We start from the raw sequence: 144,179 nt of genomic DNA on the forward strand, positions 1-144,179 counted from the left end.
TGACTGTTGTGCTCTCTTTTAATATGTTGTATTGTTTCCATATTGGAATACTGTTTGTCTTTCCCCCCCTCCCTTTTTGAATTGTGAGCCGCCCTGAGTCCCCCCAGTGAAAATCTAAAATCTAATCTAAATCTGCTGATCTGTTGTTTGTGTCTTGAGCCCACCAAGTTAGGTATAGTTTAAAAGAGCCTGACAAGCAGAATTGAAACTTGGAATCAAATTTGGAGGTTAGACACTAATGAAATATGCAGAGTGTGCTATTTTATTATCTGAAAATAAAAATGATTCAGAAGAGCCCATTGTGAAAGTAAAAATGGGAAATGAAAAATCTGGGCTAATGTTAAATAACAGGACAACAAATGTCAACCAGTGTGCTTAGTGAACCCACAATGAAGAAAACAAACACATATGGGGCTTTTTTTGTGTGTTCAGCAACAACAACAAAATGGGTATAAAATATTAAAAATCAAATTAGTCCTAGGGAAGAATGAAATTTACAAATTTAAACAAGGTAATGAAGGCTAAGGACATTGCCATGACAACGAAAATCAGAGTAATTAAAGCAATGGCTTTTCCAATAGCTGTATATGGCTGTTGAGTAATAAGATACATGTTTTTAAATTATGGATTTTAGAGTCTGTTAAGTCAGTTGCTAACAGAGCAATAGATTGGGAGAAACAAAAATATGTCCTGGAGGAAATAGAAATTGATTATTCCCTTAAGAGAATTATCAGCAAACAAACATATTTTGGTCATGTGGTATGAGCAGGTGATAATTAGAAAAAGATCTTTTCCAAATATCCTTTGAGGGGAGCATAAAAAGGGAAGGAAAAAAGGTAAAATTCAAGTGGACCAAAGACATTATTGGAATGTCATTGAAAATCCCAACACAATGTAAACATTAAGTTATGTTGATAGGTTTAGATTATTTTTAATGTCAAATATTAAAAGCAGAGAAACATTTAGAGAATAAAGAAACTTTATTTTATAACAGTATTATGCAAGCAAAATATCACTTAATACAACTTCAAGCTGCTATAAATTTAATATGGCATCTTAACTATACAGCTCATATGGTGAACAATGGAGAAAAATGGATATAGTCAACAGGTTTTCATAGAGACCTCCTCAGTAACAGGCACCACTAATAATGGGCCTAAAGGCCATACCCTTGGTTCCTTCTGGTCCTCAAAATCTGTTCCTATTATTAGGCAAGCTACTTAAACAATAACTGCTCAACAAATGTCAGTTGTAACAGGAATTAATGAGTTTTTATTGGGACTGGGCAGCACTTAAGATTCAAAGACAAAAAGGCACTTCGAAGAGTCCAAGAGAGAGACCATCTGTGGTGCTGGACTGCAACTCTTTAAATGAGATATGTCTATTTCTGGGATTGCACGGACAGACCTATGGAAAATTCCTGCTTTGTTTAAGGAGTTGCAGAGAGAGATATATTCTGCAAGCTGCTTTCAGCTTGTGCTCTGAAACACTTTCTGCATTTGAATCCCAAGCGCTGCCAGCCCTGGTTTTTTTAGGCAAAGCAAGCTTTTTCTGCAGATGCAGTTGTATAATGGAGTATCTGACATTTAGCATAAGAAGAGAAAAGCATTAAGCTGCCTAAATTTGCTGGAAGGACAGAGCAAAGTCCTTCCAACTCTGGAATGTTGCAGACCCCTATAGGTCTCTCTGAAGGGACTGGCTGAGGACAGTGAAGTGCAAACAAAAGGCTACTTGAACAGTGGCTGGTCAGTAGAAATGTTTTTTTTTAATAGCTAAAACATCGATTCTATATGATATCAGCACCAGTTCCCTCAAAAAATAAGAGATCATCAGAATAAACAGATTTTTTTAAATATAGGAATCTATATAAAAACATACAGGTTTTCAGTTTACTTTCCCTGCCAAGCTATAAGAACATTTTGTTTTTTTTAATAAAAAGAATATTTTTCTTGTATTATTTGATATTTATCTGAAAAAGTAAAATTTTTCCAGTTAAGTCTTTGAGACATTTTTGAAAAAAGTCTATATCTAAATTAGTCAGGGTTCCTTTTCCCTGCATATTAAAACTACTCAAGTAAACAGTGCTTTCTAAATATTTTTGCTTACTTTCATGCAAACAAGAAATCAGTTATACAAAAATAGCAGGGAATTGAACAAAAAATTCTCTATACCTTGTTAAAAAAAAATCCAAGAACGTTAAAAATCGGTTATAAAAACAAAGACATACATGAAAAACTGTAAGGTTGGTAATTCGGTCTAGAGAAGTTTGGTCCCTGTGATGAACTTGGTGTATTCAGTGAAAGACTGGCTGGGATATCAACTTGGAATTATTTAAGTTCTTCATAGTCTCAAAGCATTCTTCATAAATCTAAAGGAGCAAGCAATTCAATACAATTATTATTATAAATCTTAAACTATATTAAAACATTTTAATTGCCTTTTTTCCTCTTTTGAAAACAGTTTTCCTTTCCAAGGCCTCATGCCATATTTTTCCTATAAACTTCGGACTCTAATTGGTCCAAACACCATTAAGCTGGAGATGGACAGAACCTGCTACTTTATTCTATAATTATAAATAGCAGTATTATACTTAGAGTGTAGAACCTAAAACCAAGCTATTGTTAAAAATCCTCTTTAGATAAACATAACTCCTACTTTTGGAAATATCTCCTGTTTTTTTTATTTATTTTTAAATTTATTTGCTGCCCATCTGGCCTTAAGTTCTAAAGCAACTGCTAAGTCAAATGGTAAATTTCTTCTCAACACAATGTATCACAAAATAGAATATAGGATATAAAAATTAAAATCACTACGTATAACATAATTTTTAAGATATGTATGCCCAGTTCTGCCTGGCTTAAAGTCAGAGACAAAGTCAGGTATTACATATTACTATCTCACTTCCACATCTGGGTAACTTTGGAAAACCTGTGGTGGGAACAGAGACACTTGAGTTCTGCCAATCTAGACCACAAATTGCTTTGAAATCCGGGAATCTCTCAAGGTGCTGTCTTACTAAAGGCATGGCTTACTAAAGGCAAGGCTTACTTTTTTAAAAAAAGGCATGTTGTTGAATGTAACAACACAAAACTTTCTTACCATACTTTGGATTTTTTAAAAAAATATTGAATATCATCTGGAGCAGTGGTGGGTTGAAGGCAGTATGCCCCGGTACGGGCGTACCGGTGCCTGCCCAGAGCACGGGGTACCATTCCGCTATGGTGCTCCGGAGGGCCCACCCGCCCACCTGAGCTCCTTACCTATATTTGAGCTCTTCGGTGCTTCTGCGCATGGCGCCTGCGCAATGCTCCACCAAGCAGCTGGAGCATCGCGGAGGCCTTACAAGAGGTAAGGATGCATGTGCGCACGCTGCGCGCATTCATGTGGTGGACGCCGGGCTCCATTGCAACCGTACCGGAACCCACCACTGATCTGGAGGTCAGTTCCAAAACAGTACAAGCTGTATGACAAATAGTCATATATAGGAAAACCTACCTAGTTATTATTAAAAGGGCCTGTGTGGCTTTCATACAAAGGATAATGCTTTCTAAGAGCTGTGTTATTTAGGATGATGGTAAAAACATAATTCTTTCACCAAATATTTGTTAAATTATTCTAAAGATCATTTAAAACTGATTACTTTTACATATTTATATTTTCCTTGTTACTGTGAATTTTAGAGTAAACACGATACATATAATGTGTCTATGATACATATATATATATAGCTTAAGTAGGATTTAAATCTTCCTGGATAAAGAAAACAAAAAATACTATATGTTGGAACAGAAGACTGCATAAGATCTTCATGGACAAATATTTAATATACCACCAGGTGGCATCAGATATTTAGACAGTATTCTCAATAAACAGGTATTCTTTTTGCCATTTCTTCATGTTTTGATTCTGTAAATTGCCTCCATACCTTTTCCCTTTTTCTTCCTTGTAATCTTGTTTCCTGAACCATTCTTTAAAAAAAAATATGGAAGAAAAAAAATCACTGCAAAATCAGAAGATCCATTTACCTACCATAAGGAATATTCAAGCTGAGGTGTTCATATGGTTGGTATCAACAATCAGCACTTCTAAAGCTATTATAAAGAAATTCTCCTACAATTGTTATATCAACAATTGCTGTAATACATTATGGGCTGAAGATTCATACCTTAATGGCCTTCCTCTTCAAGTTCACTCTCCTTATGCACCACTACTCTTGTTACAGACATGTCAGGGTGCTGCTCTTTGGCTTCCTTAATGGCTTGTGCCAATGCCTGTAATGCCAGAAAAATGGACTAACTATATGGCAAATTAAAATTAACAGTTTAATGTGTAATGGCTAGCAAAGCTCTTAATGCTTATCTTTCTGGAACAATTTAAATTAAATATTAAACTAAGCATATAATCCTGTAATAAAACAACCAACTGTAGAAGAAAAAAAACTTTTAAAGTGTTATATTGAAAGCTATAAATACATTTACAAATTTGCTGAATGATATCAAATGTTTTAAAGTATTAAAATTTGTAGAACGCTTGTTAAAGTTAGTTTTCTTTTTCATGTTTTGTTTTGTAAGGTACTGAAGACTGCTCCATAGCATATCTTTTGCTCTTTATGTTCTAAATCTTTTGCTCTTTATTGTTTCTCTCTTCTATTTCAATTATTAGTTATCATTGATTTTTATCTCCTTATTTTAAAATTTTACAAACAGCAACTGTTTTCTTCTGCTAGTTTCCAATATGCCTTGTTCTAATGTTTACCCTTTTTTCCCCTACTTGAGCTGATCTACAATATCAGACTAATGAAATACAGTTTAGCAAACAAATGGCAATTGGAAAAGTTTTTTTTTTCTTGTCCATCATTTCTATTCTACAATTTTGTCCTCTCTCGTTTGTGCTAATCTGGTAACTGCAGAATTTGGAAAATGCGTTCCAGAACACTAGACAGTGATTTTACTCTAAACTTTTACTTGCTGATGTGGAAAAGGCTAGCAATCTCCACATAAACCCTAAGCCTAAACCAAAATTAATAACTGCTTTCTATATATAGTTACCCTAAACTTCAAACTTGAAAAAAATGCAAAAACAAATCCTAAGGAATTCACAAAGAAATATACAAACAGATATTTTTTTTCTCTGCCTGACATTTCTTTAGCAGTACGTTTTTCAGAATGTATGGAAACAAAAAGAATACAAGTGTATAAATAACGATTCCTATTTAAAGGTCTATCACAGAAACAATGACCGGCATACTTCTAAAAAAAGCACTCATGTATTTTACACACACACACACAAACACAAAACATTTATGGATTAAATTCATACAAATGCATAGGTCCCACTGTAAGTTTACTTTAGGATGTCATAATTTTATAGAGTCCTAAATAGAGATAATTTTAAATTTTATGAAAACATTTTTTTTCAAATTTCCCAGCCATACTGAGCATGTGTTGGGAAGGATATCCCTCAGATCTAATGCTAAGCAGCTCTTCTATTTCATTTCAAGGAGAGATTGAATTTGTCTCATACATCCAAATCTCAGATTAAATTTATTTCAAGGCCTTGATACATTACCATTAAGAAATTAAAATTAAATCCTGGTTACATTTATTTATGAAGAATTTAATGAGGACATGCTGAGTTTAATGAACATCCATGATTTTTTTCTTTTATCTACAATAATCAATATTTATATAAATATAGCATTTTGCAAGTTAAATATTTTAACTATTGTTCATGTTATCACAAATTGCAATTCTTATACCTTATATGTATTCTTAAATCTTCCTTTCCTCCATATATAATTTCCTCATTATAAGCATTCATTTTGTCTCACCTGATCATGATCAAGATCTGCATCTCCTGTGATAACAATACGCTTTTCGATTCTGGTTTCTGATACACCACCTTTTACCATCTACAGGTTTCATCAGAAAAGGTTTATTTAATTCTATAATGCTGTGAATTTACTTGACATATATTGCAATGAAAAAGATATTCAACAGAAATCTATCTGTGTAAAATTAGAAGAGCTACAACACAAACTTCAAATGCTGTTGGACTAAAGAGGAAAAAGTTAATGCATTGTCACTTCTAGATTAATATTCCTGCTATCTAGAACTGTTTCTGCTACAAATGCATTTTATTGATAACTGCAATCATTCCTAACCTCTCTTCAGCACACTCTCCCTTGAATGCATCATATTAGAGAAAAAGATGGCTAGAGAACTGTTAAGGGTACAAGAAAGAAAATAATAACTAGAAACACAATTCCTAAAATATATGTTCAGCTGATATATTTTACCAGCCTATCATTTAAAAAAAACAAAATGCAAAATAAAATAGTTCTTGCCTAGAAAATTTAATTGTGCCAAAATCGGAGCATCCAGCACTTCTCTGTTTTTACTAGTCAAATAAAAAAGGCCTCATAGATGAAGAGATAAAAATACGTTTTTATCACCATCCCATCAATTTGTGGCTATTTGTTTGATCGCTGGCTTCAATTGATTCATATTTTTATCAAAGAGAGGGGAGGGAAGGGGAATTCTGTTCAAAGGTGAACTTGAAACACTTTCTGAGATGGAAACCCATAAAAGAGGGACAGATTGGGCTCTTGATATATATTCCCTCTGCCAGGTTAGAAAAAACTTTTCTTCTACCAGTTGCCTAGCTTTTATTAAGTTATTTGGAAATTAACATTTTCTAGAAAGTTCAGAAACAAAATAGTGGTGGGAGGCAAAAAAAAAAATAATCTATTCTACTTTAAGATAGTCAGCAAAATTCCACCGTTGCAGAGCTTTTGGAATACTCTTCTGTAAATTCTTGATTGGCTGCAACTATTACAGTATTTTTATCAACTGCTCTATAGGAGCATGGTGGCTCGCATGGCTAGGATGCTGGGTAGGAGCTTAGCAAGCCCGAGTTCAAGACCTGAGTGCTGTTGTGGAGCAGATGAGCTCCTGTCCTACACTCCAGCTTCTGCCAGGAACAGGAGCGGAGCCTCCAACTGGGCATCCCCCAGGCAATGGTGATGTCATTGGCTAATCCTTTCAACCCCACCAAGTGCCAGGGCGCTTCTGATATGAGTGTGATGCAATCAACTTGTTGCTTATTAAATGTTATTTCACTTTTTATTTCTGACACAGGTCCATACTTTTATTAAGTTAATATATTATTTTGTATGTTACTTGATTTTTATTGTGCAATACCTATAGAAGTATTTGCTAAAACATTTTAAAAAAGGAAAAGCCTTAGCAAGAACTACGTTTCTTAGCATAGAGTAACATACAAAGCTATAGACACTTAAAAAGCTACTATTCATGCATGAGAAGCCAACTACAAAACCCATCTCTAACCAAGCCAATTACTATTGAAATCAATTTTCTTTAGGGAAGCATAAACATATCACAATGAGGAAAAATGTTTATGTAAATGATTACTTTGGCTTCATGCATTCTCTTATAATAGCATATTAAAGCAATGTTTATACTTTATTTAGATGAACATGCAAATATGGCTTCCAACTCCAGTTAGGAAAAGAACAAGGACCATTACAAACTGCTGAGATGCCCCCACAGCAGGAGGAATCAAATAGAAGCAATTAAATTTGTTCATGTAAACCAGAATTATAAAGCTCAAAGACTCGGAAAAAAAAACTGAGTGACAAAAAGCTTCACTCTAAATTATTTCTTTTCTCCTACCTTAGTAATATGTGTGGTTGTGGTAGTAGAAACAGATTCTGATGTGATTGTCTGTGCACTCAACAACATACCAGCATCAGCACCATCATCAAACTACATAGGCAAGAAAAGCGCAAACTGATTAAAAATTAAATAAAAATACAAATATATGATTTTTTAAAGCAGAACCAATCTGGTAAGAAATCAAATGCTGCCTCTCATCAAGTAGATTGTATTCAAGTACAGTGTCTGCTTATATCCTGATTGTGAAAGCAATGCCATTTTTTCTTTGTGACCTGAGTAGTAAACAGTATGATCTTCGGACAGAAAAATATCCAATTCCAATCCTTTTCAATTTACTGATGCCTAAGATATCAATATGTAAGTTGATTTATTTCATCCTTCATTATGTTGAGCTTTCCCATGTTTGTGCTTCTTCTGTTTTATGATTGCTCAATAATTCTCTTTGAAGAGAATTCAAGTATTATTTGCGGTTAGGCAAAATCAGTGATTAGCTATTCCAAAGACATGAATCTATCAGTGTCATTGAACAACACAAATACTCCAAAATATCATCAACATTTACACCTGGCATACACTCTGGGCATTTTTTGTGCATGTTTTCCCAGGAACATCCCACCACTACCACTACCACCACAATGAGACAGTATAGCAGGAACTTGAAGAAGAATGATTCTATAGTTCAATTTATCAAAGGCAAGTACAATATTGTCTTGCGCTGAGGATATATGAAGAGGGAAGTACTTATAGCGAGTAATGACATTAGAAATGTAAAGATAGGCTGGTGACAGGGCTTACAGGCAAGACAGTAACTTACTGATGTTGCAAATGTACTAGGCATCCTGGTTTGTTTAGGCAGGCTAATGCACAGTGTATGGAAGAAATCAGTAAATGTGATGTAACTTATTCTGTAATCTATATAGGATCAAAAGCAATTATTTCTCTCAAACATTTAGTAAGTATATATGGAAAGTAAGCCATGATTGTTGTGATCACGATTGTTTTGATTCCTATCTTCTTAAATTCTTATCTAGATAGGCAGCATGATCACTTTAATTAAATATAGCTATTTTAATTTAAACATCTGTACCTGAGGAGATTCATAGGTGATCGTTTTAGTTTCTGTCTGAACAATTGGGACTTCTTTAGTGGATATTTCAGTTCTTTGTGAAGCATCTGAAATCGTCACCATCTCAGTTTTAATAAGTGGAGGCTAGTGTTCAGAAAATAATGAAAGCTATATTCAAAAGTCATGAAACAGTGAAGTATGCAGTATTTAGACTACGATCGAGCTTGACATGAGAAAATAATGGTTATTGTAAAGATATCTTCAATATTTTAAAGTCAAATCTTAACATCAGGTGCACAATCCTGACAAACAATAGCATCAATAACCTACCTATAAAGCATTTTCAAACTATATTAGTAGTTATTCCATTATATATTAATGGATAATGTTGACCAATTAAGGGGAAAAATGTCCAAGTCCTTTAAATATGCAACTCCAAAAAATATCTTAAACAAGTATGAAGAACAGAATAAATCAGACATTGTTTGGCTTCTCAATATACCAGTAATGCCTGACCAGGAATGGTCAAGTAAAATCTACTAAAGATGACACTCAGTTATTAATCTATGCTGCTTAATCCCCTTAAGCCTCTCCATATACTCAGATTTAACTGATTGGCACTATTGTTGTTTTTTTTGACAAGAATGCTCACTAAACTTATCATGTGCGATAGGATACTTTGAGTTGTTTTACTCCCTATCATTCACTATAATTTGACTGTCTATTTTGGACTCAGAAAATATCATATAAAATAAGGAGAAGTGTAAATGCAAAAAGCAATAATCTAATAATTATCACAACCAATGATGCTTTATGAAGCACAAATATCCATGTACGAGTGAAGTGACATTGTGCCAAGCTGTAAACAGTAACTTTTCACAAATGTTTAGAAAATTTTGTGTTTTAAGAGAGCAATATATTAAAGATGCTGGCTGTTTTTGCCATACACATTATATAAAGCTTCATATTTTGTCATGAAAGATCAATCAACTAAATGCTTGAAGACTCATAAAGCACGCAAACAGAAGAGGAATATGAGAAACTTAAAAAAAGGGGAAAAGGATGATATAATCCCAAACAAATTCCTTCTGAGAGAAATGAAAAATGTGACTCCCCCAATCTGCAATATTATGAAATCTGAATAAGATAGAGAAGAAGAAAGGCAGAAATATTTGACCCTATGATGAAGGCACCTCTGGGTCACTTCCTCTTCTACCATTTACCTCTGAGCAACAAATTAATTGTGGTGAAACATCAATGTCAATATGCAATGCTTCTCCATTTAGTTTAGGTAGATCTTCCTCCTTTTCTTCTTTTGGGCCTTCATCATCCAATCTTCCTAACTTTGTCTTTTCTGATGTGTTTATGGAAGCTTCATTTGTTTGGACCAAAGCTTCAGTCAACTGCTTGTGCTCAATTGCTGTTTGAATTGGACTGACTTCTTCTGAAAATTTAACACAAACATCTGCTGTTGAGCTCTGTTCTTCTTCTTTGGTAGTTTCATTTTCTTCCAATTCTTCTTTTATAGTATCTTGTATAATCTGCTGGTGTGGCTGATACTCTCCTACTTCATCTTCACTCTCACTACTGCTGCTATTGGATGACAGTGATGAAGAGTCTTTTTTTGCTAGATGTTCCATCTTCTGACTTTCCCCACCACCACAGACAAATGGCATTTTCCCCCCGTTGGTATCATCTGTGACTATTGTGTCTGCTATCCCAACCTCTGCCTGTTTCTTCTCCACTATGTCCAGAGTCTCATGTGAACTCTGCACGAAACAAATGGGTGAGAAAAAACAAAAAGTAGAACATATGAATAAATAAAATAATGAACATAAAACTAAAAGATAGGTGGGCAGGTCATATGAAGAGCAAAGATGACTTGCAATTGTTAAATGAAAAAAACACAACAATATAACAAACAAAGAAAAGACAAAAGAAGATTTTGAAATGTAAAAGCTCAATGGGCTATGGCAATATATTAGAACCTTAATATTCCTGCTGGTTCCAATGGAAGGTTCTTCCGTTTGGAAAGTAAATTTCTGTGAAACAAAAAAGCAATTGGAAGAGATATAAATATATTTTTACACTCAACTGACACAAACATGTGCCTTTACATTTTACAACAGCACAGAGGGGCCGACTATACACTCATACACTTATGGAACAATTTTGTTAGATCACAAACAAGAACACTGAAAATATTAAAAAAAACTTGGGCTGGTGACTCTGCCAGGGCCTTATTATGGGTTATGTTAAAAACCAATATAAAAACTCTCTCACTCTCACTCACTCTCTCTTTCTCTCTCTATCTCTCTCTCTCTCACACACACACACACTCAAATAGTGGCATTAAAATACTATTTATCTCATAAATAACAAAATCCAAACCATCCAAGCTAATGCTAACCAGTACAGACTTCATTCAGTCAAATCAAAGAAATGTTCATAAATTTCATACATGTACATGCAGTATTTCTAGTTAACTGATAGGGACTTCAGACTACGTTGCTACAACTACCAAAATATTCATATTTTAGTGAAAGTAATAAGACTTCCTAAGTTATTATAATGTAGGAACTATAGAGCTAATGCAGCTCTAAAGAAATGTGAAATTTGTTCCTTAAGAATACTGCATCAGTGAAGGAGTTTATTTAATAATGGAAGGATAAAGCAATATGACTAGAACATAATAATGATTTCCTGCTATATAGAAACTGACATTAACTGTTAACATTTAGCATCTTTTATGATCTTTGCCACATTTCCTACGGTATAGACAAATTAGTTAACAGCTTAAAAGCTAAATGATAGAGATATGACCAAGTAGGAAAATGGTATATTTGTTCAATTAAATCTAGCACAGCATGTGTGACATAATAGGGAATTTTGGTTTTAACAAGTATAAAGTTTTATATAGCTGACGTTTATGAGTTTTTTCAAGGCAGTGTGTGTGTGTATGTGTGTGTGTGTGTGTGTACGTGTGTGTATATATACAAATAGTATATATATACAAATAGTGAAAAATATATAGTGAAAAATATTTTTTAAGATCTATCTCCAAGAAATAGATTTCTGGTAAAATACTTTTACCTTACTAATTTTTTCTCTATCAAACATATTGCATATAATATTTCATTAGATACTGATATTTTTTTTTAAAAAGAATAATGCAAGTGCCTGTCGTCTACTCATCTATTTTCAATGCATTTGGGGAGGTAACTCTGAAATAGCATTGATGGAAAAAGCCCACCATGCAAATGTTTTCAGCATACTTTGGTTCCCATTGAACATTAAAGCTTTTCAAAATAATTTCAGCTTATATATCTTTTAAAATATGATAGGACATTCAATTTATTGGATATAAGCATTTATCTGACATGTTAAAAACTGCCCATCCTCCCATCCACAACTCTATGCTTTGATTTGGGAAAAGGAAATGTGTAAGAGCACCTCAGGTAATAGCTGAGAGACGGATGAGGCAGAGAATTTTTCAGAAGGTATATTATCTTTCCCAACAACGCCCTCTGCTGTCCACGAGAAAGCTGAAGTGAAGGCAGATTTCATGCTAGTGGAAAACCCCTCTTTACTAAATAAAATGGATGCTATCTCCTCTTCTAGGCTCTAGACAAGTCAGAAAGTGGAAATCAACAAATTAACACTGGAAGACAGAAGTAAGCTGAAAGAAAGGAAAAAAAAACAAAGAAACAGGGGGAATAAAAGAGAAAGATCATGCAAGAAGAGAAATACATAGAATGGTATATTCAAATGTGTTTTCAAGATAGAAATTATTTTACTTCTATGACAAAAATATATTTTAAAGTTAATTCAATATTTGCCATTGCTCTTAATCCTCTTCTATTTTTAAATCTACAAATTTCAAATTAAACCACCCGGACATGACATGTCAAAAAAAATTTGATCACATTTTCAATTTCCCCCTCTTCATATTAGTTGAATTTGTTTAATAAATTTACTCTCATTGTAATATTAATGCTACAGGTAAGAGTAGGTTCAACAATGAAGATGAATAATAAACCTGCATAATCAATATGAACCAAATGATTTTATTCTGCTTAATTCTGCAGTTTTACTTAAAATTTAACCATTTTGCATATATGTACAACAACTCAGTATGGAAGGTGGACAGTAAAGCTGGAGTTAATTTGTAACACGAATACAGTTGAACTAGGTTTTGATTGTCTCTTTAAATATTTTTGAATAAAATGATTCGCATATATGACTAAACAAGTTGGATCAAATAGGAGCATTTATTAAACAACTGTAATCAGTTTCAAAGTGCAGCAAAAAGTATCTTATTTGGATAGTCCTTGAAAGAAAGAATTACAGCTTTCTGAAAGGGGGGTAGGGGGTAAACCCAGAGTTTTATTTATTCTTCTTTTGTAAATCTCTAACTTCATTTTCTTGTTAAAGCTGCAAAAGGTCTACATTTACATTTATTGATTAAACTTAGTATATTTGCCATACACCAAGATTTCTCGTTATGTCTAATAGTGATATGTTTAAAATTAGAGTATATCTTGATCAGGACTATATTACATAATCTTAACATTGCTCTAATAGATTATTGTAATATTTACTTTTTCTGAAAAAATCCTGTTCTTTCAAATAGGTAAAAGCAATATGAAATAATTACTGATGTTGCCTCACTTAAATATGCCCCATTTATTTGTGCATATGTGTGTGTGCATGCATTCAATTAGTCTCCCTCCCTCCCTCCTGCTCTCTCTCTCACACACACACACACTATAGCAATGATAAAATTCAGGAATAAGATTTATCAATGCTATTGTTTGTTTATTTATTTATTTATTTATTTAAATTTTATGCTGTCCATCTCCCCTATAAGGTAACTCTGGGAAGTCTACAAGTAAAAAATAATGAACATATTAAAACATTAAAACTACATAGATTAATATTTTAATAACTATACTGAAACCAGAACTAAGAGATAAGACAGGATGTAGCATAAGAAACTGAAATAGCAACACTGTCCAATTACATATAACATATAACATTCATGTGCATAGAGTAAAAAACAAGAAAAAGAAAAGAGTGAATTAGAAGTAGATCCTTCCGTTTGTGAACTTTAGAGATTTTAGAGGTAAACTGTTTAAATATGATGCATTTTAATACTACATATAAATTCTAGCCTATATGAATGAAAATTTATATGAAGGCTAACGCTAGTATAGTTATCTCATTAAATGGGTGCCATTAAATAAACTACTACAACATTAGAATTATATTCACTTGTTGCTCAGTAATTTGGTATACCCAGATGAAGAAATATTCTTAACATTATTGTTAAGGAAATCCAAAATTACTCCATCACATATATTCTATCACATATGCTGTGCTAGGCAATAGTGGATGAAAATGCTGTTCAGAATACCAAAGATAGTTCATCAGGGGCTCTGCGTTTGGGGGGGTGGGGGACAAGTATTCTTCAGACTTAAAAGAACTGTCACTGTGCTGGGGATAGCTTGTTAAAGTTTAAGTTGAATATCTACTTGGGAAATTGTTATCTGCAGCTAGATGGGGGAAAAGACAAGACATTGAACAATTAAGCACAGTAATAACAACAGATAACAGGGCCCCAGATGCTTGGCAGCATAGGAATAAAAGGAAAGTTTGTAGGCAGCCTCATTTACCATTCCTTTGTGGTCTTCTGCCAACCAATAGACCCTTTAAGTCCATTCCTATTCCACTGAAGGCATATTCCCATTGCTCTTAGTTTTACATTCATTGAGGGAAATTTGTATTCTTTTTTCCAAATCAACATGTAAGAAGAGTCAAAGAGCTTTACAAAGTATCAACCCACGAGGTAGAATACCTCTCAGAAACACAGGCATTGAAATGTATGCAATTTTTGTATTCAAAACCGAAAGAAATGTCAGACAAGAATGCACAGCAAAATGCCAGCACAACATTGAAAAATCAGTGTCTTGCCAACTATCTAAAAAAGCTATATGCTATCTTACATGAGAAGCTACATGCTACTTGCCCCAGAATAGTCAAGATATGAAGCTCACTATGTATAGGACATCATTTATACTACACAAACACATCAAACTTATTTTATTAATGTGTAACATTACACTAACATAGTTTACAGAAAAATGACAAAAAGACTCTCAGTCTTTCAGTTCTTATATATTTTATAAGGAAGTCAAATCAAGAAGATAACCCCAAATCAAGAGGATAACCCCAAAGTCAACAATTTCAGGACGTCAATGTTTATACAGATTAAAACTGTATTAGAATAAAATTCAAATTCCACTAATCTATATTCAAATTGGTAGCAATCTCCAACAACAATCTCTAAATGCCAACTTATTAAAAGGATATATGTATTTCAAAGTACCCTGCTAAGTTGGTATCCTTTTTTTCTACACAATTGTTAACTATGATCCCTAATTGAATAGTGAAAGTATTATACTAAAGTTCCATAGATACCCTTAATGCTATTATGTTTCAAAATCTTCTAATATTATAAATCCCTAATACTCTGACTGCATTGCATTCTGCAGAAATTTTAAATGTATTAGTTTGTGAGATGGAGAGATAATGCTTTATATGAGGCTTTTCCCTAGTTCCCTTTTTCTGATAGATTGTGTCCTGCCATTTATTATTAACAGTGAACCAACAAAGTTATTTAAAAACTTTGAATATGATTAGAACTGCAATATTACTCTAATGAGATATGACCAATATCTTCTACTCTGGTTTCCTTCCAGAACTTGTGAACAAAGCAAAACATGCACACCAAGTTAATAAGTATTAGCTGAAAATAAATCACATTAGCAATGAAGAGACGGTTCTTATTTTTCTTATTAATATGAAATAATACATATTGCTTATTATGGAATGCTGACAAGGGTCTTTAATGACATACCCCTTGTGTTTGTAGAGTTAGAGGTGTGATACGCCGTTTTTCCCATTCATTGGGGCGTGGCTCAGGAGTGGATTCCATAAAATTGCGCTTGAGTTCACTAATGCTAGCCTGATGCTTCAGTAATTCATCCTGAGTCTTATCCAGTTCCTACCAATGTGTAATGTAAAAAGAGCAGGGAATTCATACAACAAAGACAATTTTTTAAAAAAACACCATGAAAAGTGCCTAGTGTTTGAAAATACAACAGCAGTTTATCAATTTAAAAATATTCATTTATACTTTTTTCAGGAAAATAAATACCTTGTTTTTATTTCCATTATACTGTTGAAAATCATGTAATACACGTATTCAAATAAAATAAAAATTTGGTGTTGCTGTACTACTAGCACGTTTGAACTTTTTATGCACCATGATGCAACCTGCTTGCAAAACTGTGGTGAAATGTAGCCTGGATTCCCAGGAGGGAAGAGCTGCATTCCAGAGAACCAAGATACAGTGAAGTTAAGACAGTTTGGTTGAGAGAAAAAGGAAGCAGCAGGTTCTCCTTAGAAGTTCTCAGTATATTTTTAATGAAGCAAATAGTTGGTTGGGAAAATTTGTGCCTATATGTGAGGAACAATAGAAGAAACTCTTAAAAGTAACCTTGCATGTCTTCCTTGGGTTTTGGAACCTGACAAAAAAACAGTAACTTGGGCAGGTGGCTGTCAGAGGCTTTATGCTACCTACTAGTACACAATAATTTCTACAACTATGAGGAACTGATGTTAATGCAACAAATGAATTGCTGCAGTGAATCTGCATATTCTAAGCTTTCTTACAAGTATTACCTTGTAATTATAATTGCCTTTGTTATAAATTATAGAATCAGATGATTCATTTTTATATCACAGAAGCATACATCACATAACATACATCACTAAGAAGGGGACTGGGAATTAGAGTAGCTTGGCTTAGCTATCAGAGTAAGAGCCAGAATATCCTCTTGCTACAACAGGATCTTTTATCAATGAATTTGCATTTATTTGCAGAAATACAATCCACTATAGAAGAAAAGTAAAATAATTCATTTGGAAATATTTTCTGGAAGAACCATAATCTTTCCTTGTCTACCAGTGAATTTACTAGGAGGAAGCAAAAAATTCCATTATCTTTTTTAATGTAACAAAACATAGCTTAATGAAAACAGATGACTTTGTCATCCACCTATTGAGCTTTCAGATGAATTATTTCAAGTATAGACTTATCTTCTGCAGTTCCTTTTAAATGTTATGTCATTGTTAATGACACATGAAAGGGGAGGGACAAAAGCTACTCTGCAATTAATCTGCAAATTAATTTATAAAACAAATGAAATAGTAAGGAATTGGGCTGATTAATTTAATTAAACTGAGAAATAACATTCTGTTCTTTTATATTATCCTTGTGGTGATAAAGCTAAGAGGATACATAGTAGGGAAGATTGAGAAAACTAATATACTATATATGTTAAGGAAAAAAGAAAAACAGATTCAGGATTATGCTGGTGAAAGAGAACATTAAAACAGCAAGTAGAGAAAATATTTTCCCACAGTTTTGGGGAAACTGAAAGCTTTGTGTTGCTATTTGTATAAACAAAACTTATTTGACAAGATTCAAACATAGCAATCTATGACAAGATAAACTATATAAATACAAAAATTTCAGGGAACAATTTAAATTTTAATGGTAATCTAAAAAAATGGAAATCAATTTGAATTTATTACAACTTGTCTCAATATAATGTTTTAAAAATAATAATTTTAAGACTAGGCACTTTTCTTGGATTTGTTCAATGCAATGTTATGCAATAATCTGAACAATGTTTTGGTAAAGATACGCCAATATATATTAAATTATAAGAAGCTGCCAAAAAGCAACAGAACATGTTAGTAAGGTTACTGTAAATCTACAGGCCTATACATTATATATCTATCTATCTCTGAGATATCCTAAATTTAATATTGGAAATAGCCCCATCTGGATGATACATACTTGTTATTTACAAATTATTTTGCCAAAATAATCTACATCCACAATTTTATCTTCAAACCCTTGGCAATCGGTACCACTTGGTATCACAAATATTAATTGATAGTATTATAAAATTAAATTGCTTTAAAAAGTTTGGTAGGTTGCCCACAATAACTTAGGAAAAGAACTCGGCATTTCTGTTTTAACTCAAAAGTCACATTTTGTCTATTCTTATACTTCCAGTCAGGTGCAGGAAGTGTTGCAATATATTGAAAGTTCTGGATGGTGCCCCTATAAAGTGATAGACATTTCTAAAAAGTCCTATTTCTTTTAAGTCTGAACATCTAAACAGGGCCATGTTCCACTTGCCACTGCAGAGTATTTTTAACAGTTGAAAATGTAGCTCATTTTACAGAATTACCAAAATAGAACATGCATGTTCAAGTTGAACATCTCCATGCATTTCATGCATTGTGCCCAGAACAGCCTGCAAGTGATTTCCCCTCTCGTGCAGCCTAGCAGCCCATGAGAACAGAAAGAACTCGTTTAATTATACAGACCTCCAACATTAAATTGCTATGTCTGACATAAATATTTTCCCCATTTACTCTCAAGGAATAAATCTGTAAAATTAAAGTACATACACACACATAAAAGAGAACAAGGGGGGAGAAAAAGCCCATGATAATCAAAAAGGCCAAAAAAAAGAGCTTAAAATTCAATAAACAGGGCTTTGAAATTAAATACAGAAAGGCACCATGCAAACACAAACTATAGAAGCTTCAAACACTAATAATGCAGTCAGCAACCTTCTTATGAATTTCATCCTCTTCCATTTCCGTCTATGTAGTGGAATCACCCAGAGATCAGCAAAAAAGGAGAATTAGAGGAAGCTACTGGAACATAACGGAATCTTTAACTGGAAATACTGCAAGCAACTTAACCTCTTTACAAGCATAGTATGTATTGGCTTCAAATATTGCTCAGTGTATTAAACGACTAGTCATCTACCTACAGCACTGTAGCAATGGCTGAAATGGAAATGCTGCCATTCTACAGACAGAACTCTGTATTAGTAGATTTTTCTCCATAACTTTAAAGGATTGTAAAAACAGAATAGTTTGAAAAAATAAATTTTTGAGTTTTGAACTTTCTGAGTGAGCTATTTTAATTATATTTAGAATAAAGTCTGCTGTCTATGCTCAGTAAAGTGGTCTTTCAGGATTTTATTTGTTTTGTTAAAAATGTTTGAAATTAACAGAGGTCATTCAAAGAACACAGCATAGTCCAAATAAAATTGATAAATTAAATCTTGGTACATATATAATATCAAACTCAGGTTAAGATTTGAACTTGCAGCTCTCCCACCCATCATACATTTCAATGCATTGTTTTATCTTCAAAACTTATTATCTATTACTATTAATACCTATTTATTTCGATATGTGCAAAATGTCTCAAATTCAAACTACTTCAGTATGGTGTAGCTGTCAATGTTTTTAGCATGAAGCTGATTGTTCCATTGAATTTTAAAAGTGTTTTAAGTGCTGGGTATATTTCCAAAATGGTTGAAATAGACCATCTGTCTCTCATAATTGGGTTTTCAAGTCATTCTAAATCTGAAACATTTTGCCTACTCCTTGCATAAGCCAATAATGCAAATTACTATTTGCAACTGGTTGGCAATACATTACAAGAGAAGCACAAACTATCTTTAGATGCAATTGATCTGCATTAACAGTAAGACAAGACATTACTGGAGTAGATAAATAATGATACTGAAAATACACAAATACACAGGTCAGTCATATTAACACCGACGGATGGTTTTTGTTAAGCACTGAATCATTTCTCCCTTTGCGCAGTCAAGAGAGGGCATCTGGAATCTCTTGTTAACCATAGCATTTTGTATTCTAAAAATCTGGTAGTTAATCTTGCTGATTTAGAGTTTGTTTGGGATAACACTGGACAGAAAATTTAAATCCAAAGACATGTAGAGCAATTATAATCAGAAAAAAATCAGAAGGTTTAACAATATTTAATTGCTTTCTGAGTAAATTATTGATTTTGTATAATCCATGTTGGAGAAGTTGGAGTGGGGCCAATGTAAACACCAGAGCAGAGGTAGCACAGGTCTGGTCCTTTCACTTATGAAATATTATTCAAATATAATACCAAATACAACTAATGACAAGTTATCTTCAACAAGATTAGCATGTTTAACATTTGCACATATGATTGGCATTGAAATATAGTTCCAATATAGGGCTTGCTTTAAATGTACTATATACAGAATTCAAGACTATTTACTCAGTTCTTTTTCTGGCCCAAGGGTTGTATTTGATATGAGTGGCACACATGATGCAATACAGGATGGGTTCGTGATTAATTTTTTTGGTTTCATTAATATTTAATTAAGTATAAGTATATTTAATGTCTGCTTTTCAATAGGTTTAATAAGTTCTAAGAAGCTTCTAGTTTTGGAAAACTAGGAAGCCACGACTAAAGTTTCAAAGGTCAGATACAGCTTTGTCATGATGGGACAAAAAGAAAATCAGAATTAGCTATTGAATTTCTGGCCCCTTAACCCCTGTTGAACAATTCCCCAAATCAGTTTTAAAAATCATTTATGTACAACAAAGTTTCACAGAACTTGCTTTGAAGTTGGTTTGTATCGGCAAACCCTAACTAAGATTGTGGTTTATTATGAGTGAAAATAAATGCTTCCAGCCTCCTCTTATATCTATGTTGGAGGAAGGAATAGCACACCATCTTGTATAAAGCCTTATTCTAATCATAATACACAACTGCTTATTGTTACATTTGAACAAAGCCTTTTGAGCATTTGTCAAAATGAGACACTAGTATCTAAAAGAAAGAGGCAGAAATATCTAAAGGAAATAGCGAGAAAAGAACACATATTAAAGGAAACCAGTTCAATTATTTTTCATATGACTAAGGAATGCTAAACAATTTACAGAATATTATGTCTAAAGGCCAGTTGCTTGTGTCAGAAGTTGTATGTTTCATCTTTGGGAATGCCTTGACCTAATCCATTTTGGAAGAGATATGCCATAGGAATAGCACCTAAGTGCATAGATTTGTATGGACTTGATTGCTACAAGCATGAAGCAAAGCTTCAATGTAAAAAGAGTTTATTTAATTCAGAGGTGTGCAATTTGAGGCCCTCCAGTAGCCTAAGATTGCGTTTCTGAAATCTGGTAGTCAGTTTTTGGCAGTGCAATTTTTGATTTATGAGATTCTAAATATATCAGGAAACATCTTAATGTAGCTTGCATTCTAAATTTTTTCTAAGAATAGTGTCAAGTAAATCATACTATTTATCTACTTTTTAATACTGCAGAATTTATATAGATGGTTATGTATCAATAGATGGCACTAAACACACAGCCACCTTGGCCTCATTCTAGAAATGCAGATTACTTCTGAACATGTATTAGCAAATGTATATACAAAAGACAATTAGGCAACAAAGTTACACACCTTCTCTTCCTTTGCTTTGTCTGTTAGAGTAGCGCCATTAAAAACATTCAGTGAAGTTGCTTTAGGCTCCAGGTTGCAACATAACAGAAGGACAGGAAGGGACAATGTGAGTGAAAAAGGAACTGATTAGAAAGTAAGGAGAAATGACACAAATAATGTGAAAGAGAGGAAAAAATGAGAGAGAAGTACCAGAAAGATACTGTTGAACATGAAGTGGGAGGAAGGAGATGTACATTTATGTAAAACTAGGAGATCCAGCACACTAAAGAAGACCATCTCAAACTAAATACTGTAGATACAGCCTCTTCACTTTCAATAATTTTATCAGCTTCTCTGTCTATTGCAAGAAGGAAAAAATGTCCCCCTCCCATGGGTTACAAGCTAGTATCTGGTAAATGATTTATCTTCATTTCTATTACATTTTGGCTTTTCAGCCACAGGACTGAGAGTTCCTGCTTTCCATGCAGGTTTACTAAGGTTACTATAATCTAAAATATCTAAAAGCATGTCCATTTCATGAATATCGATTAAGTTTGAGGAACGGGATGAAAGGGAATGAATGAAAGGTGAAAGCTAATGCATAAATGCATAAAATACAGAGTGGAGAGGAGAAAAGCAAAATGGGAGCAGTATAGTAATAGAGAAAGTCTAATCTTAAATGCAGACATGACCATAATATAAAGGTGTATTTGTAAGCAGAAGGAAAGCGTAGAGAAGAGGGAAGGGATAAATTTGTTAGTGAGAATTTTTACTCAAAAATGGGACAAGCAGTACTGTTAGAATATGAATGTGTAAACATTTATAAAGCCCCGTTTGTTATCTAACTAAACAACATACAATCCAAACATTTGGATTATGTCATCTCAAACAGCTTTTTGTTGTCTGTGAAGAGCAGTGTAAATGGAAACAGACATACATTCAAAGATTTAGCAGAAGGGGAGACAGCAGCACAAGGATACACAATGCTTCTAATTATAGATCTCAAAAAATTTCCAGATTTTAAGTCACTCTTAAAAAGCAGTTAAATATTGTGAATGTTTAATCATTAAAGTACACACATTTACTATTCCAATAGTTACTCAATGGGTTGGAACCTTAAGAGGCAGATCATAATCTGATGTCATGTTATGTCAGTCAGTAGACCAGTCCACACCTTCTCCTACATAGGGTAAGTTATAAAAACAGCCATAGAGGTTGAAGCTACAATGTAACTACTACAACTTAGATAGCGTTCCAATTTAATGTTATTTCTACAAAATAGACTGTTTTCAACAATCATACCTTTCCATCTTCTAATTGTGACATTTTAGCAATGCCTCCATCCACATCTCTGCCTTCCTCGTCTTTTAACTTGTGCTGTCCAGCTGTTTCAAAGGTCCTCTCACCAGCAGCAACAGAGAAATCCTTTAGCAGACTCTGGTCTACAATGCCTACTGGAGCTGTGAAAATACATTTTTTTAAAAAATCCTCTATTAGTTTTCAGATGAATTTTGACTTGTTTCCTTTAAAAACAAACAAGCATTCCACCAGGATAAGTGGTCAGGATCAGGGTTCAGACTCTCTGGTGGTCAAAACCAACTGTAGGGGGGGAGGGGGGGTTATATATATATATATATATATATATATATATATATATATATATATATATATATATATATATATATATACATACATACATACATACATACATACATACACACACACATACACACATACACATACACATACACATACACATACACACATACATACATACATACATACATACATATATATATATATATTAAAAATGATTAGTCTTGCATGGTTAACTGGGAATTAATGTCAAAGCTCAATCTGGACTTTGCTCTTCATTTGGCCTGTGTTTGTTTGTTTTACAAATCTGATATAGACTTTGATATAGAAATTAAAACTTGTATACTTCTTTCTTACCCACATTATCACCAATGAAGTAAATTTATCCATGTGGGGTGGGTGGACCTTATTATTTTAAGAGACTATGATATCACATAGTTTGAGAAAATATGCTATGTCAATGAAGTTTTACAAAGGGGAAATAAAACACAGTAAGACAGAATTACAATAAAATTACAATAATGTTTAACTATAAGCAAATGTTACAGAATATAAATATCACTAGATACATGTTATATAGGTAAACTATAAAAACAAACTACATTTATCACAATAAAGCATGTAACAGTTGCAGTATTTATAACCTGCCCTACTATTTCTGCATATTTGTGCATATGCATGCATAAAATGAAAACTGCTCTATAAATTAATATTACGAAAGCTTCTGATTTACTGCTGAATGTGCTAGACAATGTCTAATGCTCCTCACGCAAATAGCAGCTTATAAACTACTGCCTATGGTATGTTTGGTCAATCCATACATAGAACAAAAATCAGTCAATCTGGACCATATTCTCCAATTAATTTTGAATTGGTCAATCCACTTGTTTGAATTTGGATGAGATATTTAGCTGTAAATAAACTATGGACAAATAGTTTGACATCAACAGTTCTGCAAGAGGAACTAGCAGCAACTTTTATGGAACAGTTCTTCAATGCATTTTTTTAATCCAACCCAATCTATTATATACTGAAAAAAGTAGCATTTCCACTGAAAAAGTAGCATTTCTATTTTAAAAAGAAGTTCAGCAGGATTTCTCTCTTAAAAAACAGGTTTGGCAAGACCTATGAAAAATGTAGTTACAACATGAAAGCTAAAGGATAAACAGGGTTACCATTATTCCAATGTATAAGATTCTTGTATAAGTAATAAATAAGATGATCACTATAGTTTCTGTCCAGCTCTTACCACCATCAAGACTCCTGGAAATCCGTTTGCTTGAGGTCCGTTCAAAGTATGGGGCAGGTCTATCTATGAGATTGCTAGCCTGGCGTGTTTGTGCTTGGGTACGTCCACTGTAGCGGAACTTGGAGCCCAGTGTCAGAAATTTGGCTTTTGGAGGCTGTTCTGGTGATAAAAGCCTACAACCATGAAAATGTGAACAAGATGATTTCCAGACTGTAAAAGGATAGTCACTAAACACAGTACTTCCTTTTTTCTTTAATAAATTATACCAACTAATTTCTAGGAATTATAGAATATCTCAAAATATTCCCTTCTTTAATATTGTCTTTTGCCCATATGTCATATTTTATTTTATGACAAGGATGACATTTTATTATAAAGTTCCTGCCAAAAATTGTAATTCATCTGCTACAGCAAGATTTCAAATGCTTTTAAGCCATGGAATGAAAGGAAAGGAAAATAATGAAAGGAAAATACTGGAACCCCAGATCACGATAAAGCTATAATGAAAAAACTTGCAGCATATGAGTGACTTTCTCCCCTTAAGTCTCTTATAGAATCTATCAAGTTTTTGTGGAAATCTAGAGTTACATGAGATATAGTTTCAAAAACCTTGTGCTAGAGCAGTATTTTTCAAACTTGGCAATTTTAAGATATGTGGACTTCAGCTCCCAGAATTCCCCAGCGAGCATGCTAGAGGATTATGAAACAGAGACAAAAATATTTTCCAATGGCAGTCTTCATATTTTAGAGCACGGGTATCAAATTCAAAGCCTAAGGCCTGGATCCAGCCTGTGCAGCCACCCTGGAAACAGCTACGGACCAATGCCTCTTCGAGTGAAAATGGGGCTTGGAGGGCTGTGTGTGGCCCTCCCGAGCACCGTTTTCACTGGCAGAGGGTTGCAGGAAACCACTGCAGCTGAAAACGGAGCTCGTGAGGACTGTGGGCAACATTCCCAAGTTCCATTTTTGCTGGCAGAGGGTTGCAGGAGGCCGTTGAAGCCAAAAATGGAGCTCGCGAGGGCTGCAGGTGGCACTGCCATCTCCATTTTTGCTGACAGAGGGTTGCAGGAGGCCGTTGTAGCTGAAACGGAGCTTGGGAGCCCATTTTCGCTGGCAGAATGCTCTGGCCACCATAGGCTCCCCTGACATGAGTGATGTTGAGCTGCCCACCCCCAACCTGGTCACAGGCCCCCTGGCCCCCTAAGGTCAAACACAACCCTGATGTGGCCCTCAATGAAATTGAGTTTGACACCCCTCTTTTAAAGAATAGACTGAGTGTTCATACACTAGTTTCTTTTCTACCACATTCCCTATTTTTCTATATTCAATTTCTTGTTCCTAGCAAGAATCCTATGACTTAAGTACAGTACAAGGCTACTTTAGTATTACAGAGAAAGTAAGTTTTAGAAGGTCTGTATTTAAATGCATAAAAGGTAATCAAGTGAGAGAAGAAAATAAGAGGCAAACTCTAACCCTAACTATCATGAAGGAAGTTGATCTACTCTTGGATTAATGACAGTTGGAACTGCTGTATTCTTTTGCATGCCAGCTCCTCAGAAGCACACCATGAATATACATCATTCGTTGGAAGACGTATGAATTACTATTTATTTCAAAGACACCTGCATAAAATCTCTGAGTTTAAAGGAAACAAATGCTAGTAACAAAACAGTATTTTTTTATTCTTCTCCTAAGAGACTGCTCTTATTTAATGGTACAGTATTCAAGGAGCACTTGAAGATGAAAGTTGTCTTAATCGTAATTATTATAGTTTACATGCCGCTTCGTATTGGAAGACTGTGAATACAATTGTAATTAATCTAATGGCCACCATTTGCAGACAACATGATCTTACAAGTCTAAAAATGTATTTCTGAAGGATAATCTTGTTATGGCTCCCCATTAATGTAATGAGAACGGTTTCATTCAAATATTTTGGGAGAAAGTTATTCCCAAGAAGGAGGATCATTGCTGAGTACACTTGAGTCTGGGTTTCCTGAAGATGGCATTCCCTCCATGATAGAACTATCAAGAAGTCCACACTCCCACCTTGCACTAAATGACCATATTCAATTGAGAGAAAGCAGCCGTGAACCATTTCAGATTTAAATGTGACAACCAGCACCTTAACTGGCAGCAATAATAGCATTATATGGGTAAACCTTAGAACAGACATAATTACACTAGCTGAAATTTCAAGGATGATCTTTAGAGGTAATCCCATGAAAACACATTGCAATAATCCTCTGCTGTGAAGTGACACAGGTATGAGTGACTGTGAGTAAAGCCTCTTGATTCAAGAAAGGCCACAACTGGCATACATTATAACTCTGGGATTGTGAGAATTCAAGTGGGAAACAAGCTTTACCTCAACCCTAGCAAGACTGAGTGGCTTCCGGATCCTTAGGTTCTGGGGGCTTACCATTTTTAAAGCTGGATGTGTTGCACTACCCCAAGCAAGGCCTGTGCACAATTTAAGGAATTTTCTGGACACATGATTCCTACCTAAACAACAGTTAGCAATCATGGCTCGGATGCCTTTGCACAGCTTCTTGTTATACACCACTTGTACCTGTTACTGAACAGGGAGGTTCTATTCTCACTTAGGCCCTGTCAGCTCCCAAATAGATTACCATAAGTGAGACTGCCCTTGAAAAACATCCAGAAGCTTCAGTGCATATTAAGCCATGAGTTACATTGGGTGCCAGTCTGCTTCCAGCTTCAATTTAAGATGCTGGTTATAAAGACCTAAATGGCATGGGGCGGGGTTATTTTTGGGACTGCGTCTCTCCTGTTACATCTACCCATCCCATCATGGCAAACAGAAAGGGCAGGCTGCCATCAATTAAGGAATATCATCTGACAGAATTCTGGAAGAGAGCCCTTTTTGCCACAGTGCCTGTCTTTTGGCATATCCTCCCCTGGAGGTCAGACTGGCCTCAACCTTGTCTACCTTTTGAAATGCTGTGAAAAACATGGTTGTGCCAATGGGGTGGGATCTGGTTATAGTTTGGAGACTGCTAGCTGTTATTGATTGATCCATAATTTGTACTTGCCTGCTTTCTGGGTTTTCTGTTTCAATTTTGGTTTTAATTGGGCTTTTTATTTTATTTTAAAGGTTGCCGTGTTTTTACTGCTTTCCTGAATTGTGTTCTTTGGTTGTTTTTAACTGTAAGATGGGTGGCTGTACAAATTGAATAAATAAATCCTGTTTTGTTGTTACTCTTTTACGTGAACCTCATTATTAGAGTTGGACAGTAATACAAATTCCAATAAATAGATGACAAACTAAATGAATAAATAGCATATAGTATCCCATACACAGTGCCTGAGGATGCAATCTCTCCCCACTCCCCATTAAAAACTCAGCTATTCGGGAAGCAGGTTAATCACCAAAGACTAGTGCCCCTCCAACTTTCAACTCTGGCTGTTGGTACAAAAGGTCAACATGGTCCATAGCACTGAAGGCCACCCAGAGGTCAAGGAAGATCAAGATAATTTTACTACCTCTTTCCACATTCTGTCAAATATCAAAAAAAGCAACCAGTCCTGTTTTGATTGTCCACTTGGGCCTGATTCTTAACTAAATAGTAGATCCAGATAGCCTATTTCATCCAGGGCAGTTGTCAACAGTTTTATAAAATAGTTGGATTAGATGATGATTACCCAAGGACAGGTTATTACCATCACCTTTTTCAAAATAGAGGGCATATACCACTACCTACATCCAGTTCCTATCAGTTCCCTGGGTGTTTTCACCAACCTGGTAGAGCAAGGAACTAATCAACAGATGGCAAAGCTAACAATGCAGATGATACTGCCTTATTTTCTTAGCAGTCATATGCTGAAAACAATCCAGATAATTCCAGAAATAAACCTGTTATCTCAGCTGGATTTGCCCAGCTGGTGTCCAACTCCAAGTTAATATAAGTGATTTTATCTTCCAAATGCTGAAGTCACAGCAATGGCCTAGTAGATCATTTTCCAGTTTTATTTTTTCTAAAAGAAACTATGAATGTAATACTGTTAAGTCAAGATTTGAACTTCTTTGGATTTTCTGCATAATGGCATCAGTTGTAAGAAGGCAATATAAAATAGTAGGGGACCTAGAACAATTGGCATTGTTAGAAACATGCTTTTGTCCCTATTTAGAGTAAGAATGAAAAATGCTTGGGTGTTTCTTTATACAAGATGTTTAATGTGAAAATGTCACCAAAAAATAAAAATAAAAAATCACTGCAGAAAAACCAGAAATTTTAAAGACATTAATTTGCAATTCATTAACCAACAAAGAACATTGTTCAGTTAAAAAACAACTACATTGCTTGTAGGAAAGGTCATTAGAAAGTGATTGGGCCATTACAGGAAAACGTCCTTGAAATCTCACAGGTGTCCCAGAAAGCAGACATAAAAATGTGCATGGAGTGAAAATTAGAATAGTTCCTGTTTCGTCGGGTGACCATAATCACTTAATGAAAGCTTAGATACTAAGCTTTCATTAAGAACACTTCTGTTGCATATACAGCGTGAGATAGGACACACACTATGCATTTATTTTATTAAAAAGTTAACCACTTCCAACATTTTGCTGGTGTGTGTACATTTAAAAAAATGTATACCAGGCTCCAAAATTGACTGTAATACTAGTGCAGTTTATTAAGAACTAAATTCCTGCAAATTTTTAGTTTCTCTTTGATTTTAGAAGACATTTTTCTTAATGCAGGCTTTAAGCTAAAGCAAAGTGTAATTTGGTGCTTCAGAATAAAATTTGGTACAATTGGATCAGACACAATTGTTAGTGGCTTTATAGATAAGTGTCTGGCATTTCCACAAGTGAGAATAGCTCTTCCTAGAACAGTAGTGGTGAACATTTTCAGCACCAAGTGCCAAAACGGGAGCGTGTATGCCGGAAATTGGAAAAGCAGCCACACGGTGTGTATGTGCATGTGAAGACCAGCTGGCCAGTGCGCGTATGCGCACCGGAAACTGAAATAATGTCCGGCACACGTACAATAGGTTTGCCATCACAGTCCTAAGACAGTCCATTGATATGCCTGATCCCATCAGCAGCCTTATCTATCTTCGCTTGCTAATCATTGCCTCATGGAAAGTCATTTTTACATCATCTAGGACCAAAGAAGTTTATTTAGGGCTATGAAATCTTAAAATCTTCACAGGTACTGAAATACAATTCTCAGCAGCTCCTGCCAGCTAAATATGTGGTATGATGAAAGTTGTAATTCAATAGCATTTAAAGTTAGAAAACCAAGATTTCTACCCTAATATGTTGTAGCAATAAAACTACTGTTATGAATATTTATTTATTTATGTATTGTCTGGAAGGCAGTTTCTATGGGTAGATTGCACACTAGTGTCAGTAAGCTTATTCCCCATGTTAATTATATTCAGGGGAAAAAAGATTAGAACTGATATAATCCAAAGCATTAGTCAGTCACTAGATTGAATACAGATAGTCCTCACCAATTGCTGTGTTCAATGACTGAAATTACAACAGTTCTGGAAAAAAAAAACTTCAAGAATAATGCATACATTTACAACCTGTGCAGCATCCCTCATTCATGTGACCACCAATGTTCCCTCTAATTTTTTTTCAGTGTGAGCAGAAAAGTATAGTGTTTGAGCAGCACATTTTCATGCCTGAGCACCTGAATCTTTTTCATAGATGTCACTCAAGACAACGAAATCAGTGTTATTTGAAACTCAATTCTACCATGTAAATATCCATTAAGTAAAGAAATCTCCCTATACAGGTAGTCCTCAATCTACGGACATAATTGAGCCCAAAGTTTCTATTGCTAAGTGAGACATTTGTTAAGTGAGTTTTGCCCCATTTTACAACCTTTCTTGCTACAGTTAAGTGAATCACTGCGGTTAAATCAGTAACCTGGTTGTTAAGTCAACCTGACTTTCCTGCTGACTTTCCTTGGCAGAAGGTTGCAAAAGGTGACCCCAGGACACTGCAACCATCATAAATATGAGACAGTTGCCAAAGATCCAAATTTTGATCATGTGGCCATGGGGATGCTGCAATGGTCATAAGTGTGAAGAACAGCTATAATTTATTTTTTTCAGTGCTGATGTAGCTTTAGTCATTAAGTGAACTGTTGTAAGTTGAGGACTATACTTTCCCCTTACTATCCAACAGTCTGCAGTGATATTAGCAAGTTATGAATAAATTACCAACTGATGTAGATTAGCAATTGGGGCACTTAAAGAAACAAACAAAGAGGGGAGAGGATTGGAGGGAGGGAGGGAGGGAGGGAGGGAGGGAGGGAGGGAGGGAGGGAGGGAGGGAGGAAGGAAGGAAGGAAGGAAGGAAGGAAGGAAGGGAGAGGGAGACAGAGACAAAAAAGGAAAGAGGAGAAAGAGAAAAAGAAAGGGGAGAGGAGGGTGGGAGGATAAGAAAAAGGCAGAAAAAATAAAGAGAGAGAAAGAGAAATGGAAGAAAGAAGGAAGGAAGGAAAGAAAAAGGAAAGAAAACAGGAAGAAAGAAAAAAAGAGAGAAGAGAAGGAATAGAGGCCAAAAAAGCAAACAAGGAAAAATAGGGAAAAAAACTTTCACTGGAAAACACTATTTTTCCATCAGCGCAAAACTTTCCTAAACAAGGTTAATTTTCCGGATTTTGACTTTCCGGTCCAGGTGGACCAAGAAGCCTTTATTTTCTTTTTCTAAAATCAAATAAAATCTGCAGAGCACCAGCTTGGCTCCCCCTTCCTGCGAAAAAAACCTCGAGCCCCAATGCTCCGAATGCAGAGGCTGGATTCAGACAACATGTGCACACCCGGCATGGGTTTCCACTTGCTTGCATGGCAAGCGCCTCCCATACACCTGCATCTCGGAAACGGAACCAACTGCGGGGAGCCCAGCCAGCCATGGGAGCTTAGCTGACAAACTGCTCTGCATGTCCCGTGGAGAGTTGGCTGCTGCCATTGCTGCTGCCACCGCTTCCCTCTTCAGTAACTTTGATCCAGGAGGGAACGGCTTCCCTGTCAATCAGCCACACGCCGACGGAGGGAGCCCAATCGTAACCCTAGGCGGCCACATTTCTGTTGGCCAAAGGCCCGCCCTCCTCTGGGTGTGTCCAGGCACTATAGTATCCCGGCCCAGCTGACAGAAGCCTCCTAGCTGCCTGCAGACTAAAGTCCATCATGCTAAAGATCACTGCGCGGCAGTTAGAAACTGCTGCGCTGTGTTTTGTTGCCCCCTGCGCGGCCACGCACCCACGCACCTTAGAGGGAACAGTGGTGACCACCCCTGCATTCAGTGCTTTCTTGTGCCTGACTTGTTTTTTGCTCCTTGCAGAGCAAAGATTGAAAGGATGGGATTATAACAGAGTAAGAAGGCATGCATTGAAAGCAATATAGTGGCATTGGCAGTTGTGAGCATGTCACAATTCCCCATAATGTGCCAGCTTCTTCTCTAATAATCCCTTACTCCAAGCTCTCTGATCCACAAGAGGGAGAAGGAAAACACATCAATTTCTGTAGGCAATCTCACCTGTTCCTGAGCATTCCTCTCTTGCAAATCAGAGAGATTGGAGAGTGGGAAATAAATCAGGCTCTTTGCATAATATGCTGGCATCAGTACACTACTTCCAATGTGCATTCCCCATCATGTGCCTCTTTATTCTCTTGTAATTCCTTACCCTCCAATGAAATTAAATGCAAACATTAATTTACTTCTTCCTAATTATCCCATTGCTGCAATGAGCATTCCAAAACAAAGAAAAACTGAAAGTGTGAAATTGATTAGTCTTGTCAGTTTTGTGAAAGTTCTTCCAGCACCTCTAGTTACCTCCAATTTGGGGAGTGGGGGAAAAACAGGCAAATGAACACAGTCTAGTCACATGATTTTCCTCCTAGCAACTACTTTATTTAGTGATAAGAGTTGTTGGTTGCAACTGAGTTCAGTAAACCACAATTTAACTAGCATTAATGTAATCCTTAGCATTAATATAATTCTTTTATACTATCAAAAATGTAGAATCAGCCACAAAATGGGCAATTTTGGAAAAAAGGTATGCAATCTCAGAATGACATATTTTCAATCCAGAATTCAACTAATATATACAGCTGTGTGAAAAAGTCCTGCACACTTTATGGTTTACAGTTTATGACATTTTTGGGATAGGCCATTGATTTTATGATATTTTATGCTAACTGCTATGCAAATATTGTTATATTTAAATAAATACTGGTGGTTTTTAAGTGAAAAGCATAAGCTTTTTGTGATTTGGTGATGTTTGGATGGGGATTGTGAATTTTCTTGCATGCTTACAATGTAGTTTACAATGCATGCTTACAATGACTATGAAAACAGATTAACTGATGCATATCCAAATTACGTGTTGCAATTACTAAGGCCAATGCTAGTGTTTTGTTAACATTTTTATTGTTTGTGACCCTGAAAAGGACCATTTAGGTAAACAAACATGGTTACTAATATGAAATTGGCCAGCCCTTATTGCTTATCACCAGGCGGCATCGCTTTGGCAGAGACTATAAGCCTTTGCACGTGATCTTTGGTGACAATGTGGTGCCAGGCTGCAATAATGGATTCAATCAGCTCCTGCTTGATCTTCGGATGTTTCTTGCTTATTTCGTAACCAAGCATGGTCCACAAGTTCTCAATTGGGTTCAAATCCAGGCTCTGAGCTGGCCAATCCAGAAGTCGAACACCATACTTCTTCATTCACTGCTGGACGTACTTGGCTCGATGACAAGGAGCGTTGTCATCCTGGAAGTAAAAGTCCTTCCCTACAAGTTACTGAGCTGAAGGAAGCATGGTCTTTTCCATGACTTCAATATACTGTTTGGAATTCATGATTCCCTGTACAATTTGTATCCAACCAATACCAGAAGTAGGGATACAGCCCCAGATCATCATGTGCCTGAATCTATCTGCTTCACAGTACGGCCTAAATTCTTCAGCTGGAAATCTTCTGACATACTTATTGCACTGATTCCCAGTCAAGTAGAAATTGCTCTCATCACTGAAGATGACCTTGGCCCACTGTTTGTTGGTTCCCTCGGCATACTTATTGGCCTACCCACATCAACGAGAGCAGTGAGCGTCTGTGAGCAAAGGTTTACTTCGAGCCCTGCAGCCTTTGAGCCCTCTAGCAGGGTCTGATACGCACTGTGCTTGTGCACACTTTTACATCACATGTTTCACCCCAAATTCTTGTAATTTGAGGTGAGGTGAGCTTCCTGTCAGCCACTGAAATGCATCACAGAGCCCGATCATGCCGTTTTGTCGACTTTCTTGGTCTTCCAGAGCGGAGCCTGTCATCAACTGAACCAGTTATTTGGTATTTTTCAACTACTCTGCTCACTGTGGTGTGATGGCATTTCACTCTCTTGGCTATTTCTGTACAGGAGTAACCTCTTCATGATGCACAATGATGTGATGCCGCTGCTCAGTACTGGTGAAAGCAAAGGCCTTCATCCTTGCCCACAGCCAGAGCTAAATTAAATTTCTCAATGCTTTTCATGCCTATTTATAGTCAGAGAATATGACAACATTCATTGGCTCATAGATTTAGCCTCTGTGCATTTTGATTGGTCAGCCAAAGCTCGCTGCTGATTGGCTACTTTCGAGCCTAACATTCTCGAAAATTCGTTGTGTTTGTTTTAGCACATAAACTCACTCAAAACCTTAAAAAGACTTTGGTTATATTAATAAAAATTATGCATCTCAATCCAACTACAGAAATTTTCATCAAAGTAGTAATTTTGTGTGGTTTCTATGAGTGAAAAGTTGATTAAACATGTAAATACAGCTTAAAACTGAAAGCGTGCAGGACTTTTTCACACAGCTGTAAGTATAATGTATCAAATATAAAAACTACCTGATAATAAACGGAATGCAAAATAAATTATTTAGGATCTGTTAGATATGTTAAAGCCTCATAAAGAGCATTAACTTCTCCTCCATACCAAGCCATTACTTGCAGAGCCTTGTGTCTTTCCAATAAAAGATTACCAATGTTTCCAAATGGAAAAAAATCATTCTAGAACATTTTTCTGACAAATTTGAAGACTGTCAATGCTGTAATTAAAATGGTGATACCAGAAGATACTAATACATGACAATAGTTTTTCTGCATTTTGTGCAGTTTACTCTCCTTTTTCCTAGTATTAGGGTTTTTTTTCTGTCTTCCATCTCTAATAAAAATTTGTTGGTTTCTGGATTATTCTTGTATAAGGATTGAATCAAAAAGTCTTTAGCATTATTTCTTTCAAGGTCCCAGTATTTTCTGCCACCCTGAGCAGGCTTTTAAATACAACGGAATGAGATTCTAATCAACAGAATGCACAAATGCAGGTATTAGTTTTATTTGCACACAGCTGTGAGTTGCAATCACCCAGCACCATTCAATTTTCCTCCCCAGTGAAATCATTTTCAGGAATGAATGAAAACAGAGCCCCATATGCTGGGCAGTTTGGTATCAATAGGCATGCTCTTTCAGATAACCTTGTCTTAAACCACTTAAGGTTTTAGAGGCTAAAACTAGCTCCTTAAATTAGAATGAAAACAACCTAACTCCTGTAGAACAGATGTAGCAAATAAGCTTAACATGATCACTTAGCTCCAACAAACATATGTGTTGCATTTTGTGCTTGGGAGTTCTTGTTCATAAATAAGGGCAGTCTTCCATAAAGTGTATAATCAAACCCCAGTGACTGAAATTGCAAGCAGGCTATAGAGTGTATATGTGAATGACATTAATTATTAATTAAAAATAAAAGTAAACTGGACAAACTAACATTTTTAGATGATAAGAAAAACAAATAGCAGGTAAAAATGAATTCCCAGTAGAAGAAAAAAGAAGTCTGAGATAAATCTAGTTCTTGAGTCCAATAATTTGTCAGCTGAAGCTTTCACTGGAAAGCAAAAAGGAGACGTGGTTTGCAGGTCAAAAAGCCAATGAACAGTAGCAGCACTTTCTGTCTGCAGGGAAAACTGGAATAATAAGGCAATGTTGTTTTCACTCAAAATTCTTTCTAAGGCAAATTCCCCTCTAACAAAATATTCTATATTACCATAGCTAAATTATTACAGCCTACATTTTATCAACAGAAACATAGAGAATCTACTATAATGAAGGCAAACAATATTGAAAACAATGTGCTTAAAGATGGGAGAATATTAGGATTCAAAACAAAAATCTATTTTTACTAGAAACCTTTCATTCTATTTATTGAGTCATTTATTGTCTATTTTACTAATTGATGCCCTAGGTATCTATCTATATGTTACAGATTGCCTAGCATAAACATTTTGCAAACAACCATGATGGGGCCCACTGTTATCATATTACAGATGGCTAAATAAATAATCAACTTATCATTTATTGTATCATAACAATATTTTAGGAGAAAAAACCAGCATATAGCTTAAGGGAAAAAGCTAGGGGCCTTTTGTTTTGTTATTTTTAATAGGTTACACTGTGACACCATGTCATGATAGACCAAGGGAATAAATTAAGACCAAATCAAACTGCACATGGGACATACACAAAGTTATAAGGAATGTGTATTTTTGTCGCAGGCTAAAAGGAAGCTCATTTATCAAAAGCTATTTTCATATTTAAAACTTTTCCTCAAAAACATAAAACCCATTAATTAAAAATGTAAGTTTTACCTATAAAAAGTATGATGCTCCACACAAACCTTCCATAATCGTTTTGCAGCCCTATGATTTGACAGCTTAAAGCCAATAGTACTCTCAAACTGCTCCAGCTGAAAAAAAATTAATACAATCAGATTATGATTTTTGAAAACCATTTGTGCTAGCTAACTGTTTAGACCTCATATTATATTTTGTATTATGATTCATTTTCATTATTTCCCTCAATTACAGATACTAATAGTTACAGAAAATAAAGAACACCCCTCCCTGATATTTATAAATATTTGGATGTCTTTACTGGCTGGTTCCTGGGATCCCACTGACAACTTTCCATACATTGCTTTCCTTCAATAAGCACTATAAATTTTGTAAAAAAAATGTTTATTTTTGTTGAGTTTCATATGCAAACTAAATTTTACTTTAAAAAAATTAAGATTAGAGCTCCAATTGTACATACTGTATCTATCAAACTAAATCAGTGGGAATTAATTTTTTTTAGCATTTAGAATTTTAGAATTTAGAATTTTATTAGAATTTGTAGGCCGCCCTTTTCCCTGAGGGGACTCAGGGCGGCTCACACAAAAACTGGGAAGGGGGGGAATACAGACAGTAGGACAACATGTAATAAAATAGCAAACAACATACATTCATCATTCGGGAGGGGCAACTATCCTATCCCCAGGCCTGACGGGCGAGCCAGTTCTTCAAGGCTATGCGGAAGGCCTGGACGGTGGAGAGGGTACGAATCTCCACGGGGAGCTCGTTCCAAAGGGTCGGGGCTACTGCTGAGAAGGCCCTCCTCCTTGTAGTTGCCAGCCGACACTGGCTGGCCGATGGAATGCGGAGGAGGCCTAATCTATGGGATCTTATCGGTCGCAGGGATGTAATTGGCAGAAGGCGGTCTCTCAAGTATCCAGATCCACTGCCATGTAGGGCTTTATGGGTGATTAATAGCACCTTGAAGCGCATCCGGAGATCAACAGGTAGCCAGCGCAGCTCGCGGAGGATAGGTGTAATGCGGGTGAATCGGGGTGCACCCGCAATCACTCGCGCGGCTGCATTCTGCACTAGCTGAAGTCGCCGGATGCTCTTCAAGGGCAGCCCCATGTAGAGCACATTGCAGTATTCCAGCCTAGAGGTCACAAGGGCCCGAGTGACTGTTGTGAGAGCCTCCCGATTCAGGTAGGGTCGCAACTGGCGCACCAGGCGAACCTGGGCGAACGCCCCCCTGGTCACAGCCGTTAAGTGGTGGTCAAATGACAGCTGTGGATCCAGGAGGACTCCCAAGTTGCGAACCCTCTCTGAGGGGTATAAAATTTGACCCCCCAGCCTGAGTGGTGGAACAGTAGCCAAATCTTTGGGAGGGAAACACAACAGCCACTCGGTCTTTTCTGGGTTGAGCACAAGCTTGTTAACCCTCATCCAGTCCATGACGGCCTCAAGGCCCCGGCACATCACGTCCACCGCTTCATTGAGTTGGCACGGGGCGGACAGATACAATTGAGTATCGTCCGCATATTGATGGTATCTAATCCCGTGCCTGCGGATGATCTCTCCCAGCGGTTTCATGTAGATGTTGAATAGTAGGGGGGATAAGACCGAGCCCTGAGGCACCCCATAATTTAGGGGCCTAGGGGACGATCTCTGCCCCCCCACTAACACCGACTGCGACCTGTCCGAGAGGTAGGAGGAGAACCACCGTAGCACGGTGCCTCCCACTCCCACCTCCCGCAGTCGTCGCAGAAGGATACCATGGTCGATGGTATCGAAAGCCGCTGAGAGGTCAAGGAGGACCAGGATGGAGGAACGTCCTTCATCTCTGGCTCTCCAGAGATCATCCATCAATGCGACCAAAGCGGTTTCTGTGCTGTAACCGGGCCTGAAGCCTGACTGGAGGGGTCTAGGTAGTTTGCTTCCTCCAAGGACCGTTGGAGCTGGAAGGCCACCACCTTCTCAACAACCTTCCCCAGAAATGGAAGGTTGGAGACTGGACGATAGCTATTAAGAACAGCTGGATCCAAGGATGGTTTCTTCAGGAGGGGTCTCACCACCGCCGCTTTCAGTGTGGCGGGGAAGTTCCCCTCCCGAAGGGAGGCGGTTACAACCGCCTGGATCCAGCCTCGTGTCACCTCACTGCAGTTAGTAACCAGCCATGAGGGACACGGATCCAGGACGCAGGTGGAGGTACTTACAGCTCTCATGGCCTTGTCCACATCCCCGGGGGTAACGTCCTGAAACTCAACCCAGAGCTGTTCTACTTGGTCCCCTTGCGCCTCGGCTGGAACTGCAGGGGTGGAGTCCAAGTCCGACCGAAACCGAGCAATTTTGTCCGCTAAGAATTGGGCATATTCTTCAGCTCTGCCCTGCAAGGGTTCCCCCGCCTCCCTTTTGTTCAGTAGGGAGCGGGTTATCCTAAACAGGGCGGCTGGACGGGACTCAGCGGATGCTACCAGGGTGGCTATATGCGATCTTTTTGCTGCCCTAAGTGCCCTGGTGTATTCCCTGGTGCAGGCGGTTACCATTGCCCGGTTCGGTTCGGACTTATCGGACCTCCAACGGTGCTCTAGGCATCTCCTCCGGCGCTTCATCTCCCGGAGTTCCTCGGTAAACCAAGGGGGTCTCCGGGATCCGCCGCCTCGGAGGAGCCGCAGTGGCGCAATCCGGTCGAGGGCCTCCGACGCTGCCGAGTGCCACGCAGCAGCCAGAGTCTCCACCGGACTGTGGGCGAAAGTGTCAGGAATAACCCCAAGCTCTGTCTGGAACCTTGACGGCTCCATAAGACGCCTGGGGCGGAACCACCTGGTCGGTTCCTCCTCCCTACAGTGGGGGTTTGGCCTCCGGAAGTCGAGCCTCAGTAGGTAATGGTCTGACCACGACAGGGGTATGATGTCACTCCCCCTCAGACCAAGATCACAAATCCACTGCTCCGAGAGAAATACGAGGTCAAGCATGTGTCCCGCTGAATGGGTTGGGCCCCGAATTACTTGGGTCAAGCCCATGGCTGTCATGGAAGCCATGAACTCCTGCGCCCCATCAGAGTTTTCGCCGAGCGACGGCAAATTAAAGTCCCCCAGGACCATCAACCTAGGGAACTCAATTGCCAGCTCGGCTACCGACTCGAGGAGCGAGGGGAGGGCTGCTGCAACGCTGTTGGGAGGCAGGTACGTTAGCAGCAGACCCACTTGACCCTTGAGGTCCAACTTTAACAGCAAAGACTCACACCCGACAATCTCCGGAGCAGGGACCCTACGAGGAACTAACGACTCTCGGATAACAGCGGCCACACCCCCACCCCTTCCCTGGGCTCTCGGCTGATGCAGCACCTGAAATCCTTCTGGGCACAGCTCTACAAGGGGGACTCCTCCCTCTGGGCGCAGCCAGGTTTCAGTAATACATGCCAGGTCTGCCCTCTCGTCTAAAATTAAGTCCCGGACGAGAGGAGCTTTATGTACAACAGACCTGGCATTTAGCGACAACAGCCTGAGACCAGGGTCCTGACTACTTGCACCATCTGGTCTTGGAGTGGGACTCCTAGGGCCGGAAGGAGGGATCTCTGTAATGTAGCAAACCCTCCTTCCCCGGTAATGGCCTGCCCTAAAGTCCCCGCCGTATCTGCCCCTCCCTGTTACGACCGCAATACCCCGACCCTCTCCCGTGTCTCTGGTCCCCTCAACCACCCCCGTGGTCTCCGCAACTCCCGGCAGGTCCTCCGAATCACGCATACTCATACACTCCCCCAAGCAGTCCCCACGTAAAAAGTTAAAAACACAAAATTACAACAATATGATCATAAAAGTGGGTTCATTTGATTTCATTTACTCTTAAACTTAATGTAATCATTTTCAGTCACTTGGTGCAGTGGTTAAGATGCTGGGCTAGAAACCAGGAGATTTCTAGGCCAGGTGACTTTCACCCAGTCACCCTCTCTTAGTCCAATCCACTTCTCAAAGTTGTTGTTGTGGGGAAAAGAGGCAGGAGTATTGGATATGTTCACTGCTTTGAGTTAACTATAAAAATCACATCATCACCATTATTGTCACTACCATCTTAGAATGCAATTTAATTAACCCTAAACCAGAGCTCAAATGCCTCACTCAGAGGCTACAATTCAAACATAATATAAACAAGTTACGAATGTAATGGAGTCTGCCCATTCCATTCGTAACCCAAGGATTCGTGGAAGTGAATATTCTACCTTGAACGAGATCACTCCCTCCTTTTGCCCACGCATTCACTAATCGAATGTGAGGCTCGTTAAATGCACATGAGATATTTCAGGGTGGGGAAGGCCAGGGGGGAGGGGGGTACTGATGGAACAGGCCATCTGCCTAAGACCACCTAAGGCCTCCCCAACCCACTGAAATACCTCATACTCCCCACAATGCTTCCCTCCCCCCCTGCAACCTGCTGCGCTGGTCACTTACCTTGTGAAGATCTAGCAAGTAGTCTCCTCATAGGTTGCCATTCAAAATGCAGCTTCTGAGGGCCAAATCTGCCCCCGTGCAGGCTCCATTTCAGCCTGCAATGGGCCGGGGGAAGCATGCGGAAGGCTGAATGGAGCATCAGAGGGCTGGATCTGCCCCTCAGAAGCTCCATTTTGGCCAGCAACATGCCAGGCGAGGCCTCTAGATGCTCAAACGGGCCTTCAGTGGGCTGGATCAAACCTCGAATCCATTTTGGCCAGCAATATGCAGGATAAATGTTGCAGAGCCTCTGCAGTTGTTCGTAAGGGTAAACAACTGCCGTGGTGCTGCAAGATTCATAGTTTTGGGCCTTGTTCGTAAATGCTAGGGGGCGCTTGTCACGTACGTTCGAACATTCGCTAAGGGAATCCGGGGATTACCTGTACAGATGACTAACTAAACGCTTTCTTGGAAGTCTTTTCCATAACATTTAACATACAGAAAATCTATTTCTAAACAAGACAAAATTGCTGCAAAGTAGGAACTGGTCTGACATAATTAAGAATGAAAATGAGAGTGTCTCTATTTCCTATTATAGTTAATGTTCGAGCAAAAACATGCATTCATTTTTGTATAATTAAGCTTTGCACTGATTTAATGAGCTGCATACAGTACACATCTGGGTAAGTGTCAAAAAGCAAGTCTACAATTGATTAGATTCTATACTAATTCATTTGTAGGACAATTTTTTTGAATGGCATTTGGAATCTTTTTAATGGCTTATGAATTATTAGTGAACACCAAATGCTTTAAAAACATGTGTTACTGTTCATTACTTATGGATTCGAACTGGTGTATGATTCTGAAAATGAAGCAACAAGAAAACAAAATACTGTAGAAATATCAAAGTGTTGGAGAATATGTTTTTAGACATATTCAATATAGAGAGCATCCCAAGAAGTCCATGCACCAGCTGAAAGAAGCCTTTCGGTAGCTATGGCTGCTTTGCACTATGGGTCTTCAACAGATCTAGTATGATTTTTTTTTTAAAAAAAAAAACACTTTACCAAGCAGATACATATCACACTATGAACTACTGAACTACCTGACATGTGTTCATACAATTTCTGGCATGTAAATCATGATATCAAGTACTTACTTCAGTTGGTCTGATTTTAATATAGAAATTACTGCGTTTATAAGAAATCTTCAAAATTTTGGGCCATGCAAAACGATTTATTCGAAGTCTGTCTTTGTAAATGAGTAGCCCATTGGCACAAACCCCCAACATGATGTCCACACCTTCAGAATCCTATCAAATTAAGAATGAAAGCATTTTCAACCTGATTACAGTAGGAATACACATAGGCAGACAGACAATAAGGCAGCAGGAATACAGATGATTATATTAAAAGTCATGGAAATTTAGCTGAGCAACAATACTGAATCTAAGAAAATACTTCAGAAGTAGACAGATAGGCAGTTGATAATGAAGGAAATGTAAAATTATAAGTCATTACCTTGTTATATAAAGTTGGATATACTGAATATCAAAATAGTACACAGAAGATAGAAATCCATCATATGAATGGAAACAAAACACATTTTTAAAAAGTTTTAATGATTAATAATCTGCATATAGTTTAATCTATTCAATTTTGTAGTATGCAGTATTGTACTTAATATTTCAAGTCATATTTGATATTTGGCTAGTAGTCTCCCTATTAGTAGAGGAAACCTATCCTGCTTTAAAACGAAAGCATGGGAGAACCCATTTTTTACAATAAATCTTTTACAATGAAGCATTTTATAGATGCAATTTAGAGGGCAAAAGCAAACACACACACACTGCTATATGCTAAAAGTTGTGTACAATACTTTCTCTGTGGAATTTTCATTCATCCCACCTACTTTTTCAGATCATTTTGGAACGTTCACTACTTCCCCATTTCCTCCATTGTACTAACTGCAGCAATATGTTGAAAACAATAAGGAAAAATTCCTAGTTGTGAAACTGTCAGCATGATAGTCTTTCATTAATACAGTTAACAATGGTCCTTTAAATGTACTGGGTGAATAGCAGTTTGGCAACTTCACAAATATTCCTTTAGGGCAAGTGCTCAGTTTTTTTTTTCTTTTTTCTTTTCAAATGGCAACGGGCTAATATAAGTTCTGGATAGAACTTACAGAATCTGGGACTAGAAATGGTATTATGTGCAAATACTATCACTTCTCTTTTCACATCTACCATCTACTACAGAAGCAGCAGCACTGGGAAAGGTAATTTCCCCCCAATAGTATGATCATGGAAGAAGCAGCAATTCTGCATTTGTGTATGTTGGCGTAGTGAATGCGGCAAGAGAATGGCATTCAGAAGATACAGATCTAGGTTAAAACAAGCCTAAGTGAACATGAAATGACATATATACAATAAAAATGTTAAAAATATATACTCTGGATTTCAAATTATTCTCCAAATATCCAAATGTCTTTCAAGCAGGAGAAATGGAATATATCAAGGAATACATCTCTGATACATAATGGATTTAGATTGATTCACACATCTGCCAGGAATTCTACTTCCCGTATTCTAATCACATATCTACTTCCCGTATTCTAATCAAATCTCCCTTCAGACTGATTTGCTGCCAGCAACAACACTCTCTTCTTTTCCTCACAAACAACAATATCATGCATATTGTACAATAAGTATTTTAAGTACATGAATCTATTACATTTTCTAAATAAAATTTCATTTTCTATAAAAATGTTGGCTAATACCTTAGCATGATGTAAATCCACTCCATACATGGATAGCCGCTTGGCATTTTCTATGAATTGGGAATCTGCTTGTGCTGGAGTCAAACCCCTGCAAATATTTAGAAAAGAAATATTAAAAAATCAATATTATGTTATGTTGTGTTCTTATTAGTATATAAAAACATAGCCCTTGCTACTCAGACCATGGTTTATTTAAGCCAGTATTTTGTTTCTAGATATGGCCAGTTTTTGCAAGGGGTAGCATTGCTTTGAATCCCATCCATTTTAAACATCTCAAACATTTATTATTCATGCTGAAGGAGAGTCCAGTATGAAATATAATCACTTCCAGTCTTTGCATTTGTGAAAACATACCAGAGTAGAAACAGATATGCCAGAAAAAAGTGTTAAATCAATATCTGATAGTTGGTTACCAACATTTTGATAATTTTAAAAGCTCGAACAATAAAGGGAAATGCTCTGGTGTTTTTCGAACATCTACTATTTAAGCAAAAAAAAAGAACCGAACTTGCTCTTGAGGGATTCAAACTGTATTATCTCTCAAGATGAAGAATAGGCAGAGCTCTAGCCAGAGCTATTTCATTAGGATTTATGAAAATCTTAATGAAGTAATAAAGATTCTTGTCTCAAACAGTATTCCCGGCATTATTGAACATTTTTTGTACTGTTGAGTTTCTTTGATGTAATCAAGAAGGGGGGGGATCCCTAGTTTTTAGTCATCTTTGTTTTGAAATTTCTAAATGGTACTCAGAAATAATTTCATAATCATATGGAAGCTGACAAATATCTTGCATTTTAAAGTTCCTGTGTTCCTATGAACTTTTTTCCATGTTTGACTGTTACGTTTAGTTGTATCCTGCAAATTGAAACTTTGTTACCACTGGTTCTTAATTACAGACTTGTCCTATGAGAAATATTATGGGATCTTTCTCCCAAAACTTTATTCTAAAGCTCATTTCCTTCTCTCCCCTTGTTTTTACTTCTTCAGTGAATGATTGAAGTTTATTATTTTCATTATTTTTCCTTTCTCTCTTTATTTATTTGTATGCTATTAATAACAATCTCTTGATTAATTTACCTATTTATGAGAGAATGGCAAGGATATATTACATAATGCCTGACTACAGCCTAGGGTTATAGATTTTGTTTTTAATTGCATGAGCATTATCTGCCACAAGGAAACAAAAATGCATACAAATACTTGGAACATGACGCACCTGTGTGTCTTGTGTAATTCCACTACTTTATCCTCCAACTCTTTCGTCTGATTAGGTGCAAATTGGAATTCCTGTATGTAACCACTATCATGCTCCTCAGGATCAAAGTCACCTAGTTCAGCTTGTAAAGTATATGAACCAAGCAGAGCATGGGTCACAAAAGAGCATGGTAGACGTCCAGAAGCAATATCCTGACGAAGCTGCAAACAAAGGAAGTACCTAGGAAAAAGAACAATGATAATTGTCTGACAAATTTTATTTATTTGTTTCCTTTTTATCCTATTCCCTTATTTACTTTATATGTAACACAAGTTAGTGAACATTCATAATACTCCTTCCTTTTATTTTTCCCATAAAAAGCTTTAAATTTTTCTCTATTTTTAACATTTTAAAAATCTACATCAAAAGCAATCTGCAAACACAGAAATTATTTATTACAAAAAGGTTATATTTTAAAAACTGCAAAAAACCCCAAATAAAACCTATTTCTAATATAAAGCTGGAAAGTATACTGAAGTGCAATTATTCTGACTACTAGTTTTTAAGTAGTATACTTTTTAAGACTACACACACACACACCTTTAACCATAACCATAGAAATGTCAGAGTTACAATAGTGTTTCCTCCCTGACTTGCCCAGGTTATGATCTATATTTTGAATATCTGCGGTGGATTCAATATTGTTGTTTTTTTGCTTTAACTTATTCTTTTTTTCAGTAAAAAACAGCGCCATTAGATTATTAGTTTTTCTTAAATGACATTTATCTGCAGTAATTATTTGTACATACATTTCTATGCCAGATTTATGAAAAATACTACAAATCAAACACAGAGGAAAGTGATAGCAGCTTTTTTTTAATTGCCATTTTTTTAGGCTTATGAAATGTAATATTTTACAGATTTTCCAAGAGACCCTAAATAATGTAGGATTTCCATTCAATAATGCTTAATAGCATACCTGGTGATTTCTTCTGTTAATTGTGAAGGGTCAGGTGGGTAAAACTTCACATTAAAGGTGAACTGCCATGGCAAATCTACATTTAACACATTCCCCAGAGAATACATGGGAGAAAAAATGAAAACATTCAAAGTAAACATTTTTATCCACAAATAGAAAAAAATGTAGACACTAAGGATGGGAGAGAAACTCTTTTGTAAGAAACTGTTTATATATTGTAAAGAAACTGTTTATATATTGTAAAATTGCTAATATGCCAGATTTTAAATTGTTTTGCCCATACCATTTTAGATTAATGCATCTCCCTGTGTCTGAACTGTGTATAGAATCCTTGTATTTACTCTCAAATTATTTTGCATGAAGGCATAAGTATTCTTCCCCCCACCCCAAAGTTTTAAAACCTGTACTGAAATTACCACTGGAAGGCATTGAAATAAAAAGTTAAGCCATGTGGGGTCTTCATCTTTACTGCAGCAATTCATTTAAAACATTGAAATATTTTGAAACCCAATTTCTATTTTCTTAATTTCTTGCATGCTGGTACTGTGTATAACTTTTTTTAAATTATTATTAATAGGTTTATATCAATAGATATATAGATATATAGGTATTACTGATATTTATATAATTGGAATAATTAAAATTATGATCAGTATGAAAACTTGAATTTTTGGGACTGTATGAAAAAGCATCAGATGTGATTTATGAAAATTAACTTATTGTCCTGGCACCTCTACAAATTTCTTTAACTCCTTATTAGTATAACTGTCTGAGTAAGAAGTATTTGAGAGAATCAAAATCATATAATCTGAAAATAGATTTAAAAGCTATGTCTTACCTCCCATTTTCATCCCACAAATCTGATTACTGGATCTAAATGCTATTGCCAACACTTCTATAGCTAGGTTGGATAATAAAGGGGATAAAGATCAACACTATTGGTACCTCTTAAATTTGTAATGGGATCTGAATCATAACTATTAAATCTTATCTGAACTTTAGTTGGTCCATAAATATATATTTATATTTAATTAATACAAATTTATAGTTAATTAATATTTATATTAAAATTGTATTTCCAGATAATCAAAACTTTTAATATATCTAATTAACAAATAGATAGGGAAGAATAATTTTACTATATTGCATACATTTTAAGAATTTCTTGAGGGGATTTCAACTTGAAATAAAGACAAATGGAACCATAAGAATAATTTTACCTATAATCAATTGATTAGCTAACAGTTTAGTGTACAGTTTGCAGTCCATGTTAAGAAATGAAATGGACCTATATGGTGCCAAATCCTGGAAATCTTTGTCCAAGTTAAGGATCAAAATTATATTATATTGCTTCCAGTCTAGTCTAAAGTAAAGGATCCCCTTGGTGCAAAGTATTGCATAAATATAAAAATTCAGGTATTAAACTTTCTTTAAATTCTTTATAAAATCTCCTGACAATCCATCAGGGCCAGGTGAAATAGAAAAAGGAGATTCCATAAATTGGATGTCTTTGGGAGCCAATTCTGAGAATGTTAGCCTACTTCAATATTGATTTTTATATGGTGATTGATTATTAGAGGAATTGTTAAAAATAGTTAAAATTGTTCACTTATTCCTTTCGTTTTTACCAAGGGCATATGGGAGGACATTGTAGTTGAAGATCATCTCTAAAACAGAATATCAGTCATTATCAGAGAGGGAAATCATTGCTAATGATTAAAAGAAGCCAATTTATTTCACTTCTCCCTCCACCTCTCCATATTTTTATATCTATTTTTTAATTTTTTTTAATTTTATCTGTTTCATTATTTTTCAGCAATATTTGTTCTCATAATGCAAATACCTTAAAAATACTTGATTGATCTATCTAAGGTTGATAATGAACCGTATAGATGCAGAACAATGAATTATTAAAACTCCGAAGCTGCTGTACAAGCAAATCATTAAAACAGACTGTACAGGTGGCACCCATTTGCAGCGCTTCTGTTCCAGATGAACAACAGTGGATAATGAGACTGTGAAACAACTACTATAAACATGCACAAAAGCCTTTTCATCATTTCCACATGCATAAATATACAAAAAGGAGGCAAAAAGCATGGACAACAAGGAACACTGTACATATTGTTTATTTGTCTGCATAACACCTTGTGAGCAGCCTCACTACTCTTACAAAATGCTCACAATTAAAAAAAAAACCTAAAATATACCAAAATGAAAGAAATGTATTTAGCTAAAGGAAAGGTAACAGGCAACTTGATAAGTATGTTCCAATCACAAAAGTTACAAAGGAGAAAATTTCTTTATATGAAAATCAAAAGAGGATTAACAGACATTGTACTACTAATACCAGATTAGATTATGCAGTTTTACCAAATGAGCTTTGGCGTATTGTGCCAGGCTGATAAAGTATTTGCATCTGTTCGCTTTTCAATGGCCTGATTTTTCTAGGAACTTTTCTAACAACTGACTTGGAAAGTTCACCAGAACCTAAGACAATATATACCGATAAAGATTTAATCTAACTCTTCTTATTCTAGAAAGATCTAGATCATTTGACACTGCACACACTGAAGATTTCTAACAATATTAATCTTAACATACTTATAAATTTAATAAATACAGTATTATAAACTTCTGAAATTTTTATTATATTAATTTGTGGCTTTATTATATACATTTTATTTAAAATGCTACATTACATAAGGAGGTTTGACAAAATTAAGTGTGCAATCTTAGCCTTAAAGCATACAAGGGAGCCATCTGTTTTTCGTATTTAGGCAATAAAAACAAACAAAAAGAAAAACTCAGGATTTCAGCCCCATTTTTACGCCTCACCAAAGGACTTATCTCCCCGTCATTCATAGATGGCAGCTGAAATCCTTTGGCAGGCAGCTCTTTCAGCCATCCCCAAGAAACAAAGAGGGAGCTTGTTTTCCAGTGCATGGAAGATAACTCGTTCATCTCCATTTCTGCACCCTACCAAAAGAGTTCAACTCCCAGCCCCCAGAGAGGAGAAGGATTTTGGGGAAGAATCCAGCAAGAAAAATTGCAAATGGCGATCACATGATCGTGCACCGCTTAGCAACCAGTTGTCAGAACAGGTTGCCAAGCATCCAGATCACAATCATGTGGGGGTTATTAATGGAACATCATGTGACAACCAGAAATACCTTACAAGCTGTAAAGCACTCTTCTTGATGACATTGTAATTCCAGATTATTGTTAAATGAACAGTCATATATCAAGGACTATCTGAGGTGTGACAATAAGAAATATGACTGGAGCACTTACTGCGAATTTGCTTCTTTATTTCCTTTGAAGTATCAAGCCAATTCTAAAAAAAACGACACATAATGAGAAATATAATATTTAATGTGTTTTATAGTATATCTATTACTGATTCATTCAAAATCAGTATAAAATACTCTGAGAATTTTTCATCTATCAATTTCTAAATTGCCTCAACCACTGAAGAAAGTTTGGCCTTTAATCTGTAAGGATTTAAACAGCTACAGAAGTAATAAAATACAAAAACTGATAGTTAGGTTTAGGTTTATTCGATTTATATGCCGCCCTTCTCCCAAGGACTCAGGGCGGTGTACAACATTAAAAGAAACACATAATACGAAAGTTAAAAAGAGATTAAATAGGATATCCCAAACCCAATTAAAATTGACAATGACATTTTTTTTAAAAGAATTCAAATTAAAACTAACAGTAATAAATAATTTATTTTGTTTTGTTCAGACCAGGCTGGCTTGCTGGAAAAGCCAACTTTTTAGGGCACGTCGGAAGGACCGGAGGTTGGGGATTACACGAAGCTCCGGGGGCAGCTCATTCCAGAGGGAAGGCGCTCCCACAGAGAAGGCTCTCCCCCTGGGGGTCACTAGCCGACACTGTCTGGCCGACAGCACCCTGAAGAGGCCAACTCTGTGGGATCGCACTGGACGATGGGAGGCTACCGGTGGCAGTAGATAGTCTCGCAGGTACCCTGGGCCTAAGCCATGGAGCGCTTTAAAGGTCAGAATTAGTACCTTGAATCGCAATAGATGGCCCAACATCCTGGAAATTCACCAACTGAAAACTATTGTTAACAATAAGCAATAAACTACCAGTGAGTAAATCAATGAACCCCTCCTATCTCTATTGGAAGGGTCACACTTCCATGGCTTCAAAAATCGCAACAGCACTGGGTCCTACGAAGCTCAGGGAAATGATGTTGCACAAGACAATACAGCTACAAAGAAGGCACGGAGTAGCCCCACAGTGAGAGAGGTGGCAAGTAAATTTAACAAATAAAATACATAAATATTGTCTAGGTCTCACAAATGTTTTACAATTGGGATGTGAAATGTGCCAACCCTTACAGATTTTATTGAACAGGAAGAAATGACAGGAGAAAAACTGCCCTGCAAGTCCTAGGCCACTCAGTGCTCAATAAGACAGAATATGTTGAACTGCACCCAGAAACCAGCTAGTATCTTCTCTAGCTTGGAGAATAGAAATGTTACATGGACAAAAAAGGAACATCCATAACTACTTGTGTAGCTACATTCCAAACCAATTGTGGCATCTGAGTAGTCTTCATATCTTTGAAATATGGTCTTAACTAAGTCATAGACCGATAAGTTAATTTTAAACTTACATGTGGGCAGAGGTATCTACAGGATCTAATACTTCCATCATTTTGACTTATTTAAGATTTTCATGTTGATGAAAGCAGTGTTGTGCTGACGCTTTTTTATTGTCCCCTCCTTTCCAGTGTGATTTAGATATGAATAAGGAATACTTTTTATCTTGGATAAGTTGCTGAGCAAAAAAGATGACTTTTGCCCTTTCCCTCAGGATAGGATATGCACATCAAAGATAGAAACGAGGAGATAACTTTGCAAACCAGATGGAAAACTCAGAGACTGATGTTCTCTGTGCCTATTAACTGACAATGTAAAATTATTATCTGTATATACTAGCAAGTATATTACTGAGAACTATAAAATGAAAACGAGATATGTCTCATATTTTCTTCTCTGCGGCTTTCTCTCTAGCAGAGGATTTCTAGGGAGCTAGCTGTTTGTTTACAAACTCTTTCTCCTTCATAAATCACTGTCTTTTCATGAGCAAGTGAAAGGGCATACAAATTTTTTTTTATATGGTGAAGGAACTAGACCTCTATGATGTCTGGCGAACAATGAATGACAAGATACAACAGTACACATTCTACTCTCAACCACATAATTCTTGGTCCCGTATCGATATGGTCTGGTCAAACCCGGAACTACTTATGGATACTGTAAATATTGAAATAACAACAAACAAGTGGGCCGACCATCATCCACTCTTATGGCAATGGAAAGGAAAGACAAGGATAAAAGCTAGGTGGTCATTAAACCAGAACATATTACAAGAGAAACAATTTGTACAATCAATAGAAAAGGAATTGGGATATTTTTTCAAAGAAAACTGTAAAGAGCAGACATCAATACAAAACGTCTGGGATACGATGAAGGCAGTCGTGAGGGGAACATCAATAGCCTATATAGCAAGAAGAAATAAAATGCATAGGGAAAAACTTAATACATTGAACAAAGAATTAAGAGAGATAGAACTGCTGATTCAGAAAGAGCCAGACAATATTAAATACAGGGAAAAAGGAGAGTTAATTAAACACCAAATAAATCTGATTTCTCAAGAGGAAGTAGCACAAAACATTAAGAGAATGAAGCAGAACTATTTTGAACATGCAAATAAAATCGGGAGATGGCTGGCCCACAAAATAAGAAAAGATGAGGCAAAAAAACCTATTAAACAATTGAGCGACGAGGAGGGGAACTTGAAACAGGAAATAGGGGAAAAGAAAAAGATTGTACAGAACTACTATAAGAAACTATATGAACCGGACGAAATTAGTGAACAAGATATCAGAAAATACCTAATAGAACAGAAACTTCCAGTCTTGCCGGAGGAGATGAGAGAGATGCTTGATAAGGAAATTACACAAGAGGAATTGAAAAAGGCCATTCAAAAACAAAAAAACAATAAAACACCTGGTCCAGATGGGCTTCCGTCGGAAATCTATAAAAAACTCCAAAATACCGTAGAAGACAAATTATTAGAATTATTTAATGAGGCACTACAAAACGGCAAGGTTCCAAAATCATGGGGGGAAGCTTTCATTACCCTAATACCAAAGGAAGAGGCGGATAGTAGTAAAATTCAAAACTATAGACCTATATCCTTGTTAAACACGGATTACAAAATTTTCATATCAATTTTGGCGGAAAGATTAAAAATAATATTAAATCAAAATATCCATTCGGACCAAAATGGCTTTCTCCCTAAAAGACACATTCGGAACAATACAAGAATAATAATTAATACCTTGGAATTCTACGAAACAAGATCTGAGAAACAATTAGCATTAATTTTTGTCGACGCGCAGAAAGCATTTGATAACTTAGATTGGAATTTTTTAATCACACAACTAAAAATGATGAAATTTGGTGACAAATTTATTAAGATTATAGAAAGTATATATTCACAGCAATCAGCAAACATTATAATTAATGGAGAACTAACAGAGAGGGTACGAATCGGAAAGGGTGTTAGACAAGGGTGTCCGCTCTCCCCATTACTATTTATTATGTCGTTAGAGGTTCTCCTAAATCAGATAAGATTAAATCAGGAAATTAGGGGTTTGACCATAAAAAAAGAACAATATAAAACACAGGCCTTCGCGGACGACATGGTCTTTATTGTGGAAGACCCTCTAATCTCAGGACCGAAATTAATGAAGGACATTGAGGACTTTGGACGTGTGGCCGGATTAAAAATAAATAAGGAAAAAACAAAAATGATTATAAAGAACTTTCCCAAAAAACAGATAGAAGAACTAGAGAAAGCAATGGAATTAAAGGTAACTAAAAATGTCAAATACTTAGGGATTTGGCTATCTGCGAAATGCTCTTCTATAAAAGAAGATAACTATGATAAACTATTACGAAACATCCAAAAAGATTTAAAAAATTGGTCGAAGCTACAAATATCATTGATGGGAAGAATCGCAGTAATCAAGATGAATGTCTTGCCAAAAATCCTCTATTTATTTCAAACGGCACCGGTCAAATTAGGAGAAAAATTTTATAACGATTTGGATAAAATGGTACGAAATTTTGTGTGGAATGGCAAAAAGCCTAGAATAAAATATAAGCATCTTCAAGACAAAAGAGCGCAAGGTGGAATGGGCCTACCGGAATGGAAAGCATATCATCAAGCAGCAACAACAATGTGGATAAAAGAGTGGGTAATGTTAACCAACAAAAGAATCCTAACGATAGAGGGCCACAACTTGCAATGCGGGTGGGACAATTACTTATGGTGTGAGGGAAATAAAGTCCACAATTATTTTAGAAGACACCATTTAAGAGGGGTACTGATTAAGGATTGGCTGGAAATTAGAAGGAAATTTTATATCCAACTACCCAAATGGATATCCCCGACGGAAGCCCTGATATACCCAAATTTGATAAATTTTGACAAAAATGTTATTTACAATCAGCTGTTAGATGATCAAAATAGACTAAATTCCAGGGAAAATTTGGTTGAAATGGGAATAAATATTGATTGGTGGCCATACTTTCAAATACAAAATAAATACAAATCAGATCTAGCACAATTTGGCTTTCAGGACAAGGACCAGGAACTGGATAAAATCTTAATAGGACCAGACGAGAAATTAATCTCGAAAATATATAACTGCTTGCTGATCCGAAAAATGGAAGCAGAAAGAGTAAAAGAAGTCATGGTAACCTGGGCCCAAAATATCGGCCACACAATTGACCTGGATGACTGGGAAAGGGTATGGGAGTGGAACCTGAAATTGATGAAATCGACGGCCTATAAAGAAAATATATACAAAATGTTCTACCGCTGACATCTCCCTCCGACAAGACTGGCAAAAATTTCCTCAAAATTATCAGCCAAATGCTGGAAATGCAAAACAACGCTGGGCACGTACTACCACATGTGGTGGACGTGTCCGGTTGCTAAGACGTATTGGAAGCGAACGCTAAGATGGCTGAATGAAATCATGTCAATTAAATTAAGTCTTAAGCCGGAAATCTTTCTATTAGGGATAACAGATCAAAAAATATGTAAAACCAATCAATACCTTCTCGTCCACATCTTGACGGCGGCAAGGATCGCTTACGCGCAGTGCTGGAAGAGTGAAAATGCCCCCACTAGCACAATGGTGATGAACAAAATCTTAGAATTAGCAGAAATGAACAAATTGACAATGCGGATTAACGATAAAGAAGACACAGACTTTTATAAAGTCTGGGAGAAATTGTACAAATGGCTTGATGAGACAGTGAAGATTCAGATATAAAAGGAGATAGCTGACTAACTTAAAACGATCTAAGCAACAACTCAAATAAACAATACACAAAGACAGAGGGACAAATGAGAGTAGAAATGTATTAGAGGTGAGAATTCACCGTTGAGTAACACCATTAGACCACAACGTTGGAATAACTTGAAAAGCTGATAGGTAATCCGTTATAACTACCTGCATGGAATTAGCAACCTAGTTTCATACTAGGTAAGGCGAGATGAGCAATGGGAGATGAAAATATGTAAAGAGCTTTATCTATTTTTGTATCTTGTATTTTGTAAATCTTGCCTTTTTTATATAACTTTCAAATAAGGGAAAAAAAGAAAAGAAAAAGAGAACCAGGTCATCCTCTGAAGAGGAGAATATGTAAATACAACAACGGTTAGAGTGGATGGAGGGAGGAGTAGAAGGAAAGATAGGAAGGAGAGGAGAAAGGAGAGGAATAGGAGAAAGGGAAAGGCAGAGGAAGAATGGGAGGGAATGTAAGAGTAGGAAAGAGGGGAGGAATGGGAAGAAGAGGGGAAGGGTAAAGGGGAGGAAGGGGAAGGAGAGAAGGGAAAGGAGAGGAGGAAGGAAGGAAGGAGAGAAGAAAGAGAAGAAAGGGGGGTAGGAAGGAGGGAGGGAAGCAAGGAGGGAAGGAAGGAGGGAAGGAAGGAGAGAAGGAGAGAAGAAAGGAGGAAAGGAAGGAGGGAAGGAAGGAGAGAAGAAAGGAGGGAAGGAAGGAGGGAATGTAGGAGAGAAGGAAGGGGGGAAGGAAGGAGGAAAGGAAGGGGGAAAGGAAGGAGAGAAGGAGAAAAGAAAGGAGGGAAGGAAGGAGGGAAGGAGAGAAGGAGGGAGGGAAGGAAGGGGAGTAGGAGAGAAGAAACGAGGGAAGGAAAGAGGGAGGGAGGAAAGAAGAAGTAGGACCGTTGTAAGATAAGATGGATCTATGTGATGATAAAAAAGCAATCTTCAAGTATATTGTCAACAGTAGGGAAAAATTGTTGTAAATACATATTATTAATAACAGTTATGAGATCATATAATTGTGAATGTATATATGAAATTGATAAAATAAAATTTATTTTTAAAAAAATGTTTTTTTAAAAAAGAAAGAAACACAAAGACCTTGAGTGTTTATAACATTTTTTCAAAGATATTAGATTTTATGGTCATAAAAGATAATTTAATTGCTTCTTCAAATATGCAAATAATATGAAAGAATTTTCTTTTAGATTAGATTGCCCTCTACTGTTTTCCTCCTTATAAATTCCTCCTTTTCTACAGATAATGTTTTTTCCATGCTAGTTCATGAAAATAACAGTTCCAGAGGTATAAGTGGTCTGATGTTCAGTCTCTCTGTAAACAATAGAACAGCAATTAAAATTAGAATAAAATACATTTAATCCTTTACAAAGCAGAAAATATAGCTTTCACAATTAATTATTCATGTATAATTTATATTTTTCTATGAAAAACCTTTGATACACAGGTTTTTCTTGAAAATAAATAAAAATACCTTTTTATTGCCTTCTGTATACTAGTAAAATGCTTATACCATCTACTTCCTAAGACTGTACAAGCTTAAAGGAATCCAACCAACATATTATCCCAGGTACTGGGTTAAACTCTAGTCTAGATAATCACAGGAAGAGTTCAACTTCTAGCAAATTTGAGCCACTTTGTTGGCAAAGTACTGTGAAAAACTGTCAAAGCTGCCAAGTGGAAGATAACACTCTCCTAAACTGGAAGATGCCACCCTAAACAAATCAATCGGGCAACAGCTCATCAATGCTTCTGTTACTATCACAATGTCAGTCTGAATCTGAACTTGTACTAAGTCAGATTTACTGTCACTTTGTCTCTTGGAGCTCCTTAATAAACCAAGGAGACAATCAGAATTAACAAGAAAGAGAGGCTACTTAGGAGCAAACTCATTAAAGCTTCCTGTACACAGTCGTTCATTATAAAAGCAACAGAACTGGCTGCCAAATTGTTAAGATATTCCTTAAGTGTCTTTGGAAATTTCTCTAGATCCACTTGAGGCAGTCTATTGTATTAGATTTGTTTGCCCATTGGTGGGCATAGTTAACAGTCAATTTTATTTGAACCAGAAAATCACGTGACCACAGCAGGAGGCTCAAGGTAATTTATACCCTTTTTATCCAGATTGTTAATTATCTGCTCTTAGATAAAGACAAGATCTAGTATATGCCCTTTTACATACATCAAGGTATTATATTTACATAAGATCTAGTATACAACCAACTACATATATCAGAGTGGAAATTACAAGTGGTCACTATTGCATTTACAAATTCCCAAGCCTTCCTGGAAGCCTAGAATGAGGTCACCCAACAAGTAATAGGAGAAGCAACACTAGCCCTAAGACTTGATCGAAAAACTCAGCAAGACATTCTACAAAAAAATCTTTGTCTTCTAAGGAAACAAAGAAATAATAAAGTTCTTCTATTGTATCATTTGTGCAGTCAAAAACTGATGAGAAATGGAATAATAAAGTTCTTCTATCGTATCATTTCTGCAGTCAAAAACTGATGAGAAATGGAATCACATATTTTGACTTATATAGCAATGGCAGGGGCAGACTCCTAAACAGAGCATAGTGCAGTGATGGCTAACCTTTTTGCCATGGCGTGCCAAAAGCAAGGGGAGCAGGGGAGGAGGGTCGTGTGCGCATGTGCCCACACCCATAATTCTATACGCCCTTCCCCTTCTATGCATGCGCGACCCCCCCCCCCGCTCTCCCCCTGCTTTTGGCAAGCGGCGGCACGATGGACCCGTTTTTCACCCTCTCCAGGCTCCAGAGGCTTTCTAGGAGCCTGAGGAGGGCAAAAACGGCCTCCCCCCCCCCCGGAGGCCCTCCAGAGGCCAGAAACGGCCTGTTTTCCAACTTCCAGTTTGTGCATTGAGCTGTTTTTCACCCTCCGAAAGCTTCAGGGAAGCCTCCTGAGGGCAAAAAATTGCAGAAAATCATGGCAGAAATCAGCAGAGCTGACAGGGCAATGCCTTACGTGCCCTCAGAAATGACTCCGCGTGCCACCTGTGGAACACCATAGGTTCGCCATCATGGGCATAGTGTAAATATAAGACTCCTCTGTATGATATAAACTACAGGGCTGGAACAGAACAGAGCAAATCCTTGCCTCCTTGTCTATTGTACAAATCATCACTTAACCACACTGAACTCCACTTCAGGAAAACATGAAGGATATTTTTTATGTCTCATCTTCTGTTAAATGAAATTATATATTTCTGCATAATGAACAACTGATTGCATTCGTTTCATTTCAGCCTTCTGCAGTGAGTTCTAGGGTCTTCCCTTCTATCATTGGGCATTGGAGCACACTCGACTAGAAGTGCCGCTACCACAGCAGCATAGAACACTCAGGCCCCTATTGGCGACATAGGTAGGGCAGCTACATGGGCATCTCCATTGCCCTTCATAAGGCACTATCAGTTGGATGCGTTTGCATCGCCGAGGCATCTTTCGGACAGAGGGTGCTTCAGAAAGTGCATGCTCCATTGGGAACTATGAACCAGTAAGTTCCCCACCCTAAGGATACCTGATTTGGTATGTCCCACTACTGGACCCTCCTGAGCCATCAGCTGGAGAAGGAACATTGGTCCTACCTGAACGTTCTTTCTCAGCATGGGGCAGGAGGGTCCAGACCCCTCCCTGTTAGCTAGGTCCGTAGTCCACTCTGGTTGGGTAGGCTGTGGGGTAGGGGCTGCTCTTCTCTTATTCTCTAGGTTGGAGCTACGTCTTCGTCGCAACTGGGGCCAAGCAAGAGGGGACTAGAGGTGTGGCTTCAATTATGACTCAGTCTCTGGGCAGATAAAGATGTAACAACCCATTACCGGACCCTCCTGAGCCACATTGAGAAAGAACATTCAGGTAGGACCAATATTCCTTCTAATTAATTGTCCAAACAATGATGATGTTATTTATTGCAAATGTATTTTTAAAAGAAAAGTGAAAATTGGAGTTCAAATACTTTCAGTCAGCATTATCTCCTTCAGCTGATCACATCCATACAACATCTAGTCCAGGGGTCCCCAACCATGGATCAGTACCGGTCTGTGGCTTGTTAGAAACCGGACCGCACAGATGGAGGTAAGCGGCAGGCAAATGAGCAAAACCTGATCTGTATTTACAGCCACATCACCCACTCAGCTCATCAGGTATTAGAATCTCATAGAAGCACAAACCCTACTGTAAACTAAACATGCAGGTGTTTTAGATTGTGTGCTCTTCCTCCCCCCTCCCCCCTCCATAGAAAAATTGCTCAGTTCAAAATATGACATAAGAAATAGCATTATAGTTATTCCCTTTTATAGCATTATAGTTATTCCCTTTTATAGCATTATAGTTATTCCCTTTTCTGCTCAGAAATATAGGCTCCGGACTATAAAAGACTTAATGTTCAGTAATACATTCCCATATATTACAAAAGTTCCCAGTCTTTTAGAAATCCTTCTTACACATTTAATACATACCTTCTGATCTGTAGGGTCTTGGAATAACAAGCCAAAATAGTCCCGTTCGAGTAGGTTAAGATGCTCACACACTTTGTCAAACAACACCTGCCCTTTAGCTTTTTTCTAGGAAGAAATAGGATAAATCAATGAAACATTTATATAATACAATGCTAAATATATTTTATTTTAAAACACACCAATACCAAAGAAAATTACTCTGTATTTGTTATCACTGGTTTCAATTTGCTATTTCAGAAAATAAATCAAAAGTGAATAGATGTTTCATAGTCTATACCCAGCACATAGGAAAGCGCTAATTAAAACGAATAGAGGGGAGCTATTTATTTGGATAACTGAAATTTAAGTAAGACAAATGAAAAATCAGCAGTAATTCTTAAAATCCTGAAATAGTGTTGTATATTTAGGAATCATCAAAGTCTCTTAAAACTTTTTTTAAAAGGAATAAAATGTAAAGAGTTTGTTATCTGAGGACTTGCTAATTATCAAATACAGATAGTCCTCAACTTACAACTTACAACTATCACTTACCAACTATTCGAAGTTACTTTATGTGTGGGACACACATAAAGTACTTGCACACCTCCATGGTCATGAGACAGCATTTCAGGGACTTTGGCTACATGCTCAGCCTTCAATTAGCTGATATTTAAGTAGCAAAAGCTTCATTATTTTTGCTCTTTGCTTTAAACATTAGACTTACGAAAATCTAATGATTTTGATTTAAATATTTAAAACAAGTGTTAGCCATCAATGTACTATTGTCTAATGTTCGATTTGTAATGAAGAAATATAACACTTAAGTAATTTATAGAATCTTATTTTAGTTCATTAGTTTTCCTTTTCTTTTTGCATTAAATATAACATTCAAGGTACACTTACAACCATGACCATATAGCCATGATGGCGAATCTATGGCACATGTGCCACAGGTGGCATATGGAGCCATTTCTGATGGCATGCGAGGTGTTGCTCTGTCAGCTCCAGCACGCATGTCCGCACTGGCCTCCACTTTTCAGCCTTCATTTTTGGCTGTTTTTCGTCCTCCAGAGGCTTTAGGGAAGCCTCCTGAAGCCTCCAGGGGGAGAAAAATGGCCCAACAGGTAACCCGGAAGTCTGTTCCCGAACATCTGGTTTGCATGTTGGGCCGTTATTCGCCCTCTCCAGGCTCCTAGAAAGCCTCTGGAGTCTGGGGACCAACTGGGCCCACTGGAAGTCAGAAAAAGGGCTGTTTCTGGCCTCCTTGGAGGCAGGGGAGGCCATTTTCACCCTCCCCAGACTCCTAGAAAGCTTCTGGAGTCTGGGGAGAGCAAAAAAATGGACTTACCGAGCCCACTGGAAGTTGGAAAATGGGCTGTTTCCGGCCTCCAATAGGCGGGATGTGGACGTTTTCGCCCTCCCAGGCTCCAAAAAAGCTGTGCGCACATGTGCGGGGCAGCGGGAGGGGGGTCATGCATGCATTCACAGGAGGAATGGCACAGGGGATTAAATTATGGAGCTGGGCAGTCGTGCGTACATGCTTTTGGCACCCAAGGTGAAAAAGGTTCGCCATCGTTGTCATATAGCCTCAATAAAACTTGAATCGATTAGAAGATAATAAAAGTTAATAGAATGATTCAGAGTCTCTAAGTGAAACATGAAAGAACCAACTTTTTTCAAGCCACCTTAACAAAGATACTCCCCCAACTACACAAAAAAAGAATAAATAAAATGTTAACATTTTAAAGAATATACGATATAAGATACTGATAGAAGAAATTATCAGAAATAACTGATTTGATTAATATGATTTTTGATATTTCCATATGACACAGAATGTCAGAGAAAACTATACTACTGTTTTAAATAATTTGGTGCAGCAAAAGTACACAACAAGCAGATAAAATTTCAAAAGGTTTGTTCTTAGGTTTGCATCAAATATTGTATATAATTTTATTAATACAGTGTTTCCCCGAAAATAAGACAGTCTTATTTTCTTTTGACCCCCGAAAAAGCTCTTGGCCTTATTTTCAGGGAGGTCTTATTTTTGAGGTTCAGGAAGCGGTGAGCATGGTCACCTCATGGCTGCGGCTGCTGCGTTGCAATATTGGGGGGGCTTATTTTCAGGGGAGGACTTATTTTAGCGCATACACTCAAAAGCCTGATTGGGCTTATTATCCAGAGAGATTTTATTTTGGGAGAAACTGGGTAGTAAATTAATAATTAGTACTGTTAAATAGTAATCTTTATTAATTATTAATTTTAATGCAGCATGATATATAACAACACTGGGTATAAACATCCAAAGGAGAAAATTTGGGGCATTCAAAGTACTGTACTTTGACTTGAATTAATAAATGAGAACAGACAACTCGCCTTTCTGGCTTTTCAAGATTTGTTGAAACATTGAAATAGTGTCTGCTACTGGCAGAATTCAAGAGGTGCAGTATGGTGCCTTTCATTTTCAAGCAAGTCCTACATCCCTATTTGGCTATTTATGGCATTTAAAAAGCAACTATAATGTGACATTTCTGAGACCTGGCAACTGAAAGGCATTTTTGCAATTGCTTATCACGCAGATTTCAGTAGACGCCACTGCAATTCCAGAGAAGTCCCTTCGAGTGCCTAAGTGTAGGCTCTTACAACACTAAAGTTATTGTGCCTGACAGTCAGAGACAGAAAGCTCTAAACTGAACGAATTATCTATGCTGTTGGGCTATGTGCTACACAGTAGTTGTGAGAAACACTGTACAAATACAAAGGACAAGGGAGAAAAGGTATGCAATAAAACTACCAAGCTCAATAAAAGCATTGTTTGTTGTCCAAAAGAAATCAAAGCACATTCATACCGAACTGAACTGCTCAATTTATATTCAGCATTTACAATTTTAACTGGATCATTCAGTTTTATATCTCATCAGCTGAAACGCAAGGAATAATGCAAATAAAGCGGGGCAATGCAAAACTATTTCTAATAATATACTCAGGTACAATTTGGTGTATGTGTAGTTTTTAAACTTGTATTTATTACTCAAGATTTTACTTGTCACCTTATATGTTCAATTTATCATTTAAGCAGGACTTTAAAATGTAATAACAAATAAATCCAAGAAATTAAATAACCTAGTCTAAATTGGATTAAATATGTAGAAAGTTCCAGTTTAGACTTGTATTGAAAAAAGGAAATCTATGTGCCAAACATTAAATTGAAATAAGTTTTCTTTCGTATGTAAAATAAACTTGAAAAACGATTAGGAAGGAGTTAAATATGTTTTGCTATAAAGTTAGCTATCACACATCACATGTACTGTTGTTATTATTATTATGTTTCCTACTGAATTTACAACTGCTAAATCTTCAGTATCCAGAAGATAATCATAGCATACATAACCTGTTAAATCTTGCATTCTTATTTTGTGCTTCTGGTGCTACATTTTTACTTTCTAAATAATATTTAAGATTCTAGTAAGTAAAAAGATATTTTACATTTTACTATAAATATAATTTTGCCAAATGACTCTCAGCAGTTATAAAATCCAATTTGCCACCCAATTTTACTTAATATGATTACTCAAGCTTAGGTTTCAAAAACATCATTGGCAGATTACCATTCAAAAACTCTTATATGATCAAAAATTTTATAACTCACATGCATTGTCTGACCACTGTAATCTTGGGTAGTATTTAGCTAACAGTATTTTGTTGAAGATACAAATAAAAAAATGTTACCTTTGTTGAGGATTTTGTTGGAACAATCCAAAAGAAATGTACTCATGCTGAGAAAATATTAATCTTAATCTATCATCTATCATTTAAAAACTGATTTATAAGAAAATATTTAAATAAATAAATTCTTTTTAATCAGACCAATGAGCCATCATGGACTAGTATCATGGACTAGCAAAATGACAGTGTTTAGAAGAAAAATAGCATAAACTGAATTCTAACTGCTGGAAGCTTCTCAATCATATTTTGTATTAAAAGATCAATGTGAAAAAAAATCTGTCAGAATGGATGTTTTATCTATAGCTTTAGATGAAAATAAAACAGGTATGCTATTTCACTTTACGTTATGTTTCTAAATTTAACACTATATATTCATGACTGCCAAATCTTTTTACAGAAAGCACAGTTTGATACAAGAAAAATACTTGGAATAATTTAAACAGAGTTTCTAAGTTTTAAACTATAAATAAAATATTTTATTTTAGTATTTTGCTGGAACATAATAATATTGACAACTTACATGTTTAAAAACATGCCCGATATAGCTTATTATGGCCAGGAAATCACTGGCAAATTGTAAGACATATGGTACTTGAGTATTTAATTTTTTATAAGATAGCAAGTGCAGTCTTGCACTTCAATCAAGCAAACTACAAAATACTTGAAACAGTTATGTCATGCCCAATACACTTCAGTTGTTCAGACGTGCATAAAATATAGTTATGCAGTCATATTTAAATGTCCTTGTCATAACATTTTAATTAGAACAGAATGCCCCTGTGTAGAACTCTCTAATGAAAATTGTATTTGCTTTGGAAAGTGTTTTTACAATACGTTGGTTGCCTAGATCTCATTATGGCATTCTTTAGACTTGATAAATAGTTATATGATTGGGTGCCTAAAATGAACTATATAATAAAGCTTGTACATAATCTCAAACATATATTTAGATATTTTAATTCAATGAATAAAAGATGCAGTTACTGGATTTAGTATTTTCTACTTATTGACAAATACTATACCCCATGTTTTACTAAATTGTAAATAACCAAGAATATAGGGCAATAGAAATATTAAACGTTAACATTTATTCCTCTCATATAAGACTGAAAGTAATTCATCTAGAAGAAGGAAGCAGGAGCAGAGAGGAAGCTGGAAATAGTCTGAAACATATTTGTGAAGGTGCAGGATTCTTGTATTTATATATCGATGAGAGAGAGAGAGACAGATATCATACATCTGACTTGGCTGCAACTCTTATTTTTAACATTCAAATATTTCATAGCAGTCAGAGAGAAAATAAGTTCCTTAATTTGGACAAATACACCTACAACATTTCCATAAAGGGAAAGTAATGGAGATAAACACAATAGGTTTACATAGACTTCTCAGACAAATCATCAATGTCAAGTGTCAATGTTAATATTTTACAAGAAGGTTATTCTAGTGTTGAAATGTGGCCTAATTTCAATCATTTGAGCTGCATCTGCTGCCTTATTAAGTGAAACTAGGGAACCTATGATCCTTGGGGTCATCCTTTTAGATATATTTCCTTACCTAAACACAGAAACAGAAAGGGCATGGGCAGATTGCTAGGTTTGATTTTAAACTTTAAAAAGAAAACATCTTATTAAATAAGAGAGATGGGTAACAAGACAAATACAGATTTTTTTCCTTATTTTTAAAGAACATTTTGATCGCAACATCTGTGGTTGATCTGTCATTTTTTAAAGAACATTTCCACTTCTTTTTTCTTGGTTTAAAGTGATACATAGCTAACCATATTGGATTATTGGTTTCTTCAAATGGATCAGCACATTTTCCATAATTTGTCCTTTATATATAGTGAGAGCAAATCATGATTGTATTGATAAATACAATTCTTGGAATAATGACAAAGTTATTACTGGATGACATATTTGGTGAGATTTATTATTTATTTAAAAATATGACACTGAGATCTTAATAGCTGTGCATTATCAGGGTACCACGCATTGAGAAGTTATAGTTCAACTCTAGCCTGCTTCATATACTGAAGAGTAACTCCTGCGGAGAGGATATGAATCCTCACCATGCTTTTTATGCAGTGGTGGGATTCAAATAATTTAACAACGGGTTCTCTGCTCTAATCATTTCTTCCAACAACCAGTTCATCAAACTGCTCAGAAAGTTAACAACTGGTTCTCCCAAAGTGCACAAATGTTATCATAATCTTCTGGTCTTGGCTTGGATGCATCATTAGGCCAGAGCAGAGTATAAATGAGACAGGCCTTGTTTTTGGTATTCCAAACTTAGCATGTCTTAAGGATCCATAAGTAAATTTAAATAAATGAAATTTGCTGGTTGTGATCTGGCATTAAACGCCTCATTGAATTATGGATTTGCCCCTGAAAAGCTCCAGAAGAATTCCATTCATTCCACATTGTAAGGATTTCTTTGGCATCAAAGAATGTCATTTGGAAAAGGCAGTTGTACTGTCTGATGTTCTTCCAGACTTTGTTTGCAATAGTTTCATCATTGCTATATAAACTGAGCAGTTCATTAGGTGGACGTTACAAATTGCCCCAACCTGACCTTTTCCTTCATGTAGCAAAAATGGGTAGTTTCTCCAGTAAATAAGAACAGATGACAACAAGAGCATACTCTGGTCATGGCACTAATATCAGCAGAAATAATACAATGTGCAAGTTGTGCATTTTGCCTTGTTCTTTTTCTGTGGAGATTTGTGTAGTTGTCCTGAATGGAGAGATCCAGTAATGGCCTCTTGAGAAGGGAATATACTATCAACTGTTCCAAGGCTGGAGAAATTACATCCTACCTCAAAAACGATAATAACACTGCATGGAATTATCCGTTGGTCATCTCCCAAGCCAGCCTGATAAGTCAGGAGGATCCAGAATTTAACAATCATGTGGTTGAACTAGCAGATTAAAGAACCTTATCCATGTGCTCAATGTTACAAAACTGAATTCAGTCCAGATGACTTTACAAATTTGTGCTATGGGCAACTCAACTTGTGGCTTGGACTGCCAAGTCAAATTCCAACTCCAAGTGACTTTATCTGCCAAAAAGCATTAATACTCCTCACTGTGGTCCCGTACATGGTTCGGTGACAGAAAAATTTGCTGATTTAACATGTACAACAATTTTAGTATAAGAAGTTGAAGAGTTCTACATGGAGATGTGAATGTTCCAAACACAAAGAATATGACTTGACTGATGATTAGCGAAGCAGGTTTTATAAGTATAGCAGAAAAGAGATTTCTTTACAACTTAGGGACAGGAAATTCATACTAGTAGGCGAGTTTAAAAAAAAGCAGATGTTCTGTATATATTACCAGGGAAGGAAAGGCAGAAGTAACTACAGGTTAGCAATCTTTTAGACAAAAGATTCTCTAAAATGATGGACAAAGATCTAAAGTAATCCTCAATTGCCTCCTTGTGATCAGTTGATCATGAAGTATTAAAGAGCCAGTGGCACTGGATTTGGACCTCACAGAAATACATCCTGGCACTACTGATTCATGAATCAATTCAATATCCGATTCTTTCCCAAAGCCCTCTAGTACTGCCAAAGGAAGAAACCTTTTTAGTCTTAAGAGGTAAGATTTTCAGAAAGAGTGTTATAATAGGAAGCCCACCCTTGGGGTCCTTGATGATATTTCCTTGGAGGAGAGGAGGTACACAAATCATGGCAAATAATCCCTTTTTGATATTAATAGATGACCAATTTTCTCTCCTTCTCTGCACACAACTTTCCTTTGAGAACCTAAACTAATCTTACTCTTGGCTCTTATCAGCAAAGTGAGTACAAATTTTGTTTGAGTTAGCAAAACAATGTGTTGGAGAATAGATGTGATACAAAATGTACAATTGGAAGCACTTAAAATTTCCAAATAAATAAATTGATGCATCGTGTGTCTCAATCACGAATAATAAAAACGTAACTTTGCCCACTTTGTTCAACTGTACATAGAATGCCAGATAAATACCACAGTAGTATTCCTGCTGATTACTAGATCCTAAGTAATTTTCTGACTATTTAGGGATCAAGAAAAGGCTGCTTTGATATCAAATACATCCAATGAGCAAGCATTAATTATTGTTAATATAATTGTCTTCCTGACTGAAGGTAGCCCAACCTGTTGCAAGTTTAAACAACTCATAGTAAATGGTTTGCAATGTTTAGAATCTAGATTTATAGAACTGACACTAATCTCTATGAATAATTTAAAAACTCTGCTCTCTTCTATAACAATTGTTCACATACCCAATGCCATCAGGAATTGTGATCCATGCATAACTTTCTGTAATTCTAACATGCAAGGAAAAGCAAAATATATTTAATAAGCGCTGTGAAACAGTCATTGGTAAGGCTTCCTTGTGAATTGCAGATGGTAAAAATCTTTCTCTATAGAAAATAAAAAACTATTAAACTATGTAAAAATGTACTATTGACATGAGATTCATTATAAACTTTTATTCTGATTTTAATAAATTAATAAATTCAGGTACATACCTATGTCTAAAAAGCTGTTTTAAGCATTACATATGAGCATCTTCTACAAAAATACATGTTAAACTCAAATGAAAAAACTGATTATTAATCAGTTGTACAATATTATAAACATTTGAATTTCAAAGATAATTGCTAATCTTTTGCCGAAGTATATAGTTTAACATTCAAAACAGGTGCAGTGCCAAAGAAATTGAAGGTAGCTGGTGTAATACCAGGTTTCAAAGATACCTAGCAAGAGCTGGAAATTATAGCCCTGCTACTTTAACATCTGCTTTATGCCACTCGACAGAAGTGGTAATCAAAGAAAAAATAAATAGGTTCAATGAAGAATAAGCTTTGCTAAAGAAAAATCAGCATAAACAAATCCTAATTCTCCAAACTTGCAGAGTTTTCTAAGAAAACAATAGAACCTGGATGGAGCTGACCCTGCTGTTACTATATACTTGGATTTTCAAAACCCAAGTTTTGAAAGAACGAAGTTCTTCATCAATGGTTCTGTAACTTAGTGCTCATAGGATAAAAAGAAATGCTTTTTATGGAGAGCTAATTGATTAAAAATACAAAAGAATGCCTAAATGGGTAATGTTTTAATAGAAGGACATAAGAAGATTCTTGGAGCCAGTGATTTTTAAGATGTTGGCTTATGAATAAATCACAAATGGGTTAAATGATACTGACTTCTGGATAATATTAAGGAGTCTGGGGTCATAAGAACCAAGTGATTGTGAAGGACTAAAGGGATTTTTTTAATTTGGTACATGTTTACCAAATTACAAGTACAGTTTAAGTAAACAAAGTGATGCACATTAGGGCAAAAACCCCAAATTTATATATAAGGACTGAACTATTTGTAAGTAATCAGAAATAATGCTTTTGGGGTTATGGTGGATGGCTAAATTAATGTTGTTAACAAGTATTACAAAGAAAAAATCCATGCTATGGATCATTAGGAAAAACACAGAAAATTAAAACCCCAAGACTGAAATTATTTTATATAAATCTACTTTGCATTGGGATGGTGTATATTATTAACATATAACACATTACATGTTTTAGTCCATTTCTATAAAAGTATTGCACTTACTTCCTCTTAGAGAAAAAACAAATAAAGCTCACTACTTACCTCAAGGTCACAACTGTATTCTGTGCCATCCAAAAGGACAACTTTAGCCTGTACTATCCTGATCTTCTTAGGAGTTTTTTGGAGCACTCTTTCTACTTTGATTTCACTTGTTTGCACCTCTTTTGTCTCTCTTTTCCGATCTTCAATGTTTTCAGTAGCTTCAGAAACAATTCCTTTGTCTTCTTTATCAGACTATAAGGAAATGTATATTACTATACAATATTATAGTTACAGAATTTAAATTTAATCAAATGCGCACACACACATTTCAAATTACAATAGCAGATAATCATAAAGATATACATATATCTGTTTTCTCTATCATTTTTCTCAGAGAAAATACAGCTTGTCTATAGAAAAAACTTATAGGAGGCATCAAGTATGCTTCACTAATGATAAAACCATTTTTTTTCATACTTCAGGCAAATAAAAAAATAGAATCAGGACAGATATTCTGAGATTCTATTGCATGAAAGTAGAGAAGACTGGTCACAAAGAACCTAAAGATATCATGACAAAATAGTGTTTCGACTTCTTTCTTTGCTCAGTTAGGTCTAGATATTCTGAAATGCAAATGTGTCTCACTAGTGCACATATAGTCCAAATTGAGAGCTCTGAAACAGCTTCCATTGAAAACAGGGCTACTGTAGCTTGAGACAAGTATGTGACTTTCCATGTTCATATACTGGCTAAAATCAATTTTTTATCCATCAGCCTCGCTCTTTCTTTAACAATGATTTACTATCAACTTAGAAAAAAACCTCATAACAAAGAAACCATATGACACTATGTTTCAATCTACGCTGTATGAGACCTATGGAGCCCTTAGATAACCCAGACATGGAACTGCACATCAACCTAGCAACTGTCCCTTTAGACTACCAATCTTAGAGAACAAATCTGTAGGACACTTATTTAGCCTGCTGTGTTGAGACCTTGGCTTACTCGACTATTAGAATTATTTATTCTTATTCTTATTATTTGGTTAATCTTTGGTGAGATTCACAGCCTTTGGGGCTGGTTGGTAGCTCAACAGCTCGAGTCCTAACCAAGGACCTAGGAACTGTTAAGGTAACGTTGGAGGATATAAGCTGTTCCAAGTAGGGTGTTTTTTTGAAGAATCAGAATGTTCAAGTCTGATAAATTTAAAATTTCCAAATAGCGAGGTAGCCCTTTGGGTATTGCTCCAAGGGCTCCAATTACAATTGGGACAACACATGATTTCTTTTTCCACAGTCGCTCAACTTCAATTTGCAAGTCACGGTACTTTGTGGTTTTTTTCTTGCTGTTTATCTTCAATTCGTGCATCTCCAGGTATTGCAATGTCAATGAACCATACTTTTTTCTTTTCAACTATTGTTATATCAGGTGTGTTGTGGGCCAAGTGCCTATCAGTCTGAATTCTGAAGTCCCATAAGATCTTGACTTTCTCATTCTCTAAAACCTTCTGAACCTGATGTTCCCAGTGGTTTTTGCTGTACTCAAATCCAAACTTTTGGCACAATTTCCAGTGAATGATCTTAGCAACGCGGTCATGGCATTGAAGGCAGTCAATTTGTGAAATTTTGCTGCACCCACTGATCAAGTGGTCGACTGTCTTGTCTTTCTCATTACAGAGGCGACATTTCCTGTTGGTGGTAACATGTTGAATTTTTGCCTTCATGTAGTTTGTGGCTAAGGCTTGTTCTTGAGCTGCCAAAATAAAGCCTTCTGTTTCTTTTTTCAGGGCTCTTGATCTTAACCAGTTCCAAGTTAGCTTTTGGTCAGCTTTGCCTTCAATACTTTTCAAGTATTGGCTATGCATAGCTTTGTTTTTCCAGTTTTCAGCTTGCTTCTCAATTACTTCGTTCTTATATTCAGCTTTTGACTTAGTTGTCTTTAAAAGGCCTCCTTTATTTACTTCTTTAATCATTGGTTCCTCACTTTTCTGGATGTAATCATTCAAGCTGTGTTTTTCTTCTTCCAGTCTGTTTTACTTGTAGGAGTCCTCGACCACCCTCTGTTTATTATTATTATTATTATTGTTGTTGTTGTTGTTGTTATACAATTGTATCACAGCAGCCAGTTGTTTCGCCGGATTTGGCATTGGTTACTAGTTGGGCCCCACCCAGGGGCCTAGGACGTCGTAACGTATTTTCATAATATGCGTGCAGATCCAAGCAGTGCGGCTTTTTGCATTTGACTGATGGTGATTTTGTCAATTTTTAACTGTTTTAAATGTAATTCCAGTGCTTTTGGAATAGCAGCCAGTGTGCCAATTATCACTAGAATTACCACTGCTGGTTTGTGCCATAATCGTTGAATTTCGATTTTTAAGTCCTGGTATTTCGCATTTTTTTCATGTTCCTTCTCGTCGACCCTGCTATCATCTGGTATTGCGATGTCTATCATTGTAACCTTATTTTTCTCAACCAGTGTGATGTCTGGTGTATTATGCGTCAGTATTTTGTCCATTTGTATGCAAAAATCCCACAAGATCTTGACCATCTGATTTTCGATGACTTTTTCAGGCTGATGTTCCCACCAGTTTGTTGCTGTTTTAATATTAAAATTTTTGCACAAATTCCAATGGATCATGACTGCTACTGAATTGTGCCGCAATTTATAATCAGCCTGCACGATTTTCTTACAACAGCTGAGTATGTGATCAACAGTTTCATCAGCTTCTTTGCAAAGTCTGCATTTGGCATCATCAGAGGATTTTTCGATTTTGGCCTTAATGGCATTTGTGCAGATAGCTTGTTCTTGCGCAGCCAGGATTAGTGACTCTGTTTCTTTCTTTAATGTACCTGCTGTTAACCATAACCAAGTTTTTTCATTGTCCCCTTTTTTTATTTTTTCCAGAAAGTGGCCATGCAATGGTTTGTTCTACCAACTCTCCATTCTTGATTTTATCACATCTTTTCTGTATTCTTGTTTCGTCTGTTGGACCTTCAATAAATTTTTGTTCTTTACTTCGATTAATAGATGTTCTTGACTTTCTTTTAAATAATCAGCCAGTGCATGTTTTTCTTCTTCAACTGTTTGCTTCACTTGTAATAATCCTCTGCCACCTGATTTTTGAAGCTTGTGTCCAGTTAACTATACCAGCTGTGTATCTTATAACTGGTATTGCCCAAGTATTTATGGCCTTGATTGTATTTCCACCATTCAATTTAGATTTCAAAATTTTCCTAACTCTGTTGGTGTACTCTCCCCTAACAATAGTTTTTACTTCTCCATGCTTGATATTATCCAACTGCAGAATGCCTAAATATTTGTAGGCTTCATTTTTGTTGCATTTAATTAGTTGGCCATATTATTATACAATTGTATCACAGCGGCCAGTTGTTTCGCCGGATTTGGCATTGGTTACTAGTCGGGCCCCACCCAGGGGCCTAGGACGTCGTAACGTATTTTCGTAATATGCGTGCAGATCCAAGCAGTGCGGCTTTTTGCATTTGACTGATGGTGATTTTATCAATTTTTAATTGTTTTAAATGTAATTCCAGTGCTTTTGGAATAGCACCCAGTGTGCCAATTACCACTGGAATTATCACTGCTGGTTTGGGCCATAGTCGTTGAATTTCAATTTTTAAGTCCTGGTATCTTGCGATTTTTTCATGTTCCTTCTCGGCGACCCTGCTATCACCTGGTATTGCCATGTCTATGATTGTGACCTTATTTTTCTCAACCAGTGTGATGTCTGGTGTATTATGCGCCAGTATTTTGTCCGTTTGTATACGGAAATCCCACAAGATCTTGACCATCTGATTTTCGGTGACTTTTTCAGGCTGATGTTCCCACCAGTTTGTTGCTGTTTTAATATTATAATTTTTGCACAAATTCCAATGGATCATTTGTGCTACTGAATTGTGCCGCAATTTATAATCAGTCTGCGTGATTTTTTTACAACAGCTGAGTATGTGATCAACAGTTTCATCAGCTTCTTTGCAAAGTCTGCATTTGGCATCATCAGAGGATTTTTCGATTTTGGCCTTAATGGCATTTGTGCGGATAGCTTGTTCTTGCGCAGCCAGGATTAGTGACTCTGTTTCTTTCTTTAATGTACCTGTTGTTAACCATAACCAAGTTTGTTCACTGTCCACTCTATCTTTTATTTTTTCCAGAAATTGGCCATGCAGTGCTTTGTTCTGCCAACTCTCCATTCTTGATTTTATCACTTCTTTTCTGTATTCTTGTTTCGTCTGTTGGGCCTTCAGTAGATTTTTGTTCTTTACTTCAATTAATAGATGTTCTTGACTTTCTTTTAAATAATCAGCCAGTGCATGTTTTTCTTCTTCAACTGTTTGCTTCACTTGTAATAATCCTCTGCCACCTGATTTTCGGGGCAGATATAGTCTATCAGTATCACCACGTGGATGTAAACTGTAGTGCATTGTTATTAGTTTCCTGGTTTTTCGGTCCAAAAGGTCCAAATCAGCTTGTGTCCAGTTAACTATACCAGCTGTGTATCTTATAACTGGTATTGCCCAGGTATTTATCGCCTTGATTGTATTTCCACCATTCAATTTAGATTTCAAAATTTTCCTAACTCTGTTGGTGTACTCTCGCCTGACAATAGTTTTTACTTCTCCATGCTTGATGTTATCCAACTGCAGAATGCCTAAGTATTTGTAGGCTTCATTTTCTTTGCATTTAATTAATTGGCCATTGGGCATTTCAATTCCCTCACATGCAGTGATTTTGCCCCTTTTTATGGATACAGTGGCGCATTTTTCCATGCCAAATTGCATTGAAATATCGGTGCTGAATACTCGGACTATGTTTGTCAATGATTGGATTTCTATTTCTGACTTTCCATAGAGTTTCAAATCATCCATATATAGTAAATGCGAAATTTTTTCAGCTTCTTTGGCTGTTTGGTAGCCTAATTTCATTTTTTTTAAGATTACTGATAGTGGGATCATTGCGATGATGAAGAGAAGAGGTGAAAGTGAATCACCCTGGAAAATTCCTCGCTTGATATTAACCATTCCGTAGATCTCATTCCCTACTGCCATCTCAGTTCTCCATTGTTTCATTGCCTTTTCAGTAAAGGATGTAATATTTTTGCTAATGCCAGTTGTTTCTAAGCATTTTATGATCCAACTATGTGGCAGTGAGTCAAATGCCTTTTTGTAATCAATCCAGACCGTATTCAAGTTCGTTTTTCTGTTCTTACAATTTTCTAATATCATTTTATCAATTAGAAGCTGATCTTTTGTGCCCCTGCTCCTTCTTTTGTTGCCTTTTTGCTCTACTGGCAAGATGTTGTTTGTTTCCAAATAATCCATCATGTTATCTGCAATAATGCCTGTGAGTAATTTGAAGGTTGTTGGCAAGCATGTTATTGGTCTGTAGTTTTCAGGTGTTGTTCCTTTAGTTGCATTATTATTCAATTGTATCACAGCGGCCAGTTGTTTCGCCGGATTTGGCATTGGTTACTAGTCGGGCCCCACCCAGGGGCCTAGGACATCGTAACGTATTTTCGTTGTTGTTATTATTATTATTATTATTATTATTATTATTATTATTATTATTATTATAGCAAATATATTACAAGTGGAAACACACACTTGAGTTTGTTCATTTTAAAATAATATCTAATTACAAGTTGTTTCATTTTGTCTTTCCTTATCATTTCTACATTTTTGCCAGAATCCGAATCATTGAATACTCTATGCAAGCAAGTAAATACATTTCCTTCTTTAAGAATAAAAAAAAAACATATCTATATGGCTAATCTATTCTTCTACAAGCAGCAACTACTGCAGGCTTCCAAGCAGTCACAAGTAAGTTATGAATGCAAAAGGCAATAATAAAGGGAGCCACAATTGTTGCTACCTATCATACATATTGCATCATCTAAGCAAGTTACTTAACATCTGTTTTCATGTGTTTGAAAAATAAATTATATAAATTAGGAACACCTGACCTGGCCAAAATTGGCTGGGGAGGGAGGAGAAGGACCTGAGCAAAAAAAAAAAATTACAAGGAGAAAAAGCAAGGATGATGCAACCTGAATATGTTTTTCATTGTTGTAACTGGCTTGCAGATTAAAGGTTGTGGAAAACTGAATCATATTAATACATTATTATGAGAAAGAAACTGATTGGAGAGAAACTACAACACTCAACTCCAAACCCTTATTTTCTTGTTTCACAGTGCTAATTATATAAACCAGACCTAGGCAGGTAGAAAGACTTAGCTGAAATTTTTCAGTTAAACGTATTTGAAAAACGAAACGATCTTCATCAGGTTTGAAATTAAAAAATGTAAAATGTTTTTTTTGGGGGGGGGGACGACTCTGAAAAGCGTTTTACTTACCTACCCAAATCCTGTAGAAAATTTGCCTACATGGTCTCTAAGAGTGACACCAACTTGATGGCAACACAGGTAGTTTTTTGTTAACTGCCACAACTGGAATCTTGGTCATTGAAAGGATCAGTCATTAAGGAACATGTCACATGACCACTTCACTCAGTGGCCAAAATCTCAGCATATTCAGTTGAAGTTATTAAGCAATTTTGTGGGTTTTTAAGCAGAAAAAGTCTCAGATAAGAAGCACGGATTACCTATCGTTCCTAGGGAATGGTTGAAAAAGGCCCATCCCGAAATCCAAGGAGAATTTTGGCACAGAACATCTGCAGCATGCGGCATTTACAGCCAGCTGTTAGAAACAAGAGGGAGTCCTTTTGTCTTGTGGCTGGCTGAAAAAGATATGTCCTGAAATCCAAGCAGGGTTTTGGCACACTTCATGCTGCAAACACACTGTGCCAAAATCCTTGGATTTCAGGACAGACCTTTTTCAGACAGCCTTTAGAAACCAATGGAGACCTGTCATCAACCTACCCAACAACCCATAACATTGCACAGTATTACTTGTCTTACTTATTTAAAAATAAAGCTTTCCCTTGTCCAGTCATATCTGACTCTAGGGGGCAGTGCTCATCTCTATTTCCTAGCCAAGGGAGCCAGCATTGTCTGAAGACATTTCCAGGGTCATGTAGCCAGCATAACTATATGCCGAAGGTGCATGCAACATGGGTCTCAACCCGGGGCTGTCAGCTGACAAGCTCAGTGTCTTTAAGTGCTGAGCCATTATAACCCCTAAGTTTCTTATTTAACCATCAGCAAACAAGAAAAAAATGTATTCTAGTTTATAAGGATTAGATAAATTTCAAGGCTTTTTAACATAGTACAATAGCTAGATTTTGCTGAATCTGAAATAATAAAATTATAATATTTGGTTAGGCAGAAATGAACAGTGTGATTCACTGCCAAATCAAAATACACCTCAGAATGAATGGTATTAATTAATATTAACAAAAGAAAATGTAACATAACGGTAGTCACAACAACGTTGAGGCCACTAAAGTGTGATTCTTATAGTTTGTTTTGTTTTTCTTTCTAGGATGTACCTGTGACTCAACATGTTTTTCTTCTTTATCACCATCCACTTCAGCTTCTTGAAGATTCTCAGAAATGTCCTCTAATTTTCCTTTAGATTGAGCTTCTTCTTCTGAGAGATGACATTCTCCTTCATCCACTGCTGTCTCTTCTTCAGATGCTAGATGCTCTCTTTTCTTAGTTTCATCTTTGGGTTCTGATATGCTGTATGATTTTTGTTTCTTAAGCCAGGGGGGGATAAAACGAGAAATGCCCTTTCCACCTGAGCTTTTAGGGCTCTTTTGGGTAGCTACAGTTGGAAGGACAGGAGAACCTTCTTCTATTTGTTGTTGATCTTCTTGACTTTCTGGTGCATCCCCAGCATTTTCACTTCCTGTGTTAGTCCTCAGATTCTCTGATTCTTTTACTTCACTATCTGAACCACCTTCAGTCGTCATTATCACCAGTTGCCCTACAAAAATACAATTTTTTTTTAATTAGAACATTTTTAAACATATGACTTTTTGGTAATTCCAATCAATTAATATAGGCCTCTAGATAAACTACGGTATCAAAAGCTGAATCATTTTGGAAAAATGCAAAAAATATGCAAAGTACTAGCATATAGGTAATGAAAGTTGGTAATAAAATGCAGAAAGTAGCTAACCATGCATACACATGTACTGTATATGTCACATTTTAAAAGATTACTATCAAATACGTGTTATCAGATGCACCAGTTTTTTAATACCTACAAATAAAATTAGAAGCTGTTTATATGCATTTCCTCAAATACTGTTTAAGTAACATATTTCATTCTTCCACCTGGTTCATCATCCTTACTAAGAAAAATGTTAACTGGGACTCATTTCCAAGTAGACATGTATAGAAAGACCATTGGCTTACCTGAAGGATCCTTCTTTGTGCACCGTGGGAGAGTCCAAGCAATGGGTTATTTCAGTCTGCTTGCCCTGGACTTGGAAAGTTTTTTCCCTGGCCACTCCTCCTGGTGTGGCTCCATTCTCCAGAAAAAATAGAAAAGTCTGGACCGAGAGGAAGTTCAAGATGAGTCCCATGACCAATTTAGTTGACACGGAGAGCACACATCCCGGGACGGACCTGGGTGGATTGGATTCTCCCGTGGTGCATAGAGAAGGACCCTTCAGGTAAGCCAATGGTCTTTCTCCTGTGCACTGCTTGGAGATTCCAAGCAATGGGACATACCCAAGTTACTGTCCATCTGGGCGGGTAGAAGCAACGTTCCGGGATTCGATCGCAGGAACAACTGCTTGGAGTACCCCCCTGCCGAAGGACACCTCAGCCAAGGCAAAACTGTCCAGTCTGTAGTTTCTGACAAAGGGCAACGGCGACAACCACGTGACCGCCCTACAATCTCTACAGCGGAAGCCTGGGTGGTCCAGGCTGCAGTGGTGGCCGCGCTTCTCGTAGTGTGCGGTGATGTGACGCGGAAGTGCCCTAGACTGACTCTCGTAGGCAAAGGCAATGCACGCCCTCAACCATCTGCCAACGGTGGAGAAGGTGACCTTCTTGCCTAAGGAGCCGGCCTGGAAGGATACAAACAAGGCCTTGGACTTACGGAAGTCCGAGGTCCGATGCAGGTAGATTTTCAGGCGCGTCGCACATCCAGCTTATGCCAGGAATGCTCCTGTGCGTGAGAAGGGCATGGGCAAAAGTTCGGCAAGATGACTTCTTGCGCCCTGTGGAGCCAAGGAAGGGTCAAGGCACAAAACGACCCTGTCAGGATGAACAATCCACAGGTCCTGGCGGACTGACAGGGCCGCCAATTTGGAAATACAGCGGACAGACGTGATGGAACGCCGTCATCAGTGTAAGATGACAGAGGGAGACCGAGCGTAGCAGCTTGAAAGGCAGGGAGGTGAGAGCCTGCAGCACCACAGACAGTTGCCAAGTAGGATATCGATGCACTGTGGGAGGACGAAGGTTGGAGGCGCCCCTCAGGAAACAACGTACCCTGGGGATCCTGCTGAGTGACAAGGAAGGATCCCCGGACCAGACAGTGGACCAGGCTGCTACCGGCGCTGCAGCGTGTTCAGGGACAGGCCTTTCTCAAGACCCCCCTGCAAGAAGCCCAACACGCGGCCCACCAGCGCCGTGACCGGATCAATGAGAAGGTTCTCACACCATCTGGAGAAGGATGCCCAGGTTGCATCGTAGATTCTCGTTGTGGAGGGACATCGAGCAGCTAGAATGGTGCGTACCACCTCCTCCAACAAGCCTCCATTCCTTAGCAGGTCCCCCTCAAGTGCCAGGCGGCCAACTGGAGCCATTGGGGTTCCGGATGGGCAACAGCCCCCTGGCTGAGAGAGACCAGATCTGGAGGGATCCGCCACAGGGGGGACACCAACAGGCTGACCAGGTCAGCAAACCACGATCTCTGGAGCCAGTAGGGAGCCACAAGGATCACCTCCGCCCCCTCCACTATGATCTTGGAAAGGACTTGTGGTAGGAGAGGGAGAAGGCGTAAATAAGTCCCCGGGGCCAGTAGAACCACAGAGCGTCTGTTCCCTCTGCCCCTGGAGATGGGAAGCAGGAGGAGAATCTCCTGAGCTGAGCGTTCTCCCTGGTGGTGAAGAGATCCATCAGCGGCGGCCTGAACCTGTGGGAGAGGCAATGGAAGGGTGCAGGATCGAGATGCCACTCAGCAGGGTCTATGGTGGTCCTGCTGAGCCAGTCCGCTTGAGTGTTGTCCACTCCTGAGATGTGGTCAGAGAGTATGGACTTTCGGTGACGTTCCACCCAGCGACCCAGGGCCTCCGCCTGCACCATCAGTTGTTTGGATCTGGTACCACCTTGGCGGATGATGTGCGCCTTGGTAGCCACATTGTCCGTAATCAGGAGGACATGACGGTGGCGAACAGACAGGTGAAAATGATGAAGAGCCAACCTCGCCGCCCTCAGTTCCAGAAGATTGATGCTGTGACGAGACTCTGACACGGACCACTTGCCCTGGACCACGAGGTGACCCAGGTGCGCTCCCCAGCCGGAGAAACTGGCATCTGTGGTGACGATGACCCTGTCGGGCTCCTTGAAGAGGTGCCCCTTGAGGATCGCTGTCAAGGTCCACCATCGGAGGGATCTTTTCACGGTCAGAGGCACGGGAATCAGCTGGGTCGAGTTGCTCCTGTTGGCTCTCTGGTGTGGCAAGAGGAGCCACTGCAGTGCCCTGGAGTGGAGACGGGCCCAGGGGACGATCGACAGGCACGAAATCATTTTCCCTAGCAACTGTGACAAGAGAACCACAGGGACCTTCCTTGCACGTAGCACTTTGTGTGTCATGGACTGTAGAGCCTCTACTCTGTCCTGGGACAGGAAAACCTGACGTGACATGGTGTCTATCACAGCCCCCAGGTGATTGATTCTGGTGGACGGAGTAAGGTGACTTTTCTCCAACTTGAGGGAAAACCGAGGAGCAGAGGTGGCACAGTGGTTAGGGTGCAGTACTGCAGGCCACTTCAGCTGACTGTTATCTGCAGTTCAGCGGTTCAAATCTCACCGGCTCAAGGTTGACTCAGCCTTCCATCCTTCCGAGGTGGGTGAAATGAGGACCCAGACTGTGGGGGCAATTTGCTGACTCAATTTGCTAAAAATCTGTAAACCGCTTAGAGAGGACTGAAAGAGGGCGTTGGTACTTACCTGATACGCCTCTTCTCATAGTGGGGGGAGGAGTATCCAGGATGGGTTGACCTTATCCTCTCGTGATTGGTTTGAGTCAGATAAGCTCTTTGGGCTCCGCCCCCTGGAAGTGAGCCTGCCCAGTTTTATGACGAAGAACTCTCTCCGACTCGTTGCATCATTCACTCCAGACTCTTGATTCAGTTTTTTTGCTTTTATTGTCTTCAACATCAATAATTAAATAACAATATAAACCATGAACATAACACTTAGTTGTACAAACATAGTCAGGGAGGGACTGGATACTCCTCCCCCCACTATGAGAAGAGGCGTATCAGGTAAGTACCAACGCCCTTTCTCCATAGTGAGGGGGGAGGAGTATCCAGGATGGGACGTACCAAAGCCTGCACGTCCCTAGGGAGGGAGATCCCTGAGGCCATATGTCCCCCACTCAGGCCTGTTGAGGCACGGGTCCTGCCCTGTGAACCGCCTGCAACACCCTGCGGCCGAACGAGGCCTCTGCCAAGGCAAAGGAGTCCAACTTATAGTTCCTAACAAAGGGAGAGGGGGAAGCCCACGTGGCTGCCCTGCAGATTTCGGCCAGGGATGCTTGTGTGGCCCAGGCCGTGGATGTGGCTGCACTCCGTGTGGAGTGGGCTGTGATATGATTTGGTGTCTGTAACCCCTGCGATTGGTAAGCAGTGGCAATGCAGGTTCGCAACCACCTGCCGATAGTGGTGGAAGTTACCTTATTACCCAGGGATCCTGGTTGGAAGGAGACAAACAGGGCTTCGGATTTCCTGTTTGGCCTGGTTCTCCTGAGGTAAATCCTCAGAGCCCTCCTAACGTCCAGAGTGTGCCACTTCCTCTCCAATGGGTGAGAAGGGTCTGGACAGAAGTTGGGTAAAATCAGTTCCTGGGCCCGATGGAAGCAGGAGCACACCTTGGGAATGAAGGATGGATCCAGCCGTAACACCACCCTATCTTGGTGAAAGACACAGAGATCCTCCCTGGTGGACAGCGCCTGCAGTTCGGATATCCGCCTGGCGGAAGTGATGGCCACCAGGAAGGCCACCTTCAGGGTCAGGAACTTAAGGGAAACTGTTTGTAATGGCTCAAATGGGGCGCCCGTTAGAGCGTCCAATACCCTGTGTAAATCCCAGGAAGGGTACCTGTGTACCGTAGGTGGTCTGAGGTTGGAGGCCCCCTTAAGGAATTGCCTGACCATGGGGTGGTGCGTCAGGCTCTGGTTTCTGCCACACAGGAGAACTGAAGAGATGGCTGAGACCTGTCTCCTAATTGTGTTAGGAGCTAACCCTCTATCCAGGCCCGCCTGGAGGAAGTCCAGGACCTGAGGCACCGTAGCCTGGATGGGGTTGAACCCCTGGGAGTTGCACCAAGAGTCAAAGGCCCGCCACGTGGAGCCATAGATGCGCTCTGTGGAGGGCCTGCGGGCGGCCTGGATAGTCCTTATCACCCTGGGGGAGAAGAGGTCTTTCCTCAGGATGCTCCGCTCAACCGCCAAGCGGTCAACTGGAGCCATTGAGGATCCGGGTGCTCCAGCGCCCCCTGGCTGAGGGATATCCTCTCCTGGGGAATTCTCCAGGGCCTCTCCACCGACAGAGACTGGAGATCTGCAAACCAAGGCCTCCGGGGCCAATGAGGAGCCAACAGAACCACTTCCGCCCCCTCCTGAAGGATCTTCCGGATGACCCTGGGAATCAGGGGCAAGGGAGGAAAGGCATACAAAAGACCCCTGGGCCATGAGCTCCGCAGAGCGTCCGTCCCTTCCGCCCCCCGTGTCCGGTACCTGGAGAAGAACCTCGGGAGCTGAGTGTTGAGGGGAGTGGCGAACAGATCGACTTCCGGGCGCCCGAAGCGCTCGGCCACCTCCTCGAATATCGCAGGCTGTAGCCTCCACTCTGAGTTGTCCACCTCGGCCCGGCTGAGCCAGTCGGCCCTGGTGTTGTCCACCCCCGCTATGTGATCTGCCCTCAAGGACCGGAGGTTCCTTTCGGCCCACTGACCCAGACGTTTGGCCTCCTTCATGAGGGCCCTTGATCTTGTCCCCCCCTGTCTGTTTATGTGAGCCTTGGTGGTGATATTGTCTGTGAGGACTAATATGTGCTGGCCCCTGACCGAATTCTGGAACCGTAACAGAGCCAGGCGGACCGCCCTGAGCTCCAACCAGTTTATGTTGTGAGTCCCTTCCGCCTGAGTCCACTCTCCTTGCGCCATCTGAGCCAGCAGATGGGCACCCCACCCACTCAGACTGGCGTCCGTCGTTACCGTCAAGCGGTCTGGTGTCCAGAAGGTTTCGCCCTTTGTGATCGCTGGGGATGTCCACCAAGCCAGGGAGCGGGAGACGTCTAGCGGGAGAAGTACCTTGGTCTGCGAACAGCTCGTGCGTCTTCGCTGGAACGGCAAGAGGAACCATTGGAGATCTCTGGTGTGGAGGCGAGCCCACGGGACGATGCCAATGGCGGAGACCATGGTGCCTAGTAGTTTAGACAGAGTGGCTAGGGACACCTTGCGCTTCCTGGCTATCGAGGAGGCTAGCTGTCTAAGCGCTATCTGTCTGTCGGGTGACAGGAAGACCATGCCCGCCTGGGTGTCTATTCTGGCTCCTAGGTGAATCAGACTAGTAGAGGGGTGGAGGTGACTCTTGGCTAGGTTCACTGTAAACCCATGGTCCCTCAGGACTGACATGGTGATGTCTAGGTCTCGCAGAGCGCCCCTAAAGGAAGATGACTGCAGGAGCAGATCATCCAGGTAACATTGGATGCGCACCGGGACCTGTCTCAGGTGCGCTGCCAGCGCTGCCATTACCTTTGTGAATACCCTCGGGGCCGAAGACAGCCCGAAGGGGAGGGCCCGGTACTGATAGTGGTGACCCATGTAGCAGAACCTGAGATACCTACGGTGATCCTGGGCAATGGGGATGTGCAGATAGGCCTCAGTGAGGTCTATGGAAGTGAGAAAGTCTCCTTGTCTAACCCCCTCCAAGATAGAGTGTAGGGAGTGCATCTTGAACCTCCTATAGCGAATGGAACGGTTCAGGCGTTTCAAGTCAAGGATCGCTCTCCAGCCCCCAGAGGCCTTGGGGATGACAAACAGGATGGAATAGTGCCCCTGACCCTGTTGCTCTGGAGGCACTGGCTGGATCGCCCGGATCTCCAACAGGTGTTGGATGGCTTCCTGCATCAGCAGCCTCCGGGTCGGGTTCTTAGAAACCGGACATATCCGGAAGAAGCTCGGGGGACTGGAAAGAAATTCGAGTGAAAGGCCGTGCCTGATGGTCTTCTGCACCCATCTGTCAGAGGAGGTGAGGTCCCAGCGGTCAGCGAAGTGCGCTAAGCACCCCCCAATGGGGAGAACGCTGGACCTAGCTTTAATATTTGCGGAAGGAGCGCCCCCCTCCGCCTCCTCCGCCCCCTCGAAAGGGCCGCTTCTGTTGCCTGCCTCTTTGCTGTCTGTCTGGGTACCTCTGTCTAGCAGGGAATCCCCCTTGATACTGCCTGCCTCCTGAGAAACCTGCCTCTGACCCCCTAAGGAAGTCCTGACCCCGAAAGAAAGAACCAGAGTCCTGACCCCGGGAGTAGGAGCGTCTGGGGTATGGAGTTGACCTGAAGCTGCCTTTCTTCTGGGCAGTGGCGAGGACCTTCCTCTTGTCCTTGTTCTCAACCAGGAACCGGTCCAGAGCCGAGCCAAAGAGGGAGTCCCCTGTGAAGGGGGCTGAAGCCAGGCGCCACTTGTGACGAACCTCCACCTGCCACTGTCGAAGCCACAGCAGCCTGCGTGATGCCACCGACGATGCGATCGCCCTGGAAGCGAATCTGGCTGCAGCCAGGGTGGCATCCGATGAGAACTGGATGGCCGCTGCCAGCCTGTTGATGTCCTGATGTGACCGGGCATCTGCTATGGGGGTGCGTTGCTGTAGCTCCTGCAGCCACAGCAAGGACGATCTGATGATGAAAGAGGCTGTGGTGGATGCTTTCACAGCCCAGGCCGCTGCTAAATGGCCCCTCTGCAAGGTGAGGTCTGCCTTCTTGTCCTCCGCCTTCAAGGCATCCTCTGGCTCCCCAGGCATGTTGGTGGATGTATGAAGAGCCACGATTGGATCATCTATGGTGGGCTGTGCAAGTAGCTTAGCCAGCTCTTGGTCCACATTGAAGAACATCCTGTCTGAAGAGGAGGGTGAGGGGCCCTTTGTAGGAGATGCCCATCCTACAAAGATGTTCTCTGCTGAGAGGCCCTGGCGTTGGGGTGTGGCTTCCGCTGCTTTGTTGCCTAGCTTGACCATTGCCTTGGCCTTGAAGAGCAGGGACTCAAACAGTGAGGGCTGGAACAACCCAGTGAATGTGGGTTTAGGAGGAGGCATGCCTTCATCCTCTGATAGCTTGAGTTCTCTGATCTCGCCTTCCTCACTTTCATTGTCACTGTCCTCCTGGGATGAATCTGAGGAGCTGTGAATCTCTTCCTCCTGGGCCTCTGGGAATTCAGGGGCCCTGGGGGTGGGGGGGAGGGGGGCCCCTGAGGCTGTGGCTGCTGGAATGCTGCAGCCATGTATTGCTGAAAGGCCTGCATCATTAATTCTTGGAAGTTGGGGGCTCCTGTGGGAGGCGCTGGGTTGGGGCTGAAGCCCCCCTGAGCAGGGGGGGGCTGCCCAAAAGGGGAAAGCCAGTAGGCAAGGCTGCCCCCACAGTAGGGGTGATAGGGGATTGCCACCCCTGAGTGGAGCCCCAAAGCCCCGAGGTGTCTATAGGGATCCTTGTTGGCAGGGCTGGATTCTCCCCTGAGCCTCCGCTGGATAAGGGAGTGCCTGAATTTTCCCCCCCTTTGCCTGGGGCGTTCTGATGGCTGGCTGCTTGGTTGCAAAGCCTCTCCAAAGCCTTATGCCTCCTCCGCTCGTATTTAGAGGGCTTGGGAGGCTTGTGACCCCTCCCTTCCTCTGGATCTGCCCTGGGGGAAAGGTGCTTGGTTTTGCATTTAGCCTTTCCTCTTCCCCCCCCTCCTCGGGCAGTCTCTGGGGAAGCCACTGACCTGGGTGCTTGTTCTTCTGCCCCTCCGGTGGGGCTGCAGTCCCTGCTTGCAACTGCCTGGGATTCTCCTTCCTGATAGTTGCTGGGCGCCGCCATCTTGGACCACGTGGGTCCTCCCGGCTTCAAAATGGCGCCGACCGGCTTGCAAAGGGGCGCGAAATTTAAAAGTGCCTGAAGCGAGGCTTGAGCTCCTGAGAGCTTGCCCCGTGCGCTCCCAGCCGGATTCTCTTCCTCCTGCCTCTCCTCCGATGCCGCTGTGGCCAGGAACAGCTTCTTCGGCTTCCTCACGATCCTCTGGCCACGTGGAGGCAGCGCGGGCGCTCCAGGGCGTTTGAAAGCCCTGGTTCGTCGCTCAACCCTTGAGGGGAGCAACGGAGCGCTCCAGCGACTTACAAGCCTCAGCGGTTGGGGCTGCCTGCTAGAGGCTTGTGCCCGTCCTCCTGGTTAGGGCTGCCTGCTAGAGGCTTTTGCCCTTTCTCCTGCTGCCTGGTCAAGCTCCTCACTGAGAGTCTTCGGATCTCCTCAGTGTCCAGGGCAGCCTGCCGCCCCAGGGGGGTAGTGGCAGTTCCAATCTTGCAGGAGGAGGCTGTGTGTGAAGCAGGGAGGCAAACTCGACGGGTCCAAATGAATTTTCCTTTAGATCCTAGTAAATTCCTGGAGCTCTCGAATGAGCAACTTCTCACGATGGATTTGAGTCAGAAAACTGGGCAGGCTCACTTCCAGGGGGCGGAGCCCAAAGAGCTTATCTGACTCAAACCAATCACGAGAGGATAAGGTCAACCCATCCTGGATACTCCTCCCCCCTCACTATGGAGAACTCTATGAAGCATTATAAAAGTCTAATAGATAAATAAATAAACCCATGATTTCTGAGGGTCCGCATGGTGATGCGGAGGTCCCGCACAGCTTGCTGCCTGGACGACGACTGACTGAAGATGTCGTCCAGGTAGCATAGCAAACGTATGGGCCTGCACCTGAGGGCGCCACTACCACCGCCAGGACTTCGTGAAGGTCCTGGATGCCGATGACAGGCCGAATGGAAGGGCTCTGTATTGAAAATGTTGGCCGGCATAGAAAAAGTGCAAGAACCTTCTGTGCTGGGGACGTATGGGAATATGAAGATACGCCTCCTTTAAATCGATAGAAGTCAGGAGGTCTCCCTGGCGGATCCCCGCCAGGATGGACTGGAGGGACTGCATCTTGAACCTCCGATAGGCAATGTGCCGGTTGAGGTTCTTGAGGTCCAAGACCCCTCCGAGTTCTTGGGCAAGAGGATGGAGTAGAAACCCCTCCCCTCCTGGCCAGGGGGCACCTGCCCTATTGCGTTTATCTCCAGAAGGTGAAGGACCTCCTGGTCCATCCGCTCCCTCTTCACAGGGCAGGAGGGAGAGGGGCACCTGATGAAGTTCCTGGGGGGAGGAGACAGGAACTCAGGGAGAGGCCCTCTCTGATGGTCTGCAGCACCCAGGCGTCCTCCGCCGATTGAGCCCAATGGGAGGCAAACAACTGCAGTCGACCCCCGATGGGAGATGACATCAGGCAGTCACTTAGACTTACGGAAGGGCCTGTTGGAGGGCCCCCATCAGTTGAATTTACGAAACCCATATTGTTGTCTCCCCCTGTCTCGAAAGGAGAACCTGTCCTGAGTCCTGTCCCCCAATTGACTTGCGGGTCTATTGGAAGGGTTGAAGGAAGCGGACGTGGAGGGCTCAGAGGCACGAAGGACTGCCCCCTAGGATAAGGGGTAGATTTACAGTCTTGCTTCTTGGAGATAGAAGGCCTCCTTTTTGTCTTTTGATTCTATAAGGAAAGGATTCAGGAACCCACCCACCCCCGAATAGCTTGGCGCCCTTGAAGGGAGCCGACACCAGCTTCCATTTGTGCTTCCGGTCGGCCTGCATGGCGGAACCAAATGAGGCATTGGGATGTAACGTTCGCCGCCAGGGACCTGGAAGCAAATTTGGTGGCGTTTAGGGAGGCATCCGCGGCATACTGGGCAACCGCCACTATCTTAGCCACGTCCTGGTGAAGTCGCTCATCTGTCGCTGGGAGCTTGTTCTGGTGCTCCCGCAGTCAGATCACTACAGACCTATTAACAAAAAAGGCGGAAGAAGACGCCTTAATGGCCCAAGCCGCCGCAAGACGCGTTTCCGCCTTCTTGTCCTCCGCTTTGAGACCCTCCAGGAGGTCCACGGGGAGGGGGGTGTTGATGGGAGGGCCATAATGGGGGGGATCCACCTCTGAGAGTACCAGGAGGTCCTCCAGGGCGAGTTCCATGGTATATAACTTCTTGTCCGCCCCACTGGGGGAGGACTTTAAACATGGCAGCATTTAGATTCACCGGAACAGCCTCAGATGGGGGCTGAGCGGGCTTGGGTTCAACCCCAATGCCAGTGGCTGCCTTAACTTTATGCAGGATCGATGTAAAGAGACTGGGCTTAAATAGGCCCGAGAAGGACGGGGGCATCAGGTGGAAGATCCTCATCCTGTGACAGTTGATGGATCTCCTGGTCAGATCCTCAACGGCTGAGGCCTCACTGACCACTGAGGATTCAAGAGAGGGATGACGCGCCCGCTTTGCCGGGGGAGGTCCCTCCTGGACAGGCCGAGAAGGGCTGGGATAGATGGTGGAAGGAGCGCGCTGCCGCATACCAGCTTCAATGCCCTTGGCAATGACCCGGGCCACCACTGCCTGCATATGAGGAGATAACTCAGATTCGGGATCTGAGTCAGGCTCCTGCTCAATCAGTCCTCCCTGAAGGGTAAGAGGGCCGCCCGAAGGGGCAGGTCTGAAGGGCTCCTCAGGAGAGGGCCCCTGATCATAGGTCCAAGAGGAGGATGGAGAAGATGGAGCCAGGGATCTGTCAGGGGACAATTCCTGCGACTCCACCTCTTCTGCCAGAAGGGCCGCAGGGTCCCCCCTGGGAGGAGGCGGGACCGAGGATCCCCTAGGGGTGGAGCATGGGGGAAGATCCTTCTCTGCCAGGTGTTTTGCCCTTTCAGTGTCTTTAGCCTCAGTTACAGAGGTGGAGTTGGGGTTTTTTCCCTGCCTGACCACCCTACCCCTGCCTGACCCACTATCCTTAACAGGAGGTGAAACCCTGCTGGGAACCTGCACAGGACCTGGTCTACCAGACAAAGAACCAGATGTAGAGGGTTCCATAGTGAATGATCACACAGATTGGTCTGAACAGAGCAGGAGGAGGCAGGAGTGCTGGATGCTCTGAACTGGCTACTCTGCAATAAAGGAAAAACAAAAAGGTCATAAGTTGAGGAACACATGTACAAGAAAAATCATGTCATAAATCAGAGGATAAAGGCAGAGGAGCAATGCCAGAAAGAGCAGAGGGAATGGAGGTTAAAGGTCTGCAGTAGTGCTGCAAGACCCAACAGGAGAGCAGAGAAGGCCCAGGCACATGCAAAGAAAAAATTATTGAGCAGAAAATTTAAGCAGGTCCCAAGCCGTTTCCCTGTGCCAGAGCGCAGGCCGCAAGCAGCACTGGCATTGGCGCCGCTTGGTGGTCATTGAGGATGGCAGAGGGTCAATTGAGGGGCCCCCGCTGTGCCCCCAGCGGCTCCTGATGAGGCGTTGCTGAGGCGGTAGGCCTTGGCATGAAAGGCGCGCGAAAGGCCCTTGCCAAAATGGCCGCTGCAACAGCATGGGGACAAAGGAGGGCAGTGTGGCATGCGTGCAACTGAACCGGCTGCCTCACACCCCTCCGCGGCAGGCTAGAGCGAAGCTAAGGCCAAAAAAACGAAAAAACTCCGGCTAAAACAAAGGGGGCTCGCAGAGATCACTGCAGTCCTAAAAAGCCTTGCCACTAATTGCTGCGCCTTTTAAAAGTCAAGCGGCAGGCCTCCGCAGCCGGTTGAGTCAGCGCGGCCTTGGAGAACCCTCCCCCACCATTCGCCTACTTCCTGGCCTCAGAAAGGCCCTGTTACAGCAACCAAATACAGCACAACGACGAGGAAAGGATAGTGAAGTAAGAAGTAAGAAATAGAAGGGAAAAGAATTAGATTGGAGAGTCCAAGCCAAAGGGAAAAGACCAAATAGCTAGAGCTCACAGAAAATCAATCCGATCGAGGTGACTGAGAATTTTTTCTGGAGAATGGAGCCACGGCAGGAAGGGTAGCCAGGGAAAAGACTTTCTCAGTCCAGGTCAAGCAGACTGAAATAACCCATTGCTTGGACTTTCCAAGCAGTGCACAGGAGAATTAACTAGCAGTGAATTCTAAAAGGCATTTACTATGGGTTGTTTTATTTGAATTTTATTGCAGTTAATACTGGAAATTACAAAATGACACATATAAAAACATTGGAAATATTAAAGGGGATCCTTAATGAATGGAGCCATAAATTAGTAATCACAATATCAACGTTGTCAGTAATGGGGTCTACTTTTATGGACAGACCATGTCTAAAGGATGTTAATGAAAGAATGACAGACGTGGAATAAAACAGAATGTAACAATTTCTTAGAAATTCACTACATTTTAGTAAAAATGCTGATGTATAGCTATACCATTTTTGCAGCTCTAAAGTACAGAATATATCATTTCAAAGTGAATAGAATAGAATAGAACAGAACAGAACATACAGAGTTGAAAGGGACATCGGTGGTCTCTTAGTACAACTCCCTGCTTAGGCAGGAAACCCTATATCATTTCAGACAAATGGTCATCCAATCTCTTCTTAAAAACTTCCAGTGTTGGAGCATTTACAACTTCTGGAGACAAGTTGTTCCACTGACTAATTGTTCTAACTGTCAGGAAATTTCTCCTTAGTTCTAGGTTGCTTCTCTCCTTGATTAGTTTCCACCCATTGATTCTTGTCCTGCCCTCAGGTGCTTTGGAGAATAGCTTGACTCCCTCTTTTTGACTCCCTGAGATATTGGAACACTGCTACGATGTTACCCCTAGTCCTTCTTTTCAAACTAGACATACCCAATTCCAGGAACCAGTCTTTATATGTTTTAGTTAATAATTACAAAATGACACAAATGACACAAAAACATATGGTTTTGAACTACACTATATGATTTATTTGAGGATAAACAATTTGACCACTTATTAGGCTACTCATATTAAAACTGTGTATATAAACTTGGATTATTAATCAAGTTTATATACACAGTTTTGCAACAGACTGGAACCAAATCATGCTTTCCTATTACTGAAAATTCTATTTCAAAAGTTTTTTGATATATTGATTAATTAATTAATTTCTACAGCAGAAGTTATATACAGTTTTAGGGAAATCAAACCAGTATATTTAATCAGTGGTTTACAAGGCTTAGATACTACAAATGATGCAATTGTAAAATGAAAATCCAGTCTCTATAGTGTAGTGCTACTCAAGCCCCAACTTTGCTGGAGAATTCAACCTTAACAGAAAATAGAAAGTTTTCTATTCCTTTCATTCTAACATAAATATGCATGAGGATAACCTTGTTTCCATTTATCTAATCTCAAAAGAAAACATGAAATAAAACAAAGAAAAACAATTAACCATGACATGTCTAGTTACTAGACAAATTGCTGCTGTTTGGATCTATTATTCAGTTACTGAAATGTACACAAATTTGTTTTCAGAACTCAAAGCAAATAATTATGTAAATATTCTTAATCTTTAGTATGTGCAAACACAAAATAACTAGTTTCTAGTCTTTGTAGAAGCAACAGTTCCGCCTAGTCAAGAAATGCTGGCTGGCAGAGGCTAGGAGACATCTCTTCTCTGACATAGCCCTTGGCCTCTGGAATATTTTCTCTTGATAACTGATGATGACCCACAACCTGCTGGCCTTTTGAAATCCAGTTGTAAGTTGTTGCAGTCATAAAATCAAATTATTCAAGTGATTATTGTGGTCATTAAGTGAATCATGTGGTTGTTAAGCAAACAGCACAGCTGTTAAGCAAAGCCATTCTTCTAAATGGGGTTTTTGCTGGAAACGGACAAAAGTGGACCAAAAAACCTTACAAATTGTGGCTATAAAGGTGAGCCATTTGCTAAGTCTTCAAAATGTAGTTACATGATTGTGGGGGGGGATAAACATTTTACAATGGCCTGCAGAGAGATTATACATTATGCCAGGCCTTCATGGTAATCCAGTAATTACATACAGAAAATCCTTGACCTATGACTATTCATTCAGGAGCTGATTAAGTTGCAGCAGTGCTGAATGAAGGGATTTACAACTGATCTCTGAAGTTGCAGCCACTGCAATACATGATCAAAGTTTTGGGCCCTTGGCAACCGTCCGCATTAATGGCCACAGTGGGGCTTCAATTCCTCCGCCTATCTTCTCTCTATGTCCTTTTAGCCATCTTGCACAGCAGCACTCCTTGGTAGAGTTGGGATTGTAGTAGAGTCAGCTAGCTGCCATCCAGTGCTCTACAGCCCTGCCACACCCTGTACCTAGAGATCAGGGTAGCACAAAAAATGATATATGACAGAGTAAATCTATACAATTGTCCATGATTGTTCTTCCGTCCCTTGATATAATGAATTTCTTTCTGCTTTGAATGCCCAAGGCTTCAGGTTTCATTCCTGTCTTCTGCAAGCACTACTGGGAAAGAATCTAGTTTGAAACTATGGGAAGCAACTCTTTCTATATACATCAATACTGACATAAAGCGAGTGGGTATGATCTAACTGGGTATAAAACAGCATTCTAAAACAGCAGCGCAGGGCTGGTTCCGTGGTGAGAGGTTTTTTCATGAACCAGAGGGCATATGGTTTTGAGTGCTGCCTGCATCCCACGGATTGGGTTTCGCTTGTTTGTGTGGCCCAGTTTCCTTATTCAAATTCATTAACTATTTTAATGATACTATTCAAACTTGAAGAATACAAAATCTAATATTATATCGTCAGCTAGGTTTTTTTGGTAGATACAATTGGCCTGAAATTTTGATTATTCAATAGCAAAAAACAATATACTATTTTCAGTGATATTTTCCTACTTGAAAAGTTAATTCAGTCATTGATTTGGTAGATACAATTCACAAAACAGGAATGGATACAATAAGCATCATTTCCAGAGTAAAGTGAAAGCCTATATCCAAAGCAAGTACAGACCAAGAAAAATATGTATATGAGACGAAGATGTTTATGCTATATAGTGGTGGGTTGTCAATTTTGTTATTACCGGTTCAAGCATGCACATGCGCAGAAGCATCCAGGAGGGTGGGGGAGCTTCCCGCCACTGCACCTACCGGTTCACCGAATCTGGGTCGAACAGGGAGCAACCCACCTCTGATGCTATGCATACAAATAAACATATGCATTGTAACTTTGAGCAAATCCCAACATGTCCCTGATTACCTCTGAATGTAAGTCAACCAACAGAAATAGTGACAGAGAAAAACTAAAAACATCAGTGAACTGAATGAACTTAAGGTCAAAAAGAAGTGGGAAATGACTCATCAAACCCATTTGCTCTGGTATTTTCTTCATGCCAGATTCCACAGCTATTTTCATGAGGCAACATTAAGTTTCTTTGTAATTCAAATTTGTCATGACAGACGAATGAAGTTTCTCAGTAAATAAGGACAATGAATACACAATTCTATTGCCTTTAGCAAGTCTTTCCTGGTAGCCTAGAACATTTTTATTTGCTACAGTTGGATAATCCGAGGTGTTAATTACAAATCTAACAGAATGACTTATGAATTTGAGTGTTTCCTGGAGAAAGGGATAAATTAGAAAGTAAGTAGAACTTCAGTATGACAAAGGCAGTGGACCAAAATATGATTCAGATGAAACCTATCAAAATTCTTGAGTAGTTAAGAATTGCTAATATATTTTTGTAATAACAAATAACCTGGACATAAATTTTTAATCATTTAAAAAAAATCACAAACCAGAGTTGTAACAAAATAAGAGAAGGACTGATGTCTTACCTGAATGGTGGTTCTCTATGCGCTGTGGAAGAATTCAAGCATGGGTTCAACTTCAGTTTGTCTGCCCAGTGACTGAGTTAATTTTAGAGTCTTTTAGCCATGCCTCCCAGCTTGACTTCAGTTTTTATCAACTAAGACATGGACCATTTGAAGGCTTTGACAACCCATTGCATGCGTCAACTTGGTCATTTTCACTTAATCTGGATGTGGACCCGGATCTTCAGGTGGGGTTGGATTCTCCTCGCAGCGCACAGAGAACCACTGTTCAGGTAAGACAACGGTCCTTCTCCTGTGCGCTGCTTGGAAAATCCAAACATGGAATATAGCTTAAGTTCTATGAGTGGGATGATGAATTGTCCGGGGCCCTGTCAGCCTCATGGACCACTTGTAGGACCCTGCGCCCAAACGAAGCCTCAGCCGAGGCAAATGAGTTTATAATTTTTTTTTGAGAATATTTTAGTTCCATTTTCATAACACACACTCACATGTATACTATACATAGCCAACACCATACAGCATTAAACAATAATTACATCAGTTCCTCTTGTCAACAATGCCCCAGAAAATAGAAACCCATTATAGCTCTTCCGCTCTTCATACACCTCTTTCTTCCACCACCCTCCAACTTTCTATCTTCCCTCCATCATCCCCCTCTACTCTACTTCCCCTCCCCCTCTACCACTCCTCTCTCCACAATCCACTCCCCCCCCATCCTTCTCATCTTCCCCCCCCCTCTCTCCCATCCCTCTCTGCCCATCTTTCTTCTTTCCCACTCCTCTCTCCAGTGGGAGTGGAGAAGTTTATAATTTTTGATGAACAACAATGGAGACACACGTGGCTGCCCTACATATTTCCTCCATTGAAGCTTGAGTCGCCCAGGCTGCTGTAGTGGTTGCACTATGAGTGGAGTGAGCCGTGATGCGACCTGGTGGTTGTTTGGATTTATGTTCATAAGCCCTCAACCATCTACCAATGACCGTAGATGACACCTTCTTGCCCATGGAGGTGGGCTGAAAGGATACAAATCATGATTCAGTTCGACGAAAGGAAGCCATTCTTTTGATGTAACGTCGAATCGCTCTCCTGACGTCCAATTTATGCCACCGTTTTTCGGTGGGGTGAATGGACTTAGGGCAAAAGTCAGGCAGTATTACCCCCTGAGACATGTGAAAGCAAGTGTTTATTTTTGGTATAAATGACGGGTCCAGATGGAGGATGACTGTGTCAGGCTGAATAATGCACAGGTTTTCTCAGATAGATAGAGCTGCCAGCTCTGAAATTTGCCTTGCAGTGGTGAGCGCCACAAGGAAAGAGACTTTCAGTATCAAATGGTGAAGGCTGGAAGTCTTTAATGGCCTGAAAAGTGGATTAATAAAAGCCTGTAAGATCAGGGAAATATCCCAAGTGGGATAACGGTGAATTGTAGGTGGTCGCAGATTCGCTGCACCCTGGTGGAAAGTGGAAACCTGCAGATGTCTAGAAAGCATGCAATTGGAACCTGATCATAAGACAGTTGATAAGGCGGCTACTTGCCTTCAAAGTGTGTTCAGGGCAAGCCCCTTGTTAAGTCTGTGTTGGAGGAATTCAAGCACCTGGGGAATGAAAACCGACATGGCCTCAATGGACTGGCGGAGCACTACCTGCAGAAGGCAGCCCAAGTTGTGTCATAGATGCGGTTCATAGAATCCCATCTGGAAGCCTGTATGGTCTGGATGAACCGCCTGGAGAATTTCCGTTTCATTAATAGGTCCCTCTCAAGTGCTGGATGGTTAGCTGGAGCCACTGAGGATCTGGGTGATCCAGCACCCCCTAGCTGAGAGGGAGACCCTGTCCTGTGGTATCCTCCACGGGCGGGAGACCAACAGGCTGATCAAGTCCGTGAACCATGGACGGCAGGGCCAGTATGGAGCAACCAACAGCACTTCTGCCTTTGAGGATCTTCCTGATCACTTGTGGGATGAGAGCGAGCAGGGGAAAGGGATACATGACACCCGGTGGCCAAGGACTGCGCAGGGCGCCTGTTCCTTCTCCACTCCTCATCAGAAACCTGGAGAAAAACCTCAGCAGGTGTGTATTTTCTGGTCGGGCGAACAGGTCCACTCACAGACGACCCAATATGTTGGAGGTCTATTGAAAGAGTTCTGGATGAAGCCTCCACTCCATGTGGTCAATGGTGGACCTGCTGAGCCAGTCCACCTGAGTATTGGATGTTGCTGAGATGTGCTCGGCCCGGAGTGAGAGTAAGTGAGCCTCCACACACAGACATAGCTTTTCCGCCTCCTGCATCAGGGCCTTGGAATGAGTGCCCCCCTGCCAGTTGATGTGGGCCTTGGTGGCCACATTGTCCCTAGGGAGGAAGATGTGTTGGTTTATAACCTGATCCTTGAAGCATCGTAGGGCTAGATGAGCGGCCTTCAGCTCCAGCCAGTTGATGCTGTTTTCAAGCTCCTCCTCTGACCAGCGCCCTTGGAACAGTCGTGATTGAAGATGTGCCCCCCAACCAAATAGGCTGGTATCTGACATCACCATCACTCGATGAGGCTCCTTGAAGAGAGAGCCTTTCCTTATCGCTGGGGAAGTCCACGAATGAAGTGAATTGTGGATTCATGAAGGAATGCGCACCTTGATGGTGGAGTTGCTCCTTTTGGCTCATTGATATGGAAGTAGGAGCCACTGTAGTGGTCAGGCATGCAACCTTGCCCAGGAAGCGACCAACAAGCAAGAGATCATTTTCCCTAGCAAGTGGGAAAGCTGTATCAGTGGTACCTGGCATTGCGCTTGAATGGAGGAGACTATCAATTGTAGGCTGGATTGGCGGTCTGGAGATAAAAACACTTATCAATAGAGAAGCCAAGCTAGGCGCCTTGAAGCCACGTTAGCTGCCTTAGCTCGTGAGGCGAACTTGGCAGCGTAGAGAGTGGCGTCTGCCGAGTATTCCATGGCTGTTGCCAGTTTGTTTCAATCCTGGCAGAGCCTGGAATCCTCTGCAGGAATTTTGCCCAAGAGTTGTCTCAGTGGCTCTATTGAAAAATGAGGCCGAAGCCAAGACCCTGATGGCCCGGGACACAGCTTGATGAACCTTTTTTAAAGAGTACTCTGCTCTCTTGTCCTCCACCTTCAGCCCCTCCATGAGATCGGAGGACGTAAGAGCGGCCACAGGGGTGTCTACCTTGGGCCACTGTAAAAGGTTCTCCAATTCAGGAGCTACAGAATAAGCTCTTGTCACAGCCAATGGGAGCCAGGATAGATTCAGGTTGAGAACATTGCCATTGTACAACATCTAAGAAGAGCTATGGGGCAGGGATCTCCTCATGCTCGGCAGGAGATTCAGAAAATAAATTACTGCTCTTGGCCTTCTTGACAGGTTGTTCCATGGCTGCATCAGTTTAGGTACTGGCCATCTCAGCACTAGTGACCGCCTTTGCCTTGTGAAGAAGGGACTTGAAGAGAGCAGGCTTAAAGAGGCCAGTGAAGGCTGGCTTGTCAGGAGTCATATCCTCATCATCCAAGATGATTTGTTCCGTGCTCATCTCCTCAGCTGCTAGTGAGTCCTCACTGTTCATGGAAGGTTTTGGAGAAGGAGGATCCTGAATGGGGAGAGGAATGTCCCTACTCTGGCCCTGGTGAGCTGGGGCCTGAGTTCCCTGTTTAGTGGAGGTGGGTCTGCACTGGAAAGCAAACTCCATGGCTTGTATTATTGCCTGTGAAATAAATTCCTGCTGTTCTGCAGAAAAACATGCTGAGGTTGGTCTAGGGTCTGGTGTGATCTGCTCCTCCCTGGAGTTATCAGGAGGCTCCTCCGCAGTCATGGGAAAACAGTCAAAGGGTGCAAAGTCCTCCCCAAATAAAGCTGCCTGAAACTCCTGGGAAATAGAGATGTCATCTGGAAGGCAATCTAGTGTTTCATCCCTGGTCTGAGTTGCCTCAATCTGTCTTGGGGAAAATGGATTAACCATCAAGGCTTTCTGTGCCTTAGGAAATTGCTTTTCCAAGGCTTTCAATCATCTAGTGGCATCTCTGTCAGCTGAAGATGGCTGAATCATGAGAAGATGTCTTGGCCTTGCCTGACTTGTCAGAGCTGTTGGATGACCCTTTAGCTGCTTTCCTCCTTGGAGCAGGCTGAAGGATGGAGGATGGACCTGGGCAGGGTTCTTCCTCCTCATGATCCCAATCAGCCATAATTGAAGGTAATTAAGCTGGCAACGCAACCGCCCCACTTAACACCTCTGGACTAGGTTTCTGCAGTTTACTTCATGGACAGGAGACTGCCACAGTCTCACTGGGTTTTGACAGAGTACTCGGACAGGGAATGGCCCAGGGCTGGGTTGCAAATAGTGCTCCGGCAGCCTCATTGGAGGCCTCTGGCGCTGGCACTGCTACAGCTACACAAGCAATGATATGCCCAAATAGGAGCTGCTATGGTAGATCGGCACTTTCAGCCAGGAATAAAGTCCCTCGAAATTGCTCAAGTTGCTGCAGATGAATCCCAAGGAGAAGTCTGCAAAATGGAAGGAGAAATAGCCCAGCGCTGATGTCCCAAGAGTCCACTGAGGTTCGCTACACTGCAAAGGCTATCTCCACCACTAAAATGCTGTCCGTTTGCGATTTAGCGGCCAAAATGGTGGGTACGACAAAAAATGTGATCCAAAATGGCAGCTGCCTCGAGCTAGTGTCCAAAATGGCAGCCGCGCTCTTCTCCACTGACAATCCTCATCAGGAGACCATTCAGGATCCCTGCTGAGGCCGCAAGCGACGCTCACCCAGTCCGAAAACATGCTAGCCGCTGCGGTGCCTTGTTTAAAGTCACAAACCTCGTGGGCAATCACTTTTTACAAACGGAGGATCGGCAGTGCGATTTGACAGCTACAATCTCGTGCAAGGTCTGAGGGGAGCTCTTGCTGCTGGCAAGCCTCAAAAGGCCATTTGACAGCTGTCAAGAAATCCCCGCACCAGTTCTCTCTGTATTGCTGCTGTTATTAACAAATGGAGATCTAAAGAATAGTTCAAAGTCAATTTCTCTTCTCAGTAACTGAGGAGAGAGTCAAAAGTCACTCTGATGGGCTTGACTGAGTTGATAAAAACTGAAGTCAAACTGGGAGGTATGGCTAAAAGACTCTAAAATTAACTCCGTCACCGGGCAGACAAACTGAAGTTGAACCCATGCTTGGATTCTCCAAGCAGCATATAGGAGAATATAAAGATTAAAATGAGATTCTTGTTTTATTTCTCAAGCACTGCCATTTAATCTATATTACAGGTAGTCTTTGACTTACAAAAGTTCATTTAGTGACCATTTGAAGTTACAACAGCATTGCAAAAAGTGATTTATCACCTTTTTTGCACTTACCACCATTGCTGCATCCATATAGTCATGTGATCAAAATTCAGATGCTTGGCAACTGGCTCATATTTTTGACAGTTGCGGTGTCCAGGGGTCATGTGATCCCCTTTTGTGACCTTCTGATAAGCAAAGCCAGATTCAGTTAACAACCATATGACTAACTTAATAACTGCAGTGATCCACTTTACAACTGCAGCAAAAAAAAGATGTAAAATGAGGCAAATGTCTCTTAACAAATGACTCACTTAGCAGTATACATTTTGGGCTCAATTGTGGTTATAAGTCGAGGAGTACCTGTACTCATTTAGTTTGAGATCTTTAGTCTTGCTTCTTTTCATATGACTAAATTGACTTAAACCAATTCATAACAGTATTGCAAACCTATGTAAATTTTGTATCTCCTGAATTGTACTATACACAAGAGATGTTTTGCATATTGTTTTTAAATTAGAAATGCAAATTTATGAAACCCCTGTACTGTTGCTTAAATATTACTAGAACAATGATATACTATAGACTTTCACATATACATTCTCTTGTCACCAACCAATGCAAGATGGAGCCATGAGCAGACAAATCTCTCTGGTATTATTGATTTGGCCCATAAATATTAAGCAACTCTCTTTCAGTAAATGATTATCATAGAGATTAAAACTAATCAGACAGTGATGTTAAAGTTTCTTTTGTGCGTTTTAAAATCTGTGCTAGTTTAGTGAATTGTGCTAAGTAGAAAGAACACTGCTTCCTCTACAGTTTTCTCCTATAGAAACCAAAGAATACCATACATATTTTTAATCCTATTTGAAAGACAATTGTATTAAATCTGGCCAATTTATTGAAATGATTTCAGGAATTTTACAAAAGTAAAATTCAGTTCACCGACTGTCACATAGAACAAAATACAAGTTTTGTATTTATAAGATAAATGCATATAAAGCAATTTCTCAAATACAATAGAAGAAAATATGCATTTTTAAAAAATATATTTTGTAACAAGTACTAAAACAAAACAAAGATGCATCTGATCATTATGTCCATTCAATTCTAGCCTAGACAATGATATGTTAAACCTGTTGTCATAAGCTTCTTTACCAGCTAGTCATTCTGAATAAAAACATCACTGTAAAGAATTAGTGGAATCGGCATGTTGGACACAGTACAAAGGAGGGATAACTGAAAAAAGTATTTAAATGTACTTTCATATCATCTAGGAGATTTCATTAAAAAGAAAAGATATTAAATATAAGATTTAGTTATATTATTTATGTCTTCAAGATAAATTTATGTTACTTGGATCGTAATTACCCGGATGGTAATTAAGTTAAAAAAAGTTAACAAAGCTTTAGACTTTCTAGTAAGTCTAAACTGTCAAGTAAGATACCGTAACTTGAGTCAGAGAATAAAATTTAGATGGTCAGCATAAAGGCTAATATTGATGACTAACAATTTCATCAGTCATCTAAAAGGCAGTAAACAGACTGATTAAAATCTAACGTACTATCAAAATAGTATCTATGGATCCTAATAGATTTGAGATTTTGTTACATAAAGCATTTGATAAGCATAATTTCTACTAAATTAGATTCTTTCCATGCCCAAAAGAAAAAGTTAATGATTATGTACAGTATATTATTCATAAACCTACACACCATCCCACAAAAATGAGAAACTTTTAGTTCTATAAATGGTATTATCCTGTAAATGGTATTTAGCCAAACCCTAATTGTCTGAGGCACAATCAGGATTCAGAGCAGTTTCTCAACCTCGGCAACTTGAAGATTTATGGATTTCAATCCCCAGAATGCTCAAGTCCACACATCTTCAAGTTGCCGAGGTTGAGAAACAATGGCTTAGAGATATTAAGAGTTGAAACTGTGACATTTGGAGGGCGACAGATTCCCCCCCATTGCAGTAAATATTAATTCTTAGAATACCAAAAACTAAAAATATGGTGCAGCTCGCTGCATGTGTTTAAATGCACAACCTCCTCTTCCAGAAGCAAAAGCTCATGTATCTTCTGACACACAACTTTTGGAGGATTTTAACATTCCTCAAGTTCAAATTTGCAGTGTTTCCCAATCTGTTTCCTTCTCTTGCTCTACAACATCTCCCATGACAGCTAGCCAGCATGGCTGTTGGCCAGCACAGCTGCAAGGCAAAAAGGCTGAAAGAATGTAAGGTCAAACTCAAGCTCTGAGGAGACTGTGGTGGTGAATTAAAATTCTGACCAAAAGGGTCAAGAACAATCTGTTATGTTTAACATGAGCTAGGACTAGAAAGGTACTTCATAGTTTGACTTATGGTGACTCTTACATATTGTGTACAACCTGCACATGCACTTTATATTCAGGTACAAAATAAGAAGAGTAAAGAAAGGACACCATGTTATCTGCAGTTTGGCTGTTCAAATTTCACCGGCTCAGGGTTGACTAAGCCTTTCATCCTTCCAAGGTGGGTAAAATGAGGACCCAGACTGTGGGGGCGATATGCTGACTCTGTAAACCACTTAGAGAGGGCTGAAAGCCATATGAAGCAGTATATAAGTCTAACTGCTATTGCTATTGCTATTTTTTCAAAGTGAGAAATGCAAATTTCATAACACTATTGTGTTAAAACTGAACTCGTATAGGGGATATGGAGAAATACTACTACTCAGAAAAAGAACCCTCATTAAGATCAACATTTTTATAAACTGTCTTTCCTTAACCATTGTTAAATGGACCCCAATGGCTGAGTTATGAATTGAGGAAAGAAACACAATGGTTTACAATTCACAATAACTGGAGTCATACTATACATTAAGCCAAAATCAAGCAAAACCTATTACTGCTTAATTTGAAGCCTGAACCGCAACCGCAGGTGTTTTCTAAAGATAAGCAGCAATAATCCAAACCTGCAAAAATGCACCCCTCTTAAACCAATTAAACCAATTTTGTTGTATTTAAGTACAATGACAATAAAGATTATACTTAAATACATATAAATACTCATGTTTTTCTCTTCATTTCAACAAAGCTACCGGTATATCAATCTAGTCCTCAACTTATAACCACAATTCAGTCCAAAAGTTATCTTGCTAAGTGAGAAATTTGTTAACTGAGTTTTGTCCCATTTTATGACTTTTCTTGCCAGATTTGTTAAGAGAATCACTGCAATGGTTAAATTAGTAACACAGTTGTTAAGTGCATCTCGTTAAGTGCATCTCGTTGACTTTGCTTGTCAGAAGGTTGCCAAAGGTGAACACATAACCCTGGGACATTGCAACCTTCATAAATGTGAATTGATTGTCACGGATCCAAATGTAAATCAAATGAACATGGGGATGCTGCAACAGTCATAAGTGTGAAAAATGATCATGTCACTTTTTTCAGTGTCATTGTAATTTCAAACAGTCACTAAGCGAACTGTGGTAAGTCGAGGACTATGTATGGTCCATCAGTTAACCACGAGTCCCATGCCAAAAGTCATACCGCTTTGGTAATGTTACCATGCTAAAATTTCAGACCATTTTGGTCTGAGTATATTAACCCAACTTCTGAAAGAGAATGGTTTTCATTTGGAGTGAACTCTCTGTGGAATAGTCTTCTCTTAGAATAAGGTTGGTGGTTTATATTATTTTTTATAATATATTTTTAATAAATATGTTTTAAAAATATTTTTATGATTGTTTTATGTATCCGTGATTTTATTCGATTGTTGCATATCCTTATAGTCACTATTATGTATTCTAATAGAGTTGCTACTAATGAGGTGGGTGGCCATATAAATATGATAAATGAATAATTTCTTTTAACATTCTACATTACAAGCTACTTAAGATGGAGTTTTTCTGAAGAGGATGTGTTAAGTCATTTGTTGCATCCTTTTTTATTTTGGAGGATTGTGATTATGTATATTTTAAAACATCCTCATGTATGGTATAAGCTTTAATACTTCCACAATAAAAATATACAATTAAAAAAAATAAAAACAACTACTCTGAATTAGTTGTTTCTATTTTTATTTTATATTTTCACTATGAAAGTATCAAAGTTTATATCATACATGGGGGATGTTTTATTGTGTATCATAAATGGCTATGACAAATGATATTTTATTGAAAAATTATTTCTATGCTAGAGACAAAAAATCAAATTAAATAACAAACCATGAAATAACATGGTTAAAGTATGTTTTGTCCAAAAACAGCAAAGATCAACTCATGGTTTTTAATTCTAATCCAGCGCATTTGGAGAGTCATAATTAAAATTGCAATTCCCCTTTTCAGGCAAAATTACCGTTGAAAGTAAAACAGAATGTTTCTAATCACACTCTGAAGGCTTACTAGAAAAGAGAAACAATGCAATTTATGATGCAAACCAAGCAACAGTATATGAAAAATATCTTAAGAAGCCTTACAAGATTATTACATTTATACCTTGCCTTAAATAGGCGTATATTAAGTAGGTGTCAACTTGTAAAGCCTTGCCATGACTATTATCAGGTTGGCATTGGAGGGAGGATTCCATGCATACCTTCAGCCAGAGTCGGATCTCATATTTCTACAATCTTGTTGGTGACTGTGATTCATGACCCAGACAGAGTGGAGGGGACACAGAGGTAAAATTCAAAAGCAATTAAGCAAAAGTCAGTTTCGGCTCCGCAGGAGAACATGCCAGAATGTTGATCCTAATAAATGGATTTCTTTTGAACTTTGTCTTGAGGCTCGTAAATTAATTAGGTCATCTTCTGGGAACTTCACAATAGGTATAAGTAAACAAGTCTATTTTTTTTTGTAACTATTAAAGCAAATTATTTTATCTTTAATTTTTAATCCTTCCTGACTGTCAAAAGTGATTTTTTTCATTTAATTTGATATCCCAGCCCTACCCAGCCATTTTCAAAGTGCAAAAACTCAATCTCATCTCATGAATATGAAAAATTTACTTAGTCATAATGGACTTGCCCATTAAGTCATAAAGTGGGTTACTCACATGACCAATCCAATTTTATTACCTTTTTTTGTGGTGGTCATTAAGCAAATCTGTGGTCATGAAACAAATCCACTGTTTGCTATGGGGCATTTTTGCCAAAACCAAAAGCCAGTTTACAACAAAAAAATGTTGTAAATTGTGGTCATGTGACCACAGGACATTGCGAAAGGCTGTAAATTGGGGCCAATTGCCAATTGTCTAAAATCTGATTGCATGACTACAGGGAGGGGCTCTTGCTGTTGGAAGATTGGAACCAGGTCATAAATACCTTTTGGAAGGGATGCCATAAATTTGAACAGTCACTAAGTGACAGATTGTAAGTCAACTAATATCTGCATAAATTTGCAAGGTCTCTGCTACTCATTAACAAATAACTTGCTTTCCAAGGCAGTTATGATCTCTATATTCTATATCCCTCATTACAAAGGGGGAAATTTCAAAATTTACATAAGAGTTTAGATGCATTTCTAATAGTTACTGGCTATATTGCTGCCCAATGTTTGGCTATATTGTTGCCCAGTGTCTCCTTACACCCCTCAAATAATTATGCACATTAGGAGGGGCTTTTTTCCAAATTATTATCAATCCTCTAATAAGTAGAAAGAGAAGCATGGCCCATATAAAGAAATGAACACTCCAAATGCTGCAGACAATTTGAATTACTGAATATAAAATTAAATGATATACAGAAGAACACATACAGTACAATACAGATAAATGGAAAAATACATGTTTTCAAGAAATGGAATGCTGGCTGATACATTTCATATATATTTTGATCTATTTGTTTGATATCTAAAACAGTGGTGGTGGGTATGCCTAAAGATTAAAAAGTGCTGCGATTTAGTATTTACAGAAATAGATAAAATCATTAGTTAGAAAATCAAAATAAAAGCAGAATTACTTCGTTGAAAATCTGGAAGACAATAAGAAAAAAATCTAAAGAGTTGTGGTTTATATGCTGATTACAACAAGAACATTTATATAACACAGAATAGCAAGCAGGGAATTTTATCCTTAGATTAATGGTGTAAGCTGCTTTACTATACTGCAATGGCAGAAAAATCAATCCATCTGTTACATTTTCAAATAATCTAAAGGATGTTTTTGAGATATGGGAAGATATTTTTTATCAGACAAAAAACTATGACAAACATTTCCTGTTTGTTATACTTATATGAAACATATCTATTATTTCTAAAAGATTCTGAAGTTGATAGGTAATGTTTATAATTATATAGTATTGCTACTCTACCAACCTCTCTGCTGTGTGGCTGTCTCTTCATCTGAGTTCCTCAACTGTGTATCAGGGTTGGCAGTGCAATTCCAGAGACTTATAGTACTGGAAGATTTCGACTTGCCTTCCCTGAGAGTAGAGCCTGAAGTGGCTTAGGAGTTCATGCCCACCATGACAGCTATAGGTCTATCCCAGGTCATCCAGTGTCTCACATGAATCAATGGTCAAATACCTGATCTGGTCCTCTTCTTGCAGCAGTGGCAACATGATCTGGAGTTGGGGAAGCTCCCTCTATCTCCTTTATGATGGTCACATCATGTCCTGGTAACCATAAAATTCAGCCCCTAGAGACTGATAGACTTTGAAGAATTCTCAAGAGAGCTAGGGTTGTTCCTGATGGTCTGCTGCATAGTCTGACTGAGGCCTTAGTCTTCACTTGTAATGAGAAGGCAGTTGTGGTTTTTGATCAGATTGTACTCATGCAACCTCTTCCTATGGAATCGGTCAATCTCTGTGGTTTGTGGAAGAACTGAGAGATGAAATGAGAGAATAGATACCAAGACTATCGCTGGAGGTCAGTGAAGGATGAACTTGAACAAACACCAGTGACAGCCACTTTTAAGATGTTGCTAGGGGTTGTAAGTGTAGCAAAGCATCATTACTTTTCCATCCTTGCTGTGTTTGAGGATTGCAGCCTGGCAGTTTTGTTCCAGGTGACTTGAGCCCTTCTAGGTAAGGGGTACCTAGAGATTCATCTGCAAGGCCATTCAGAGGAATTTTCAGTGTATCTGTTGGACAACATTGCTCAAATTCATTCCCAGTTAGATGGTAGCCTTTATGCAGGTCTGAAGGTGGTGCCTGTGGACAGTCTTGTTCTCTTTTCTGAGAACATTTTGAATCTGCTGGACATGAAGAAGAGGTCTCTTATGACAGCTTAACCACCTGCTCAAGGAGGGTTCGCTCCCTCCACAAGAAGCTATTACTGGCTTCCACTATACCAAGCAGTGTCCAACCTTTTTAGGGAAAGTTGTGGAGGTGGTGGTTGTGCAGCAGCTTCAACAGATCCTTGATGGAAGTGGATTATATGGACCTCTTCCAGACGGGTTTCAGGCCCAGACATAGGACAGAAATGGCAATGATTGCACTTTTGGTTGATTTCTGGCAGGAGAAGAATGGAGATAGTGCATCCATGCTGGCTCTATTTTATCTCTTGGCGGATTTTAATATCATTGACCAGTGTAATCTTCTGGGTTGATACTAGGGATTGGGAATGGGTATAACTGCATTCTGCTGCTTCTCTTCCTTCCTACAGGGCCAACACCAATCATCCTTAATCCTTCATCAGTGCTATTTCCATTCCTATTAAATAGCTACATGAAAACACAGGAGGACAACATCATCCTTTGCCAGTGGTAACATATATGATATTTTCTTCTGATGTTTTCAGTGGATCAATGGTATTTTTTAAAAAAATATATAAAACGGAGTTTTAAACTAAGTATAATACTTAGTATTATACTTAGTACTAAGTATAGTACTTGCTGTTTCAATATTAAACCAGCTGAGGAATGCTGGTCAGGTTTTCTTATTAATCTTCCAAAGCAACCTTTCTTGGGAATGTGCTTAAAATTGCTTTAACTAAAAGTGCAGTATTGTACGAAGTAAATATTGTGAGTACAAAAAGTGAGTCTTTAACAAAAGACCTCCCAAGATCACATTGCACCAAGCAGTTTACATGAAGGCTATTTTAAATCTTGACTATAGCACAAGAATGAAATTTCTCACAAGATGTCTCTGTGTTGCTGAAAAATGGGAAGTCTTCTGAACTTCCAATAATATTTAGGGGGCTTTCTAAAGCCTTGCAAGACAGGCAGAAACTTCCATTTCTGATCAGTTGCTATTCAGAGATAAGAATTTTAGGAAAAGGAAATAATTATCTATCTGTTGCCCATATTTCCTAGATTTCTCATAAAGTATGAAGTTTGTCTGGATTCATCCAATAATGGATTTAATAGTTTATCATCTAACCTATATTTTATGATTTTATTAATGGATTATCTCTAGGTTTTACTGGCTGGTTTACTGAATTCAAAATACAATATATAACTTATTAGGTAATTATGATCATGTCTGAAACCTCCTTGTTTTAAAGAAGACTGTTATGAAGGTAGCGAACAACAGATTCAGTTGTGGAAGAAATGTATCTAGTCACTTTTGAGTCAGGATTCAGGCCTGGATGTGGTGCTAAAATCACACTGATCACTCTTGTCGATGATGTGTAGTAGTATGAGACAATGACACTAGTATTCTCCTAATCCTATTGAATGCCTGTGGCTTTTGGTTTCACTGTTCATGGTATCCTCCTGAACAATTTTAGGAGCTGGAAATGAAGTATTGATTTCCAATGCTTCCATTTCTTCCTAACACGGAGGTCTCAGTCAACGGTAATTTAGGTGAAGAGATTATGCCCTAAAGGATACTCGGATTGAAATGTCACAGTTCTTAAAACCTTCACTACTCCCATTCATCTTGAAAGCAACTTTGAAGAGAAGTGAAGCAAGTGCCTGGACAGAAGGGGGGGCGGATGGAAGATAGCCAGGTACCAACACTACATTCATGATATTTACTCGTACATCTCAATTCCAGGCTGAATAGGAGATCCAATAAAAGCTCTAATCAGATGCCTGAGGGTTATGATCTAGGTGAGGAAAAATAGGATCAGCTTTAATTCCAGAAAACAGTGACTGTGGGCATAGAAAACATTCCAGGCCCAGATAAAATAAATTCTTGCTTCTGGATCACATTTCCTCATGAGGTGATGGTTTGTAATTTGAGAGTTTTCTAACTCACAGTTCATGCTCAAAGAGCAAGTAGCAGGTGTGGCTAAGAAGACTTTTACACAGCTACATCTGGTGCATCAATAACAAGCATTCTTGGATTTCATTCTTGTTTCCAGTTATGCATTAATTAACTCAGATTTAGCAAGTTATGATGCATATGGTTGCCTTTTTAAGAGTATCCAGAAACTTCAACAGTCAAGAATTCAGCTACCCGTGTTGTGGTAGGAGCTTCTACAGTATATCTTTACATCACAAACTATTTCTGTATACAATTGAAAGTGATAGTTGTCACTCTCTACAAGCCCAATAAAATTAAAAAAGATAAGTCCCCTCCAGGTCACTTCCCTTAAGACTAATAAGGGGCCATGTATTCTCCCTGCAGCTCTCATTCATTGGAGCAATGTACCTCTCAAGATCAAACCCCATGCTATTGGGTTTTAGGGCAGTTATCAAGAGAGTTCTGGAAGTGGAACTTTGAATAATGGGCCTCCATTATGGATTTTGGCATGATGCTGGATTGTTCCTCTGTGTCTATGTTACTACAATTGCAATTATAGTAGTAAATTATGTTGTTCATTTTGATTTTAACATTCTTATTATAGGAGTGTTTACCAAACAGATTTCTTCAGAGTTGGAGCAGTATATAAGCCTAGGAAATGAATACATCTACATCAGTCCCCCAATCAATTAAATTATCTATTCTGTCAAATGGGAGATAGCCTGCAACAGTCCAGCATTACTTATTTGTGACCAGCCCATATTGGCTATTGTTCATTTTTGCATTACTATCCAAGTGTTTATTAACATGCTCCTTAATTTGCTCAAAAACCTAGCACAGCACAGAAATCAAAGTGACAGGTCTGCAATGTTCTGTCTCTTCTGTTTTTTGCACATGTGAAGATTTGTTCTCCTCCAGTCTCTTGGAATTTTGTCAGTTCTCCATGAATTCTTAACCAGTACACATAGCAATGGCAATAGCATTTAGACTTACATACTGCTTCCCAATGCTTTATAGCCCTTTCTAAGTGGTTAACACAGTCAGCATCACAGATGCTGGTTCTGTGCTAACTTCTGCTCTTTCAAAATTTTAGGATATATTTCATCTAGCTTGGGAGACTTGAATTCATTTGAAGTATTTTTTAAATCTTTCTTTGACCACCTTAAATTGCAATTCCCCCTTCGCCCCCCCCCCACACATACTTCATTAGACATAATAATGGCCACCTAGGAGTTTGTTTTCTTCTAAGAAAAGATAACTATAAAATATAAGACAAGACTGCCTTGTCACCTGTTACCAATTCATCGTTTCTTCTGTCAACAGAAACAACAGCCTATTTACTGTACCTTTCTTTTGGTTTCTTTCATAGCTAAAACTTGAGAAGACTTTCTTGTTGTTTGGGTTATCTCATAAAAGCTTCTGTCCAATTCTGCATTTTAGTTTTTTATATCATGGCAACAAAAACTGGATGCAGTATTCAACTGTCTTCTCAGGGCATTATAAAGTGGTATAAACACTTCACATGATCTTGATTCTATCCCTCTGTTAATGTAGACTAGAACTGTGATGGCTTTTTAGCAGCTGCAGCATACTGCTGGCTCATATTTAAGTGAAATGTCCACTAGGACTTCAAGATTAAAATCAAAATGAAACTACCAGATGAAATGCTACATCAAAAACTAACTTAAGATGCTATTAACTTTAACTAATAGTCTGTTCACATTTTCATATAAAGTTATCTCAGAAATGAATATTTCATTTTAAAGTTTAAGCCTTAATACATTTCGGGTTATGCTTCCATTTCTTAATATCAAAAACCGTGGGACTGCATCTTCAATTTTATTCTCAATTGTGTTAAAACTGATAAGTGCATGTTAAATATTACGCTTCCACTTCTTCAAAAACAATTTACTTAATATAAACAAAAGAAAAAAATGTTATCAAAGTTAAAATATTGATTTTGTTAAATTTGAAGCAATATTACTGTGAACTTAGTATCTGGCCATTTTCAAAAGTATTCATTTAATTTAAAACATTATCACAATACAAATGTAAAGAGACAGTATAAAGCAAAGCAAATTTCTCCAAGAAATTTTTGCAATCTCATGAACATTATGTTTTCTTAAGCACTGGTGAAAAATCTAAGCATACTTTGTCAATATGGTCACCTACATCCATGTTTCTGCTAGATCTAAACAAAATAAATCTCTAAAATTTTGGTAAGATGTAAATGCCCTGATAAATTACTTTCAGTAAAACCTGTCCAATCATATGCTTAGTTATTTTTTCTTTGAGTGAAATACAACTTCATGGATCTTTTTAAAGATTAGTCACTCACTACCAATAGCAATAAATTCTATTCAGAGAGAGATAATAATAACAGCACTTACAAGTATAAGTATAATCTTTATTGTCATTGTATTTAAATACAACAAAATTGGTATACTAATATATCAATGGTATATTAATATACCATTCCATAAGTGCTTTACAGCACCCTCTAAGCTAACATTGTTTATATTCCTTACTCAATATTATCACTGTCATTCAGTTTGCTTACTAAACATACACATTTTCATTAAAAATGAATGTATTGCAATCCACTACAGATAAATATGTAAAGGAACACTTGCAAATCTGTACTTGATTTTTTCTTTTTGCATTGCATTAGGGATTATTTTCCATTAAAATTTGAATAAAATTGCAAAATATATAAATGTGACAAGTAGATTCCGTTATTCATATTGCTATAGAACTGATAAGCATGCAACACTTAGCATTTCTACACACTAACTGCCAGTACTTCCAATCATCCAGCAAAATTCTTTGGTAAACAACAACAGTTGTCACCCCAAAAGGAACCATTAGGTTAATTTTTCATATCTACAGAACTAACTAGCATCACCTCAGCAGTAGCCTGGCATGGGTTCCTTTTGAATTATATGCAATTATGGGAGGTTATTTATTGAAAAAAATGTGCAGGCAACAGTGATGAATATACAATAATTTTGGATTTAACTATATAAAAAGAAAGACTGGTTATTAGATATTTAACATAAACATGCAATATAAAACTACAATAGTTCTTGACTTTCATTTAGTGACCATTCAAAGTTACAATGGTATTGAAAAAAAGTGACACGACCATTTTTTACACTCATCCTCTCCATATGATCAAAAAAAAATTATGCTTCACAACTGGTTCATATTTTTGATGGTTGCCATATCCCAGGGTCATCTTTTGTGATCTTCTGACAAGCAAAGTCAACATAGACACCGGATTCACTTAGCAGCCATGTCACTCATTAACAACTGCAGTGATGGACTTACCTCCCAAAGACCCATTAGATCACACAGGGTTGGCCTCCTCCGGGTTCTGTCTACCAGCCAATGCCATCTGGCTACTACCTGGGGGAGGGCCTTCTCTGTGGCAGCGCCGGCCCTTTGGAACGAACTCCCCGCCGAGATTCGGACCCTCACCTCTCTCCAGGCCTTCCGAAAAGCCGTTAAAACCTGGCTATGTCGGCAGGCCTGGGGTTGATGAGTTTCCTTCCCCTCTAGATTGTGTGTCTGTTGGTTATTTTAAATGCTTGTATTTGTAGTTCTTGTGTTTCCCTTCCCCTCTTGGGTTTGTGAGCCGCCCTGAGTCCTGCTGGGAATAGGGCGGCATATAAATAAAACGAAACCTGACACTGCAAGAAAGGTCCCCAAAATGAGGCAAACATCACTATCAAATATCTCACTTAAATTTTGGGCTCAATTGTGGTCATCAGTTGAAGACTACCTATATTTCAAATACAATGAAAGACTTTTGTGAACTTAGTTACCATGTTGTTTTTGAATGGGCCAACTTGACAGACAAGAAATTTATGCTACATCACAACATAATTTTCTTTGAGAAAGTATGTTGTGATAGTCCAGCCACTGTGATTTGTATACCATGTAAATCATGATGACTTGCTCAACTAATTGTGGTTAAACCTTTGCTCATTATTATGCATTTAATACACAAGAATGCAGTTCCTTTATGCTACACAGCTTTGACAAAACACTAGATTTCAAGATTCATTTTATTTCATTCTTTGATTTTATGCCAAAAAAAACCCAAAAACTATCTTTTCGTGAAATTGGGGATACCACCTAGCTAAAATTATCATTCCATGAATAAAAAGACTCCTACACCAATAAGAGTAAGAAAGTGTTTTAGCTAGCTCCCCCTTCCTGGCAGTCCCACAGGCAACTCATAAACATTGTTCCAAAAGTAACACAATGCAAAGTAGATTTTCCAGATACCACAGGAGAATGCAAGAGAAAATAAAAATGTGTCTTGTTCCAGTAGAAGTATCCCAGATATTGTTTCTCAGCTTCTCTACTTTTGATTTTTTTTAATGCAAACAGAAGCTGTAATCCATAAACAGTTTATTTAAATATACAGCTTACATCTATGCATTCCATGAATGTGCACTGTCATCAGTTTGAACATTTGCTGAATAAAGAAAAAGAATCACAGTATGTTAGTAGCATATCTCAAGTGTTTTTTTAAAAAAACTACTTACGCAAGACAAAGGAAACAAACCATCAACAGGAAACAAAAGAACAGCTTTCTGATCATACAGCACTATGCTGACAAGTATGATGCTGCCATTTGGAATACATATAAAAAGGCAAAGGTTAGATTGCAGGCCTACTACTAGGTTTCCTGAAAATCAGATTCAATCTAGTTCAAATTAGATATATTTTTAAACCCCTAACATTGCTTTGTGCATATATACAATAGTGGCCAAAATTGTGGAACTTTTTGAAAAAAGTGTACAGTATTTCTGAGGTTTGATGGCTAATAACATCACTTTTTTTGTAGTAGTATCATAAAATTACAGTATTTTTCAGAGTATAAGGCGCACCTTCCCCCCCCCTCACAAAATGGGTAAAAATTTAAGTGCATCTTATAGACAGAATACAGGTGCTTTTGGCCTCCCAAACCTACCATGCATCACGTTTTCATCCTCCCCAGCCTCCAGGAGCACTCTGCAGTGCTCCACACAACGTGTTTTCATCAACAACTGGTCTATTTTTGGCCTGCAGAGTGCTTCTGGGGGCTGGGGAGGGGGAAAACGTAATGTGCTCGGCCATGCTTGCGCTCAGACTTCCACGCATGTGCTTTGATAATGGGTGTGGCTTGCACACATGCACACAGCTTGAAAATGTGCCTAAATAGGACGGCATAGAGGTGGGGCAGGTGGGCCTATCCGCAATTTCCACTACCATTTGGGCGAACTGGTCCAAATCGGCTGAATACCACCTCTGACTACCAGAGAAACAGAAGAGTAGACCTGAAATAGGATAACTCAGCAGTAGACTTCCAATTAGAATACCAAGGTTTACATTTCCTTATCAATTTCAAAATAACACATGATGATGTCAAGCCACTTACTTTTATAGCACAAAACCTTTTAGGAGTTAGGCACCTAAGTCCCTAATTTGAAGCCAAGGAGATGTGCTTAAAACTATTTGAAGAGACTGGTAAGTGGACAATGAATGAGTTGATGCAATATCCATGAGGCAGAAGAATATTAATAATTAAAGCCACATTTTTGTTTTAACACTATTTTAAAATAATTTGATTCATGGGAAGAGATGGATTGGATGAATCTTTGTTATATTTAATATCAATAATTTATTTAAACAAAGTGAAAAGTAATTAAAGTTTATCCATATATATAGGCAGTTGTTAAGTCCACTCACTGAAGGAAGTACTATGGGGCAAAAACATTTGGCCCATGCATTACAATTTATTCCCAAGGTAAAAAAAATAGCAAATAGTTGATAAAAAAAATAGCAATTAGATGTCATAGTAGAAGCATGCAATTTATAATATTTATGTCAAATGTCTTGTCCCGAGTTCAACTTTAAAACAACTTATCATTAGACCAACTTGGTCCAATCTTACCAGAAGCAGTTCAATATTTCAATTTCACAATCTTTTGTACCTATATCTCTAATGTGAAATCTGCTTCTTTGTGGCTTCACATATAAAGGGCTGTGTTTGCCAAGACTATAAACAAATTGAAACATGTATAAGTTTTGAGAAATTTTAGAAGCATTGTATATGAATAATCCAAATAAATAATAAATTGATTTTGCAATTGGTATTATATTTAATATATTCTAAGATATACTGTTATATAAAACTACTCTATAAATTATATTAAATATTTGTACAGCACAGCACATAATTAATAGCAACAGGTTTAACAAGATTATTTCCTATGAAGTTATAAACCAGTAAAAATTATAGAAGATATACAATACTGCCTCACTAATAACAGAAATCTTAAAAGGAATATCAATATCTTCTTATAACGAAGGCCACAAACTAAACTTAGATGAACCTACTTCAACCAAGCAATGAACTTGAATACTGTATACTACCTTTTCTTAGAAAAACTGTTTTTACATTACCTCTGAAGAAGTTTAATCAGTAGGGATAACTAAATCGCACTATATACTAGTAGAATAAACTTCCTAGTTTCTAAATTTAAAACATTATTGGACCTAGAACTATAAGCACAACTTTGTTTAAGCCTTTGTAAACATATAGGTAATCCTTGACTTACAACAATTGAATCCAGAATTTATGTTACTAAATGAGACAGCTGTTAAGTGAATTTTGCCCCATTTTAAGACCTTTTTTACCACAGTTGTTAGGTGAATCACTGCAATTGTTACTTTAGTAACATGGTTGTTAAGTGAGTCTGGCTTCCGCATTGACCTGGCTTGTCAGAAGGTCACAAAAGGAGATCACATGACCCCAGGACACTGCAACCGTCCTGTGAATCAGTTGCCAAGTGTCTGAATTTTGATCATATGACCATGGGAATGTGGCAATGATCATATTGCCTTCTGGCAGATCGTGTTGCCTTCTGGCAGAAGATACAGAACAATTAAAACTCGGACCACACGTCTTCTGAATAGTTTTTATCCCAGAGCTAAAATTGCACCCAACAATGAACTTAAGGCTCACCATCAATAAGCTGTTGGACAGCATTATTTGGTCTGTTGTGTGAATGCTTGGGTGGTTTAGGGGTGGGGAATTTTTGGTGGGTGGGGATGTATTTGGGGATTGTCATGGGTATTGGGCCTGGTCTCTGGGTGTTATGTGAATTTTATTGTATGTGTATACTGTGTATATATGTACAATAGCAATAAAGTTAAACTATGAAGTTAAACTATGTAAATATGAAAAATGGTGATAAGTCATTTTTTTCAATACAGTTGTAACTTTGAACAATCACTAAATAAACTGTTGTAAATCGAGGACTACCTGTATTCTAGTTTTAACTTCTTGAAAGTCAAGACTCATGTATGTTGCTTTGAATTCTGGATGAAATGTGAGATATAAATCTAATAAATACATCTCATAACATGCATGTGAAAAATGTAAAGAAACAAGTTTAAAAAACAGGTAAAAATTCTAAGACACTTCAAAGGGAATCTAGTGGGAAAAGTTAAACCCTGGAAAGGCCAGATTAAATCAATCTCTGCTTGCTAGATAGAAAAATAATATTAACAGAAGTAATGTTAACAATGTAAATATGTTTTTATTATACTATATAACAGAAGTAGATAGAAAACTTTCATATAACTGTCAAGAAAAAGACATAGATTTGCCCATGCAGTCACTCAGGATCAAGCTCAACTTGAATCTTTACTTTTAAATATAGTAAGCTAAAGCAAAATAAAAATAGCATTTATTTTTAAAAGATGGAAGGGAAAACAAGAAAACATGGAAACTACTCATGCAACATTCATTTAGAGAGGTGCTTTGAAAAGGTAGATCTTCATTAACAATTTTTAAAATGCCACTATAAATATCTTATTAATATCAGAATAGACTGCATTCTATGTGCTAAAAGTAAAAAGCCCCATCTGAAGTTTTGCAAGATGGCACTCTGGTTCTCAGCACATGAATGTTAGCCATTTTCTTCTCAAACTAGAAGAATCAACGGCATGTCTCCTAAAGTATAAAAGAACCAAACTTCCCATTTCAGTAAAGTTGAATTAAAAAGAACAATATGGCTTTAAATATGTTTATTTCAGAATTACGCCTACACGTAATTCTACACGTATGCTCATAAGGGAGGCATCCTTTTTTTCTCATTACACTTTTCATTGTCTTTGTGTATAAACAGGGAAAGCAAGACAATTAAAGCAAACAGTCTCAAAAGGAGTGGCATGTTATTCCTCCTCTTCAAACAATGGAAGGTAATATGTTTACTTTTACTAACCTGGCAAGCAATCATACATCCCAAATCAGGTAATTACTCCAAATACTTTTGATAGTCCAATTGTAACCACCACCACCCCCAATTTGTAGACCTGGAAGAATGTTTTAGTGGTTCTGTTGAAGATACTGGTAGATGACCAGAAGAACAAAGTCAGGGACCAATCATCAAGAAGAAAATCAATGTGGTCAGGAAGTGTTGACATTGACTGGATGGCACATAATCAATATGTTGCAGATCTTGAAGGAAATTCAGTACTTATAAAATTTAGAAATAATTCCTAGAAATACACTCTTTTATGAGAGAGATTTTAAAAACCCTATAAATTAGTAGTATTTTTGCTGCTTACATGTACAACAGTTCATGCTACATCTGGCCATTATTAACTTTTCAGAAATTTGGAAATATTATTATAAAACCTGCATTAATTGAAATACACTTGTCAATTTTTCCCTTTTCTATTTATCTAGTTACGTCTTTGTACTGTATGTTTGCTAAATTTTAACCAATCCCAGAAGAGGGGACAAAATTGCTCATAATTATTGCTGCACAAGTTGCTTATGTTCAAAAGTTATTACCATGATTGTTTAATAATCAAATTATTTCACACCAAAACAATTTTGAAATCATTTTACTTAAGACTGTAATTTTATTTCCAGTATGTTCTAAGTTTATTCCAAAAACTACTGATCAACAACTTGAATTAAATTGTAAACCACTAAATGAACTATACTGAGATATATTCATTAAAATAACTGAAAGTTTACAAAGCAATTCTATGATCAAAGTTTGAAAAACTTTTCATTAGACAAGATGTACAAAAATTCAGAAAATAGGGTGTGGCAAAGAAATATAGTGTTCAAGCCATATCTGTACCATTATTACATGACATTCTTAGATAGGTACATTGGGCTTTTTCCAGGACAGAAGATTGGTTAAATTATAAAAAAATGCTGAAAAAAGCAAAGAAGGAAAACATAAAGGAAAGCTAATAAAGACAAAATCCTTTGTATCATACTTTTGTACCTATTACAGTATGTCACAATAGAAAGATATTAGTTCAGTTTATCCTTTGAGATTCAAAACTGAAGCCAACCTAGACAGAGCTCTGTTGAAATAAAGAAAGTTATTATCTATGTTTCCACCATCCTTAATAGTTTCCTAGCCACTTTCTCTCATTTTCATCAACAAGCTATCCAGAAACAATGCTTCCCCATAACATTATAAAATAAATAAGTCACAGTTTTCCTATTCCATCCATTCCATTTTCTCATACCATACAATATCCTAGCCTAGAATATCCTGCAGGAATGAAAAACAATTATCTAGGGAAGATTAAAAGATGAGACATAATATTCATAGTTCTTCAGCCTTCAAAGTATGAAGCTAATATCTTCATTAGGTTCAGGCCAACTCTTGGTTACTTCAGCCTTCTCCATCTCACCTACCCTAAACCAGAATTATCACTTTTACCTTTAATGCAGAGACTGTGCATGCAATACTGAGTGATCATTTCTCTATGTACATGTCCTCATACTGATTCAGACTTACGTTAGTATAATTTAATACCAAATGTGTCCTCCTAATATTTATTTTTAAATTTCATAAATTAAATTTAGGATTTTACAAGCGCCACTACTTTGGGGAGAAGGACAAGGTTTTTTTTGTTTTCTTTTCTTTTATCCTATCAAATGTTAAATAGAAAAATTCTAAATGAACCTTGTTGTATAATGCCACCCTCTCAGTATTTAGATTAACAGGACAAAAAGAAAAAGCTTACAATCTTCCTTTAAAACTATCATTGTAAGAGTGGTCTTGTGGATTTTAGATTTTTAAGGAGAATTACTGATGCATGATTGTGAAGATGGTAGATGTAGAATTCAAGCACACCTTCACCCACAGCATTCTGGACAAATTTTCTCAGTCCAATTGACCTCATAGGGTTTCTGTTGTGAGAAAAAAACAGGAGGAGAGAGCACTACCTACTGTATACTGTGTTGGGCTGCTGCAGACAAGATAGGATATAAGCCTCACAAATACTGTAATATTTTTAAAAACTGTTAGAATCATCATCATTTCTCAATAATTTTGATACGATTCATATGTCAGCTGCATTCATATAATACTCCTGCCTTCTCTCTTAAATCATTTTTTAATGGTGATCTTGGCCGGTGGGAGGGGGGTTTCCCAAAACGAACCACAGCAGCTGTCTCCAATGTGTAAAAACAGTTGACAGATCTTCCCCTTTCCCATTTGCAGTGGCTTCCCTAAAAAGTTATGATCCCCAGATTTTATGGGCGAACTTCCAAAAAAGTGTTGCTTCGCCCCAGGGCTCACTTTGGGTGTTGATCACACACAAACATACAAACGCACACACGGCAAGGTGTAAAAAAAGGAGGGAGATTTCAACAAACACTAGCGCCAGCTCCAGGATGCAGTTTAACTAAAGGAAGTTTCAGACCGCACATGAGATCTTTTTTCTTTCTTCTTTTCTTTCTTTCTCCCTTCCTCTCTTTTTCATTCTCTCTTTCTCCCTCCCTCTCTTTTTATTTCTTTCTTTGTATTTTTCTTTCTCTCGTTCTCCCCTCCTCCCTCTTTCTTTCTTTCTTTCTTTCTTTCTTTTTTTGCAACTGGCAGTGAAGGCGCCGCTCCCAATCTCAGCGCGAAAGAAACGTCTCCGGGCCGCGGGGCATCTCTACATCTCACTCCCCCGACGGCGGCGCAACTCGTCAAGACTCGAACCCGGCTCGGCCCGAAAGTTGTGCGCTCGTCGTCTGTCCGTCCCCTACTCCTCTCGGTAGACCCCCTCTTTTCATCCCACGAAAAGAGAGGAACGGATTTCCCCGAGGCCGAGCTGACAAGCGCCTTCCTGGCGGAACTGCTGCAGCCCCCACTCTTCCTCTCCCCTCAGCCCGGGCTGACTTTGTCGGAGGCTGAGGCGCCACCGATTCGAACTACATCACCCCGATCTAGCCCAGAGGACGAGGAGGCGACCGGCCCGGGGCGGGGGGTGGGGGAGTAGAAAGCAGGGCAAGAAGCAGCGCTGGCCACATGTCCCACTGACCCACCGATCTAAGTCTGGAGCTGAAAATGAACAGGAGCCGCACCTCCCGGCAGAGGCAGTAACCGCTGCCCAGGGAGCAGAACCGACCGACTTCCACTCACCTCCGGCGCCCGAAGAAGGAAGGGGAAACCCGGCGCCTTCTGCGCTCCGCCTCTCCCGCTCGCTCGGTGCCCCGCTGCCTTCCTCACACACGCCTCCCCCGCACCGAGCCCCCGAGAGGAGGAGAAGGCGCCTGACGCCCAGGCCCGCGCTCGGCCCGCCAACAGGCGCAACTCGCTCCGGTTACGCGCGATGAGCGCTCCCTACCTGCCTTCGTCCAGCTCGTCCCCGCGCACCGTCTCCCTCAGTTTGACTCAAAATTGAAATTCCCTGGCCGAGGCCGTCAGCCCCACCCCAACCCTAAACTGCCTCCGCCTGGAACCACGCCTCCTTTGCGTCTCTAAGCCAATCAAAGGCCTGGGACAGCTCTCGACCCCACCTATACCCTCTTGGGGGCTTTTTTTTCCCCTGGCCCTTCAATCACAAGCCTGGCCAGTTGCCTGCCTGCCTCCTGCTTTTTCTAGCCACGCCCAGCAATCGCCAGACTTGAAGTTTGAAGAACCGCGCCTTCGGGCCCGCCGGGCGCGCGCTGTCTTGGCGTTAATGTTTTCGGCTCTGGAGACGAGAAATGCAAAGGGAATGCAAAGGGGGAGGTGGGTGGAATAAGCTGCCCTAAGTGAATTGGCGATTTAAAATGTTTCAGTGGTTTCCTTTTTTTTCCCTGCCAAATGGTTTGTTGCAATTTAAGGCGGGAGGCAAATCCGGGATGCAGCGCGATGACTGAGTTTTCTTTGGTCAGGAGCTTTTAATGTCGCTTATGTCATTCTTTGCGTCCCATATGCATTGCCCTCGGGATAACAAGAAACGCAGCCACGTGAGATACTTGCACCAAATGGGGACCAAGCAGCAATCTTTGTTAGCTCACTTAATGTTTTTATTTTTATTTGTTCAGGAGTGTTAGCCCAATTGCTAGGATTCGAAATGATTCCCAAAATTCAAAAGGAAAAAAGTATTTTAAAATTAATTTTAATGTAATAATCACCCACATTTTATAAGCTGCCCTTTCTGGTCTCTGGTATCTTGAAATCCAGGCAATAAATAAGGTATCCTTTACAGACACTGGCACACATCAAAAAATAAAATGTTTTTCTGAATAAAAGAAAAGTTGGGATGTGCTATATTTCTAAGATAAAGGAGGTCAAGCAGTGAGTCTTATTAAAAGGACTTGACATTTTGTCTGAACCACACCAATCTCTAATGGGTGCAGGAGAGGACACAGAATTCTTCATGGGGCTTTTTTGATGGGCATGGCAATTCTGGATATATCCTGATACCATGGTTTAGAAATAGCCACAACCAGCACATTTGAATTGTATGTAGAGTATTAGTAACCGGTAGATCTAAGAATAAATATAATTCTACAATAGCAAATTTCCCTAGCTCCAAATTTTGGATCAGTTGTAGTTTCCATTTTGAATTCAACGATAGCCCTATGTAGAATAGGGTGAAATAATCCAGTTCTGAGGGGATCAGAGCATGTCCCCTAATCATCTTGATCCAAACCAGGCTATAAGTGACACATCAATTGGAGCTGAGCAAAGGTACCATGGCTTGCACCGATGCTCAAGTCACAGACAAGCATTGGGTATGGTGGAATGCAACCGTGTCATACTGCTGGAGTCTTACAACTCTTGGTAGGAATTATTTGAACTCATTTCTCCTCACACAGGTTGCTTTCACTTCTGGACACCAATTTAGGACTCCCATAGCATCCAGAGATTGGCTAGGATGGCAATAAAGTTGACTAATAAACAGTTAACAAGTAAGCACATCTTCAGCATACTGATATTCCTCACCTCTGATTGACAAGTAAGTATCAAATAGATGTTAAGTAACAAAGGACTTAGAGCTAGGCTCTGAATCATCCCACTCTGGAATGGCCGAAGCTCACCATCTACAACAGTTTCATCCTGTGCCTTGCTCCCTTCGTATTCCAAAAATCTACCAAATGTGGACAGAGAGGTGCCTGCCAAATTGTTGGGAAAATTGCCAAGCCCCAACCCATTTGGATTTATTTTTATTTATTTAATTAATTTACACTTTAAACTTTATATCATATATATTTAAAAATAATAATTCACTGTTCAAGGTGACTTACCTCTCATAGCATTTACATTTATGCTCTTACAAAATCTTTGAAGTATATATTGGCCCAATATTTGACATTTATTTTCTGCTTAGTATATAGATATACATGGATAGCTATTTGCTTTTCACATACCTAAAGGATTAAAATAATAAATCATGTATCATATCACCCAAAATGATAAGATAAATTGATGTGAAGTTGGGAAAATAAAATTCATTCACATAGATTTTTAACACAAAATAGTTTAACTTTACCTCCTAAAATTATGAACTCCCCTGCAAAAATGTATTCAGTGAAATACATCTCCTTTTGATATAAAACTCTTTAAGTCCTAGCACCATGGTCATGGATGTGGGATAATGATTGATGCAGTCCAACATCTGGCAGGCTAAGGTTGCCTGTAGCCTTAAAGAAACCAACACAATCCATTTATATTAAAATAGGGATTTGTCACACATCAGTTAAGAATTAATTCAGTTTCATTTTACCTGATGGGCCTTCCAAAATGTCATTTCTCATACTAATTTTCAAACTGAATAGCAGGATACCTCCTATGGTGCTTAGCACAGTAATTCTTACCATTGCTGTGTTTGAACCATAGAAGAGCAAAGCAATTACTTCTCAACAGCATACTTCTTGGCAAGATTTGAACTTGCAGTTGAGTCAACACAGTTTATGTGTTTTCTCCACATTTCTGTTTTCCCTAGGGTTTAGAAAATCTCAGAAAGAATGGAAAGAATGTTCTCCAAAACTGACCCAGAAGCAGCAGCAACTTTTCCCTTTAAAGATTGTGAGGCTCTTAAGATGCACAGGAGACATGCAAGCCAGTTCCTCTTTCACTCTGATGCTACGATGGCTTTTAATGATTTTAATGACACAAGCCTCAGCAGGTTTAATTAACATCGTGTTATAAACAACTGGAGCTACGAGCCCCTTCTCTCAATTAAGCCTCCCAAGCATATTGTCGCTAGCAAGATGTTTTCCTGGACAAGACAAAGCCAAACAGGGAAGGAAGCATTTTGCAGGTCTCTTCTTCCCCATTTTCCCTTAACCAGTTGTCTTAATAGTCGGAGAAACTTGGTATCTAACATTCCTTCCATTGTATGCACAGATTTTGACTCCATTCTGATACTTCTCATGTTTTTAAAGCCATTTGTCTTGGCTGAAAATCTGACCCACTGACACAGGCTTGTATAAAGAGAAAAGAAAAACCTCGGCAGAAAGTAAACAGTCTAGCTGTCAGCAATGTTGGTTTAAACAACAATGCTGTCTCCTTGCTCCATCATGCTTTTCACTTTTGCTTTGACAAAGAGGAATTTATGAGCTTTAAGCAAGCTTTTGAGGGACACTGCTTCCTTAGAGCCCTCACTGCCAAAAATTAAACTGTAGTTCCATAAAAAATTTAAATGGTTCATTCATTCTGGGGGTGGGGGGGGTCTATTTCCAAATAAGCTTAATGGTCAGGATCTTGAACTAGAAATTTTTAGCTATTGTTTGCTGCTGCTTTCTATTTTTTCTTCATTTTTTTATTTTGGTAATGACACAGCAACAGTTTGGATTTTAATAACTGCATTTTTGTGATTCCATAGAATAAAAAGGGCATGGGAGGGAATGAGTAAAAACTAACTGTGGCACAAATTCATAAAGTTAAAACAACTACACCTCTTGAGAATTTTTTTCTGGAGACGAACATCGGTTTCCAACACACTCTGCTGCAGTTTGGTGGAATGGCAGCTAAAAGATGAATTTAACAAGTATTTATATTGTCTGTTATTTTGACTTCTGTCATGGGTCCCAGGTTCAAGGGAATTATATACTGTATAATACATAAATTAACATCAGAGGCATTTAGAAGGAACAAGCAAGCATAAATTTATCAGGAATACATAAGAGAACATCAACATTTTCCCTCAGATCTGCCAATCATCCCATTGTCTTTTCTCTGAATGATTAACTGTTTGGGACATTGGTAATATTTCTTCCCTATTCCTGCAAAGCAGAGGATTTCAGGTCCATATTAATGGGCACTTGTCCAGACTTACTGAATACCTCAGTGGAGATGCAAAAGTCATTAGCAGAAAGGCGCTATCATTCAAGGATGTACTGACTCCGTTCTACTGCCATTCATAATGATCATAATGTCTAGCCTCTTCTTCCAGCTAACAGATTGGGCCTTCAACAGCATTATATTTCTGGATGGCATCAAATCTAACTAAGCAGAAGTGTATTTTTGAGGTAGAAGCCCCATAGGATAATGCTTCCCACCTCCAGGTCATTTTAATTTTCTTTCTGCTTGCATTAATGCCATTACCTACTTTCTAATCAATGTTTGCACGTTAGCTTGGCTTGGAAGCTGCATATTTAAATAGCTTCACTAAATCATCTGTGAGCATTTAACATTTATTGCTGGGATGAAAGGTGGCTGATAATATGTACAGCAAATCTCCTTAATTGAAGAAAGATAAAAGTCTATTGTATCCTAAGCCATGAAAAGAAACACGGGGCCCACACTCTTAAAGTATTATTTAAAATTGTTTTACTTTGAAGAACAAGCAAGAATGGCACTTGCAAGTGTAAATTGAAGGAGGTGACAGGTCATATGCTCCCCCAGGTCCAGCCCCCACCAAGTCAACCACTGTCATCAGCTCCTGTAAGTAGGGAAACAAGGACCCACAAAGGAAATCACCACCTGAGACTCTGATGCCTGTAACTCCTGCTCCCTCCCAAACTAGATGTAATGGAATGTGGAAATAACCTTGGGAGACAGAAGGAGGAGCTGTAGATTAGACAACTGGCATATAAAAGCCCACAGGAGAGGACATTATTTCAGAAGGGACCCTCTCTAGTTTTCTGGAGAGTAAAAGGGGGGGATACTTTCAGTCTTGCAAGATTCTGTTAATGTAAGGTTATAATAATGCCCCCAGAGCTTTGCATAATCCCCAACCTCCGGTCCTTCCAACGTGCCCTAAAAAGTTGGCTTTTCCAGCAAGCCAGCCTGGCCTGAATATAATAAAATATGGTTGTTAATTTTAATTTAATTTTTTAAAATTTTATTGTAAATATCAATTGGGGTTTTTTTTGGATACTTTATTTAATGTCCCTTTTAATTTTTGTAATATGTGTTTTCTTTTATGTTTTTCGCCACCCTGAGTCCTTGGGAGAAGGGCAGCATATAAATCCAATAAACCTAACCTAACCTAAACCTAATAAAGGTAGAGTTAGTATTCGTGGTTATGCCTCTGGCCTGGATTACCTTGAAGGGGCCTATGACAATTAGCCATGACCAGCTCGCCATGGCCAACTCACCACAGCCAACTTGCCATGGCCAACTTGCTGCAGGACAAGAGTTACATCAATATCAAAGAATTGGTGGAATAGAAGAAAGGATTAAAGAAAGATGCAAAAGGAGAGACAGAATAAAATATGAATAGCAAAAATTAAAATATTTTTTATTTATTTTAAATAATTAATAGAATTGTTAAAATTGTCCCAGGGTGAGTTTTCCCATGGCGAGTTGGCTTGCTTTCTCTGCCCATTTTTGTCAGAATGATGACCTGATCTAACCTAGTCTAGTCAATTTGCATTTGGGGAAGGATGATGATAAAAAAAACATTTCCACCCATGGGCATCTGGGGGAGGGGGGAATCTGTAATCTGGCATTCTCAATTTCACAACTGAGTCCCCACCCCTTTTACCTGTGAGCATGTACAAAAAAGGCAAGACTTTGATTGCAATACCCAAGCTTGCAATTCTTGCAGATTAAGAAACACTCAACCCATTCCTCAGACTCCACTGTCCCACCCATATGGAAAGGTTTTCAATAGAAAACTGGAAAAATAGTGCTGAGACAGAGTCAATTTCATGAGCTATGGCAAGCAATGTTATATTGAGGACAAATAGATCTGATACCTCTCGTATGAGGCACACTATGAGTAGATAACTGAGAATGTGATAAAGGAGAATCTTCACAGATGAAACATTTGGATAAAAGTTTAAATTGCAGCCATGAACAGGCATAATACAGGCATATGGGTAGTTCCACTACTTACAATAGTAGTTCCATCTAAAGATGGATAAGCATCCATTTTATCCCTTTTATGTCTAATCTGGCAACTTGCTGCTATCTATGACTAATGAAGAACAGTAATAACCAAAGCATTCATCTAGGGAGGTCATTCAGTATAACTGAGATATTCAAGATTTCATACAAATGTTTTGTCCTCAGTTTTCTATATAGCAACTAAAAATGGTGGAAACATGTTTTTTTTTTTGTACTCAGTCTACTATACTATATGTAGACTTTGGGGTATTTGTTAATTGCCTGGAGATTATTCTGTATCTCCCTCCTCCAAGCCAAAAAGTTTACATTAAGCTTTCATTCAGATAAAGTCTCATCTCAACTTTCAATTAAATTAAATATTGCCTTTGAAATAGCTTATTGCAAGCAACATTTTGAAAGGCAAATAGTAGTCAGAAGTGGGGCACCAGGCATCTGTCACATATCTGGCCTGGATTAAAAGCATATTTCAAAACAAGTCCTTAAAGCTGCTTTGGCTTCAAAATAAAAGCAGTTAATTTAAATCCACTTTTGAAAATGCAAATATCTAATGGAGGTGTGGCTAAAACCAAATGGGAAAACAGGTTTGTTGGCTACAGATATTGTTTTGTTCTGTTTTGATATTCATGAAACATTTGCTTTTCCACAACTTTTATTTTGCAGTTTAGTTATTTTCAGCTTAATTCATTGCAATCCTCATCTTTAACACATAAATAAAACCTAATTAAAACAGAAACATTGTTTGATCTTAGTTCTTACCTAAGATAATACTATTTTACATAATATATTGCATACTACACCGATCTTTCTACTTTTATAAATAAACAAGGAGCTATTTTTCACACATTTCACAAATTGCTTTGATTAGGATATGAAAGGCTATCTAAAATGATGTTCAATTGTATTTTGATCATTATGTGTCTGGTGTCATTTACATGTTGTCATTGGTGACTTTACAGTTGTCATGAACTAACCAAATAACATTCCTAAATTCAGCTGCCCTGATTTGACTCTGATTTGATAATCCTTGAAATATCATTAAAGTGGTTCCTTACATTATAATGATTACCATGTAAAGTTCCACTACATTATATAAATTTCCAGTTTGAATAGTGTGATTATTTTTCTTGTTTTTAATCAAATGGCATATAAAATCAGAAGTTTAATAACTAAATATCATTATGAAAAAAATGCTTTAATAAGCAAAAGTCCCCCCCCCCCATATATGCTTAGCCCAGGCTAAAAAAAACACCTAGATCCTGCATAGATGTTTGTATTAAATAGAATATACATTTAGCAGTTAAGGTACAGACTGTTAAAGTACAGGTTCAAAACTGCCTATACTTTAACTGCTACATGTATACAAAGCTTGTAATGTTTGCATTTATTTCCAATATAATTTCCTTTTTGCAAACGATATACACAAAATAAAAAATATTTGCATATATACATAAAACCATTGTACTGGTCATGGTATAATCATATGAAGTGTTTTTGGTCATTGTAAGAACTTCTAAAACTGTATTTAATGAACTTCATACTGTATTTAATCAACTTTGTAGGCAATACTTACTTTAAATTATAGGGAAGAAAAAATATAGCAGATGAAAATATAGCATGCAACTCAAAACTGACTCCTTTGTTTTTTTTATTTATGTCATTAAATAGAATTTCATCTTAGATTTTTGTCTTTTATTATTCTATTGAGGAAAGCCCAGCAGTCTTTCTCAAGTGTCTGTTTATGCGTTATTATGCTCTCAGCAAAGCTTGTCCTATTTATCTGTGATGCTTCTAATGCAACCCCTTAAAATATTTAATACTTAACTATCATTGATCTTGTTATTTTACTATGCCACACTTTGAAATGAACAGTATGTAAGTGGCATAAAGTAATTCTGGTTATCTATATCAAATAATCCACAAACCTTATGATTCTTTCAGTACTTGTTTAGTTATTCATATTTTAATAGATATAGATGTATTTCAAGCTCAGAATGAAAAGTAAATCATAAATTAGAATGTTAAATGAGATGAGCCAAAAGCAAGTGTTTATTTTATTTTATTTGAGTACAAAACAGTTTGAAATTCCATTCTTTATAAGCTGGCATCTCTCACATATCAGCTGCAATCTTATTTGAGAGTCAGTACAATTGGGATCAGAGATCATAACATTGGTTTGCACAAACTGGATTATGCTGAAAGTCAAATAAACAAGACTTTTTGGGGGAGTAAGATCCAATGTTGTAAAAGCAGATGTTCATATAAGTAACAGGATTTTGTGCTCATACTTCCTGTCTTGAAAAGAAATTGCTCCAGAGGTCCTCAAGTCCTCCAGAAATAGAATCTGAGATGATCATACAGAAAGCAACACACTGGGAATCTTTGATTCCACTGATGGAGTAGATTTCCTTGATGGAACAAAAAGTCCCATCAACGGAAACTGATTCTCCACATAATATGTTATTATTCACATATAACACTTAGCATTTTTCTTAAAAACCAGAAACTTAGATTTCTTACATGTTATATATTTGTTTCTTCTTTATTCTAAACATGTCATCAGTATACTGGAGCAGCCAAGGGTTACAGCTCTGGTCCCTCATGATTACATGTTATAATTGCCCACCTAGAAGATAAACCATCAAAGTATGCTGCCCCCAACTCCTTGCAGATGGTTTATTAGGATACTATGGTTTGACAGTATCAAAAGCCAATAGGGGCCAGAGTGGTGATTTCCCTCCATCAAGATCTTGTGGACAGTCATCAACTGGAGCACACGGTGCCATTTCTGAATGATGTAAAAATGCAATTCAATTTAATTCAATTTATTAGAGTTATAGGCCGCCCAATCTCGGAGGACTCCGGGCGGCTTACAAAGAACAAAAATGTTTAGGATTGGACCTTAAATGACATGGATTCAGATAAACTGTTTCTTATAAGATTCCTTGTATCTGAATTGCATTACCTTCTCAATAATCTTCCCTTAAAAAGGGACAGTGGGAGATTGAACAATAATGATCAAGTGAGGTCTTTGGGTACTAGTACGCTCCCACCTCTTCAAGGCAGGCAGCATTCCTCCCTCCCTCCTTCCCTTCCTCAAAAAAGAAGTGATAATTTACATGCTCACACCCCAAGAGAGCCAAGAGAGGTGGGAGGAAGACAATTTGCAAGAGAAAGGCTCTTACCCCCTTTCTCAGGTTCTACAAGCTGAAGAGAAGCCCAGTTAATTTCATAAGACCTTACCTTGTTTCCCACTGTGGATTCTGCCCAGCTAGCATCCATTCCAAAGTGGTAGGTAGTCCAGAGAAGACACACACAGAGAAGTAATAGCTCTTATCTTTCTTGTAGGATTACATTAAAACAGACCTGGGCATTTGATGGCTCCAGGGCCACATCTGGCACTTTGGCTATCCTCTGTCAGAAATTAAAAATACAAATAAGTGTATGCCATAGCTGCAGTGCAACTACATTGCTTCTATTTTGAAGGCAACTGCTCCCCCCCCCCCAATTTAAGTGTGTGCCTGCATGCCTCTGCACCTTCATAACCTTATTGATTTGGCCCTCTGCAACAGCCACATTTTCTCATGGGGCTCCTTGGGAAAATTAATTGCCCATCCTTGCGTTAACAGAATCTTGCAAACCTGAAAATACATCTTCTCATCCCCCTCAACTTTACAATCCAAGAAACAAGAAAGGGTCTCTTCTGGAATGTTTGCTATGCCCCCATTCCTTCCATGAGCTAAGCTGCCTCTTATCTGATTCCTCCTGTCTCCCAAGGTCATTCTCATGTACCATTACAATGGGATTTTATCCAAGAAATATACATAATTCTTTCATAAGCAATGGTATCATAAGCAGTTTAAATTGGGCAAAAGGGCATGTTCCATACATTGCTTTTGCTATTATAACGCAGGTGCCATTCGTCTTAATAAAAGCATTATTTACAGTGAGTGTTCTTAAAATTGTATAGTTTTCTGCCATTAGAGAGGCTATAGAAATGTCTATAGAAATTAATTTCAGTTAACATTGTTCATGAATTTGTTCATGAATAAAAGGTAGAAAAGAAGGGTGCGTCTATCCATTTTCTGAATCATAAGATGTACCAGTTGGGAAGAGTGCCAACCACATAAATGTTCGTCTTTCTGTTGGCCTAAAAGAAAGCTACACTGCTATGTGAATTGAAATACTAAAGTCTAGAAAAAGAAACCATGTCAGCATTAGTTCAATGCTGAACAAATTAGAACAAATAAATAAAGACTCACTATTATTTCTGTAACTACAGTACCGCAGAAACTAACTTATCCCCCAATTTATTATCATTTATGAAATGATAGGTAAGACAAAGTAGTTCAATTTTAATGTATAAGGATGACCAAACTTAATTATAGCTTATATTTGACATGATATATGAATAATTTACTGAGCTCCTTGTGATTAAGAAATATTGTCCCAATGCAACATTTGGCCAGGTGTTCACATATAAGAAATCACAACATTTTAATTACATATTATTGCTGAATCAAGGCCCATACTTTAAGGACATAAAATTGACTTCAAAAAGACCAGAACTATTGCCAAGGCTGAACATTTTAACAACAGAATAAACAGAGAAGCCATCGAGATAGAAAAACGCCCACACAGCATGAACAGGCGGGACGATACCTCCCGCCTGCCAGCCATTTAGAAGCCTGCCCTTATTGATAAAAGAGTCCCTAACATGATGAATGACACCAGGCCCACACTCACAAGAGCCACACAGGATGTCACCACCAAACATCCACAAAGAAAGCAGACAAAAACCCACACTGATGATGAGGCACGACCAAGGACCAGAAGCCAGACTGCAACAGCACCATTAGCCACTTTAAACCCCTCCTATCCTTACATGAAACAAAAACCCCCAACCAATCAGAACACACCTCGACCCAATCAGAACACAGCCAAGCTCCCACCCAATCAGCTCAACCCCCCACTGGCAGTTAAAAGGAAGAAACAGCCGAGATCTCACGTTGCTCCTGGAAGCACGAAGCCTGAAGATGACGAATGAGACTTCGTCGAAACGTCACCAAGACACCTCCAATTTTACACGGGAGAAAACCCGAATAACCAAAGACCTACATACTAACACCTGCAAAAACCTCAGAAAACATATATATGTTCACACACGTGTGTGTGTGTGTGTCTGTGTGTGTTGTATTTGTGCAGGCAACAGTAAAAATATTGGGTTTCTGTCTGGATGGTCTCTTGTGACGAGCCGATGGACAGAGAATGGAAGCAGTGAGCTTCTTCCCATATTTGGGCATACCGGGGGTTGTAAATATATATATATATATATATATATATATATATATATATATATATATATATATATATATGTTATATTTATGCTGATAAATAAATAAAGGGAGACTAGTATAGATCTATTTCAAGCTATTTAGCTCTCATCAGCTAGCCATGCCCTATGTTGGGAATCGAAATATAACAAATGTAACAAAAAGGCAACAGTAAAAAATATTGGGTTTCTGTCTGGATGGTCTCTTGTGACGAGCCGAAGACAGAGAGTGGAAGTGTGACCTTCCTCCCATATTACCAGGGGTTGTGACTTTAAATATATATATATGTATGTATGTATGTATGTATGTATGTGTGTATATATATATATATATATATATATATATATATATATATATATATATATATATATATATATATATATATAGGATTTTTACAACCCCTGGTAAGCCCCAATTATGGTTTCTGTCGTGATGGACTCTTGTGACGAGCCGAAGGACAGATGATGGAAGCAGTTAGCTTCCTCCCCTAATTGGGGCTTACCAGGGGTTGTAAAAATCTAATAGATACCTTTCACCCTGGCTTCGCTGATAACAGGATAAGAGCCTGTGGCCTAATGGCTAAGATCTCTGCCTAGTGTTTTTAGTATGCCATATAGCCCAGGTTCAAATCCCAGTAAGGGTATGGCTAGCTGATGAGAGCTAAATAGCTTGAAATAGATCTATACTAGTCTCCCTTTATTTATTTATCAGCACAAATAAAAAAACATATATATATATATATATATATATATATATATATATATATATATATATATATATATATATATACACATACATACACACACACACACACACACACATACACACACACACATACATACATACATACACGTACATACATACACACACACACATACACACACACACACATATACATATTCACACACACGCACACACACCAGTGGTGGGATTCAGCCAGTTTGCACCTATTTGGGGGAACCGGTTGGTAACTTTCTAAGTAGTTCAGAGAACCGATTGTTGGAAAAAATCTCCTTTTGTTTTTTTCCACTTTAAAAGGCTAATCCTGTAAGGAAGGCAGGAAGGAAACATTCTAGTGTTGTTTTTAGCCTAATCTTTATTGACCTGCTTACAGAAACTGCCTCTCCGGTTAACCTTATTACATTGTAACAGCTAAGGTGAAGCATCCATCAGTCTGAGTGACCTTGAGTTGGCCATACCCACCCAGTCACATGACCACCGAACCCCACCTACTCAGATGGTCATTAGGGCAGAGAACCGGTTGTTAAATTATTTGAATCCCACCACTGATACATACATACAATGCTATTCACCCAATAATTATTTTTTAAGTCCTTCTTTTTATATATTTCTATTTAAGTGTGCAAATAAATTTATGTGTATCGGTGCATAGCTTCTGCAATATGTTGCCACATTATTGGCTTCTGGGGGAGGAGCCTGTCGCCGACGGGAGCTCAACGGAGCTCCTCTCAGAGTTCTGGTCTGTATATCTTATAAGATCTATAGATATCTCCCCTTTCTGGCAGAAAGGGGCAGGGAGAAGGTCAGTCGTTAGGATCTCTTTGTAATTCACAGCCTTTTTTTTTCGCTGTGAATGGAGAAGAGGTTCAACATTAGCTGAGCTTTTACTCCAGCCAGTTCTTCGCAGCTGCTTTTTTGCAGCCCTAGGCAGGTTGCCCCACCCCCCAGGACAAAGCTAAGCTATTTAAAAATTAATCCGGGCGGGGACCATTCCTGAGGAATTTCTTCTATTATTATCCAAAATACCAGCTTCAATTTTGTAAAAGGCTCCCTTTTCTAGCTGCGTCACAAGATGGCGATCTTATAGCTTTTGTGTTTGATGTGACGTACTTAGTCAGCCCTACTCTCCTGAAGGCTTCTCCGTATTAACTGTTAAAAGATTAACTGAGGGGAGCAGAGACTTTGATTGTTGGCTTGCTTGATTGCTTGTTTTTATTTTTTATTTCTTTGGAATGGCTCCCAAATCTAAGCAGAAGCGCTTCCTTAATAACACATCTCAAAAAATTGCTATGAAGTCGCTGCCCTTGCCTCCTACGCCCTCCACTGGAGATTTGTTAACACAAGAATTTCTTCTCAAAACGCTTAATAATTTCAGACAGGAAATTAATCAACTGATATCGGATTTATATGATCAATTTGATGCTAAAATTGCTCAAGCAAAGGAGGATATGATCGGAGTAATGACAGTTATGACAGATTATATTACTGAAACGGAGGATAAATTGGAACTTTTGGAAGAAACCAACTCTAATTTGACATCCAAAATCCAAACGTTACAACAGGAAATTGAAAATGCTCAAAAACAACTTGTTATGATAAATTATAATAAGACTGCGTTTGCAATAAGAGTTAGAGGACTGCGTGAAAAGGAACAGGAGAATTTGAAACAGATCTTCTTTGAGGCTCTTAGCCGCTCGGTGGGAAGTCCGGGACTTAACTTTGATTGGCAGATCCAAAAAATTTACCGCCAGAATTCGTGGGTAGCAAAACAGCGACAGCTTCCGAGAGACATAATTATATATTTCACCACAAGGGAATCCAGAAATGTGATAATACAGAGGCTTTACAACAAGAGGCTGAGAATTGATGGACAGGACTTGATTGTTTTTAAAGAAATACCATCTCAAATATTAAGAGCAAGGAGAGACTACATTTTCTTAACTGAAGAACTCAGAAATTCTCAGATTCCATACAAATGGGAAGTCCCGGCTGGCATTACAGTTACATTTGAGAATCAAAAACATCGCTTTAACTCTGTCTGTGAAGCCCGAGAATTTTATTACAAGACTTTGAAGGCGGGACTTCCTGATTCATCCGGACCTGGAGAGAGACAAGGAGAAGGAGAAGACAAGCAGCGGGACACGTGGCCACAAGGCGGAGGGTGTTGCTTTCCTCTTCCGGAAGGGCAGAAGAGTAAAGAATAAAGACTTAGCGATGCTTTTAAAACTTCATGATTTCTGCCTGGTATAAAATGGAAAAGTTGTACATCGATGATGAGATATGGAGGCTGAAAGAAGCGCTGCTGATTGTGGACATATATTGTATATAAGATTTGTTTGAACTCTAACTCAAATTGCGCATGAATTATTTTCCTAGGCGAGGAGAGCGGAGATCGCGATCTTCTTGAGTTGTGGTTTGGGACGAACGGAGTTGGGAGCTGCGTGGGAGATGGAAGGGTAGCGAAAGCTTAACTAGACTACTTGGGGCTAGAATGCAAGCTGATGTTTGTATGAATTGCTATTTCAATATAAGGTTAAGAAAGATTAGTCAGAGAGTCTCCAGGAAGGTGGAGTAAATATGTGAGGAGCAATGGACGCGGATAAAATATATATGTGGACATGGGTAAAGGCAGGGTGGAAGGTAAAAAATTTACACGTGGATGTGGGTAAGGACAGAATGGGAGGTGTTGGAAATGAAAAATGAAAGAAGTACTTGAGTTTAATGGTTTTATAGAAAGGTTTGGATATTTGGATAAAAAAGAGATAAATTAAAGGTCCGAATAGATAGATAAAGCAATGAGACCTTTAGTTGGAGAACCCCAATTGATTAACTTACCTGGCTCTAATAGAGTTTGAAACCCTGCAAGTAATAAAATAACCGAAATTTGGAATGAGGCACATTGTTTAAGATTTACAGAGGATGGGAAGCTGTGTTAATGTAGCGGGTTTATTGATCTTTCTTGTTTTTCTTTTTTTTTGTGTGTCTTTTTCTTTCTATTTTTTTTTCTTTTAACTGCAATATGTTGCCACATTATTATCTATTGCAGCATCATTATATCATCTATTTTCAGTGTTCATCTATCAGCAGTTACTTCTGCAATGGTACCTATGTACAGAAAGAAGGTGCCAATTGGCTTTGAGGAATCTGGTGATTTCAGTCAGGAAGTGGGGAAAATATATTTATTTATTTATTTATTCATTTATTTGGCAATCCATCACACTACGAGATGACTCTGGGCAGCTTACAATGTTAAAAAGCATAAAACAATACAAAAACACTACTGCAGTGTCTTATTCTGTTCACCATCTGGTTTACAATGTGGAAATAACATTAAAGAAATCAAATGAGCTATAAGTACAGTATCTCTGCTGGTGGATAGAGCACCCTGTTGTGAAGTTACAAATAAAAGTTAACCCACAATATGATATATTTCAAAACATCACTATAAACAAATGTTTTTTCCTCCATTTCCAGTCCAAAGGTTTACATTACCATTGCACATTACATTACTATCCCCTCTGCACACATATACACCACTAATGCAACTCATAATTCAAATATATTCTCCAGGTTAAACATGTGAGGAGACTAAAGTGTTAATTTTCCTTTTAAAGAGGTTAGCTTCATGTTTTTATTTCAACAAAGTTCTTGTTTCTATGGAACCCAGAATATGGGAGTATCTGTTCAGGGACCATCGCCAAAGTACAATATTATAGGTTTAAATTTCAGTCCAGCTGTTCTCTTGCAAATCAGTATAAGGGATATTTTATTCACGTATATCCTTGTGAATAAAATATCCCTTTATAAACAAGGACAAAAGCTAGGCTTTTCTGCTCTAGTAACCTTACCCAGAATAAAGAGACTCAGAAAAGCGCCAAGGCACAGAATATAACCAGCTTGTATTGGCAAAGAAGAGTGAAAGTCTATCTGCTTTTCCCATGATGGTTAGCTGCTGGCTCTGTCAAAAAAGATAATCAAAAGTTACATTCAAATGTTTGTGCAATAAAGGAAAACTGGCTCCTAAAAGTCTTAAGGTGATGGATCTCCTTAGTCAAAGTGACTTTGGCCAGTTGATGGGAAATGTTCAGAGAAGAAATGCATGAGGTGCAAGATAGAAGAACACTCTCTGCTAAGTGCTACGTAGGAATCTGTAAATGTTGTGATAATTTTAAAAATGTGGTCATCACTACTTATGATATTTGGCAGTGAGGTCTCCTTCTCTTAGTGGTGCTGCTGGATACTGCCCGCTCACCATGGCAGTGCTAAGGTGAACACAGATCAAACTAACATAAAGCCAGGTGACAAGCCAGTTGGTCACTTTTTTGTCCCAACCCATCTACAGCCATCTCCGTCAAAATGCAGACATGACCTGGATGCTGTCATTTCAAGATGACGTTCTTTGATCCAAAAAGTGGATCCTGCACTTGCAGTAACAATGCTAGGAAGATGAAGATGTTGACAGCAATGATGATGAAGATAATGACTACTTCTGATATTTATCCGTTTAGTTACCTCACTCTAAGTGTAGCAATACAAAATATTAAATTGGGCTCTCCTAACTTGCTATAATCAAAAACAGGATAGAGATCTGCATTTTGGCTGTTACATCTGAGATTCAGATTATGAAAACGGATAGTGAATCAATTTAAATTAGCAATGTACATGCAATAATTTTGAGTTAATATTATTGCCTAGCAAGATTGTGCCTGATCAGAGGTCCCCAAACTCTTCAGCTCATCAATCCTTTCATTAAGTTTCATTTAAGTTTGTTCATCGACCCCCAAACATCCACTATATGAAAATAATTTAATAAATACTAATTTAATAGTACCATAAATAACAATAATTATCATAAATCATAATGACATCATAAAAGTAGCTAATATTTAAAATGTGAACAATATAAGATTTAGCTTAACTGAAACTATTAATATTCATCTCATCTTCAGGATTAGGGACTGTTATGAAACTCTACAGAGATCCCCAAAAGATTAATTGTTCACAATCAACCTTCCATCATTTATTGTTCATCTGCTGATCTCTGAACTTTTAGCGACCCCTTAATGTAGCGACCCCATGGGTCAATACTGACTTCTTTCAGGATCCCTGGCCTAGATGAATCTCTACTACTTACGAGTCCAAATATATATTTTTGGCTTACAATTTACACATGTCAATAATTCATTCAATGTCCTCCCTCATTCAAGTTGCCTCTGTCCAAACACCAATGCCCCCATGAGCAAAGCACAATAGATTGTAATAAGACGCAAGATAGGTGTTGCAGCCTTTGGAAGTCAAGCTTTGTGGACAAACTGTTATACCTGTTGAGTAACACTTTCCAAGGGTGATGAAAAGCTTACAGAATCAAGAACTGGGGGCAGAAGAAATAAAATAGAGAAAGCAGCAGGCAAAGACAAACAGTGCAAAGAGCAAGAAAAAAATAAAGAAACCAGTTTCTGGAGCTGGATAGAAAGATCTATACTCAGAACGAACTTGATGGAATCTCGTATCTTCTTGCACAGATTGAAATAGAAGTTTGCAAGACATTGCTATCTAAAAGAGCTATTTTGCTGCAAGTTACATCCCCCCTTAAAAACAACTTGCATGATCTAATAAGGTGATCTTTAATAGTAATGTATAATTCTACTTTCCCTTTCAGATGTGGAACAGTCTTGGAAAGAAACATAGAATGGACACCCATATTTGTTTTAAGTTCAGACCTTAGGATGATGAGAGTTAGTCTGCCAGTTCATATGCTATGAAGATGTGTAAAATGATCCAGTTTTTCCTCTGTAAAGAACAAAGGATTACCACTGTTTTTTCTATATTCCCATGTAAATGTATCCTAAATTACATGACCTAGTTTCCTCATTACTTTTTAAATAACATGCATTTTTGCATTACTTTTGTTAAATATTGTTGGAGTTTTGAATGAAAATTTGAACTTAATTTGTGATTCAAAATATATGTGAAATAAAAATAACGGTAGCTAAATCCATTGTCTACCTTGGATAATTTAGGCAATTGACTCTACATGAGAGTGTCTACCTGTGTCTTTCTGTGTTTTTGTACACACAGAGATATACAGGAATGAATCAATTTGTAACTATATGGGGAAAGAGGAGCTCTTGCAAAGTGAGACCAAAAATAAGCAAACTGAGTTTAAAATAGACTGCATGTGTATTCAACATGTTGCTGAATTTCTGTAAACTTCTTTTCATTTTGGTCAATTAGCATTCTGTAGCAATTGGATATTATTAAGACACAGGAGTGGGCTTCAAAACTTTTAGCAAAATTCTGCCCAGTTGCTGGGTGGGTGTGGCCTAGTTGCACCACTGGGGGGCATTTTCGCCTTCCCTGGGCTCTTTGTCCACGCCTCCGGGAGGGCGAAAACATGCCCCCAGGCTCTGGAGGCCTTCCCCCAGGCCTGTTTCCGGCCTTCTGGAACTTCCAGGAGGCCCATTTTTCCCCTCCCCAAGCCTCCATAGGGGCCCTGTATTTAGCTGGCATCCAAAATGGGTCACGTAGAGACTCCTGGGACGGCAGGGGCAGGGTGGGAGAGACAGGGTAGGAGGGGCCAGCCAGGGGTGGGATTTGTAGGTTCACCAAACTGGGCAGATCCTTAGCTAGAGGATCTCCTGAACCCGTGTGAACCCACAGCAGCCCACCTGTGATTAAGATGTCTTTTCATTGTATTCCTCAACTACTGTTTTCTTTATCCTTCTATAAAACTTGAGTTTCCCTGTTGTGCAAGTTGTTTAATGGCATCTTACCTAATGCTGTCAATATCCTCTGCACCTAAAAAAATAGAGAGATAACAATATCCTTTATTTCACAACAGAGGTCTTTAGACAGATAAAAAGTAAACATCTCAAAAGATTTTTTTTAAAGATAATAACAGTAATGAAGGATAAATTTTGAAAAATTATACATAGAAAAATAAAAACCATAATGTTTCACAAATAATAATATTGTGGAAGCAGGTTTTACATCTGGATTCTTATCCAAGAATGAATTTAGTCTTAAAACAATGGTTTTACTAGGTTGCAAAAATGCATCTCTTCCAACTGGAACAAGAAAATTTTTGGATCCAGTTCTGCATTCCTCACTGAAAATCCCAGTGAAATCAATTAAGAGTGTTCTGTTTAGTTGGAAAGGATAGTTATGTATACACATGAGCAAAAATGCAAAATCTAGCCCTTTTCTCAGAAAGGAAATCACTACACAGCATATGCATCAAGTTGAAATTATGTCTTTTATTGTGGATGTTGCTTTTTAATGATATATTTGACATATTTTCTCTGCAGTCCATTTGAGACTGAAAATTAATTCAAAATACTTACAGCATTGGAAGATTTCCATCCTCCCCCTGCCCCCTTTCTCTCTTCAGAGTGCAAATATTTGGCAGTGTTTTTGTATGAGAGGGGCACATTTCCCCCCATCAACCTGTTTCAAAAGTATGAGATATTTGGATTTTAGTAAGCTGTTTCATGGCACCTTGCTTTGGTGAATAACTTCTGATAATGGCCTCTCAAGCATATATCCTTTTACTTAGAGATACGTTTTCTTTTCGAAAGGCAGGAAACAAAAAAGGCAACAGGCATCCCATTGAAGCAGTTTCCTGCTTTGTGCTGACTTACAGTAATGCAATGTGGCATCCTGGAATGGTGTCAAAACTCTGTATTCAGAAACTGTAAGCTATATGGATTTTGCTTAGAAGAATAATAAACCTACACCATACAATGCCGAGAAATACTACTTGGAGATCAATAAGGCCTGGAGGTTTCTTGGATCCTAAGCATACAGAAAGCTCTCTGATAGGATCAGATCAGTTGTAAGTAAACAGAAGTGCTCCATCAAAAAGCCATGCGCCACAGCAGCCCAATTAAAGACATCATCATTCTTTGTTTCCATACAAAAGTTAAGATTACATGTTTTCAAAATAAGACAACTGAAACCATTGTCTTCGTATCCTAGAGGATTAAAAAATACCCCAGCTATAATAGATGTAAACATCAGTTTTCCATAGAATGTTATGGAATTTGGAAGAGGAACAAGAATACAATTTTGAAAACTTAATTGCTATAGTTAAAAAAGTAAACATCCCAAATTCATAACACTGCACTCAAGCCTACAGGCTAAGAATAACACACATTTCACTACATAATGCTCTCCAGTGAGCACAAAATGATTTACTAGAAAAATGAAATGCAAACTAAAAAATAGAAATAGCACAAATTCGTTGAAAGCAAATTCATTAGAAAGAATCAAATGTCGTAATAAAGAGATGCATCTTAATTATTGTTTTTTTTTAAAAAAACTAAATCACCTTCAAACTTGCCTCTTTGAGATCCATGAAGTTTTCTAGAAATCAGCATGAAAGGGATTTGCCATTGCCTTCTTCTTCCAATTACTTTTAGAATTCCCAATCTAATATGGGACTAATAAGAAAAAAATGCACCTAACAGAGCAGACCATGCTCTGTGCATGGAATTGCTGCCAACCCATATCTAACCTCCCATACATCAGCTGTCAACTTACAAAAATATAGAGCTATGCAACCTTCTATGCACATTATTCTGTGTGCAGATAGCTAGGTGGTCTATGTTTGGCTGGAAATGCTTCAGGATGAGAAAAGGAAAAGCCCAAAATTATAGGTGATAGTAAAGTTAGGAAAGGAAGTAAAGTAATGTTAGGAAAGGAAGGGGTTAGGAAAATAGTGGGAGGAGTAGGTAGGCTGAGCAGCCAAGTAATGTTATTGTAAGGTGACCAGACATCCCGCTTTTGGCGGGACAGTCCCGATTTTTAATAATTTGTCCCGCATCTCGCGGCGTTTTTAAAAAGTCCTGATTTTTTTGAAAGAATGCACGACAAGCTAGGGAACGGCGGGAGAACAGGAAGGCAGAGGCTTCGTTGCTCAGGGGAACTGAACCAGCAATTCGTAGACAATCAAACCAGGGGGCTTAGCTGTTTCCCAGGTATGCTGCTTGGGAGGAGGGGGTTACTGGCTGGAAGCCTGCGAAGTGGGATCACCACACAAGCGGCCGGAGATGGAAAGAACGGAACCTTGCACCAGTAGGGGAGGGGCTTCTACTGCTCCTCTCGCTGAAGGTGGCCCAGCGCCCAAGATCAGAAAGAGAGAGAGAGAGGTGGGGTGGGTGTGGGGAATGTAGGAGCTGGAACGGAGGCAAGAGGGGGGAAAGAGCAGCTCCCTGCTGACCCAATCGCGCAATCTGCTCTCCACCCCAAGAAGGCACGAGCCTCTCACCTGCTTTTGCCATTGCAGGCAACTCAATGTCGGGAAGAGTTCCAGCCCTTTTCTCGCGCTCATCTCTTGTGCATGTGCAAGCGAAATACCCTCCTGGGCCAGGATCAAGGCGGAGGAGGCAATAATTTATTTGCAATAAATCCTGGGTTTCCCCCCCTTTTTTTTAAAGGAAGGAAAATGACAGATCTTCTCCCACCCCCCCTCACCAAAAGGAGACCAGAGAAAAGCAACCAGATCGAAAAGGAGGGAGATATGATCGTGTTTGGAAGAGCAGGAGGGGAGGGAGGAGCCTCGCCATTCGTCAGGCACTGCAAGCAAGCTGAGCGGAGGGAGGGAAACCACTGCCCTCTAAAGGCCACATCGGAAACGACACTTCAGAGAAATAAAAACTTTTTTTTAACAGCGTCCTTTTTAAATCGGGACTTTTTGAACACGCAGTGGGACACGGGACAAATTTTGAAAAATTGTGACTGTCCAGCCAAAAATGGGACGTCTGGTCACCTTATCAATCGGGGCCTGGAGGTGGAGGGGAACTGAGAGAGGATATTGGGGGCTCTGAGTTGCTTCTCTGGAACTGGCTCCCCTTTGTGAAAGGGGCTGGAAACCCTCCTTATGAAGGGATCCATGGACCATATAGACCAAATTTTTAATCAACCCCCCCCCCCGGTCAACGATGTCCCTCTTTACCAATGTTAAAATCTGGTCACCTTATTATTGTCAACATCCTTAGCTTTAAGTGTGGCATATCCAATTTCTCCCACCAGAAATGAATAATCTTGCCATTGAACTTTGAGAGCATGATTGGGACTGTTGGGGAGGTTCATAAGTGATCTATAGAATAGTAATCTGATTTAGATTACATAGGTGTTTGTATTAGAGCCAACGAATTAATTTAACGCAATTTTAACATATTTAAACCTTGTCTACCCACTTCAAGAGCAATAGCAAGTTTTTCCTAGAGTGTTAGATCTCAATATTTACTGAAGGAAGATATAGAGAAAAACCATAGAATCTCAGCAACAGGAGGTCTTGCCTACTTTGCTCTGTCCCCTAATGTGGTCTTCAGTATCCCCCAGTATCTTAACTTAACCAAAATTTTGCTTCATCCTGATCTAGAACCCTCAGCTTTGCATCCCCACAGAAACAAGTGGCAAGCCTTGGGTAGCATTTAATAAATTTGGATGCATATTTGTTCAGATTCAACTTCATAAATTACTAACGTGCAAAACTAACTCCACATTTTTACACTTGTTTACCAATTCTTATATTGATCAGATATGTCTCAAGATTTCCTATTGAATATGGAAGGCTGCAATTCTAATTTAGGATTCTACTTTTAGAATCCTAAATACAAATTTCTAAATAACAGATTAGATGCATTTGGTTAGCTAGCATATGACATAGAATGCAGGATCAAATGGAGCTTTAGATTAATTCAGCAAGGCTTTTCTTATGTCCTTATCCTAAAATTTTCTGTTCACAAATACACGAAGTAGTACTCACTTTAGTGGGGTTCCTATGATACAAGTGTTAACCTTATTAGGAAGTCAAAAGAATTGAATATAATGGGTTTTACTTATACAAGGATATAGAATACCATCATAAATGGTTAATGAATTTCATGAATGTTAATATTCCTAATATTCTGTTGAAATTCAGTAGTCATTTATGATGCAATGAATATTTATTTATTACTATGCTTTTAGATATTAGTGCATGGCACCTCAGTCTTGGGTTGAAATCCTATCCGTTGACATACTGAAATATATAGGATCCTGTTCTTAATGTTTTAAGGTAGCAAACTTTACATGCTGTTTATTATTGTTATATTATTGTTGTTGTTGTTATATTATTATTGTTGTTATTATTATACAATTGTATCACAGCGGCCAGTTGTTTCACCAGATTTGGCATTGGTTACTAGTCGGGCCCCACCCAGGGGCCTAGGACGTCGTAACGTATTTTCATAATATGCATGCCGATCCAAGCAGTGCGGCTTTTTACATTTGACTGATCGTGATTTTTGTCAATATTTAACTGTTTCAAATGTAATTCCAGTGCTTTTGGAATAGCACCCAGTGTGCCAATTACCACTGGAATTATCACTGCTGGTTTGTGCCATAGTCGTTGAATTTCGATTTTTTAAGTCCTGGTATTTTGCGATTTTTTCATGTTCCTTCTCGGCGACCCTGCTATCACCTGGTATTGCAATGTCTATGATTGTGACCTTATTTTTCTCAACCAGTTTGACGTCTGGTGTATTATGCACCAGTATTTTGTCCGTTTGTATACAGAAATCCCACAAGATCTTGACCATCTGATTTTCGGTGACTTTTTCAGGCTGATGTTCCCACCAGTTTGTTGCTGTTTTAATAGTATAATTTTTGCACAAATTCCAATGGATCATTTGTGCTACTGAATTGTGCCGCAATTTATAATCAGTCTGCGAGATTTTTTTACAGCAGCTGAGTATGTGATCAACAGTTTCATCAGCTTCTTTGCAAAGTCTGCATTTGGCATCATCAGAGGATTTTTCGATTTTGGCCTTAATGGCATTTGTGCGGATAGCTTGTTCTTGCGCAGCCAGGATTAGTGACTCTGTTTTTTTCTTTAATGTACCTGCTGTTAACCATAACCAAGTTTGTTCCCTGTCCACTTTATCTTTTATTTTTTCCAGAAATTGGCCATGCAGTGCTTTTGTTCTGCCAACTCTCCATTCTTGATTTTATCCATCTTTTCTGTATTCTTGTTTCATCTGTTGGGCCTTCAGTAGATTTTTGTTCTTTACTTCGATTAATAGATGTTCTTGACTTTCTTTTAAATAATCAGCCAGTGCATGTTTTTCTTGTTTTCCTGTTTGCTTCACTTGTAATAATCCTCTGCCACCTGATTTTCGGGGCAGGTATAGTCTATCAGTATCATCACGTGGATGTAAACTGTAGTGCATTGTCATTAGTTTCCTGGTTTTTCAGTCCAAAATGTCCAAATCAGCTTGTGTCCAGTTAACTATACCAGCTGTGTATCTTATAACTGGTATTGCCCAGGTATTTATGGCCTTGATTGTATTTCCACCATTCAATTTAGATTTCAAAATTTTCCTAACTCTGTTAGTGTACTCTCGCCTGACAATAGTTTTTACTTCTCCATGCTTGATGTTATCCAACTATAGAATGCCTAAGTATTTGTAGGCTTCATTTTCGCTGCATTTAATTAGTTGGCCATTGGACATTTCAATTCCCTCACATGCAGTGATTTTGCCTCTTTTTATGGATACAGTGGCGCATTTTTCCATGCCAAACTGCATTGAAATATCGGTGCTGAATACTCGGACTGTGTTTGTCAATGAATTATTATTATTATTATTATTATACAATTGTATCACAGCGGCCAGTTGTTTCGCCGGATTTGGCATTGGTTACTAGTCGGGCCCCACCCAGGGGCCTAGGAAGTTGTAACGTATTTTCGTAATATGCGTGCAGATCCAAGCAGTGCGGCTTTTTGCATTTGACTGATGGTGATTTTGTCAATTTTTAACTGTTTTAAATGTTATTCCAGTGCTTTTGGAATAGCACCCAGTGTGCCAATTACCACTGGAATTACCACTGCTGGTTTGGGCCATAGTCGTTGAATTTCAATTTTTAAGTCCTGGTATTTTGCGATTTTTTCATGTTCCTTCTCAGCGACCCTGCTATCACCTGGTATTGCAATGTCTATGATTGTGACCTTATTTTTCTCAACCAGTGTGATGTCTGGTGTATTATGCGCCAGTATTTTGTCTATTTGTATGCGAAAATCCCACAAGATCTTGACCATCTGATTTTCAGTGACTTTTTCAGGCTGATGTTCCCACCAGTTTATTGCTGTTTTAATATTATAATTTTTGCACAAATTCCAATGGATCATTTGTGCTACTGAATTGTGCCGCAATTTATAATCAGTCTGCGCAATTTTATACAGCAGCTGAGTAAAAAAATTGCGCAGGCTAATTATAAATTGCGGCACTATTATTATTATTATTATTATTATTATTATTATTATTATTATTATTATTATTATTAATATTATTATTATTTATACCTTATTCATTAAACATGAAACTCAGCCAACTGAACATTCAAAAATGCATCACAAATACCAGTTTCCTAGGTATCAACCAAGTACCTTCTTAAAATATAAGATGTTCCGAGTAGCACAGTTTTTTGCAGTTCCGCTGGTGTTATTGCAGGAAGCTGCAATTTGTTGATGTATTTTGTAAAATTCTTGGACATGGTGCCAAGTGCCCCGATAACAATAGGTATCACTTTTACATGCTTCATCCATAGCCGTGTAGTTTCAATGGCCAGGTTGTTGTTGTTGTTGTTGTTGTTGTTGTTATGTGGTTAATCTTTGGTGAGATTCACAGCCTTTGGGGCTGGTTGGTAGCTCAACAGCTCGAGTCCCAACCAAGGACCTAGGAACTGTTAAGGTAACATCGGAGGATATAAGCTGTTCCAAGTAGGGTGGTTTTTTGTAGAATCAGAATGTTCAAGTCTGATAAATTTAAAATTTCCAAATAGCGAGGTAGCTCTTTAGGTATTGCTCCAAGGGCACCAATTACAATTGGGACAACAAACAATTTCTTTTTCCACCGTCGCTCAACTTCTATTTGCAAGTCCTGGTACTTTGTGATTTTTTTCTTGCTGTTTGTCTTCAATTTGTGTATCTCCAGGTATTGCAATGTCAATGAACCATACTTTTTTCTTTTCAACTATTGTTATGTCAGGTGTGTTGTGGGCCAAGTGCCTGTCAGTCTGAATTCTGAAGTCCCACAAGATCTTGACTTCTCATTCTCTAAAACCTTCTGAACCTGATATTCCCAGTGGTTTTTGCTGTACTCAAATCCAAACTTTTGGCACAATTTCCAGTGAATGATCTTAGCAACGTAGTCATGGCGTTGTAGGTAGTCAGTTTGTGAAATTTTGCTGCACCCGCTGATCAAGTGGTCAACTGTCTCATCTTTCTCATTACAGAGGCAACATTTTCTGTTGGTGGTAACATGTTGAATTTTTGCCTTCATGTAGTTTGTGGCTAAGGCTTGTTCTTGAACTGCCAAAATAAAGCCTTCTGTTTCTTTTTTCAGTGCTCCTGATCTTAACCAATTCCAAATTAGCTTTTGGCCAGCTTTGCCTTCAATACTTTTCAAGTATTGGCTATGCATGTTTTAAAGACTCATGCCTGAGGTGAATTCAACAGAATTTTTATTGCAGAACACAACAGCAAGAACATAACACAAACGGAGAACAGAGCCCGCCTGACAGCTATTTAAACTTGACAGTGGTGGTGTGTATTTTTCCCGCCGGCCGGCAGGCGCGCTAAACCCAATCAGAAGCCTTGGGCTCTGGCTGCGGCTGCCGGCTGCGTCGGAGGACGCAATACTCCTTTCCCCCAGATTGCGCATGCATAGTCATTTAAGTAGAAAGGTCTTCTGCGCACACGCTGGGAACGCCTAGGCAAAGGAGTGTCCATCGTCATCGGAGGTCTGTTGCTGTGACGCAGCAGAGCTGAAGGCCCGGCCCCTGGACAAGCGGGAACGTTCAAAGGCAAGTGTCTGTCCCAGACGGCAAAGGTTGGTGCGATGAGGCGCGGAGCGGGGAAGACG

The 144,179-nt window shown here is 38.8% G+C and overlaps 1 protein-coding gene across 6 annotated transcripts; it reads right to left on the bottom strand.

Moving 5' to 3' along the window:
- Positions 1 to 1,433: 1,433 nt before the first annotated feature.
- EPB41L2 (erythrocyte membrane protein band 4.1 like 2) lies at positions 1,434 to 117,343 on the bottom strand. Of its 6 annotated transcripts, XM_032215376.1 has the most exons (22): positions 117,261 to 117,343; positions 74,657 to 75,096; positions 67,254 to 67,445; positions 57,907 to 58,011; positions 48,309 to 48,351; positions 45,015 to 45,090; positions 44,057 to 44,275; positions 42,840 to 42,927; positions 41,218 to 41,370; positions 35,668 to 35,765; positions 24,000 to 24,172; positions 22,457 to 22,614; positions 18,232 to 18,294; positions 15,683 to 15,829; positions 12,217 to 12,387; positions 10,752 to 10,805; positions 9,987 to 10,532; positions 8,785 to 8,907; positions 7,695 to 7,787; positions 5,831 to 5,911; positions 4,166 to 4,271; positions 1,434 to 2,368 (listed from the first exon to the last, which is right to left on the bottom strand). In XM_032215376.1, the coding sequence occupies exons 2-21, from the start codon at positions 75,080 to 75,082 to the stop codon at positions 4,167 to 4,169; spliced, it is 3,114 nt and encodes a 1,037-aa protein (XP_032071267.1). In that variant the 5' UTR covers positions 75,083 to 75,096; positions 117,261 to 117,343; the 3' UTR covers positions 1,434 to 2,368; position 4,166. The 6 variants fall into 6 exon arrangements, with proteins under 6 accessions (XP_032071267.1, XP_032071262.1, XP_032071264.1 ...); XM_032215371.1 differs by lacking the exon at positions 12,217 to 12,387; XM_032215372.1 differs by lacking the exons at positions 1,434 to 2,368; positions 12,217 to 12,387 and adding an exon at positions 3,414 to 3,968.
- Positions 117,344 to 144,179: the final 26,836 nt, after the last annotated feature.

This window comes from Thamnophis elegans, chromosome 4 (assembly GCF_009769535.1).
Source record: "Thamnophis elegans isolate rThaEle1 chromosome 4, rThaEle1.pri, whole genome shotgun sequence".
Classification (NCBI taxonomy): Eukaryota; Metazoa; Chordata; class Lepidosauria; order Squamata; family Colubridae; genus Thamnophis; species Thamnophis elegans.

What these genes read in the sequence shown, in the direction of transcription:
- EPB41L2 (XM_032215376.1), bottom strand. Translation starts at nt 75,082, where the DNA reads ATGACGACTGAAGGTGGTTCAGATAGTGAAGTAAAAGAATCAGAGAAT. An exon ending in AAGACCCTACAGATCAGAAG is followed by an intron (nt 48,352 to 57,906) that starts GTATGTATTAAA and finishes CGTTTTTTTTAG; the next exon opens with AATTGGCTTGATACTTCAAA. An exon ending in TCACCTATGAATCTCCTCAG is followed by an intron (nt 7,788 to 8,784) that starts GTACAGATGTTT and finishes TTGCCTATGTAG; the next exon opens with TTTGATGATGGTGCTGATGC.